At 41.8% G+C, this 144,179-nt stretch overlaps 1 protein-coding gene and 1 pseudogene across 3 annotated transcripts; one reads left to right on the top strand and one right to left on the bottom strand.

Moving 5' to 3' along the window:
- Nucleotides 1-18,749: 18,749 nt before the first annotated feature.
- Nucleotides 18,750-82,018, top strand: ARP5 (actin-related protein 5). Of its 3 annotated transcripts, XM_087682721.1 has the most exons (12): nucleotides 18,750-19,064; nucleotides 19,170-19,240; nucleotides 20,109-20,233; nucleotides 44,278-44,322; nucleotides 44,420-44,522; nucleotides 44,880-44,989; nucleotides 45,905-46,014; nucleotides 46,114-46,204; nucleotides 68,923-69,366; nucleotides 69,472-69,599; nucleotides 69,685-70,033; nucleotides 81,485-82,018. In XM_087682721.1, the coding sequence occupies exons 1-12, from the start codon at nucleotides 18,964-18,966 to the stop codon at nucleotides 81,989-81,991; spliced, it is 2,184 nt and encodes a 727-aa protein (XP_087538847.1). In that variant the 5' UTR covers nucleotides 18,750-18,963; the 3' UTR covers nucleotides 81,992-82,018. The 3 variants fall into 3 exon arrangements, with proteins under 3 accessions (XP_087538847.1, XP_087538848.1, XP_087538849.1); XM_087682722.1 differs by lacking the exon at nucleotides 20,109-20,233; XM_087682723.1 differs by lacking the exons at nucleotides 18,750-19,064; nucleotides 19,170-19,240 and having other exon boundaries at nucleotides 20,139-20,233; nucleotides 44,415-44,522.
- On the bottom strand, nucleotides 73,030-74,004 carry LOC148032098 (uncharacterized; annotated as a pseudogene).
- Nucleotides 82,019-144,179: the final 62,161 nt, after the last annotated feature.

A 144,179-nucleotide genomic window follows, 5' to 3' on the forward strand; every position in this document is an offset into this window, starting at 1 on the left:
CTGACATTCTTAGTACCACAAAACTTACCCTAAAGTTTGCTAATTCTTGAGAATACCTAATGGTTGTGACCTCCTTTGATCTACCATATTGACCTAGAATGGGGCCAGAAGCAATCCTCCCTACTTACTAGCTAAATGTATTTCTTAAGGAAGTATACTCACTCTAGAGCCGCCATTAAGAAGGACATCATCATACTTCTTCCCTAAATAGTAGGAACCTAATAATCTACAACTTCCTTCTGTGTGGCTATGACTACTTGACTTCCAAGAACTACGTGATCCTAAGATGATTTGCCTTCAAGAAATTCCTATTGCTTTTGTTGGATCTTCAGGAGCAACTTTTCTTTAAACCCAGGTATCAAATCCAAGATCTAATCTAAGGTTAGCTACAAAGAGCATCGTGCTAGTGCCTGAAATAATGCTTTTGAACCTCCTTCTTGAAACTTGCCTGAACTTTTTTCTTCAGTTTGTTGCTTCTCTTAATCAAGACTTAGGGTTTTTTTACACTCCTGATCTTCAAACTCTTGAAATACTACTTTTCTTGCCTCTTTCTACAATTGCTTAACTTGCTTAGTTTCCTTTTTCTTGGCTTTCTCTTGTTTGTTCTTGCCAATCAAGTTTCAGACTAGCTTGCTTCTGGTAATAGCTAATACCATAGCTTCTTCATGTCAAACTTCTACTTTAATGCAATTAGAACAATCATAGTAGACATGTATGCTTATAGCATTTAAATTATTTGACACCTTCCTTGCCTTTTCTTGAACTTGCTCTTGATAATATTCTTATTACCAATAGTCTCTCTACACCTTCAAGAGGTTGCCTTTGCTCATCTTGGTTAGGTAGCTCTATTAGAACTACTACTACTAGGGCAAGTGGATGTTATTGATGAGGTGCTCTTGTAGGTCTTATGTCATTGTAGGTCCTTGCTACTACTAGACTTCCTCTCTCAATGCCTATGCCTTGCCCATAGTTCATAGTTTGGTCTTATGAAGTGTCCTTGACCTCCACAGTAATGGTGTGCTCTGGTTTGAGCAGTTTGCTACTATCCTTGAAAACTTTCCCATGGCTGTCTTGTTGGCATTCTTCTATGTCCCCTAAAAGGTCCCTAAGGCATTAAGTTAGGAACTACTTGGTTAACTATTGTTGGATGTATGACCCTTGCCCTAGGCTACATTGCTACCCTATGCATACATTCGGATTGTACTAGCAAGTCCTAGTTTCATGTCCTTTTGTCGTTGCCATATATCATAGTGTTTCTCCTTCCTCTTAGTCTTAGAAAGACCTAAATCTTTTAGCTTTTGCTTGATTTTCCTTTCCAATATATTTTCCTCTGCCTTCTTCTTGGTTTTTTCCTTTATCTTCCTCTTTTGCTCTTTGCTACACTTGATCTCTTCCTCCCTTTCTTTTGCTTCTTCCTACTAGACTCTTCATCATCCAAATCACTAGATTCATCTTCTGAGAATCACTATCTTCATCCTCAATGCCACTTTCCGAACCTGAATCTAAATCTAAATCTAAATTCGAGGAATCATCATATATCTGGTTCTTTGACCAAGAAGTGCCAAGCCTTTTCTCCACCCTAAGAGTAGCTCTTATCATGATATCTAATGTATCAGTGTCCAAGTTCTACGTTGGCTAAAGGGCCCCTAATTCTTATCTTCAACCCTTTGATAAAATAAGAGATCTGCATCTCCAAAGATAGTCTATCAACCTAATCAAGCCTATTTAGTAAGTTCCTAAATAAGAGATCTGCGTCTCCACATACAATCTATCAACCTAATCAAGCCTATTCAATAAGTTCCTAAATTTTTGAACATAATATTCTACTAACATACTCTTTTGATCTATGTTTTTTAGCTTCCATAAAATGTCTCTAGGGGTCTTGTCCTTTCTAAACCCCCCTAGGAATGCAATTTTTAGTGCACCATATGTAGTAAATGCAACCATGCCGTAATTGCTAAACTAGTCCATGGCTTATGCAACATTTGCATTAATAATACAATGCTCCATATTAACCCTCATCGTGGGATCCAAAATAGAAACTTTTCAACTTTACGTAAAACAATGGTTCAATATATTATTTAAAATGCTTATTTAGTTTATTGCATCCAAAGGATAGTTAATGTTTGAGAGCAATTCACTTACAATGAATACAATGTTCTTGAGAGTCTGCATGCTTACCTTAGTCTAAAATAACTCAAATTCATATTTTCAATTTTTGTAAAATTTGTTTGTTTATAACTTTGCCTTGTTATCTTTACTGCACTTTATATAACCAAGGTACGTAGAAATCAAAATGTACAATGGTGCATAATAGGCCCATTTTATCTTCATCCGATCTGCCAGCTTTCTTTGATGTCACAACTACATGCATGCCACTATCATCACTACCAATATATCGGTGCCTATCTTGTTCAAGGATGGATGCAATTTCCTTGCCAACCACTATCAACTTTGTTCTATGATATTTACATTTTTTATTTCACTTATGATGCCTTGGTTCTACTTTTGCATGTGCTTGCATTTCAGTCCTTCCCTTCTTTCCTCTTAATCCCATTTGTTTCTTCATCTCTAACAATTTCTTACTTGTTGGAACTACTTCCTATGTCTTCAAAGACTTCCACAAAACATCAAAATAATACCCATCCCCCCCCCCCTCTTCTGCCATTTATGCATGTGGGCAATGTGTATTGCCACACATGAGCCAAGGTGTCGGTGCCTCTCTCTCTCTCTCTCTCTCTCTCTCTCTCTCTCTCTCTCTCTCTCTCTCTCTCTCTCTCTCTCTCTCTCTCTCTCTCTCTCTCTCTCTCTCTCTCTCTCTCCTTTTCTTTTCATAGATTTGGGAGTTGTGTGATGAGAGAGTTGTAGGTTGCACCTGGAACTTTGCTACATATGGCAAGTGCCCACCATCAATCTCAAAGCCACATTGTGGGATTGCTTCTTCATCCAACAACATGAGAGGAAGGGGTAGAGGAGAGAGAGGTGGGTTTGGATGAGCCTCAAATTGTGCAGTCTAAATATGCCATGACAAAATACACGATAGACAATTAGCACACAAATAATCAATGGACAAGCCACTTGACTACCTATACAAATGCATATAACTATTAGTAGTAACATTATGAAGCATGGCAATAATGTGCATTCTAATGTTCTCTGTGTAGGTTACATATTGCTTAGCTTCTCATTCAACTTTTGATGCCACTCAAATGTTGAAAATTTTTCTACATGTCATAGCAGTCAATCAGAATATGGATTGGTTATGGAACACCACCAAGGAGAAAGCACATATATCATGGAGATAGTGACCACCTTATTGTCACAAGTTGTGAATTGTAGAGGGAAGGGATCATCCATTACTGATACCACAAGAGGGAAGGTACAGGTGCCATGGAGATAATGGCTGCCTTATTATCACAGGTTGCAAATTGTAGAAAGAAGGGATCATCCATGGCAACTCTCATTGACGACCATCGCCACATAGTACTTCTCATGATGAAGCTATCACTGCGGAATCTAAATCCTACTAGGCCTATTGGCCTAAGAGCATGGACACATCCATGTCGTAGGCAATTGTTGATAAGTGTTGCCACATAATTTGGAGGTAGAAAGGGAGTTGCTTGTGGGATTAGATGTTGACTTTGGAGTACCATAGTTAGTGAGGAGGTGAGCCAATTGGTCTTGCACTCACCTCATGCATCTGCATACCATGGTCATCCTATACCCAGCTCACCAGCTGCCCTGGAGTTGCAGTGCCTCCTCCCACTAGTCATCATCATCATCAATGACTTCTTGTTTAGTACGATCATCTACCCATATTAGTTGTTGCCACTAAATCACATGCCACACAGGGAGAGTGCATCTCTCTCTCTCTCTCTCTCTCTCTCTCTCTCTCTCTCTCTCTCTCTCTCTCTCTCTCTCTCTCTCTCTCTCTCTCTCTCTCTCTCTCTCATGTCGCCTACTCCTCTACCTATGTTGCTAGCTCTCTTGCCCAATCCACCTGCCAGTCCACTTCTACCACCCATGTGCTTTGACCATCCAATATTACCACTTGCCCAAATGGCCCTCCTCCACACCTGTTTTTCCCATAGGGGAGAGAGAGAGAGAGAGAGAGAGAGAGGAACGACAAAGAGCCTTGGCCCCTAAGTGTCTCAAGCCGTGATTTAAGGAGGAGAGGGTAGACAAATTTGTTTGAAAAAGGTGAAATGTGGGGAGCATTGTACAGTTGCTACGTAGGATAGGAGAGAGGCTTGGTATTTCTTTCAATTCTAAAGTAGTATATATTAATATGTTATGATATATATCTATCTATATTTTATCTATTACTGTGGTAGTATGTCACATATTGATAAATGAAAGAGAGAGGGAGAGAACAAAAAATGAAAAGACATGTAGGAGAGATAAATGAAGAAAGGGAGGAGAGAGAAAATAAATGATATGTGTGTTTGTGTGTGCAAATGGAAAGACATGAAGGGGAGAGAGAGAGAGAGAGAGATTGAAGAAATTTTAGAGAGAATTGAGGTGAGAGAGATTATGATGATAAGAGAAAGGAGATAATTGGAGAGAGAGAGAGAGAGAGAGAGAGAGAGAGAGAGAGAGAGAGAGAGAATCAAAAAACACGGAGGAGAGAAAAATGAAGAGGGACGAAGAGGGGAGGAGAGAAAAATGAGAAGAAAGAAAATGAGAGAGAGAGAAAGAGAATTGTAGGTAGATGTAAAAATCCATTCAATCTTCCATTAGCAGGCTATCTATCAAGTAGTGTGGAGATCATAGGTAAATGTCCATTAAAACATTTGGGATATAACCAAACTCTACTAGTCATCAACCTAAGTTGAGAGCACATGGAGTTTGCATGCAACGAGAAGGATGTTGGTGTGGTGTGGATATATTAATTGTTGGAAATTGCCATCAAGTAAACAAAGGTATCTAGGTAGGGATTGACTACGATTTTCATAGGTCTCATTACCTTATATGCAAAATCCTATCAAAGTTTATCCCTCACATCTCATGTGGCCATACACACACACGTGATCTTAGGCCCTGACTAACCCTCCTAAAGAATAAGCATTGACTAACTCTATGCTAGCAATTGCGGTGTCGGAGGGGTTTTTGTTGAAAAGTCATATCCACCGAGGATTAGAGATAGAAGGAAGTAGAGATAGGAGATGGAAGAGAAGAAAAAGAATAGACAAGAGGTAAACACGACAAAGACAAAGCACAATGAGTTGAATCAATATGTATTGATAGAACCTGAAATCCTTTGTCTGGCACTACTCAGAAGCAATCTCCAAGCCTTTGATCTCTTGGAGCTCCCTTGTAGACCAAAAACGTGTATCCAAACAACAACTTCTTCTCTGCTGCTCGGAACCCAATTTTGATGGCTCCATTGTCTCTGAAAGGGGGGTAAAAGGTGAGACACCTCAGAACGCCTGATCCAGAATCTCGTAGTTCACTCCTTCTTCTTCTTTCAGTTCAAAGTGTTGTTTTTAGATTGTCAACTGCGATCGCGGCGTACGCGATGTCGTCCCTCTTTCTTTTTTATGAAAAATCCAAAACCCAACTGAAAAAAGCAACTTGCTTTTTGCATGCCATTCTAATCTAGAAGCTTTCCTAACTTTTTAGGATTTTTACAATAAATAATATCAAAAATAGGCTAAAATTGTCCAAAAATCTAGTATTTTTGGACCATCCATGCCACAAACACTAGTACTAATGACTCAGATCACATTGACTTTCTATATCAATAAGAAAGTCTGATGATTATGCACTCTAGATTTTTTCACATTGTGCCCACATAGTGGCATGACATTGGTAAGACTTTTAGAGGCATAAGTAATAAGATCATATGCAAAGCCATTTTATCCTGCCCGATTAGGGGGGTACTTAATCTCGATATGCTTGCTTGGTATTTGGGCATGAATCATAATATAGGGATATGATGAAGATTTTGGGTCCAAGAGAAGAATCTATAAACCATAAATTTTGGAAGATAGTCCTAGCTTGGGCTTTACCGTACATCCCTAGGACGGGGATAACAAATGGAAACACCTGCTAATCATTCGCTTGAGTTCATAAAATGGAAATAATTGTGGCTATAGGCTTGATAAGTCTTGAACCTCCAAAGGGCCTCTTGAGCCTATAGTAATGCCAACCTAATTGGAATTTCAAATGTTCTCACTCTCCTAAAAAGTTCTCTCTTTCTCTAACATCTTGCTACCTATCTTCTCTCTCTCTCTCTCTCTCTCTCTCTCTCTCTCTCTCTCTCTCTCTCTCTCTCTCTCTCTCTCTCTCTCTCTCTCTCTCTCTCTCTCTCTCTCTCTCTCTCTCTCTCTCTCTCTCTCTCACATATCTATGTGCGTGGTTCCCTCTCTTTTTGTCTAGGTATGTCAAGTTTTCTCTCTTTTTCTCTAACTTCCAGCCAGCTGCCTTTTCTTCTTCTTCTTCTTCTTCTTCTTCTTCTTCTTCTTCTTCTTCTTCTTCTTCTTCTTCTTCTCTCTCCCCCCCTCTCTCTCACACATCTATGCGCATGATTCCCTCTCTTTTTGTCTAGGTATATCAAGCTCCTCTCTTCTCAACAACAAGATGAACACACACACATGCACACGTGTGCACACACACACAAAATCAATATACCCTATGAAGGTTGTAAGTTGCAAAGGCTATTGGACAAATGATAACTAAGGTGCCTTAGAGGACAAGGTGGTGGTTGAGGTTGGTAAGGAGGAGATGTAGGTGATGAAGGGTATTCATTTTGTGAGGTAGCTCCATTTTGAGGGTGGGCAATTATTGCATTGGAGAGCAACATTTCGAAGAGACACCACTTGAAAGCAGCAACAACAATAGTTTTCCTGTGTGTGTGTGTGTGTAGAGTGACACCTCTAGAGCAATCCTTGTGGTGCTAAAAGGGGCATGTGACACACAAGCACTCTCATAAGGTGGATTGGCTCTAGTGAAGTAGCCTCAAAAGTGAACAACTCTGCCTCCCTCCCTTTCTCTCTCTCCTCTCCCTCTAGGAGTGTAACGTGTCCGCTAGAATCATCCCGGACACGTCTTAGCAGTCCATCGGGAAGGATGTCTAGAAAGCTCCGCCCGGCACTCCCATGGAATGTTACGGGACTTGCGTTCTAGGTCTTCCCGCGTCTGCCATGTAGCGGAAGTATCCTGGCCGTTCCCACTTAGGATCGACCTGAATTTGGGTTTTCCTGTTTGGTCATTATCTAGCAACAACTAGCGTCAGACCCGAGCGAACTACTTTACGCAGAAGCCCCCGGTCTGAAGCGGATTCACGCTGCACTTGGTTCAAGGAGAATGGGAAACGAGAGGGATGCAAGGCTCGACCTCTCTGCCATAAGGCATAGTCCCATTCCGTTCCCCTAAAACAGCGTAAATCGGGTAGGATGTAACACTAGGTCATCGTCCTCGTTATTCGCTTTGATGCTGAAGATCAACCTGCTGTTCGTCGAAGACTTTGAGAAAAGTTCCCGGCTAACCGGGACCACCCATCCATAGGACGGACCCATGGTCCATCCTCCGCACTTTCCTCGGTTTGTTTTAGTTATGTAATTACCTACCACATTAGTTTGACATATAACAAACAGCTTCTCTGATTAACCCTGTTAAGCACTGGTTCCTTCACGTAATCTTATCACAGGACATAAAGAAAACAATGCCAAACAACTTCTTTATTATCATTTTATCCTTTTATCTTTGAAATATAAGGAGTTCCCCGCCCGTAGGCGTATTCATAATCCGCCCGAAGACTATCCAGTAATCCACCAGGGATCACTAATCCAAGTTTCCGCCCGTAGACTAGTATGCGGGCCTCGAGATCCAATCCCGAGTCACGTTAGTCTCTTGTGCAGGACCCGGAAGGCGAGGGATTTACAGCCAGAGCCCCCCCTGGCACCCAAGCGTCCTCCTGCTCCAAGTAGAACTCAACGGAGAGACCTCTCGCGGCGGGTTCGGTCCACGTTCCCGGCGCGGCTAACAACCCCCTTGGTTAGGGTCAGGCAGGCAGTCGGGGGTAACTGAAGCTGCCTCTCCCTTCAGGCTTCAACCTGAAGCTTTAGATATATTTTCATCCTTTAGTTCATTGAGCAAACAATGCAAACAGTGCTTTCTAAACTGTTACAAGCACAATCAATTTCCAGTGATCGTTTAGCTGGCAAACTGTTAAGGAGTGACTCCTTTTCTCCGAATGCAACCCGCATTCGATCCGGAATCAATTGCAACTTGGCAAGATTCCTATCGTTCTTGGGTTAAGGTCATACCCTACCAATACTTTAGGTTTTGTTGTGGTAGATTCCAGCGCTCCATGTCGCTTTAGTTTATAGTCTGGTCATTTGCTTCAAGGCAAATACCTAACTTTCCTTTTCCTTGGCAATTATCCCCCAAGAAAAGTGAGTAACAGGATGATTATTCATCCTCTTGTAAGTTAAGTTCTTTCAATAACTTGCCAACCTCATTTCGAGAGATGACAAAACTCTCTTGTGGACAAATCTCAAGTCTATACAATGTTGCAGCTTTTTGCACATGTATTGCATCTATTCCACGGGATCATTTCACCCATTGGATGGCATTTTCTGGTCACGGAATTACCTCCAGCCGAGTAGCAGGGTTTAGGGTGTCTTCTTACCCAGCCCATTCCTAATTATATTGGTCCACGGTCTTAGAAATTCGCAACTCCGTCGGAGTTTCATCATTAGAACGAATGATCCTTAGGATAAAACCTTAGATCATTTTATGCATGAGCATCCAATTGATTCGACATTTCGTGAATATGTGTAAGATCTTTGGGTTTGCGGGTTTTGACTTGGCAACAAGTGTAAAACTAGGTCGAATTCTTACCGCACTAAACCCTAGTTAGCACTTGGGATACTTATCATATCGACTGAACCATGCCCAAATGAATCCCTTGTGGTTTATGTGATTTAGACAACACAATATACTTGTCTTGCGACAAGGATGAACCTTTCCCAAAGGTAATAAACTAGATCAATAGTTTCCAACTACACCAATACGTGTAAACATGCGATTCACTGCTTCTACGCATCACATAGTTCACAATAACCCTATCCTTCCTTGGCGAAGTTAAAAAAATGCCTGATAATCTGGACACTAACTTTCCTAGGTCCTACTAGGACTTACATCAAATAATCATGCCACTTGCAAGTCCATAGATCATTTTCGTGCCCTTCTATTCCTTTTCGAATAACATCTTATGGGTGTTAACTTTTCCTCCTGAATCATTACAAGGAAGATCTATCTAAAAATGGGACATGCCATTAATCTTTCCATGTCTAGTAAAAAGGTGTACCTCAATAATTTCAACCTTGTAATGAGGCAACAGTTGTCCTAGGCTCGTCGCTTTTGAATGCACAAAAGGAAACTTACTAATAAGGTCCTGCAAATGCATAGACACCTTATGCTCTTTTCATTAACTCCATTGAACGTACCAATGATCAATTTTCATATCTTAAGCTATCTCTAATAAATGTTCAAATAGCCAATTCATTTTCCAATTGCATTTAACTTGACTAGTTGAATTCGAACATGCATGAGTGCTTCCTAATTCGTGAAGTTATCGTAAATAATTTCAATACTTTTGTGTGGAATCCAAATAGATAAAACCTGGACTTGCGGACTCCGGGAAATATCCACGTATGCTCGGGGTGAACCTCCCGCATCGCACCTTGTGATCTTTCTAGAGGCCATCGCGAATTCGATCTCCAGTTAGCCTTTGTGGATTTCAACTTTTTGCCTTGGCTTGCAGTTTTTATGACCTTGGTCCGTCTCCCTTGTATGCGCAATTTCCTTTGAGATATGGCTTCCTTGACCGAAGTTCCGACTTGCGGAATTTGACTTGGGAAGGCCTTAGGGTTCTTATGAGGTCCTTTGGACAATGGAGGTTTGAGAACTTTAATCCACCTTGAAATTCCGGGTTTAGGAAGGATTTTGTGGGCCTTACGATGATGTTCGCGGAAAAGGGCTCTTGCGAATGGGCCTTGCAAGAATGGAGACTTTAGAGTTCTTCTTCTCCTTCCCTAAAATCCAAGGACCGGCCTTGTAAGTGATTAGTGGGAGGGGCCTTTATGTGCTTCCTCTCTTATTCTTCAAAATCCCGGCCCATGGATGACTGGTGGGAAGGGGTTTTGTAGCCTCCTCTTCCTCAAAGTCCCGGGATGGACTTATTGGGTGATTGGTGGGAAGGCTCGTAGCTTTCTTCCCTTCAAAGTCTCGGGGGGGGAGGGGGGGGGGGGGTATGAATGGACTAGTGGGAAGGGGGCTTAAGAAGCCCCCTTAGAAGCTTCCTAGAGAAGCTTCTAAGAAGCTTCTCTCAGCACGTGGCCACGTTGGGGGGGGGTCCCAATGATCATGGGAGGAAAAGGGCGTGGTCTAGGCGAGGACGGCGGCGGCCTGGTGGTTCCATGCGAGGTGGCGGCTCCCTGTCGGCGGCTCCCCAGCGGCCAGCGACCTTCCCGCACAGCGTCCTCTCCTCTACGGCGACCTCCCTCCACAAGGCGACCTTCCCTCCCCTTCACACAGCCCGTCCTCTCCTTCTCACAGCCCGACCACCTCCCTTCACGTCCGGTTCCTCCTTCACGTACGGCCTCCTCTCTTCACCCCTTCCTTCACGGCATTCCTCCACACGATAGCCTTCTGCCGCAATCTTTCTTCCTCCCCCCTCTCCAAAAGGGGGTGTTTATATAGGCATGGGGGGAAAAGAGGGCCTCCACACACGTGGAGGACTCCTCCTCATGCAATCTGACCTTCTCCTTCCTTGGCCATTCCTCCCCACACTCCCTCTCCTCCAGCCATGCATCGGCTGGGGGAAGGGATTAAAAAAAATAAAAATTTGCCTTGATTTATCCAAATTGCCCCTTCAAAAAGGGTGTTCCCTTGCGGCTTTTACGGTCTCCAATCTCGGCCTCTAATTCTCAACGTGGAGACCTTATTTTGAACGTGCATGGTGTGGATTAGGTTACAAATAATTACGAAGTAGGGAATACCCTTGCACAGGGTTTACACGGCGTGCGGGAAGGCAATATTTACGGTACGCAGTGTGCGGAAATATTACATTCTCTCCCCCTTAGAAGAATCGAGATGTCCTCATCTCGAGATAAACTGGGGATATTGAAGATTGAGAGAGCTTTGTTCCATCCAGGTAGCACCCTCCTTAGGATAATCTTTCCACTGGACGAGACATTCTCTCAAGGTTCTGGATCTCAGTTGTCTCACCCTAGCATCTCAAATCTTGTCCGTCCTTAGTTCAAGGACTCCTTGACTAGGCATTACAATTTTGTTGGTCATCAAGTACATGATTAGGGCTAGGTACATACTTCATTCTTCAATAGACTGTTATGGAATACATTATGAACCTTTAGGTTTTCAGGGAGTTGCAGTCTATAAACATTAGGTCTTAAGCACTTGAGGATCTTGTATGGTCCACAATACCTTGGACTTAGCTTCCTGCAATCTCCTAAGGATAGAGAACTCTTCTTTGGGCATACGTGAATGAAGACCATGTCTCCTTCCTCAAATATTCTATCTTGACACTTCAAATCCGTGTATGCCTTCTGTCTATCCTTCGCAGCTTTGATGTCCCGATAAAGTGAAATCATGAGCTTCGCACAATATCTTCTATTTAAATAACTGGCTTGCTCGTATACATACTCTCATCCTATAGTAGACAAGTCCACTACTGATAGAGAATTCATGATACTTAGCCTCTAGCTTTTGTTCCTGGTCCTTGATAGGGACTTCCCTTAGCATCCCTTGATAGGCTAGATCATGGCATCCTTCCTCTCTAGCTAGCTCAAGTATTAGATCGTTTGGCATAGATACCTTTGTAGCCAGAGATCTGGCCGTTGATGGATTCTGCAAGATTAGGGAGTTTAGGAATGCCTTGCGACTGAGTGCATCGGCAACTACATTCTCTTTCCCTGGTCGATACTTGATTTCAAAATCATATTCCTCCAATACTTCAATCCATCGGCGTTGCCTCATGTTGAGCTCGTTTTGGGTAAAAATCCATTTGAGGCTCTTATGATCTGTTACTAGAGTGAACTTGTTGCCCAACAGGTAGTGTCTCCAAAGCTTTAGAGCATGGATGACAGCTAGTAACTCCAGGTCATGAGTGGCATAATTCCTTTCGTGACTCTTCAATTTCCTTGAAGAATACGCTACTGGATGACCTTCCTGCATAAGAACACACCCCAAGGCAAGAATGCTGGCATCGGTTACTACCTCGAATTCCTTATTGAGATCAGGAAGTTTCAGAATAGGTACTGATACCAAACATTGCTTCAATTGGTCGAAGCTATTTTGTTCGGGAGTAGACCATGTAATAGAAGTCTGCTTCTTTAATAAGTCGGTAAGAGGTGCTGCAATCAAAGCATAGTTTTTGATAAAGATCCTATACCATCCTGTCAAGCCAAGAAAGCTACGTATCTCTTTGACAGATACTGGTATTGGCCATTCAAGCACATCTCTGACTTTGGCTGGATCTACTGATATTCCTTCTGATGATACGATGAATCCTAGATATTCAATCTGACGTTTGAAGAATGCACACTTCTTCATTTTTGCATACAGCTTATGAGACCTCATTGTCCCCAACACAATCCGTAGTTGAGGCTCATGATCTTCTTCCCGTTTAGAATAGACTAAAATGTCATCGAAGAAGACAAGCACGAAGTCATCAAGATATGGTCTAAAAATATCCTGCATTAATCTATTGAAGGTGGCAGGTGCATTTGTAAGGCCGAATGACATAACCAAGAATTCAAAGTGTCCATACCTAGTGTTGAAGGCCGTTTTTGGGGTATCTTCTTCCTTGACTCTTATCCGATAGTAACCAGGCCTAAGATAATCTTGGAGAAGTTCTTAGCATCCTGAAGACTATCAAGAAGCTCATGATATTTGTTCTTGACTGTTGATTGATTCAACCCACGGTAATTAATACATAGTCGAAGTGTCCCATCTTTCTTTTTCTGGAATAGGACTGGAGCTCCCCATGGTGAATTGCTAGGCCGGATGTAACCTTGGTTTAGCAGTTGCTTGAGTTGTTCCTTCAACTCAATAGCTTCCGGAATGGACATCCTATAGGGTCTCTTCGCAATCGGCGCAGCTCCTATCACTGGTTTGATCTCATGATCTACTTCTCTTTGAAGTGGGAGTTCTGTTAACTCTTCAGAAACTACGTCCACGTATTCCTTCAGCCAAGTGACCAAATCACTTTACTTCTTTATCAATATTCATAGTCAAGACAATCGAGAAAAAGTTTTATTCCATTCATCTCAGCATAGCCCTTACAATTATTTCTTGGGCCGATGGAACAAGTTAATACATTAATTCGAGGAGAATAAGATGTTGTTGCATTCAGCTACAGGAACTGAGTAGTAGTACGGATTGGGGTCATCGATTTTCAGGAATCGATAGTTCATTGGAAGATTAGGGTATCTTTTCCTTTGATATCCATTCTTCTCATGACGTCCCAAAACCTTGATTCGGTCGGCAGAGATTCTTTGAATCACTTCTCCGTACACATACTTATTCTGGTTAACCCTTCGACCTCCAACCTGTAGGGTCGTGTTTACGTGAGCCTCAACAAAGATGAACAGCTTCACGATCTTCAAATCCTCCATCCACTTGATTCTCTTCAAGTTAATTTGAAGGTACGCAGGTCGATAGGCAGTTATGTAATAGATCCCTGAAACACCCATCCATCTCTGTTCCACGTACACAGGCGATGGATTGTAAATGCGGTCTAAGATATTCATCATCTCAACCCTTTGTCGATAATTTGTGGAATGCATCGCGGTCACAAACATGACTCGGAACACTAAGAACCTGTTCCATGCTTCATAATTCTAGAAGACAGTAATCAAAGTAAGGAAATGTTTGGGACACAACATATGCTTTACTTCTTCTTATTAAAATTTCCTAAAAACAAGTCCTTTGTTGGTTTGCTCTGATACCAACTGTAACGTGTCCGCTAGAATCATCCCAGACACGTCTTAGCAGTCCATCGGGAAGGATGTCTAGAAAGCTCCGCCCGGCACTCCCATGGAATGTTACGGGACTTGCGTTCTAGGTCTTCCCGCGTCTGCCACGTAGCGGAAGTATCCTGGCCGTTCCCACTTAGGATCGACCTGAATTTGGGTTTTTCTGTTTGGTCATTATCTAGCAACAACTAGCGTTAGACCCGAGCGAACTACTTTACGCAGAAGCGCCCGGTCTGAAGCGGATTCACGCTGCACTTGGTTCAAGGAGAATGGGAAACGAGAGGGATGCAAGGCTCAACCTCTCTGCCATAAGGCATAGTCCCATTCCGTTCCCCTAAAACAGCGTAAATCGGGTAGGATGTAACACTAGGTCATCGTCCTCGTTATTCGCTTTGATGCTGAAGATCAACCTGCTGTTCGTCGAAGACTTTGAGAAAAGTTCTCGGCTAACCGGGACCACCCATCCATAGGACGGACCCATGGTCCATCCTCCGCACTTTCCTCGGTTTGTTTTAGTTATGTAATTACCTACCACATTAGTTTGACATATAACAAACAGCTTCTTTGATTAACCCTGTTAAGCACTGGTTCCTTCACGTAATCTTATCACAGGACATAAAGAAAACAATGCCAAACAACTTCTTTATTATCATTTTATCCTTTTATCTTTGAAATACAAGGAGTTCCCTGCCCGTAGGCGTATTCATAATCCGCCCGAAGGCTATCCAGTAATCCACCAGGGATCACTAATCCAAGTTTCCGCCCGTAGACTAGTATGCGGGCCTCGAGATCCAATCCCGAGTCACGTTAGTCTCTTGTGCAGGACCCGGAAGGCGAGGGATTTACAGCCAGAGCCCCCCTGGCACCCAAGCGTCCTCCTGCTCCAAGTAGAACTCAACGGAGAGACCTCTCGCGGCGGGTTCGGTCCACGTTCCCAGCGCGGCTAACAACCCCCTTGGTTAGGGTCAGGCAGGCAGTCGGGGGTAACTGAAGCTGCCTCTCCCTTCAGGCTTCAACCTGAAGCTTTAGATATATTTTCATCCTTTAGTTCATTGAGCAAACAATGCAAACAGTGCTTTCTAAACTATTACAAGCACAATCAATTTCCAGTGATCGTTTAGCTGGCAAACTGTTAAGGAGTGACTCCTTTTCTCCGAATGCAACCCGCATTCGATCCGGAATCAATTGCAACTTGGCAAGATTCCTATCGTTCTTGGGTTAAGGTCATACCCTACCAATACTTTAGGTTTTGTTGTGGTAGATTCCAGCGCTCCATGTCGCTTTAGTTTATAGTCTGGTCATTTGCTTCAAGGCAAATACCTAACTTTCCTTTTCCTTGGCAATTATCCCCCAAGAAAAGTGAGTAACATGATGATTATTCATCCTCTTGTAAGTTAAGTTCTTTCAATAACTTGCCAACCTCATTTCGAGAGATGACAAAACTCTCTTGTGGACAAATCTCAAGTCTATACAATGTTGCAGCTTTTTGCACATGTATTGCATCTATTCCACGGGATCATTTCACCCATTGGATGGCATTTTCTGGTCACGGAATTACCTCCAGCCGAGTAGCAGGGTTTAGGGTGTCTTCTTACCCAGCCCATTCCTAATTATATTGGTCCACGGTCTTAGAAATTCGCAACTCCGTCGGAGTTTCATCATTAGAACGAATGATCCTTAGGATAAAACCTTAGATCATTTTATGCATGAGCATCCAATTGATTCGACATTTCGTGAATATGTGTAAGATCTTTGGGTTTGCGGGTTTTGACTTGGCAACAAGTGTAAAACTAGGTCGAATTCTTACCGCACTAAACCCTAGTTAGCACTTGGGATACTTATCATATCGACTGAACCATGCCCAAATGAATCCCTTGTGGTTTATGTGATTTAGACAACACAATATACTTGTCTTGCGACAAGGATGAACCTTTCCCAAAGGTAATAAACTAGATCAATAGTTTCCAACTACACCAATACGTGTAAACATGCGATTCACTGCTTCTACGCATCACATAGTTCACAATAACCCTATCCTTCCTTGGCGAAGTTAAAAAAATGCCTGATAATCTGGACACTAACTTTCCTAGGTCCTACTAGGACTTACATCAAATAATCATGCCACTTGCAAGTCCATAGATCATTTTCGTGCCCTTCTATTCCTTTTCGAATAACATCTTATGGGTGTTAACTTTTCCTCCTGAATCATTACAAGGAAGATCTATCTAAAAATGGGACATGCCATTAATCTTTCCATGTCTAGTAAAAAGGTGTACCTCAATAATTTCAACCTTGTAATGAGGCAACAGTTGTCCTAGGCTCGTCGCTTTTGAATGCACAAAAGGAAACTTACTAATAAGGTCCTGCAAATGCATAGACACCTTATGCTCTTTTCATTAACTCCATTGAACGTACCAATGATCAATTTTCATATCTTAAGCTATCTCTAATAAATGTTCAAATAGCCAATTCATTTTCCAATTGCATTTAACTTGACTAGTTGAATTCGAACATGCATGAGTGCTTCCTAATTCGTGAAGTTATCGTAAATAATTTCAATACTTTTGTGTGGAATCCAAATAGATAAAACCTGGACTTGCGGACTCCGGGAAATATCCACGTATGCTCGGGGTGAACCTCCCGCATCGCACCTTGTGATCTTTCTAGAGGCCATCGCGAATTCGATCTCCAGTTAGCCTTTGTGGATTTCAACTTTTTGCCTTGGCTTGCAGTTTTTATGACCTTGGTCCGTCTCCCTTGTATGCGCAATTTCCTTTGAGATATGGCTTCCTTGACCGAAGTTCCGACTTGCGGAATTTGACTTGGGAAGGCCTTAGGGTTCTTATGAGGTCCTTTGGACAATGGAGGTTTGAGAACTTTAATCCACCTTGAAATTCCGGGTTTAGGAAGGATTTTGTGGGCCTTACGATGATGTTCGCGGAAAAGGGCTCTTGCGAATGGGCCTTGCAAGAATGGAGACTTTAGAGTTCTTCTTCTCCTTCCCTAAAATCCAAGGACCGGCCTTGTAAGTGATTAGTGGGAGGGGCCTTTATGTGCTTCCTCTCTTATTCTTCAAAATCCCGGCCCATGGATGACTGGTGGGAAGGGGTTTTGTAGCCTCCTCTTCCTCAAAGTCCCGGGATGGACTTATTGGGTGATTGGTGGGAAGGCTCGTAGCTTTCTTCCCTTCAAAGTCTCGGGGGGGGGGGGGGGGGTATGAATGGACTAGTGGGAAGGGGGCTTAAGAAGCCCCCTTAGAAGCTTCCTAGAGAAGCTTCTAAGAAGCTTCTCTCAGCACGTGGCCACGTTGGGGGGGGGGTCCCAATGATCATGGGAGGAAAAGGGCGTGGTCTAGGCGAGGACGGCGGCGGCCTGGTGGTTCCATGCGAGGTGGCAGCTCCCTGTCGGCGGCTCCCCAGCGGCCAGCGACCTTCCCGCACATCGTCCTCTCCTCTACGGCGACCTCCCTCCACAAGGCGACCTTCCCTCCCCTTCACACAGCCCGTCCCCTCCTTCTCACAGCCCGACCACCTCCCTTCACGTCCGGTTCCTCCTTCACGTCCGGCCTCCTCTCTTCACCCCTTCCTTCACGGCATTCCTCCACACGACAGCCTTCTGCCGCAATCTTTCTTCCTCCCCCCTCTCCAAAAGGGGGTGTTTATATAGGCATGGGGGGAAAAGAGGGCCTCCACACACGTGGAGGACTCCTCCTCATGCAATCTGACCTTCTCCTTCCTTGGCCATTCCTCCCCACACTCCCTCTCCTCCAGCCATGCATCGGCTGGGGGAAGGGATTTAAAAAAAAAAAAATTGCCTTGATTTATCCAAATTGCCCCTTCAAAAAGGGTGTTCCCTTGCGGCTTTTACAGTCTCCAATCTCGGCCTCTAATTCTCAACGTGGAGACCTTATTTTGAACGTGCATGGTGTGGATTAGGTTACAAATAATTACGAAGTAGGGAATACCCTTGCACAGGGTTTACACGGCGTGTGGGAAGGCAATATTTACGGTACGCAGTGTGCGGAAATATTACAAGGAGATGCACATGTGGGTTGGATCACTCTCCTTTAGTAGCGAATGCGAGTGGGAAGGGCAAGGAAGGTGTGACCCATAAGGTGGGGTAGAAGCACAAGGTGTAGTAGTCCCAACAATGCAACCACATGGGGTCAAATGGTAGGGTGAGGTGTGGTTGATAGGTAGGCAAGAATGGGTGGGTAGGAAGGCAAGTACAAGTAGTGGAACTAGGGGCAAGCAAATAGGTAAGTATGGGTGGGGAGGTAAGTGCAAGAGGAAGACATTAGTTGTAAGAACTAGCATAGTGGACTGGTAGTAGATATAGGCAGATGACGAGAGAGAGAGAGAGTGAGAGAGAGAGAGAGAGAGTGCGTGTGTGTGTGTGTGTGTGTGTGAGTCATCAAGGTTATGTTGAAACATTGTCAACATGATGAGGGTGAGGGCCATGTTTGAAAACTAAGCAATGTTAGCATGATATCACACTTGGGTGGAGTGGTGGTAAGGAGACCTCACTTTCCCAGTCCTCGTAGGAGGTCACACTTGGTGGGAATAGGGGGACTGGGGTTTCCTTACACTTGCAATCCCCCTACTAGCCCTCACAAAAAAGGGAGTGTTGACGCAACGCTTACATGATAAAAGCTTCTCACTTGTTGATGGGAGGACTCGCTACACTTGCGAGCCGATTAGATTTGATTGTTGACACATTGTAGAGTAACTGGGTGCGACCAAATGACCTCTCGTATCAACGGAGCACCACCCTGCACCCCGTTGCTCTTGGGTGTGACGGGGCTGTAACCCCACCAGAGTGACATTCGCAACGTTCCTGCCTAAACTAATAAAGCACAAATGGTGGACCGCGACTGAGACAGTTCAAGAGATCAACTAAAGCTCCACGAGAAGCTAGAGAAAGACACAGCGAAAACGCGAGCTCTGGCCGGGTCGACATGACGCTGGGGGGGCGAGTACCCCGCCAAGATGACTACCTTTCGATCAGTCCATCGCGCGCCCTGATTATCGACAACGGGGCTCAGTCCTGCCGTGTCGGGCGAGTCTCTTTTCTGCCCCCCCTCCCTCTCTCTCTCTCTCTCTCTCTCTCTCTCTCTGTGCAAAATGAAAGATTGCCTCCTAATTTCATATTAACTCTCCACAGTTGGGCCGGGGAGGCAGAACCTCGATTGGCCTTTCGCAATGTGCTTCACCGGCCTCGCCTTAAACAAACAGGCATGGTCTTTATTTTCTTTGATGTCAAACTCTTTTGATGAGAATAAAGAAGAAGCTGAGTTATTCAGTCAATGGCTTTTAGCAGCAAATTTCCTGTTTCTTCCCTGGTTTTCCTGCTTTCCTTTATACCGGGACATTGTCCTCCTTTTAATACCTTCAATGGAGCTTTGGATTAGGTTAAGATCGGATCGAATTGCCTGCCAAAAATGTACTTACACTGATCAAATTGCCTGCGAGAAATGCATACAGTACCAAAGTAGATGAGGCGAAATACTAAGAGAGAAAAGTAAGAGCTTAAAATTCAGAATTACAAATCAGTTGTGCATGCAATGATTCTACAGCAACATGACAAGTTGAGTTGGCTTTGAAGCTCAAAACTGGAACTTGCAGCACTATTGACTTGATATCATCAATAATAGTGAAATTAAGAAGGGCCATTGGACCACCTAATATTCAAAGTACTTTCTGCATTGTATTCCATGTCGATTGTGTAAACTGTTCTTCCCATCTGCACTATTGTCTCCAGTGTCAAACATGCTGCAGATGCTGAACAGCATGTTGCTTTTGCTGAAAGGTTAATTGTAAGTACAAACTTATTTCACAAAGTTTGAATGTGCAGTCTGCACTTTTGGGTAAGTGTACGAATTAAAATAGGATGCCTATCTTATGTTCTGTTCTTTTGTAGGAATCTGTTCTCAAATAGGCTAGCAGTATTGACCATTATTTTTCATCCTTAATTGCAATCGCCCTCTCTCTCCTTCTACTCCATTTCCCTAAATTCGAGTCTGCATTCTTGGAATTGCAAGATCGTCCATAAGCATTATGTGGACATTAAACTGTTGTACCTAACAGTTGGATTGTTGAACAGGGGACATGGTGAATATTGTGGGAGATTACGATCCTTCTATATGTCGGTACTTTGATTTTACACGCTCTTCCTATCGGTCTCCTTTTGACACAAATGTGGTGTTCCAATTTGAGACAATGGAATGTGTACGTATCTCTTGTAGTATCTACAAATTTAAAGACGGATTATTATTTGTCAACGAAGGTACAATGGTTTAGAAGATTGTTAATGATTCTTCTTTTGTGGCATTATGTTTGTAATAAGAGAAAAGTAGTGAAAAGTTGGATTATCTAAAATAAACTTGGTAAGAAGAGAAATTGGAGATTGAAGGTCCACAAGTGGTAACACAAGTAGATTACAATAATGAGGAATATTACTTTCTCTCAGCACCATGTCATCAGTTGATGGAGGTCAGCTCAGCAGCTTTGTGTATAGTTACATCGGATAGTACTTCAGGACCAGCATCGGTGGTCCAGCCTATGCTGCCAGTGCTATGATCTCGAAGAAGCCTGTGAGATCTGCTGCCCCATGTCTTATGCATTTAGTGTTGCTTGAGCCTGGATAGTGAATTATAGTGTGTCATTGTGTGGATCTCTGAAAGGTAGAGTCCTAGGCATCTTTGATTAAGGAAGGCCATAACTTGCCATGTAGATCAAAACCCTCATAGAATAAACATAACATGTCATAGGGGACCAAAACATTCATAGAAAAGGTAGTGGTAGTGGCCTCACATCCAGTAATAAGAAGGGCATTTGCGTATGTAGTACTCATTTGTCTCCATCTCTCACATTCAGCATCTTTGACGTATTCGATTGTAACAACTTTTTTGAAGTATCTCCTTGTCTCAACTTAGAGCTCATCTAATTATGAGGAGGTACGCATTTTGCCTATACCACATCGCATCTCAAATGACATATGCATATCCATTTATCTTGGTTTGATGAGGAAGCTATCCTAGGAAAGCAGAGGAACATGGTTCATGGAGAAGGCCACCTTCGTGTCAATGCAATTGCTAGCAAAATCAATGTTCGCTTAATGTCTATCATGGTGATGTCCATCATGATAATTTGCTTCATCTCCATATGGTTGAGCTGCATGGTGGGTGTTGAGCCACTAATTTCATGATTTACACTTAATCTTAATTATCATGCAGTAACCCTTGACATTTGGTTGCCTTAAAACAGCCCCAAAAAAAGGAGGTAATGCTATTCTCTTTTATTTTGGGCAATAATTTCTGAATACACTTCAGTTTGCCTAGGCAAATTATACTTGGGCAACAATTATGCATGTGAAATAGAGGGTGTAGGTACCATTCTATTAGCCCTTGAAAATGGCCAAGAGCTGATTTTGCATGATGTTAGATATGTACCTGGTATAAAGAAAAGTCTACTATCAGTTGGGGCAACTTGATGCAAGAGGGTATTTTACTACCTTTGGTGGTGGATCTTGGAAGGTTCACAAGGGCTCTATGCTAATTGTTAAAGGCAACAAAAAGGGGACTTTGTATTATTTGCATTGCAAAACATTACTGGGCAAGTTTTTGGTTGTGGCTGAAGTTCATTCACAGATGAAACTTTGGCACAAAAGACATGGTCATATGAGCCAGAAAGGCCTTCAGGCTCACTCCTCTTTAGGGAGATTTGATGTATAAGGCTCTGGTCTCGACTTTTGTAATGATTGCATATATGGAAAACATGTGAAGTTTCCTTATTACTCTGGTGTTGTTAAGAAGTCCAATGCTCTTGACTTAGTACATTCAGATGTGTGCACTATGCCTATTAATTCACATGGGGGTGCACAGTACTTTGTCACTTTTATCGATGGCTTCAGTAGAAAGTCATGGGTATATGTATTAGAGAGCAAAAAGGAAGTGTTTGGTGCTTTCAAAAGGTCTCATGCCTTTGTTACCACACAGAAAGGGCTTAAGTTAAAAGCTATAAGAACGGATAATGGGGGCGAGTATACCTCTAATGAGTTTAAAAGTTTTTGTGAGATGCATGGCATTAAGAGGGAGTTGACAGCCCCTTACAACCTTGCATTAAATGGCATGGCTGAAAGATATAATCACACACTTTGTGAGAGAGTCAGATACATGCTTTCCACAGCTAATCTCTCGCAACAGTTTCGGGGAGAGGCTCTTAAAATTGTAGTTCATGTGTGCAATTGCTCTCCCAATTGTGCATTGGAAAATGGCATTCTTGAAGAGGTTTGGTCTGGCAAACTTGGTTCATATGACCATTTGTGTGTCATTTGGTTGTGATGCTTTTAAGCATATTCCTGTAAATTAGAGGACTAAACTAGATATGAAATCCATCAAGGGCATCTTCATTGGATATAGAGATGAGGGAGAGATGGGATATAGAGTTTGGTTTTCTCAAGATAGGAAGATAGTATGTAGTCGAGACGTAGTATTTAATGAGGCAAAGTTGCTGAAAAATGTTACACATGGTGACCTTGACAAGAAGAAGGTCAAGTTTTAGCATATGAACAACCAGTCATTCAGCAATCATTAGCTGAAGATTTTGTCCCTTTTGATGCTGAAAATGAGCAGCAACCTATTGTGCTAGAGCCAGAAGATAATGGACAGCAGATTGATGCACATGATGGAATATGACAACATGAAGAACATGTTGAAAACAAGTTACAGCAGCAAGAAAATGCTGAAAATTAGCCACTAGGTGATGGTGTGCACATACCTGAGGATGTAGGCCCATTGCCTATCAATATAGATCATTGGGTAAGAAGGTCTACACAGGTCAAAAGGCAGCCATAGAGGTTTCAACCATCTTTGGATTGCATTTTATTGATGGATGAAGGTGGGCCTTTGACATTTAAAGAGGCACAATCATATGAAAATAAGAGAAAGTGGGAGCTTGCTATGTAGGAAGAGATGAAGTCTCTATATGCGAATAACACATGGGAGCTTGTATCTTTACCTAAGGATAGGAAAGCTATTCCTAACAAATGGGTTTATAAGGTGAAATGTATTGATGGGAAGCCCAAATACAAGGCACGTTTGGTTGCTAAGGGCTATACACAGAGGGAAGGCATAGACTTCCAAGAGGTTTTTTCACCGGTGGTGAAGATGACTACACTCCGTGTTTTGTTTGCTCTCATTGCATCCTTGGATTTAGAGTTGGATCAAATGGATGTGAAGACTACTTTTCTTTATGGTGACTTGGATGAAGAGCTATACATGAAACAGCTCGAAGGTTTTACTATTCTAGGGAAAAAGCATTTAGTTTGTAAGCTGAAACACAGCTTATATGGGCTGAAATAGGCCCCTAGACAATGGTATAAAAAGTTCTATACCTTTACGCTTAGCCATGGATTCAAACACAACCATGCAGAGTATTGCTTATACACTAAGAAGGCTGATGATGGAAGCCTTATTGTGCTGGTTTTATATGTGGATGACATGCTGATTGTAAGAAAGCATAAGAGTACTTTACATACTCTTAAAAGGTAGTTGAGTTCAGCTTTCTCAATGAAAGATTTGGGAGCAGTTGAACACATTTTGGGCATGCGCATTAAAAGAGATAGAGGGTAGCACTTCTTGTTTCTCTCACAAGACAATTACATCAGCAAAGTACTTGATAGATTTAATATGGCTGATGCTAAGCCTCTTAGTGTGCCTTTACCACCATATACAAAGCTTAGCAAAGTTGATTGCCCAAAAGATGATGGAGTTGCTACTGTGATGAAAGGCATACCTTATGCATTAGCTCGTGGTTCTTTGATATATACCATGGTTGCAACTCGCCCACACATTGCTCATGCAGTGGGGGTTAGTAGATTCATGTCTAACCCTAGCAAACCACATTGGGAAGTAGTGAAATGTATCTTTAGATACTTAAAAGGTACACAAGACAAGTTTAGACATGGCAGGAGATCTCGACACTAGAAAGTCTACTAGTGGGTATGTCTTTACTTTGGTTGGTGGAGCTATTTCTTGGTGTTCAAGGTTGCAGAAAATTGTAGCATTGAGTACTATAGAGACTGAATATATTTCAGCCATAGAAGCTTCTAAGGAAGCTATTTGGCTTGGCCGTTTGATCAAGGATTTTGGTATTTCTTCATATACTCCAGTGCTTAGTTATGATAGATAGAGTAGTGCAGTATGTTTGGCTAAAAATGCCATGTTTTATGCACGTATCAAACACATAGATGTTTGGTATCATTTCATTCAACAGGTCTTGGATGATGGCCTTGTCACACTAACTAAGGTTAAAACCCAAGATAACCTTACAGATGTTCTTATTAAAAGCCTTGCGAAGGCTCATCATGAGCATTGCATTCGACTAGTGGGAGTTGGATAGTTTAAAGGCACCACTTCGGGCCTTTAAGAGGGAGGTTGTTGGATGTAAAGCCGCTTTGGGTGTAAACTCCCATTTATCCCATGTGTATAAACTTACGAGTGTGAACACACCCTTCACTTGTACCCTAACATATAAATACATTTTTATTCTTCGTGCAATACATTGGTATACTCTTACTCGATTCTCTCATCTCTCAGCTCTATCACTGCTTATTCCAATCTCTCATTCAGTCTCGCATTCTGTCAGCACTCTAGCTCAACACACATGAAAAGGCAAAGGACAGCCAATATGCTTAACGTCCTGCATATGAAACCGCTCAAGGACCTTTTGGATATACTCATTATGTGATGACAAGTAAAGGAGCCCTTGAGAGCGGTCACTCATAATGTGTATCCCAAGAATATGTGAGGCTGGTCCCATGTCTTTCATCTCAAAGCTCTTCTTGAGCTGACTTTCTAGAGCATCCAGCTCATCAGGAGCTCTCCCAGCAATCAACATGCCATCCACATAGAGTGCCAAAATCAAAAGGCTGCCATCACGGGCCTTCTTCGTGTATAAACACGGATCCATATCACTGCATGTATAGTTGTGTGAATGTATAAAAGCATCAAACTTATGGTACCATTTTCTAGGTGCCTACTTAAGGTCATAAAGGCTCTTTCTCAATATGCATACTAGGTGTTCCTTGCATTTTTTCTAGAAGCCCTTAGGTTGTTGCATATAAATCTCCTCATGTAAGTCCCCATGTAAGAAAGCGTTTTTAACATTCATCTGATAAAGGTCTAGATCTAGCTGAGTAACTAATTCTAGTACCGAGCATAGGGTAGTCATCTTGACTATAGAAGAAAAGACTTCCTCGAAGTCAACACCATGCTCTTGTTTAAAATCCTTAGCAACCAATCTGGCCTTATAGACAAGCTTAGGGCATCCAGGGGTGCTCTTCAACTTGTACACTCACTTGCATGGCAATGCACGCGTCCTACCAAGCAAAGGAACCGACTCCCACGTATGATTTTTCTGTAAAGAGTCAAATTGTGATTGCATGGCCCTCTTCCAAGAGTGACTATCACCACGGCACATGGCCTCATCATAAGTAAGAGGCTCACCTATACCGGTCACCATCACATAATTAACGGAGGGCTCAAACCGCTCAAGAGGATATTTGGCTCTAGCTGAGTGTCTTAAGGCAAGCTGAGGAGCTTGCACATTCTATCTAATATCATGGTCATGGGCCATTGGAGTATTAGTTGCTGCTGCACGTTGTCTAATTGACTGTTCGGGAGTAAGAGACTCCTCCTAAAATATAACCCTACGTATCTCAATTATCTACTCAGGTTGCTTATGCATCTTTTTTTCATGGAAAACTACATCATGGCTACGGATGACTTTTCGAGCCTTTGGATCCCATAGGTGATAGCCCGTCTCATCTGCATCCCTATAACCAAGAAAGATGCATTTCACGGACTTAGGATCTAGCTTTGTGCGCTTGTCCTTGGGTATGTGGCCGAAAGGCTCATAACCAAAGACACGCAACTGAGCATATGAGGGAGGTTTTTCAAACCAGTGATCAAGTGTATGGCAATCGTCACTGCCTTAGCCCAAAATTGCTGTGGTAAGCTTGCTTGGCTAAGCATACTACAGACCATTTCCTGTATTGTTCTGTTCATGCGCTCTGCCATACCATTTTGGGGTGGGGTGTATGGGGTGGTCAACTGACACTTAATACCCCTCCCATCGCAAAATTGCTCAAAGGCTTTAGAGACATATTCACCCCCATTATTTGACCATAGGCATTTCAGCCTATAACCAGACTGGTTCTCAACCAATGCAAGCCAATGTTGAAAGGTAGCTAAAACATCAGATTTCAGCTTTATGGGATATGCCTAGACCTTATGTGAGTAATCATCAATGAATGTGATAGTACTTCGTGCCTCCTAAAGACTGACAGGGCATAGGTCCAAAGACATCAGAATGAACGAGAGCCAAAAGCTTACCTATGTGCAGAGTGCGAGACTTCTTGTGCATACTACGTGTCTGCTTGCCATACAAACAATGATTATATGACTCAGAACACTTATAGTCAAGGGGTAGAAGATATTGCAAAGGAATAAGCATTTTCATTCCCTTTAAGGACATGTGCCCAAGGCAACGATGCCAAAGAGATACATGTGCAACTGCAGCCACGGACAAAACATGATCTACGGATCCAGATACAATCAAGGGATATAAAGTGTGAGGCTTGGCACCACATGCCAGAACAAGGTTCCCACGGGTGATCTTCCAAGAAGAATCCCCAAAGGAAACAAAGTAACCCTCATCATCTAGTGTGCCAGTAGAGATAAGACTCTTTGTGAGAGCCGGTACATGTTGAACATTATACAAAGTAAACATATTGCCTAAACCAGACTGCACCCGGATATCACCAATACCAACTATTTGCAATGCCAAGTTATTACCCAAACGGACAAATCTAATCATAATGCAATGGGAGTGGAACCACTCTCTATGAGGGGTCACATGAAAGGAAGCCCTTGAATCCATCAACCAACACTGAGTAAAACTAGGTAAGGCATCAATCAGGTGTGACTCATCCAAAGAAGAAGTTCCAAGTATGTAATCATCATCAGAGTTGGGTTGCTGGAGTACATCGATCTCTTCGATCTTAACACTAGACTTAGCAAGGATAATGCTGCGATCATCGGACTTGTCTTGTGCTTTCCCTTTGTCCTTTTCCTTGTGCTTGTTAGTGTGCATTTTATGGCACTGCGGCCTGATATGTCTTGCTTTCCTGCAATAATAGCATGTCAAATTGGACTTACGTCCATGGGACTTATTGTGAGACTGTCCAGGGACTTAGAATGAGACTTATGCGAGTCTCTACGGCAGTCATTCCAGCTCTTGCCATCATGGCGACCCCAAATAGTCAGCATGAGAAGTACGAGAAGCATCCATATTCTTCCTATTTATCTCCTTTGTCAGGAGTGCACCCTCTACATCAGACAATTTCAGCCCATTCTTGGGCATATTTGCACACATAGTAGTACGAATGTGTCCCAAGACTTGGGCAGTGTGACCAACAAGAATAAAGGTGGAAGATTGTCCTTAAAGTTAATACCTTGCAATGACAGCTGGCCAATGATAGCATGAAACTCGCTCAAATGTTGAGAAATATTGGTACCTTTCTTCATATGAAGGTCCATAAGCTGCTTTAGCCAATACATTTGAGAAGCAGGGCTCTGCTTATCATAGAGATTATAGAGTTTTTCTCAAAGATCCCATTCAGATTGCCCATTTGCGACAATATTATAATAAACTTGCTTGTTGAGGGATAGGATGATCGTGGACCTGCAGAGCTCATCTAAGTCATTCCATACATCTCTTGACCTTCAACCTTAATGCTCTTGCATTTGATCAGTCTAATATGACATTTCTGCACCAAAACCTGCCAAATTTGGATCTTTCAACAGCCATAAATGCTGCCATCCAACTTTTCAATGTTGAAGATGGCATTGTCATTTGAATGACCAGCCATATTGCAGGAAAAAGAGGCACAGTACAAACCAAACAGGCTTCTGTAATACCTGCAACAGCCCCAAAACCACTGCCAAAACAAGTTGAAAACAAGAGATACGGACCAAATAATAAGCTGTCCACAAATTGTGACCAAAATAGCATCAAATGGAGGGGACTGCTCTCATAATTAATACAACAGTTTGCAATCATAGCATACTGAAAATGAAGTACAGCAGTAAGAAATCAATGCCAAACAGGGGCAATCACTGATACAAAACAACTTGCAGCGCGCGAGCAGAAGTTGAAGTAGCTCAAGCTCAACTGCAAATAAAGTCCAAAGCTCAATGTAACATCCAAGTGTCAAGTAAGCGGCTCTCACTGGAACAAAAGTCAGATGCTAGATGAGCAAACAAAGCTCAAATCCTCATGTGAGTGGCATCCAAGTATCCAAGATACATCAAGTACATAGCCGGGAGCATAAGACCCAATAAAACCGTCAAGGCCGTAAGGTCATAGACCTTTGAAGCATCCAATGAAGTAACTGACAACCAATGTCAAATGTCCTAAGCTCAAATCAAAGCTCAAATGCATTCAATAGCATAACCAAGCATAGAGCTTCAATGTCATGCACCAATATATCCAATAGAATGCCCGAATAGCATGAAAGAGGATTAGGCATAGACTGTCCATGTTAAAAGCTTGCTGTCCACTGTATATACAACAGTAAAGTGAATCAAGACTGAGCAAAAGTGAGTAAAATGACAATCAAGATTGAGCAAAAGTGAGCTCAATGGAAGCCCAAAAGCATTCTGGGAGCAACATAGACATCAATTTATCATCCCAAGTAGCCGGGAAGCATCAACAAGCAATAGGCATGTGCTTTCATTGATAAAAGAGCCTTCAGCCCTGCTTATTACAGCAGTAAAAATGACAGTAAAATTGAGCCAAATATGGGCTCAAATCAGTCCAAAAGCATTCCAATACATTGGCCAAACATTCCCCAAGTGTTCAGCATCAAATGAGCATCTCGGGAGCATCACATAAGCTAAGAGCATGACATTTCCCAGACAAATAGCATTCAACCCTGTTATGGCAGCAGTGATATGTATGAGAAAACTGAGCTAAAAGAGTGCTCAAATCAGTCCAATAGTATTTCAAACAAATGAATATGATCCCCCAAGTATCCAACAACAAAACATAGGTATACGGGCATCGCGGGAAGCATATATGAGCTCCAAACATTGAAGATATGGCTGTCCCTGTTTTATGACAGCATGCTGCCCTGTTTGCACAGTTAATAGCTGAAGTTCAATGACTCAAAACCAATGCTTAATGTTAATGGTCAATGCCGGGAATAGTAGTAAACAATGCCAAAGCCTTTGTCCAATGCCGGGGAGTGGTTGAGTAAGCACAAGTGTTTGAAAATGGCCACAGCTGAAAAAACGTTTTTGTATTTCCAGTCCTGAATACTGAGCTAGATACTCCTTGAAATAAGCTCAATGTAGGCTCAAGGATGCCCTGAGATAGTCCCAATAGATCCTTAGACGTTCTAGAGCAATGAGAGCTCAATATGAACCTCAAGAGGTGGAGCTATGACTGCCAATGGTGAAACCTTGCTATAGGTAACTCGAATGAGAGCTGAAGCAATGCCAGATTGAGCTCCAGCTCACGGAGAAGAAGGCCTTGTTAACGGAGAACCCCAAGTGGAAGCATGAGCAAGAGGAAGTAAGAGAGGTGTGAGCTATGGCGGATTGGAATAAGAGAGCAAGAGAGAGAGACTCAAGATGTGGAAATTCCAACGGTCACAATGTGTGACCGGCCTTCCCTTTATTCAAATGTTATTGAAAGAATAAAGAATGAAGTGACAGTGATGGGCGCCCGTCGCCTACAGTGTGCAGGTGTTGATACTATAAGTGTAGTAATACACGGGCGGCTAGGCACAAGTGCCTTTACCCTCAACATTGGACATGTGGCATGCGGACAACCTTAACAGCCTATATCTTTCACTACTCTTGAAGGGTCAGTCGATTGGTTTGTTAGTGGCTCACCCATGGTACTTATCCATTCCTAGGGCCCCACAATATTGTTTAGGACCACTTTTTCATCTTGCCGTACATGATAATGGCCACACACTTAGTCTTTTTCCTTTTTAGAGTTCCGTCTCATATATACATACTCATTGGATTGCACTTAGCTTTGCTTTCCTTTATTTTTAGTTTTGTTTTTTGAAGTATCTTACTACTCACCTCTGTGGTCGCAAATTTTGATTTCTTTTGTAGGGTTTTGTATTTCAGTGTAGGGCTAACATGTAGGTTTGCACCAATCCTTCATGAGTTGGAGATAGGAGTTGCGTGCCGTTCCTTTCATGGTTCAATTCACCTAGAGTTTTGCTCTTCTACCATCATGAAGGCTTCCCCTCCTGTGGTGGATCGTGCAATATCTCTCTTGATGCTACCATGGTGGTGTCTTCTATCCTTGCTCTTTCATTAGGGATGCTTCGTCATCTTCATATACATGGTTCTTGGCACCACACAAAGATTGACATCATCGGGCTTCTCTTTCTTCTTCGGCATTGACACCCAAGTTGAGAGGGGGTTCCTACACTTCTTGGTATTCTACAGGTTTCAGCACTTGTCTTCCACATCGGCCTTTTCCTCCTTGTTGTATCTTCTCCTATGCATTGCATGATTTCATCATCTTTGTACTAGGATGCTTGGGCAAGTAAACAATTTTCCCATGAGGGACACTGCCCAAGCGGTATTTGCTACAGGAGTATTCTTCAGTGTGTAACATACTATGCATTCCATTGTGCTCACCGTTGGATGGATTCTAAGCTGTTTCCACTAGCGGATTACATCACCATTCTTCTTCACATGATATTTCATCACCTTTCCCTTGTCATTGACATCCTCGAGTGGATGGGTAAGCTTGTATTGTTTTGTAATGTGTTGGGTGTACCATTGCTACTCTGGTCTTTTGGGTCACTGTTATTTAATTGGCTGCCACCCATAAAAAAAACTTTCCACTCCAGAAATTTAAAAAAAAAAAAAACAAAAGTTTAATGTGGTTCCATCCACCTTTGTAGGGCTTGGTAGGCCACTGGGCAGCCAACAAGCACCCTTTGTCCAATGGCCTCTCTTCTTTGGGGTAACTACTTGGATTCTCTTGGTAAGATAACCATTGCCTCTGTAGTCTTGGTAGGCCATTGGGCAGTTGACATGCACCCTTTGTTCGATGCCCTGGTTGCTTTAGGTTGGGACGCCTTGGGATAAACATTGCCGTCCTTCCCTTTTTAGCTTAGTTTTGGGCTTGAGAGGGGGTGCTGAGCTAAAACACGCTTTGTAGCTGATTAGTATAAATGGCGAGGGGTGTCCGATGAATATTCCATTGAATGATCTGATGCATCCATGATAGAATAGGAAGATGGTCAATTGCTACCTAGCTTATAATCCATACTAACCATCCACAGCCAAAATAGGACATGCCAGCAATAGTCCCCATAGTAGCCCTGGACTAACATCAGCAGGAGGCAATTATAAAAGCCCCTTAGGACCACAGTTAAGAAAGCCATCTTTAACAAAGGCATAATTAGCCAGGGAGTCTGTATAGTGATTCCATCGTTGAGGAATCATTTGGCAAGTTGTTGTCTCAAATATCTCAAGGGTGTCCAAGGTTGCACGATATCCTTAAAATCGAATCCCTCACACTATAGGTTCTTGTGATATTCCGATTTTATTCCTCTACATCAAGCGACCTTCTGCAACCTGCATTTGGTCTTGGTGTTCATTCTTCTCCTTCAGGCAGCCCCTTTTCTGCTGTGTTTGCAGCTCTCTAGCATTGTACACCTCATCAGTCACCTCCTACTGTAGTCACCTCAATCTCTCCTCACGCTAGTGATCAATGTTTGGTGTTTCCTTGCCTTCCATTGCTCCGATTGGTGGTCATAGTACTTAGGATCTGTCTTCGGTGGACATCATTCTTTGACACTTCATTGATTTGCCCTTGGGCATTTTGTACACTCTTACATTAATTTACAGCATTCAATCATTTCAAAGTTTCTTCTCTTTGTGTTTGTCTTTGAATGAGTTTAGCGTTTTGCATTTTGCATTTAGGGTTTGAGTTTTGCTTGTCTTTGGCTGAGTCTTTGTGTTTCAATCTTGGTCATACATGTTGTGTTTCCTGAGTGCAAACCCTTGCATATCTTCACAAAGGGGGGATGGTGAAGGATCTAATTAGTTCCATTGTCTCAATGGAACCTAGTACATTATCCACCGTGCTGGAGCCAGTGGGCTAGAAGCAAGTTAGTGCTTTGGATTTGGGCCACTTTTCATCCCCTTGTAGATAACGAGATGGTTATGTGACCCTAGCTCTAGGAGGTGCTGACCATCATGAGTACTATCTCTGCCAATATTCATTGATACCCTATTTATGCTTGCCTCCTCTACATCCATCACCTGTAGCGGCCCTAGATGCTTGAAATCATATGTATCACATTATCTGCTTTGTGTCATGGCATTAAAGTCTCTTACCAAGAGAATCTCTCCCAGGAATCCTCCAAATCTGGTCGCTTGTTGGTGAAGACCTCATGGACAGATGGACAACACTGTGTTAACCAATCACTTTTAGTGCTGTGAGTCTATCATCTCTCGGTTGTGAGCTCCCGTCAAAGTCTGACAAAGACATGGGAGCTTTGGGATTTTAGTGTGCATTTCGTGAGTTCTGCGAGCATTTTCAGCATTTTCCAGCTTGGGCCATTGTGTTGGACATTGCTCTGCCCCCCTGATTTTATTGCCATGTCAGCTGTAATTTTTTTAAATGCATTTTTTAATGCTGCTGACTGCATTAAATGCAGTTGGCCAGCATCAGGTCGGCCAGTTTGACCCATTTTTTGCTATATATAGCAGTGTTTCTGGCTGGGGCAGATAATCGTTTGCAGGCTGCTCCTCTGACTGCAGGCACACTTCGTCTGCGGTGCTGCTGCTGCCATCATTATTTCAGGTCAGATCTGGTGCCCTCACTGACGCCTCAGGCTGTGATGTAGGGGCTGATCAGTCCATCTGTTTGTATTCAACATTTATTTCAGTCAGTGCAGATATCTTTCTTCCTTCATCTTGTTGCTTTCTTCTTTCTCTGTGTTCGAGTTCCTTCTTCCGTTGCACACTCTCACATGGTATCATTGCCTAATGAGAGACTACAGAGGAGCTTGTCATCGGCAAAGTCCACCCGGAACTGTCATGCAACCTTCAGCAGATTTGTGTTTGCTGCAAATGCAGCCTTCCAGGCACTAGGCAACTACACTCCCATGCTTCTAGCATTCTCTGTTTCCTAGGTGATAGCATTTGGCTGCAAAACACAGATTTCCATTGCTTTTTTGACGTTCGTTTGCCCTTGGCATTAGTCCCTAACTGTAGGGGACAGCTTTCTGGGTGGAGGTGATAGCATTTAGGCGTAGGTGACAGCTGATTCCTCTTGTTTTTCTGCTGTCTAATAGTCAAACACAATTTTCAGGGTGATTGTAGGTTCTTGATGAAGATGTCTCAACATCAGTTTTTCAGCTTTACTAACTCAGAGGATGAGGTCTCCATCATTCTTTTGAGTGACGGCGAGATTATCGAAGGTTTGAGTCCTCGTGTGGACTTTCCATTCGGAGTGACCCTCTCCTCGTCCCTCCCTTCATGTTTCTCATAAGGTGCAATCTACCGGCCTGAAGATGCCTTACATGGCACCCATTGTATAGGTGCCCATGCATCCTTCTTTGCTCAAAGAAGACAAGTTGGATGGTTCTAACTATTCTCTAGACTCTATGGTTGTGTAAGGTGGAGTATATTCTCGATATCTTCGACCTTTGGGAGTTTATTTCTCTCCTTGTTCCCTGGCTTGTGGAAGACCCTGCACATAGGTCATTGATGGATCATGTAGCCCTTTGGGATCGCTATAGATATTGGGGGTGGGAAGAAGAAGGGGAAGCCATAAACTAAGAAACAGGAGGACAAGAAGAATGATTCCAAGGATGAGAAGAGGAAGAAGAAGCCCAAGTCCCCACACTATGAGAATGGCACTCATCCTGAGGTGGAGGATACGGCTCTTGCTTCTTCTTCTGAGGAGAAGCCTTGGCTCGTGGATAGTGGGGTCTCTTCCCACATGACTTACCAATAGGATCGGCTTCAGTGTATGCGATCCAAAGGGGTATCCACCAGAGGTGACAACTATTTAGTTCCTTTGCGTGGAGTGGGGACCATTCCCTTGTTGCCTGATCGGCATTCTTCTTCGGCTAAAGTCCTCTATGTACTAGATATGGACTTTAACCTTCTGTTTATTTACGATCTTGCAGAGTTAGGTACCCAAGTCATCTTTACCTAGGATGTAGTTACGGTGGAGGATGCATCTTCAAGAGTTGCACTTTAGATAGGTACACATGAGGATGTACTCTACACACTCACAACCCTTGCTGTACGAGCTTGGATTGTGTTGGCATGCTCATTATGGGCATTTGAATCTTGATGTTATTCGGCGGGCTCCGAGGAAGATGATTGAGGGACTTCTAGATTTTCCTCCTGTTCACACACTGTGCCCCAGTTGCTTGAGCGGCAAGCAACATAGGTAGCCTCATCCACAAGTTGCTACTCCAAGGGCTTCTACTCCGCTTGAGTTGGTTCACACCGACCTTTGTGGATGTATGGGCACGGCCTCCCTTGGAAAGACCAAGTACCTTATGCTGATTGTTTATGACTTGAGTCGTTTTGTGTGGCCTTATTTCTTGGAGTACAAGAGTGAGGCATACTCCCGTTTCTGTGAGTGGAAGGTGTTTGCGGAGAAGCAAACCTCCTTCAAAGTTCGCGGTGTTCAAGGTGATATTAGCGAGGACTTTCGTTCTAACCTATTTTTTGAGTTTTGCGGGAATTAGGGTATTTAGGTAGAATATTCCGATCCGAACACAGCATCTCAAAATGGTGCGGTGGAGCATGCCAATCTGACCATGCTTGAGATGACTTGGAGCATCGGGGTCTTCTCCATTCTTCATGGGATAAGGCTGTGGCTATTACGGTTGACATTTGCAATTAGTCATCTACTTTGGCATTGCAAGATTTGACTCCCTAATAGGCTTTCTTTGGGAAGAAGCCTTCTGTTTTCCGCTTTTGCATATTTGGATGTGAGGCATATGTCCATGTGGACAAGTAGAAAAGGTGGAGAAAACTTGATTCCAAGTCAAGGAAGCTAATCTTTGTTGGTTATAGTACACGAAGGGCTATTGGCTCTATGATCCGATGACTCGTAAGATTGAGGTAAGCAGGGATGTGATCTTCAATGAGGCTACGGCCTTTGAGGATTTGATTGATAGTGCTTTTGCTACAGGTGTGGTTCCTTGCTTTGACTGACCCTGTTCCCACCCCTCCAAAAAAAAAAAAAAAAAAAAAAAAAACCCACGATCAGCCCCTCCCCTTCCTTCTAGGTTACACTTTGGCACCCCTTCTTAGTCTACAACTCCTCCCCCTCCTCCTCCTACACTATCACCCACTCCCCTTCCACCCTTGATGGCTCCATCTGCTCTTTTGTTATCAAGTATTCCTACCCCCTTCATGTCCCTCCAAGTTTCCTTTAGGGGGATTGGGTTGTTAGAGGGGGAGCTCTCTACCTTTGGTGAGGAGGATCCACCTTCCCTCAGTGGGGGGGTCACTTACATATATAGGTGCTTTACAAGTACTGGAGGCTTCTCGGTCTCCTTCGCAGTGGGATGAGCCTATTGCCTTTTCTCGGTGGTATCACCGGCTCATGTAGGATTCAAGGATTACTGAGTCCCTTGAGATGCCTCTTGGCCCACACAGGTCAGCTAGGTCATAGGCCTAGCGGGATAGTTCACTTTGTATGAACTATGCTCTTATGTCCCAGATTCTTCAAGATCATGAGCCTGCTATAGTTGACGAGGCTTTTGCATAGGATGTTTGGCGCAGTGCTATGCAGTGTGAGCTCCATTCTATTGAGTAGAATTGGAATTGGGAGTTGGCTTCTTGTTCAAAGAGGTGGAAGGTGATTGGTGTGAAGTAGGCCTTCAAGACCAAGTATCTTGCAGATGGGACCTTGGACAAGCAAGCATAAGGCATGGCTTGTTGCCAAGGGATTTTCCTAGAGGGTAGGTTTGGATTATTTTGAGACTTTCACATTGACATCTTGGATGCCCACTATTTGAGCTATTATGGCTTTGGCCGCCCATCACCATTGGCCCGTTTATCAGATAGATGTGAAGTTGACCTTTTTGAATGTTGTCTTGGAGGAGGAGATTTATGTCTCATAGCCTCCTGGTTTTCTTGTGCAGGGGAAGGAGGACCATGTTTATTGGTTGTGGAAGGCCCTTTATGGCGTGAGGCAAGCTCCTAGGGCTTGGTATCAGTGGATTGATCGATTCTTCTTGGACAATGGCTTCATTGACCAGATCATGACCCCAACCTTTATTATAGGTTGTAGAGGATAGGTGTGTCTTGGTCATCTTGTATGTAGATGACCTTATCATTATAGAAAGTAACAAAGGAGGTTTCAGAAGTGGTGCAGCAATGGAAGCATAGACTTGTTGATTTGTCATCTCTTGGTTGTGAGCTCTAGCAGTTTAGGTGCATTTTCTTTATTTATTGGCTTCCTGTTTGCATTCCTAGGCCAGACTCAACTTTCCACAATGTTTGCCTACACTTGTTGGACATTGTCATTGTCATCTGGGATTTTTTTGGGGTCTCCCCTTTTTTTTTTGGCATTTTTCTTCATGACCAGCATTTAATGCTGGTCAGCCAGCATTTATGGCCTCTTTAGGATCAGGTCGGCCAATTTTTGGTGCTTTTGCTATTTATAGCTGCACTCCCTCTTGGCAGACACACACACTCTTCAGTCTTCAATTTTCCCTTTGCAGATGCACACTCCGACACTCCGACTCTCCATGCTTGGTGTTACTATCACTAGCTTGATTTGGCACCCTCATAGACGCTTTGGGGTGTGTGCAGGGATTGATAAGTCCATCTCCATTGTATGAGCATTCTTCTTCAATCAATGCAGTATTCTTCCTTTATCTTTTGCTTCCTCTCTCTTTGTGTTCGTGTTTCTATTTCGTTGTGCATTTTCACATGGTATCATCTCCTAAGTGAGGACACAGTTTGGACATTTCTTACAGAAGAGCAGGTTTTCATCATAGAGGAGCAGCCCAGATCTTCAAAACGCAGATTTTTGGCCTATGTTTACAGCCCGCACAGGTGGTCCATTGCTCGTTTGACTTTCTTGACAACTAGGAGACAACATCTAGGACCGAGGGACAACATCCAAGCATCAGGTGGCCCCTATCTCCTGTGTTTTGAAGCAAACATGAATTTGCCTTTTAAAGGCGGTAGCTTTCTAGTGCAGGTGGCAACTCTTTGGCATAGGCGACAAACCTCCTAGTGTAGGTGACCTCGTTGTGGTGGTAGGCAACAACCTTTCTTTTCCGAACACAACTTTTTGGGTAATTGTAGGACTGAAGATGTCCACCAGTTTATGCGCTTTGATGACTTAGAGGAGGAGCTTCTTTCCAGACACTCCTTTGAACGGAGACACGGTTATTACGATTATACTCAGTGAGAGGAGTCCCTCATTAGCACCTGTCCCCCTTCTATTCATCTATCACAGAAGGCTCCATCCTTAGTGAGGATGCCATCCTTGATACCCTCGGTGCAGGTTCCTGTCTTACCTTCATTACCCAAAGAAAAGAAACTCGATGGCTCAAACTATTTGTTGTGGTTGTGTAAGGTAGAGTGCATACTTGACACCTTTGATCTTTGGGCTCTTGTTTCCGACTTCACCCCTTGTCCTAATAAGGATCCAACTGATGGGACTTCTGTGGACTAGTAGCCTTATAGGAGTAGAAGTGTGGAAGAAACTTGCGTCTTTGTATCAACACAAGATGTTTGCCCACAAGATCTCCCTTGAAAAGAAGTTGCGGATACTCAGTCTTGAGATTTATTCTCTATGAAGGAGCACATCACGAAGATGGAGGACATGAGAGTTGAGCTTGCCTCGCTTGGTCAGATGATATCCTTTGAAGACATGGCTCAGATCCTTCTCACTCAGTTGCCATCTCCTCGGTTCGATATCTTCTACACCAGCCTTATCACATTGAGGACCCGCGAGACACTCTTATAGGAGGAACTTTCACTACTTGTCTTGGAGCATGATAAACGACTTAGAGAGGTTGGGGCCAGTGGTTCTAACTGCACCAAGGCATTTACTATAGGTACAAGCGAAGGGAAAGAGGCGGTGGAGGCGAAGGACAAGAAGTAGGAGGACAAGGATGAGAAGAAGGAGAAGAAGCCCAAGTGCCCGCATTGTGGGAAGGGCACTCATCCTGAAGAGAAGTGTTGGCAAATATCCCCATTTGAAGCCAAAGGAGAAGGATTCGAAGGATACAAAGGCTTCCCCGGCGATGAGAGTTTGTCTTTGTGCATGTATTTGACAAGCGGGATACAACTCTTGCTTCTTTTGCTGAGGGGAAGCTTTGGCTCGTTGTTGACAGTGGGACCTCTTCTCACATGACCTATAGACAGGATTGGCTTCGGGATCCGAGTGTCAGAGGGGATACACTCACCATTGGTGACAACTCTACCGTTCCCGTTCGAGGAGTGGGGACTATTCCTTTATTGCCAGATAGGTAGTCTCCTTCGGTCAAAGTTCTGTATGCATTAGATTTAGGTTTTAACCTATTGTTTGTTATGGTCTTAGATGGCTTGGTACCCACGTGGTATTTACATAGGATGTGGTAACAGTGGAGGATGCTTCTATAGGTGGCGTTATTAAGATCCTAGGAGGGTGGGCTTCACACGCTCATAGCCTTAGCCGCAAGGACTTCCTATGAGCTTGGGCTGCTTTGGCATGCTCGTTCTGATCATCTGAACTTTGACGCTATATGACAGGCTTCTCGGAAGAAGATGGTGGAAGGACCTCTTGATTTCCTCCTATTCACACTTTGATCTTGCCACTTGGAGAGCTTCTACTTTGCTTGAGTTGGTTCACACCGACCTTTGTGGACCTATGGGCACGGACTCGCTTGGGAAGGCCAAGTATTTGATGACTTCAATCGTTAGGTGTGGTCCTATTTTCTTAAGTACAAGAGCGGGATGTACTCTCGTTTCTGCAAGTGGAAGGTGTTTGTGGAGACATAGACTACCTTCAAAGTTTGCGGTGTACAAGCAGATCATGGTGGAGAATTTACTTCTAACCTCTTTTCTTAGTTTTACAAGGATCACGGCAATCGAGTGGAGTTTACCCATCGAACACACCTTCGGAGAATGGTGTGCTGGAGCGTGTGAATCAGACCATGCTTGAGATGGCCCCGATCGGTGCTGGAGCATCGAGGTCTTCATCATATCCTTTGGGGTGAGGTAGTGGCTACTGTAGTTCATATCCACAATTTCCCCTCGACTTCTGCATTACATGACATGACTCCCTATGAGGATTTCTTTGGTCAAAAGGCCTCCATGTCTCACTTCCACATCTTTGAATGTGATGCATTTGTCCATGTGGACAAGAAGAAGAGGAAGACGAAGCTTGACTTGAAGTCTAGGAAGCTCATCTTTGTGGGCTATAGCACTACCATGAAGGGCTATTGCCTCTATGACTCGATGACATGGAAGCTTGAGGTGAGCAAGGATGTGATCTTTGATAAGGCTTTGGCCTTCGAGGATCCTATTGATGGTTCTGTTACAGGTGGTTCTTTGTCATTGACTACTTCATTCTAGGTTGCCTCTTAGCACCCCTTCTTCGACTTCGGCTCCTCCCCTTCTCCTCCTCCACCCTCTACTCCAGCTTCCCTACCACCCTTGATGGATACAACTGCTACTTCTTCTTTGTTGCATACTTCCACCCCTTCAGCCTCCCCTTTGGAGTCTTCTAGGGTTGATCAGCCGTCAAAGGGGGAGCCTTCTTTAGATGAGGAGGATTTTCCTTTCCTTGGTGAGGGGGAGTCCCTACCACAGACAGGTGCCTTAGAAGTATCAGAGGCTACTCATTCTCCCTTGCACCAGGATGAGCTAATTAGATTTCTCGTTGGTACGGACAGCTCATATAGGATTTAGGTGTTTCTCACTTCCTGTTTCTCCTATCGGTCCATGTGAATCAGCTCACTTATAGGCTAAGCAGAATAGTTCACTTTGTGTGAACTATGCTTTTATGTCATAGCTTCTTCATGCCAGTGAGCCTACTACAGTTGAGGAGGCTCTTGCACAAGATATTTGGCATCAGGCCATGCAGGGCGAGCTCGATTCTATTGAGTGTAATCAGACTTGGGAGTTGGTTCCATGTCCCCTGAAGCGGTAGGTGATAGGTGTGAAGTGGGTTTATAATACCAAGTACCTTGCAAATGGTTCCTTGGACAAGCACGAAGCTAGGCCCTAGCCAAGGGTTTTGATCAAAGGACAGCCTTTTACTATTTTGAGACTTTTGCACCTACAACTTAGATGTCTACTATTCGGGTTATCTTGGCTCTCGCAGCCCACCACCGCTAGCTTGTTTATCAGATGGACGTCAAGTTTGCCCTCTTGAATGGTACCCTTGAGGAGGAGATTTATGTTTCACAGCCTCTAGGTTTTCTTGTGTAGGGGAAGGAGGACCATTTCTACAAATTGTAGAAGGCCCTCTATGACATGAAGCAGGCTCCTCGTGCTAGGTACCAGAGGATTGATCACTTCTTTCTACAGAGTGGCTTCCATCGATCCGCTCATGACCCTAGCCTATACTTCAAGGTTGAGGGTGACAGGTGTGTTTTGCTCATCTTGTATATGGATGATCTTATCATTACAGGGAGCTATGCTCAGGAGGTTGATCGTACTCGGGAGATTTTGCTACAAGAGTTTGACACGATAGATCTTGGGATCTTACATTTCTTCCTGGATTGGAGATTTATCAAATGGCATAGGGCATTTTTATTTTGTAGTATTGGTATATTTTTGAGCTTCCCTCGAAGTTTGGTATGGCTGATTGTCGGCCTATTTCTTGCCCCATGGACCCAGAGTCCAAGCTTTCGGTATCCGAGAGCTCCCCTTCCAGATGCCACCTGTTATAGGTGTCTTGTTGGTTTCCTCATCTAGCTTATTCACACTCGGCCAGATGTTTCTTTTGTTGTGGTCTTGTCTTCTTTCATGAAGACTCCCATTGAGGAGCATTGGAGAACGGCCTTGCGCGACTTTATCCTATTGGATCATGTATGGAGAGGGGTTCCTCTCTATGGTTGGAGTGATTTTGACTGGGTTGGTGATGTGGACTCACGACGGTCCACTACATGTTATGCCTTCTCCCTTGGATCAAGAGTTATCTCGTGGAGCAGCAAGAAGCCGTCTACCGTGGCCCTTTCTTCTATAGAGGCAGAGTATCGTGCATTATGTTCTACAGCTATGGAGGTAGTTTGGCTTCACCTCAAATTGGCAGAGATTGGCTTTACTCAGCCTGGACCTACGACGGTGCGTGTGGACAACTAGAGTGCTTTAGCTCTGGCAAAGAATCCTGTGTTTCATGCTCGCATGAAGCACATTGAGGTTCAGTATCACTATGTTCAAGAGTGGATCATGGATTTTGAGTTAGCAATGGCCTACTATCCCACATAGTAAATCTCTTCATGAAGCCTTTGCCCCAAGCTTCTATGCTTCATGACATGAGGTTGTTGGGTCTTCAGACACTCCCAAGATCTGAGAGGGGGTGTTAGCCTACCTATGTTAGTCTTGTCAGTCTGTTATCTCCTGGTTGTGAGCTCTTATTAGAGTCTGATGGAGACATAGGAGCTTTGGCAGTTTAGGTGCGTTTTTTTTTTTTTGTTGGCTTCCTGTCTGCATTCCTAGGCCAGTTTTTACTTTCCACAGTTTGTCTACACCTATCGGACATTCTCATTGTCGTCTAGGATTTTTCCGAGTCTCCCTTATTTTTCCTGGCATTTTTATTCAGTGACCAGCATTTCGGCCAGCATTTATGGCCTCTTCAAGATCAAGTTGGCTAGTTTACTATTTATGGCTGCACCCCCCACTTGGTAGGTAGACACACTCTTCAGTCTTTAGTCTTCCCTTTGCAGGTGCACACTTTGATACTCTGACTCTTTGAGGTTGGTGCTACTATCGTCATTAGCCTAATCTAGTGTCCTCATTGATGCTTTGGGCTGCATGCAAGGACTGTTTAGTCCATCTCCATTGTATTAGCATTCTTCTTTAGTGAGTGCAGTATTCTTCCTTCATTTTTTGCTTCCTCTCTCTCTCTCTCTCTCTCTCTCTCCCTCTGTGTTCGTGTTTTCCTTCCATTGCGCACTCTCACAAATTAAACTCCACAGATATTGGCCTAGGAGTTTGACATGACGGATGTTGGGATCCTACACTTCTTCCTTGGATTGGAGATCTATCAGATGGCACAGGGTATTTTTATCTCGTAGCACAGGTACATCTCCAAGGTTTTTTCAGAGTTTGGTATGGCTAAGTGTCGGCCTATTTCTTGCCCCACGGATCCATAATCCAAGCTTTTGGCAGCAAGAGATCCCCTTTGTGATGCCACCCGCTACAGGTGCCTCGTTGGCTCTTTGATCTGGTTGATCCATACTCGGCCAAACATCTCTTTTGTGGTGGCTTTGTTGTCTTCTTTCAAGAAGATTCCTACTCAGGCTCACTAACACAAGCTGCCTTGCACGTTCTGCGCTACCTACAGGGGACGTGATCCTACAAGATCATGTATGGAGAGGGGGCCACTCTTTCATGATGGAATGACTCTGATTGGGCGGGTGATGTGGACTCATGATGGTCCACTACTGGCTATGCCTTCTCCCTTGGATCGGGAGCTATCTCTTGGAGTAGTAAGAAGCACCCTACTATGGCTCTTTCATTTACAGAGGTTGAGTACTGTTTCCTTTGTTCTACATCTATGGAGGCAATTTGGCTCTGTCGTTTGTTGGTGGAGATTGCCTTTCCACAGACAGGATCTATGGAGTTGTGTGTGGACTGCCAATGTGCCCTTGCTTTGGTGTTTCATGCTCGCACAAAGTACATTGAGGTTCAGTACCACTATGTTCAAGAGTAGGTCATGGATTCCAAGTTAGTGGTGGCCTACTATCCTACTGCGGATAATGTGGCGGATTGCTTTACAAAGCCTTTGCCCAAGGCTTCTATGCTTCAGCACATGAGATTGTTGGGTCTCCAGACACTCCAAGGATCTGAGAGGGGATGTTAGCCTATCACTTTTAGTGTTGCCAATCTTTCATCTCCCGGTTGTGAGCTCCTTGACAGATACATGAGAGCTCTAGCATTTTAGTGTGCATTTCCTGAATTCTGTGAGCATTTTCAGCATTTCCCAGTGTGGGCCACTTTGTCGGACATTGCTTGTACCCCTGATTTTATTGCCACATCAGCTGTATGTTTTTCTGCATTTTAAATGCTGTTGACTGCATTAGATGCATTTGGCCAGCGTCAGGTCAGCCAGTTTTGGCTCATTTTCTGCTACATATAGCAGGCTGGCTGGCTGGGGTAGATCATCTTTTGCAGGCTGCTCCTCCGACTGCGGGCACACTCCTCCACCTCCGGTGCTGCTGCTGCCATCATCGTTTCAGGACAGATCTGGTGGCCTCACTGACGCCTCAGGCTGCGTGCAGGGACTGATCAGTCCATCTGTTTGTATTCAGTATTTATTTCAGTCAGTGCAGATTTCTTTCTTCCTTCATCTTCCTGCTGTCTTCTTTCTCTGTGTTTAAGTTACTTCTTCCATTGTGCACTCTCACACTATGAAGATCTTCACAAACTGGTTATGTCCTCGGGAAGGGGTGTGGGTAGCAATGAGAGGATGAGGGGCTGATGAAGAAGTGATCTGATTTGAACGAGGAATGAGTAGGAGTGAGGATGAATGCCCACAACATGCCCTAAGGACAAGAATCATGGGATTTAAGAAACTTGAGGACAAAAAGATGAGCAGTGGAACTATGAACCAAACCAACACGAAACTTAGGCGCATGCGCTTGTAGAGTGGATGTCAACTTCAAACTCCCACTTCCAAGTAGAGGCTCCAATTGTAGCAGGTTTGTAGATATTGAAAACACTCCTATTCACAACCTTATCATCTAGGTTATCCAATCAGTCCACCTAGAGGCAAGAGAGAACACACCCAACACAATGGAAAGAGGCGTGTTGACCTCAATGACCAGGAGGGATTGGTACTGGGGTCTTCCCTTTTCAAAAATCTTTTATATTCCCTGCTGTGAATTGTATCTGTATATACTGTTTTTTTGGGTTTGATGGAAGAGCAGCTCTGGAAAAATTATATTTTATCAATGATTATCCCATCCTCCTTAGTTCTGAGAACTAATTCATTCGAAATTAAATACTTTTTGGTTGCAGATCTTTGATTACGTATTTGATAGAATGGGTTTTGATGGCAGTGAGGTAATGACTTTGTCTTTCTTGAGTTTTATCTATGGCAAGATGGACACACTTTTGTTTTGCTTGCTTAAGAATTTTGCTTATCCGGAGGACAGCACAGATAGAGCATCCAGTGCTTTTAACAGAGTGCCCATGCAACCCTCTTTATTCCCGCAGCAAGATGGCTGAACTCCTGTTTGAGACTTACAGTGTCTCTTCTCTGGGTAATAACTCTTGTTTCATCTACAATACGATATGCATACTAGTCTGTAATGACTCTCCTAGGACTTGGTCGTTTGGATATTTTGTTTTGAGCTTTGCTGCTTTCAATATTTTTGAGTGGTATTTGGAATGCAGACGCATAGTATTTGCTAAACATGTTTTGTTGGTTGGTGATATCGATTGTGTGTTGTGTCGTTGTATGCTAAGATGCATAGTTTTTCTAGAAAATTTTGTTGGTCAGGGATATTTATGGTTCTTTGTGTATTTGTATGCTAAGGTGGAGACTTCAGCAAAGCTTGTCCATTAATACTCAATTGATCAACATTTGTAATTTTGTGATCATTTGGGACATGGTCCAGGTCTTGGAATAGATGGTGTTTTCAGCTATTTGCAGAATCAACGACTTGGGAATTGTGGGGCTGATGGTCTTGTGGTTTGTTCAGGATACACTACCACGCATTCTATCCCAGTAAGTCTTCTATTCCAGAAGAGAGAGCTTTTTATGTTGTGCCTTGTTCTTTCTCCTGTAAAAGCCCTCTTGTTATGCATTCACTATATATCGTCCAAGAGAAGTGATGATGACGACTGCTTTCTGCTGCTTGAAGAACAATTTTGGCATTGACAAATATGTGGATTCACCATAGAAAACTTGAATAGCGTTCATTCTTCTCTGGAAACCTGGTATTGTTTGAATGCTGTTATATTTACAGATACTCTCTGTTCAATCAGGGGGACACAAAGACACATGTCAAAGTTTTTCCATCCAATTACAGGAAGATAGACAGACGCACCATTCTCATGGCATTAATCTCTCTGCTTCAGAAGCATGTTGAATTTAAAGATTTCCAAGATCATTACACTCCTTATACCAGAGTCCTTAATATGATGTCAAGTTCCAACCCGAATGTTGCCCCGTCAGCTATATGATTTTAATGTTTTGAGACTTTCCTTGGTCACAGATTCTAAAACTGGGCCTTATATAAAATGTACTAAGGTTTAATTGGCACTAGAGCATGCTGAATGGGAATTTTTGATAAGATGTTAAGGAGCCATAAAAGTGAGGTTATGGTAACAGGAAGCATGTTACATTGGGTAGAGATGATGTCAAAGAGTAGAACTGATCTGCCATTGTTAGTCTGGAGGGTTTATCTTCAACTGGAACACTTTAATCCAACATCATTTAATGATCCTGTGCAAGTTTAATAAGACAAGCTAAAAGTGTTCATTACTAGCTCTCAGCCAATCCTGATTCTGTCAATTATTTCAGTTTGTGATGATGTTTCTAAATTCTAATGTATACAAAACATATTCAGCTTAGATATCGGATAATGCAGACCTACTGCAAAAATTACACTCCTTATTAATATGCCTTGTCCTAAAACAGGTGGTTTCTGGAGAGCCAGTGTTGGAAGCATGCTGTAGGACTAATGTAGGCGGATTTCATGTGACTGACTATCTTAAAAAGCTTCTAACTCTTCAGTATCCTTACCATATGTAAGTTATTCAATTGCAAGGTGCCACTGGTAGATTCTCAATTTTTGCATTTTTCATTATCCAAGCTTTTGATTTTCTTTGTTTTTGACTTTAAACTAGTGCAAGTCTGACGTGGGAAAAAGTTGAAGCTTTGAAGTTGGACCATTGCTACATTGCAGATGATTACAGTTCTGAACTTCAAATTTTCCAGGTAGCCATTTTCCTAGAGATCGTATCAAGTTTGCCTTGCAAATAGTAACTTGTGACTTTTTGAAGGTGCTCCAAGCTCAATGTTTAAGTGTTCTTATAATCAACATGCACTGTGATCTTAATATCTATGGCATCTCCACATGTAGGCCAACCCAGAGTTGGGTGGATATAGGAATATCATACTGTCGGAGGTGGTCATTTCACAGGTTCATGGGTGCCCATTCTGTAATTTATTGGCAGCCTCTTATTGTTTATTTGATTATTGGTTAACCTACTTTTGGTAGGACAACTCTCTATTTTTGTCCATAGAAGGAGGGAGTATTGCCATAGTCATTAGTCCTGTGCTTGCAGATTCTTTGTGTGGAGAGAGGGAGCCTGTGGAGTCTGTCAGCTAGCTCATGTCCCCATTTCTTATCTTTTATCTTTTGTGTTTACGTTGTGCATTGTCTATTTCATTCCACCATGCATTTTGCTCTTCTAACATGGTAGCAGATGTTTAGATTTGTTGGAGATAGCTCATGATTGTTGTGTTTCTTTGGTTTGTCTAGTGCAGGAGAATAGGTGTTATGTTTTGTCCTCAGGTGGTGGATGCGGCTGGGATTTCTACTTGCTGCATTGTCTTGCAGCTTCTGCAAGTGCTAGGCATGGACTTCTGTCTGTATTGACTCACCTGGTGTGTCTGCTGTGCTAGTGTGTCCCTTTGTGACATCAGCCCTTTGTCACTGCCTTGTGGGGTGATGTTAGCTGCAGTCTTACCCATGTGATTTGCTTGACTTCATGCTGATCGAGTGTATTAAATCTGCCCTTTTTCATGTGGTATAAGGTTGCTGAACGCCTTCCTGTTTTGTGCTTCTTGTGTTTGCACTTGAATCCTTGATTTGTGTGAATTGGTTTGATGGTGGCTCGTGCTTTGCACTTGCATGATTGAGTTTGTCCTTGCATTTGGCATATGTGCTTTTTGTGGCTAAAGCTTTTTGCAGGCATTCACACTTTGTTTGCTGTTCTTTCCGAACTGTGCAAGTAATTTCCTCCCTCATTTCACTTCGTAATGATCCTATTGCAGCTTTTGTGATCAAGAGTTTGATGGTTCTGACATATCTCGTGGAGTCGTGCCTGAGCAATATGGTGCTCAGTAGTGCTTTTCAGAGAGGTTGTTGGATTGCCTTTGGAGGAGTCTTTGTTTCCATCATGATGTGGTAGATTGGCAATCATGTGCATGAAGGCAAAGAGAAGGAATGGTGGGGGATGGTGTCACATTTGAAGAGAAGAAAGATGTGGAAGACATGCTGCTGCTCCATATGGTGGCACTCATGGTTATGTTTGTTGGAGCTTTGGTTTACTTGGGGTCCATTGATATTTTGAGTGAGTGGTTCTTCTCGACTCTAGTGATGTTTGTACACCTTACATGTTCCCAACCAAAAAGGCGGGAGTGCGAGGGTACACTGTCGTAGGCTAGTTGGACTAGTTTGACTTGAGAGGGGGATTCTTGCATTTGGACTTCTTTGCTAGGGTGCTTTTTTATTGGGACGCTTCCATTGGAGTGAACATTGGTGAGTATTCATGGTGCACCTTGAGTGTTCTTGTTCTTTGCTTGTTTGCTTGTGCCCGAGGGGTGTTGAAACTTGAAAGTGGTCATTTTGCAAGTTCACAAGCATCCATGCCAAAATTTATGGGCAGCCTCTTAGTATTTGTTTGATTATTGGCCAACCTACTTTTGGTAGGACGACTCCTCTACTTTTGTTGGGAGGGAGTGTGGTCACAAGCATTAATTATGTACTTGCAAATTGCCTCACACAAACCTTAGACCTCCTTAAATTTTACACCCTTAAACTTTTGTCTATAAAGGGAGGGAATGTGGTCAGAAGCATTAATCATGTACTTGCAAATTGCCTCACACAAACCTCAGACCTCCTTAAACTTCAAGCCAAGCTATTCTATTTTCTTAATCATGCGGTCTGTCCTCTTATAAACCCTTTCAATGCATGGCTTTTGTCCATCCACTATTCACATCAACTCATGATTGGCTTCATGGAAGTATTGATGATTTACACTTCATTTCAAAATGCATGATCTTGTATGGTGTTCTCTATTGCTCTACAAGCCCTTGACCAAGAAGTAGGCCATCCAATCCACTCATTACTTATCACTAATTGCTTTCATAGGCAAGTTTATCTTAACTACTATCTTCATCTTGAGAAAGTTATAGCCAAAGCATGCCTTAGAGAACTTTAAGAGATCTTTTTAGGTGAACTCTTATAGAATTCATTGAGAATGAATTGATGGCTTTAGATGAGATTGATTATATCCTTTTCCTTTTGGATGAAAGGTTCAACCCATGACAACTATCTTTCTATAAATTGCTCAAACAATGAGCGAAGTTGTGGGGATATGCTAGGGTTTGCAAAAGAAAGCATTGAGTGTATGACCATGATTGAAACATAGAGAACTCAAACACAAATGCAAAATGCAAAACACAAAACGCAAGTGTCAAAATGAATGATGTAAATGAATGAAAGAGTGTATAAGATGCTAAAAGGTAGAGTTGTTCAAGGACTGGTGGCTCTTGTAGGAGCAGGCTGCAAGAGGTGTTGATGTGTGTCATCCACCAGAGATGGTATAAGAAATACTAGTCTATAGATAACAAACACACTTGTACAGCAAAGCACATCTTGATAAAGAACACAGTTAAGGTTGGGTAATCAGAGACAATGAATAGTGAAGATGAATAATGAATGTTGAAAATATATGATGCTCAATGCAACAAACACACTACGCAAAGTGAATATTGACCCTTGAACTTTGTGTCTCTAGGACTGGGGCAGAGAGTATGAGCTAGAGAGTGTGTTGTACTTTGACAGAACCTAAAATGCAGGAGACAGCCGCTGACAGCAGCAAATGCAGATCTGGGAGTGTTTGGATCAGTGCAGGATAAAGTTGGATAGCACGAACAGTGAGCAACAGCTAGGAAAGAGTCTAGAATGGGCAGGTAACAGTTGCTGCAGCAAAACAGAGCTGCAGTGATGATGTGGTGAACTGTATGACCAGGCTTGCCGGTAAATGTAGATGCAGAAGATGACATCAGCAGCTGGCAGGAGCAGATGTGTGTCAAACGCAGGCTTGGAAGTGGTTTGTAGCAGTAAATGCAGCTTACAAGGTGATGTAGACAGGCTGAGAACAATTGCCAACAAGGAGAGAGGGGTTGGAAGTAGGCACCAGTTCTGGATGGCAATGGATGGCGGCTTGAACTGAGATATCCTCCGTAGACGGGGTGTGGATAGCAAAGACATGCATCAACAATTTGTAAAACAGGATTAGGGCTGAGTGGTGGGAAGCCTATCTATTTATAGAAGTGTTGATTTTCCCAAATTGGGGTTCGGCTTATGGGACACAAATACTCTCTAGGAACGCTCATTGTTTAATGAAACTTTGGTTAATTTGAGTATAGGGGTTGTGATTAAAGTGCTAATTAGTGCATAATGCATTTTACCAAGAAGGGATTGCCAAGGTAAAGCTCGAGCTCAGTTTTTGTCCCACGCGAAAATGCTAGGGCATAAGGCAAAGGGTGTTCGTCCGTTGCCTAATGACCTATCAAGACTACAAAGGCGATGGTTATCTTACCAAGGGAGCCCAAAGGGTCACCCTAGAGAGGCCAAGGCATCGGACAAAGGGTGCTCTTCGCAGCTCAATAGCTTGTTGAGCTAAAAAATGCATTATTACTTAGTTAGCTCTTAATTACAATCCCAAAAATCAAAATCACCAAACTTTTATTGAAAAGAAATGTGATCCTAGAGAGAGAGTGTGTCCTATAAGCCAAGCACTTATTTGGGAGGACCCATCCATCGATAAATAAATTGGCTACCCATCACTCTACCCAATCTCGTTTTTGCAGTTTGCAAGTGCCTTATCTTTGCTGTTCACACCCCATTCATAGTTTCAGCTGTTGCCCATTGCTGTCCATCATTTGGTGCATGCTGTCCAGCCATCTCCATCGATTGGTGACAGTTTTTGCCTAATTCTTGCTGCTGATCAGCTAGTGATTGCTTCCCACATTGTTCCATCTTGTCGGTTGTTGCACGTGGTTGTTAGATCAATATTTTCAACTTTTTTGCTATATGACCATTTGCAGGCTGCATTTTATTGATATCACCTAGTTGCTTGCATGCCATTGTCACATCAGTCAATGTTTCGCTGTTTTGCATCATTGCTATCCTACTGCGTCATCAGATATGGTTGCATTTTGTTGTTCTAGCCCTCTGTCTATCATTGATCCTTGTCACTGATCCGACCACACCTAAGCTGTGTTTTCTGCTGCCAAACATTCATGGAGGCTATTTATTGCGTTTTGGATGTGTTAGAGTACAACACACTCTCCAACTTGTACTCTTTGCCCTAGATCTAGAGACATGGGAGTTGGGGGTTAGTATTTCACCTTTGTATAGTACGTTTGCTGCATTCATTATTTGTTCGTCATTATCTTCTTTAGTGTTCATTGTCTCTAAGTCATCCTAACCCTAATTGTGTTGTTTATCAATCCATGCTTTGTTGTACGATTGTGTTTGTTATCTGTAGATGAGTATTTCTCTACATGGCCTATCAAGATCTACAAAGGCGAATGGAACCACTTGGAACCTTTTTTTTTTCGGGTTGGAGGAATGGTTTGGGTCCTATCAAGCATTTGCGTCCTTTTGGGAAATGAGAAGGGATGGTCAAATCCAACACACCACAAAACGAACATGCTATCTTGACCACCTAAGGGTGTTGGAGAAGAAGAAAAATATGGGGGATATATAGGAATATTGCCAAAGAGACTACCAAGGAGATTGCCATGTGAGTTGTTATAACTATAGTGGATCTAGAGTTGACTACTCTCTGACTAAAAAAGGATAAATATGCACAGATACATGTTTACAAGAATAGAAAACCGATGCATGGGGTAATGCAGGCTATGCTCATGCAAAATATTATGCGATAGTGCCACTTGGATAGTGCCCTTGCAAGGGAATTGTTCACTTGTCACAAGCGCCCTTTTACAATCATAATCATCCTGATGATACAGATAATGATACAAAGTACAAAAATAATAATTTTCTAAAGTAATTAAAGTCTCGTAGATGATTTAGATAATGATATAGGTACAAAATAATAATGTCTCTAAAGTAATCAAATTCTTGTAAACACCAAGAGAAGAAGAACGCTCCTTCCCATATCCAAGCAGTGGGTGCGCAAGCCACCATCAAGGTGCCTCGCAGAAAATGAGATGTTGATGCCGATCGTATCTGTTCTTGAAAATAGAGAAGAATCATAGCAGCCCTCAATGTCTCTCAATAATGTCTCGTAATATCATACAAGGCCATCCTGTCAAAAATGCCTCTGAATATATGTGACCATGGATTCTCCACCTTTGGCTAGCTTGCCAAAGTTTCCCCTCATGTGAGCACTAGGCTACGAGCCAATCCCGCTTTCTGTTACATAACGACCCATCATGAACCTAGATGTCAATCCTAGCTCTAGGATTTGAACCTGCTAGACTTCGGTTCAGATGTGTCAGGGACGTCCCTCTAGAACCTGTGCACCACTATACTTGTATAGATAGGCTTAGCTACCCCATCTTACCATCCTCTCACTCCCTCTCTAGCATTGGAGAGTCGTGAGGGATGACCTCATAACTTAGAGTAGAAAGTTGCAGAAGGAGAGGCTACCAGGCTCTTCCCTCGATGTGAAGACGAGGATCCCTTTTGCCCCTTGGTCTTTGCCTTGGCTGGCGGATCTGAATTGGAGTCTGAGAAGGACGATGACTCGGCGGAGAAGTCCACATCTTGCTTCTTCTTCTCCTTCTTCTGCCTGGAAGCCACTAACTCTTTACAGTCCTTCCACAAGTGTCCCTTCTTACCACAGTGATAACACTGGGCCTTCGACTTCTTCTTGTCACCCCACTTTGAACTTTGAAGATGCAAGAGGCTCACTAGAACCGGTACAATGAGACACAAAGATGCCTCATGCTCAAGCAACATGGAGGACATAGTACAACTAAGGCAATCTCTAGCAAATCTAACATGATGAATAAGGATGGTAAACCAATTTATGCTTAGATACTTGTTTTGAAGCATTATTCTAGCACGAAGACCCACATGCAAAATGGCATGTTATCTTAAACTGAAATAGAGTAAAAATGCCTTAATACCTTAGCCAATATTTAGCCTACTAGGGTTAAGTATAAAAGGCTAAGTTGTAACTAGCCAAGGATCTTTTTGCTATTTTACAACATTTCATGTTTGAGGTCTCAACCTCCCACCATCTAAGAGGGTACATACTCTTGGCCAGCATAGCTTGGGTGTGCATACCATGCTATATAGCCTCTCATCACTTGATTCTCAACCATTAATGGTAATATCGTTTAGCCTAGCTACCTTAGCTATGGTTTCTTGGTAAATAGTTTATTTCTTTCTATTTCTAATTTAATTAATCCTGTGGGAATTAGCTTCTTTACATTGATATCAAAGCACATCTTTGATCCAATGGGAAGGTCATTTTCATGGCGAATCTTATTACAAGATTAGGGACAGGGTAACTGGAAGACAAGAATTAGTCATAGGACTTGACAGAGTTAAAACTATGACTAGTTAAGGTTCTTTGCAGTAAGTTGTGACTAAATTTGAAGATCTTGAAGAAGGCTTGAAGAAATAATGGCATATTCAAGGTTATTTTGGTGGTTTGTGGTCAAATTGGGGCCATTTTGAAGGTTCTTGGACTTACTGAAGTCTAAACATGGTTTAGAAGAGTTAAACCGTGGTTACTTTTTGAAGCAGGGTTCTCTTTCCTCTTTCCAAGCTTCTTTGTGAAAGTTTCCATGGAGTTTTTTTCTCATATCTCTCTCCCATTGCCATAGCTCGTCATGCAACCTACAGAGGATGATTCCTGATGTCTTGGGCAACCTATTGACTACCCTTATGCTTAACCTTCTTGACCACGTGATGCAGGAGAAGGGCTTGGATAGTTTGCGCTGATTTTTCAACCTCCTTCCTTCCTAGAAATTAACATTCTTCTTCATCATTGAAGCTTCTCCTTCATTTGATTATCAATGATAGCCCTGACATGAAGTACTTGCCTTATACTAGTTCTTTCACTCTTATTTTTAGCCCCCTGAAGCTCTCTTCATAACCCTAACTATGGTTGAAAATGGACAGCATGAACATTTGAGAAATTTCTTGAAGTTTTGAGTTAATTTTGGTGCCTTTTAGCTTCAATAATTGAGAGGCAAGCATCTACAAGTGAGATTGGGCATACATTGAAGCTTTGAAGCAAGATTGAAGCATTTTTCCCATCTCAAATGGGGGCAAAATAGGGCAGTCATCAATATTCATCAATTTTTTTTTTCTTAAGCCTTCAATTTATAGGGCTTTGTTGTCTACAACCCGGGAAAGTTAGATTGAAGCTATTCTATCAAGATTGGGCTTGCATTGAAGCATTCCTTCAAGATTGAAGGCATTTTCAGCCTCTTGAACATGGCAATGTTTGAAAATTCTTGGAATTCTTGATTCTATCAAGAATTTGCATTCTTTAAGGCTCAAAGGATCTTCTTCAATATACTTCCATGAATCTTTGTTCCATGAGTTTTGCCTAAAAGTAGGTGGCCCAAAACCATGAGATAAGGGTTGACTATTTGAAACATGCTCTTTATTTGAAAGATCATGGGTTGATTTTTTCTCATCACTTCTTCCACCTTCATGAACTTGATTGTTAACTGCATTTTCTTTTTGCACATTACAGGACTGTGAGGTGTCCGCCAAGCTCATTCCAAGGTGCACCTTTATGTAGTCCATCAATAGGCTTTTCAAATGACGCCGCCTGACACTTCCTTGGAACATTGGGGTTTGTCACTTAGACCCCACTAAGTCTACATCGTAACAGAAGTGTTCCGACTAAACCCACTAGGATTGACCTGAATTTTCGGGTTCCTAAAATCAGAGGAGTCTCCTAACAACCAGCTAGCATCAATAATTTCGAGTTCCCACTTGTAGAGGATTACTTGATCTGAAGCGGACTTGCCATTGCACTTGGTTTAAAGAGAATGGGAGACGGTGGGGAGTGCGGTACATCAACCCTCTTGCCCATAAGGCCAAATCTCACTCCGGCCCCCTAAAACAATGCAAGTCGGTTCTACCTAATGAGTAGTTGGTCAATTTATTGTCTTCCTATTTTCTATTGTTGATTTAGAAAAGCTCCGAGCTAACCGGGACCACCCTACTATTGGACGGACCCGTCGGGGGTTACTCCCACCCGCTTTCCTTTGATAACGAAATCATCTTTATTTTTTAATTACCTACAATATATTTATTGGAACATATACAATGAGTTTCGAAATAGATGGGGATTCATTAAGGGAGACAAGAAGTGCCTAAGGACCAAAGTCCATGGAAGTGGTATTGGCGGACCAATCAGATAACCCCTTGTGTGAAGTGGAGGCGGATGATCTTGCCACTATGTGAGCAGTGGATCTACTCTATTTTGGTGGAGGATGACCCCGTCTCAATTGTGGATGTGGGGCTGAAGTGCCCTCACTTGATATGCTCAAGTTTCCAGGTGGGGGAGAGGGTTTATGGACTACCCTTGGCCTTTGATCAATATTCATCATCAAAGCGGTCGACCTTTTGGCAATGCTGAGAATACCTTTTCTTTTTAGGGTCATTTTCCAATCTGGTTTTAATCATGGAGGAGAGTTACTTTGCTCCTCTCTACTTGACTCGGTCTTGGTGTTGTTCTTCCACCACCTTACTTCACCTTTAGAGAAGTCAAGGCCCCCTCTAAATATTGGGGTTCCTATGAAATTGAACGAACAACCGAGCATAATGCAATAGTTGACACTCAAACTTACAGAAGGTGGGTAATTGGGGCTGTAAGATGACTTGTTGGATGGAATTGAAATATCGTTGTGATGAAACAAATTGACTTGGTTAAGCTAGTGGTAGCAAATTCAGCTAGAAATTGTTGATACTCAACCAACTTGATAATCAAATCATCCCTCTTAGTGATTTTGAAATTTGAATCCTTGGAGCTCATGGTTAAGGTTGATACGTTGGGTATGATTGAAAACTGCATAGCGGTCAACGAAATGTGCCCAATGCTTAGAGGCAAGGTCAAAGTATCGTAATTGGGAGTGAAATTTGGGCATAAGACCTTGCATCAACTTGATGATGGCACTGATATTTCTGCTCTTTCGAGAGTGAACTACATCATATGAGAACCATAGGTTGGGGTTTTTGCCTTTGAACAAGTTCCTACAAGCTTGGGAATCCAAGACATACTGCATTAGATTTTACCAAGTGCTAAAGTTAGACGTGTTACGACATAAAAGTATATGTCCTCTTTAGGACTTAGATTGTTATGAATGGAGTGATGAGTATCTTCTTCTTGAATATTACCAACATCTTGCATGGAAGTAGAAAAATCAAAAGTGGGAACAAAAGTAAACACTTGCATACTTGACATCAGAGTGGAACGAGGGGAAGAATATGAAGGTTTGTACTTCGTGTCTGCTTCTCCAATAGGATGGCTAGTCCCATATGGAGATTCCGTTCTTCTTGCAAAATCATTAGACTTGTGTGTAGAATCTAAGGACGATTAAACAATCTTACCTTTCGGTCATTGTTGGGCTCAATGCACGAGGGTTAAATCGTACTTGGCCCATGAGATCTCATAGGGTTTGTAGTAGACACCATGATAGTGAGATGTCTTTGCACTAGTGCTGGAACCTTGCTAGGCAAGTTGTGTAGCCCACTCTTGCTCTGTTCTTAGTATAGGATGTTTTGGAGATGGAAGTAATGTTGATGTGTTTGGAGTCATCTTCGCTTTGATAGTTCTTTTTTCTGATGAGACGAGCTTTCCAATTGAGAGTCTAGGTTTTTGTAGAGAAAACCTAGCTTTGATACCATGTAAAGAAATACTCATGTACAAGAACAAACACAATCGTACGACAAAGCGCAGGTTGATAAAGGACTCAGTTAGGGTTAGGGTAACTTAGAGACAATGGAAAGTGAAGATGAATAATGGATGCTGAATATATAGGATGCTCAATGCAGCAAACACACTATGCAATGTGAATACAAACCCTTGAACTCCCGTGTCTCAATGACCGGGGTAGAGAGTGTGAGATGGAGTTTGTGTTGTACTCTTGATGGATCCCGACATGCAGCAAACAGCCTCCGAAAGTACGAGCAGCAAATGTAGACTTCGGAGTGTTTGGATCAGTGCTGGATGAAGCTGGACAGCATGAACAGTGAGCAGCAGGTAGGAAACAGTTCACAATGGGCAGGTGACAACTGCTGCAGCAAAATGCAACCAGGCTGGGCAATAAAAACTTTAGAAGATGACATCAGCAGCTGGTGGCAGTAGATCTGTGTCAAATGCAGGCTGGAATGTGGTATTCAGCAGTAAAAGCACCTTGCAGGGTGGTGTAGACAGGCTGAGAACAGAGCAAAGAAAGAGGGGCTGGAAGCTGTTGCCAGCTGTGGACAGCAGCTCGAATTGAGATATCCTCCGTAGATGGGGTGTAGATAGAAGAGACAATGCCGGCTGAATGGTGGGCAGCTTGTCTATTTATAGAAGTGTGGATTCTCCCAAATTAGAGTTTGGGTTATGGGACACAAACACTCTTTAGAAATGTGCACCGTTTAATGAAACTTTGGTTAATTTGGGTTTTGAGGAGAGAACTGGTGAAGAGGTATGAAGGTAATAGAACTGCCAGAGGAGACAACTCATGATCCGCTGAGGGGTGCTCTGCACAATGCGATGCATAGATGAATGCTACATGATGAGAATGCGCATGTAGCAAGGTGCCACTTGGGCAGTGTTCCTCATGGGGAAAATTGTTCACTTGCCCAAGTACCTTTTTACAAAGATGATGATGATCATGCAATGCAAAGGATAGGTACAATAGGGAAGGGAGCCTAATGTCGAACTTCCCACTTTGATTTTTCTCTATTCCATCTAGAACCCTACTTTAGATCTACCATAGGTTATCCAATCTTAGCTTACATTGTCTTTGATGCACATTTAGGTTTTAGGCCATTGCTAGACACTCAAAGGTGTGCCACTTTGCACCTTGGTGCTTTATTTGCCATGAATCCACCCGTGCACTATCTATCTTCTCCATATTTGCAAGTACATCACTTTGTTTCCTTTGACCCTGTTGTGTGGGGAATCACGCTCTTGCACATTGCACCATCCTCCTCGGTTGCTCAAATGCATGAACCCTTTTCTTGTGCCCTCACAAGTTCCTTCTTTGAAGGAAGGCAGTGGATAAGAATCATGTAGCCACTTAGAGCTAGTTCCATCTTCTCAGATTGATCCTAAACATGGACCATGTATTGACGTTGATGCTCAGTCTCCTCCTTTGAAGGAAAAAGAGAGCGGTAAAGTCCAATCATCACAAAGAGCCTTGTGGCATTACTTGTTGAAGGGAGTGAGCCTTGAAGTGGAAGCACGGAGTGGAAGCAAGAGCTATGGTTAAAGGAGAGAGAGAGAGAGAGAGAGAGATGTGGGAACTCCAACAGTCACAATATGACTGGCCATCCCTTTATTCAAATGTCATTGAAAGAATAAAAAATGAAGTGACAATGATGGGCGTTCACTACATGCAGTGTGTAGGTGTGCGGGTATGCGAGTATTGTGAGTGTAACTAATATATGGGTGGTTAGGCACATGTGCATTCACCCCCAACAATCTCTCACTTAAAGGTGAATTTGCCTCTAGTGAGGAGAGAATAAGAAAAAAGTGAAAGTATAAATGTACGTGAGTACAACTGGATGAGGAAGACGTCATCTCTTCCCATGCCCATCAACTTTCTAAGGAAGGCAAAACGCTTTACTGAGAGACTTTTAGTGAGCAAATTTGCAGGATTTTGGTCAGTTGAGATCTTGACAAGCTCAATGGACTTGTTCTCATTGACCTCTTGAATAAGGTGGTAACACACCTCAATGTGCTTCGTTTTCACATGGAAGACCGGATTCTTGGCCAACTGAATAGCACTCATACAATCTGAATGCAGGGTAGGGACCACCTCAATAATGCTAAGGTCTGCCACTAGATGGCCTCACAGAGAACCTCCTTGCAAGCCTCAATGGTTGTAATATACTCTGCCTTTGTAGTAGATAGGGCTGTGCATTTCTGCACTGTGGACATCCAAGAAACACCATCTCCAGAAAAGGTGAAGACATAGCCAGAGGTGGACTTTCTACTGTCTGTATGTATTACATAATCAGAGTCAGTGTATCCCATGACTCGTGTATCTTGGCCACCATAACAGATGCACATAGCTGCTATGCCCTTCATGTACTTCATGATACCCTTGATGGCATCCCAATGCCGTTTGCTAGGTGTAGCCATATAGCGTGCCACAACTCCCACTGCAAATGCTACGTCAACACGAGTGGATATTATGGCATACATCAAACTGCCCACTGCGGATGCATAAGTGATTTGGGCCATCTGGGCCTTTTGCTCATTAGATTGTAGACAATCGGCAGGACTAATTTTCACATGAGAAGGTAAATGACAGCCAGTAGGCTTAACATCATGCAGATGAAACCCCTTAAGGACCTCCTAGATGTGCTCCTATGATAAGTAGAGGACCCCCTTAGAGCAATTGTGCGTAATGCACATTCCAAGAATATGTGAGGCTTGTCCCATGTTTTTCATCTCAAAGTTTTTCTTGAGCTGACCTTTTAAGGTATCCAACTCATCATGAGCACTTCCATCAATCAACATATCATCCACATAGAGGATCAAAATTGTGAGGCTATCATCACGAGCCTTCTTCGTGTATAAACACGGATCCATATCACTGTAGAATATCCTTGTGAATGCATAAAAGCATCAAACTTGTGGTACCATTTCCTAGGTGCATGTTTAAGGCCATAAATGCTCTTTCTCAATCTGAGGTGTTCCTTGCCATTTTTTGAAAAGCCCTTAGACTACTCCATGTAAATCTCATTATGCGATTCCCCACGAAGAAAAGTCATAATCCATTTGATAAAGATCCAAGTCAAGTTGAGCAACCAAAGACACTAATCATAGGGTAGTCATCTTCACAACAGGAGAAAAGACTTTATCAAAGTCCACACCATGTCTGCTTGAAGCCCTTAGCAACCAATTTGGTCTTGTATCGAGGCTTGGAGCGTCCAGGGCTACTTTTCAACTTATACACCCACTTGCATGGCAAAGCAAGCTTGCAACTAGGCAAAGGAACCAAATCCCATGTATGATTTTTTTGCAGTGAGTCATACTCTAACTGCGTAGCCCTCTTCCAAGAGTGACTATCACCTCTGCGCATGGCCTCATTATAAGTAAGAGGCTGACCAACATTTGTCACCATAACATAATCCATAGAGGGTTCAAATCGCGCAGGTTGTGGTCTATCTCTAGTAGACCATCTCAAGGCTGTGGAGATTATACATCCTATGGAGTATTAGGGACGAGGGCCATTGGGGCATTAGCTGTTGCGGCAGTCTGTCGAGCTGGTTGTACAATAATAGAAGGTTCCTCCTGAAATATCACTCTATGTACCTCAACGACATGCTTAGGCTGCTTATGCATTTTCTCATCATGGAAAACAACATCGTGATGGCTGCAGATAACCTTCCGAGCCTGCGGATCCCATAGGTGATAGCCCATCTCACCTGCATCTCCATAACCAAGAAAGATGCATTTCCTAGACTTAGGATCCAACTTATTGGCTTGTCCTTGGATATATGGCAGAAAGCCTCACAACCAAAGACACACAAATGAGCATATGAGGGAGGTTTTCTAGACCATATCTTATTTGCAACTTGATTGTCAAGAGCAGTACATGGGGACAAATTAATCAAGTGTACGATTGTAGCAATTGCCTTAGCCCAAAAATGCCGTGGTAAGCCTACCTGGCTAAGCATAATGGGAACTCGCTTTTGAATTGTCCTATTCATGCGCTCAACCATACCGTTCTAGGGTAGGGTGTACGGGGCGGTCAAAGTTGATGCTTAATATCGCTCGTCACAAAAATGCTCAAAGGCTTTAGAGACATACTCATCCCATTGTTTGACCTTAGGCATTTCAGCCTATACCTAGAATGGTTCTCAACCAAAGCAAGCCAATGCTGAAAGGTAGCCAAGACCTCCGATTTTTGCTTAATAGGATATGCCAAACCTTATGCATATAGTCATCAATGAAGGTAATGAAATACTTCGTACCACATAACGACTTGCAGGGCATGGGACCACATACATCTGAATGGAAGAGAAGTGATTGGCTGTGCGACAATCCTCATGGTGAGATTTAAGGCTTATGAAAAGCCAAGTACGAAGGAGGTAATGAGTTCAAAGTGGTAGATATCATCTGTGCATCCGAATAGTACTCATCAACATTCATGAGTTGCTCACGCAAGTCCTGAATTTTATTCAAGTGATCTTGAATAGAATCACCTTCATCCATTTTCAATGTCTCTAGCTCTTTCTTTCAGAAAGAGATGCGAGTCTCATTCTTGCCTGCAAACATCTGCTCCAAAGTTAGCCAAGCTTCTCGTGAAGAAGCTGCTAAACGAATGTGGGGGATGATTGACCGCTGAACTGCCAATGCAATTAGTGACAATGCTTGTGCATCCTGTGTATCCCATGCTTTTTGAGTTGCTGATCTTTGTGGGAGTGGCTGAAGTGGAGCATGCTGAGGTGCCTATTGTGCATGTCCTCCTGGAGGAGGTGTAGTTGGAGCCACAACTCGAGGTCTAGCTTCTTCTCCAATGGCATAATCCCAAATATTTTTTGCCACAAGTACATTCTTCATCATGAAGAACCTAAGTGAATAGTTATTTCCATCAAATGTGTCCTACTTGGATACATAGGTGAAGACATCTCCTCCCTGATTTGCCATGATAGTCAATTACCAAAAGAGGCAAAAGAGCAATGCCGAAGCGGGACCAAACTGGAAATCTGAAAATTTCCAGAAATTGCAGGAAATAACTTTTTGCAATTATTATACAAAGGTGCACTCTGTCAAAACTGTCTTTAATGCACGCAATCCAAGGTGCAATCAGTGTTCAACAACACTGTATCAGCAAAATCCCCAAAATTTATTGCCGCAGATTTGTTCAAACCAATCTATCAATGACTGTAACTGCATTACATGTGCCAATGTTCTTAAAAAACATAAAAGCCCCAAAATTTTTGATGAATATGCCAAAAAATTTGCATCTCTATGTCCCAGACAGTTATCTAGAAGTCTGTGCTTGCTTGCGTAGAAACCCCCACTTCCAGAAATTTATGCTGGAATTAAAAATTTTAAAAATTTTTTACCTCAGAAATGATGGGTTGACACGGGCACATGGACAGGCAAGCTGGTGGGCGTCAGAACTGTGGCGAGCTGATGCAGATTCGTCAGTCGCAGTCGTGTGGCGGCTGCAGGCTGCAGGCGCAGAAGGCTGACAATTGACGTGGTGAGTAATGCCACAGGCGGGCGGATTGCTTGTACTTTGAAGGGTGTGGCAGATGGCGAACGGACGACTTGAGTAGGCTACGAGCTGCAGAGGTGGCGTTTCCAGAGACGGGCGGCACTGGGGATGTGACTAACGGGCAGTGCAGGGGTTGCGTTTGCCACAGATGCAGGCAGCTGAAGACTGGGGGGGCATTGGTGCTGGGCGTGACGAGCAAGGTATAGGCGATGCAGGCAGAGGTAGCGTGACTGATGGGACAGTTGGCGTTTGGCTAGGTGGCTTCAAGAAGCAAGTCAAGCTGCTGCAGAGGGCTCTTGTGGTCTTCCACTAAGGCGCTATTGGTGAGGCAGCTGATGGGGCAGAATTGGATTGAGCGGGGAGCTCCCACAAGCTGAGCGGAGCTACGAACCTCAACTGAATAGAGCCAATGCTCTGATACCAAATGTGACAAGAAGGAAGGTTCGAAGCTCAGCACAGAAATCAATAGACAATATGAGAGTGAAGTACCACACCCAATGCAATAGACTGAAAGAGTGTAAACTGAAAGTACAAGGTACAACCCTTAAACCTTAGGGTTGTATGGGGTGTTCACACCCGAACACGATAAGTGCCCGTAAGTGTGTCATAAGCACATACGAAATAATACCATAAGTTTGGGGGGAAAAACCTCTCCTACCGAGAGTAAAAAGTGTCCGAGTGTCCTACTGATCACCGACACTCCTATGTGAGCGTAGGCATAAGTGAAATACCCAACAGTATTTAGATGGAGTATTGCACGATTTCGAACTCGATCACACACTTTATTGATCAAGACAGGTGCTTGGGGTGGACAAGCAAAAGAGATGAGGTTATTAAAGCTGTGTGGACTACAGAGTGTAGAATCAGAGGAGCACATGATTATAACATGCCCAACATATGCACACATATGGGCTGACTTTGATATCCCTTTACAGGAGCCACTTCACCAGTGTCTGACCACTACTCCTATATCGAAGTTAGGGGCTCTCATCACCCGCATGTTACACTATCGGGAGAACCACGCTGCATAGATTGTTCTTTCACCATAGCTACCCTTTCCTACCATGGGGAGGAGAATCATTGTATATTTGCAAAGGTCCCATGGGTCATAATTTGGCCTTCCGTGGACTCTACTCTACTTTTCTCTCTTTTCCCTGCTCTGCTCTGCTCTCCTCTACTCTACTTTGAACTCGATCATACACTTATCGAGACAGGTGCATGGGGTGGACAAGCAAGAGAGATGAGGTTATGCAAGCTGTGTAGACTACAAAGTGTAGAATCAGAGGAGCACATGATTATAACATGCCTAGCATATGTACACATACGGGCTGACTCTACTCTACTCTACTTTGAACTCAATCACACACTTTATTGATCGAGATGGGTGCATGGGGTGGACAAGCAAGAGAGATGAGGTTATGCAAGCTGTGTGGACTACAGAGTGTAGAATCAGAGGAGCACATGATTATAACATGCCTAGCATATGCACACATACGGGTTGACTTTGATATCCCTTTACAGGGGGCACTTCACCAGTTTCTGACCACTACTCCTATATCGAAGTTAGGGGCTTTCATCACCCGCATGTTACACTTTTGGGAGAACCACGCTGCATAGATTGTTCTTTCACCATAGCTACCCTTTCCTAGAATCATTGTATGTTTGGAAAGGTTTCATGGGTCATAATTTGGCCTTCTGTGGACTCCTACTCCTACTCCTCCTCCTCTACCCTACTCTACCCTACCCTACCCTACCCTACCTCTACCTCTTCCTCTCCTCTTCTCTTCTTCTTGCTCTTTCTCTTTCTCTTTCTCCTTCTCTTCTCTTATTGTTTTGGCTGTCCTTGTCCTTGTCCTTGTTCCTTGTACTCCCATCATCCATCCTATTTGACTAAGACTGAAATATATGCTTCATTTGGAGAAGGATGTGTTGCAACTGAACATGCTTCACATAGAACTGCATACACCAGCCATGGTAGGCCCACTTCATGACTTTGTACCACTAGAAAGCGTGGAGATTCACATTACTCTCATATCATAGCCCTTGAAAGGAGGATGAAGTAGATGGAATGCTGAACAGGGAATCTTGATGTGCAAAAGTTGTTCGAAAAAAACAATGAAAAGCAACCTGAGCTTTACAACATGAGTCCTTTATGCATGTTCACATGTCGCTGATCCTATTGCCTTTGTAAAGGAGTCTCTCGCATAGGGATGTGTGACTGTACCTCATGGCTTGGACCTACTATGTTTCTTGAACTTAGAAGGTTGTCTAATTTCTAAAGATATTTTTGATAAGGAATTGGGTACAATATACACCATCTTGAAGGAAAGTGAATATGGCTGGTCTGAAACTCAAAGTTTGCAAATATGATAATATTGTATAAACTTGTCTACCTTGTTAAGCCACTCTTTACGTTTTTAATGTGCCACTTAATTGGGCATCCTTATTGAGTCCTAGAAGCTCCAAATGAGCAAGCCACTCTCATCCCTGAATTGGGTGCCTTGCTGCCCTCTGCCTCCCAGCGACTTCAGCGCTGCTCTGCCTTGCCTCATTCTCTGCATGTTCTTGCCCACACAGACCCTGACATTGGTAGCTGTGCTGATCATAATCTCCAGCAGGTCTACAGCTACTGTATGTGCTTCTACTGCTGGTACAGCTGCTGTCACCTTCATCTACTGCTGCCGTTCAGGCTTTTACTGCTGCTAAAGCATGCTACCAGCCCTGTCACCATCATTACAGCAGGCTGCCAGCCCTTTCGCTACGAGTACAGCAGGCTGCCAGCCCTTTCACCATGATTAGAGAGGGTTGCCAGTCCTGTCACCATCATCACAGCAGGCTGTCACCATCATTAACTGCCTGTCACATCAACTCGAGCACGTTGCCACAATCTGCAGCTGTAAACTATCATTTGTAATACCTGTATGAAGTCTCCAGCACTGCATCTATTGCTGCTACAGCCTGTCTCCATCAATCATAGCACACTTTGGATTGTCAAGCACAGCCTTAGCTCTGTGAGCTTACATTGTTTATATCTCCATTTAACAGTGTATTGAGTTATTCATAATAATTTATCTTGAAGTTTATTTGTGAGTCTATGATGTGTTTTCTGGCATTCAAACCGTAGCATGTCCTCATATACCTAGCATGGAAAGAGTGGTGATATTGAAAAGATCTGGCATGGCTTTTAAAGCTAGATGCTTGTAGTGCACCTATGGTGTGGCAGACTGCTGACATGGCAGCTAGGTGACATGTCAAACAGGAAGGACAGAGTGTATGGGCAGGTTGGAACAGGTTGGACAACAGGTCTGGCTGACTTTGAGAAGGGCCTATTTAAGGCAAAACACATTCCAGGTTGGATATCATTCTAGGAGACAATAAATTATAAGATCAAGGCAGACATCAGTAAGAATGTAAGCAGGATTCAAGTGTTTGAGTTCAAGGTTTGTGTTGTGAGCAGGATAGTTTGACTGCTAGAGGCTGATTCTGCCTGTTCAAGGCTTTTGGTGGCTGATAAAGATCTGTCCCAGAACAGGGCAGCGAACATACTCTAATGATTTGGAGCATGTGAGAGTGCAGGGCTGTACTTGGTGCTGGAGCACATCACGGATTCACTATTAGAAAGTTTACCCCTGTGGGTAAGACACATTGATAGCAAGGAATATAGAAGAAGATCCGTTACATTATCTTCTTGGTAGTATGCTGGATTGTTGATTAGTATCAATTTCGGGAAGATAATGTTCTTTGTATTAAGCTTTTTTTCCACCTTAGGTGTCAATGATGATCTTCCTACCAGTAAGACAAGTATCAAGCTCTTCTTTATCCTTTACATGAATAAGAAACACACAAGCATAATGACGATGAGGATGCTATTGACAGGTAAAAGTATCAGGCAATGATGCATGCACTGGAGCAACGATGATTGGGGAAAGTCGGTGGTTTTTTGGGCATGATATATATGGTTAGAGTACTGTTTCCGCTTTTGGATTGTCTGATCTTTCTTTGAGCTGTGTCTTACAATTGATATTGTGACCAAGCAAAGAAGTGAAGAACCAAAGGTCGTCCAGAGAAGGTGAAGCAGCTATTTCAAGTTTTGTGTAAGGGATCACACCTAGGACTCTAGACTCACAAGATTTTGCGTTTTCTATAAGGCCCATATTATTCCAGACATGTAAAATTCTCTGTTTTGTATAGTGGTGCATATCCTGGAAATGGTTGCACCAAGCACTCGTATATGAGGACACACAAAATTGTGTGTTTTGTGGACCCATATTATCACAAAATCCAGACTTGTAAACTTTATTTTATATAAAGGCCCATATCCCAGACTCATAATTGCACCAAGGCTCAAGCAGCTAATAGCCACATCCAACCATACTTCATTGCACATCAGATGATGATATACACCGTACAGTGCTCTCTAGGTTGGTACCCATCTCCAACAAGAGTAAGATTAGTGACAGATCAAGTCGATTTTCATAGAAACAAGATGGGAAGGCTTGTGCTGGCAGATGCACAGAGAGACCAGCTCAAGATCGGGGCTCCCTTATGGTGGGAAGATTATGGGGCACATACACCTGAGCTTCAAGCATTGTCAATGTAGAGTATGCCTCAAGGTTCAAGCTCCTCCTTAGTAAGCAAACAGTGAAATCAATCCTTTCCAGACAAATCTTTTATTCCAAGCAATGAGAATACAATTATTTGACCCTAAGGTTATTGCCACGCTTAACTGGTTTGGGCTTGCTCCATGTCAGGGCAGTCTAACATCCACCCCCTAACTAGTATGTGGGCCTTTCGGACCCTTCTGGGCCTGCAGGGTGCTCATCCCATCTTCGACATTGTGATAGTTATCACTAGAGCCCCACTGGTCACCATGTTGCATCTTAAATGAAGAATAGATTGGGATAAAATAAGTGCATGATTTGACATTTGTAATTTGAAACTTGCTCTTGCTCGTGGATGTGGCGTCTCTTGAGGCTGAAAAGTTTATAGCTCTTTATAATGCGGAATCCTCGGATGATCAGGACGGGGAGACACATATGGATGTGGTTGATGATTAGGATGCTTGGATCTTGCAAATGAGATGCAACTTTGAGAGACTTCCATCTCCCTTATTTTGTCCATTGTATTTGTTACTTGTAGCTTGTGCCACTTTGGGCCATCTTGATGCGCTTTGACTCTTTTCTCTATTTTAATCTTCGATGTGAGGCTTGGGAACATTTTGGGTTGTATGTGCCATTTTGATGTAACTGATCTATCATTTATGAAATAGACTATAATGTTTTGCGACTTGTACATGTGTTGTTTTGAAGAGCTTTTTTAATGTATAATATGAGTTGTTCCCTTTACAATGTGCCATTTCGAGGTCACTGATCTATCATCTATGAAATAGACTATAATGTGTTGCGACTTGTACATGTGTTGTTTTGAAGAGCTTTTTAACGTATACAGTATAAGTTGTTCCCCCTTGTAAAGATTTAAGGAATGGTATGGTGAACACAAAAAATACAAAGTGTACAACAACATAGAGAACACGATGTGTAGAATGCTGAATGATAATGAATAAATGATTATGAAGATGACACACTTTGGGGGCCTCGATTTTCTGTCTCTCTAGGACTGGGTTAGAGGTGTCTGAAGACGGTTTCGGAGTGTGTTGTACTTGAGATGGATCGCTAAGTGCAGCAGCAGAAGTCTATAGATGTCGCATGATGTCGGATAAACAAGGCAGCAGTGTATGCAGTCAAGGGTGTAGAAAGCACAGATCTGACTGACTGGATGATGATGCTAGCTGACCATGTCAAGGCAGATGATTGGGTGAACAGTGGTTTGGCCTGCCTGTAGGTAAAATGTAGCAGTGGCAGTAGATAACGACCTCCATAGAGAAAAATGCAGATGGTTGAATATTGATGACAGCTTGTGGATAATGTTTGGATGCTGGGCAGCCTGCTACAAGCAAAACACAGGGTTTCTGATGTAGACAACAGATGCAGATCACCTTGAACAGCTTGACAGCAAGTTGGCTATGCAAATACAGCAGGAGAGAGTGTAGAATAGGTTGCCTGGATGGTCAGGAGGTGTAGGCGGCGGGATAAAGTGAAGATGGTGACAACGATGCAGTAGGAGAGCTCCCGATTAGGTTGCCTGCTGTAGAAGACCTCATGGACAGTAGCGCAGCACTCTGACAAACTTACACAAACTGGTGATGTTCTTTGGAGTGGCTGTGGCCAGCAGCGAGAGGGTGAGAGTGCTGAAGGCTGGCTGGCCAGGGTGATGATCAGGGATTGTTGATGCATTAACACAGACTCATATAAATATGAGGATTGGGGTGCCTCTGTCCTACAGGAAAAAGTAAGCCATTTATTTTTGATAATTTAGCTTTAATTGGGTTTTGGGGCTGTTTTAAGGAGATCAAAGTAGGGCTTAGTGTGCGATCTTTATGATTAAGTGCAAACCCTAATATTAGTGGCTCACATGTCTGTTCCCCATGGCCCTGTTCTTGTTCCCCAAGACCTCTCCTTGTTCCTGGGTTACTATAATGAAAGATCATTCTAAAATCACAGACCAAAACTTGATTAAACTCTTATAGGGTCATGGATAGGCTTCACCTGGACAAGAACAGTTACAGCACTAAGGAGGCAATTTTCCTTGGGTTTTACATTTGTGTATATTGGCCAGCCTCTAATTCTACCTATGTGTATGTACAAACAAGGGGCCTGGGAAGAAAGGAGCAAGGATACAAGGGAGGGAGCAACTGAACAAGGGGAGAGCTGGGAGGGAGGGCGATGGCGGATAATGGGTGGGAAGGAGGGTATAGAAGGTGGGTTGGATTTCATGGTGAAGCAATGATCACATATGCAGGGATGTTCACGTATAAGCTAGTGGTATAGGGTTCCGCCTTGGAGCCTGATTAGGCACCTAGCTCAAAAAACAAAAACAAATATGCAGGGGTGTCTAATGTGGATCTTTACAAGTGTTTTAAGGCATGTTGTAGCAGAATGGAAAAGTTGAGAATCAACATATGCTATTGTAATGCATATTTATTAATCGCAACACGCAATGTGAGCTCTTAATAGTTTCATAAACATGCAAATGTGAAAGGTAGATTTTGCAGTATTTAGACAAGCATTTCCATCTTGTGGGGTTTCATCATTCCTTACTTTGACTGGGTTGGTACATCAGAGTTGATCTAAACTCCTTTCACACCTTTTTGAGTAGTATCAGTTGGGATTCTTGTTGGATTGCAGATGGGAAATGAACTTGCTGAACAGAAAATCCGACATTGGCAGCTTCCATGGATTCCACCCCCTTCTGAAGAGCAACCAAGTGAAGAGGAGTTAGCAAGGAAGGCAGCAATTAAAGAGAAACAAAGCCAGCGCTTGCGAGATATGGCTGCTGCAAAACGTTCATATAAGATTGCAGACTTGGAAAATGAAATTCAAGGGCTAGAACAGATTTTGGAGGAGCTTGAAGATGCAGATGATGTTCAGGGAGTTGCTGTTCTCTCAGGCACAGGCTATGGGTCTAGGCGGGAAGTTGAGGCAGCTCTTACAAAAGCAACATTATCCTTAAAAAAGGCAAAGGGTGAGCCAGTTAAGTTAGAGAAAGAAGCAGAGATGGAACTTGAACCCCCTGTGTCTGAAAAATATCCTTTGTTAGAAATTCCAAATGATCAGTTGACACCCGAGCAAGTAAGTAATCTTGGATGAATTTTGATTCAGTATTCACTTCGTGTTTTCAGCATCTTCCCACATTCTCAAATAAAGTAAGTTGACTTATATGCAGTCCCTTTTCAGTTAAAGGAGAAAAAGAAGCAGATATTTCTCAAGTCAACCTCTGAAGGTCGAGTGCGAGCCAAGCAAAAGCGTCAAGAAGAAGAGCTTCAAAGAGAGCGTGAGCAGAATTTGGAAGAAGACAAGCGCCTGTAAATTTCTTGCTGGAAAAGATTGATCTGCAGCCATTAATGTGAACCTTTTGTTAGAGTTTTAAGATATCTCTTTTGATGGCAGGGCTAATCCAGAGCAATACATGGAGGATTTACGAGCCAGACAGACTGATTTGGTGGCAAAAATTGAGCAACGAAAGAAACAGAGAACGACTGGAAATTCGAGTGGCAATGGAACCAAGTCAAATCTCACAGCTGCTGTTGGTGGCCGCAGTGAAAGACTGAGTGCAGCTCAGAAAGAACGCATGAAACTTCTGACTACAGCAGCATTTGACCGGGGGAAGGATGAGGATACATTTGGTCTGAAGGATGAAGACTGGCAACTTTACAAGAAAATGGGAAAGGACAATGAAGATGATGATGAACCTGATGAAGATGAAATGGAACTTGCTCGTGTGAATGCAAGGCTTCAGGTAGTTTGCATTCTCCAATTTGCATTCAAGAACATCATGATGTATTATTGCTTAACCCCTTTAGAGCCAGTACAATTTTGTCCCAATATGAACTTCTCAATGCCACTTATATTAGTTTCATGCTGTTCCAGTTTTTATCCTGAATATGAGCAAACAGTTTTTCACATGACTTATACATCGGCTGAAATTTTTCTCTTCTTTTTTACTGAGTATGTTATTCTGATGTCAAGACCAGTTTTCCTGGTATCCACATGTCAAGACCAGTTTTCCTGGTATCTTCAGATGCCAAACAAACATGGCTCTTCAATATCTGGCCCCTTCTCACTTTCCATTTCTGTAAAGACCACTGAACTGGTCCATCCCAATCTGAACTTCACATCAGTCCATGGTTTTCCTGGCTTGGTTTCTATGAAATAGGAAATGAGAGACAGTTAAAATGGAAGATGGGGATGGGACAAGGTCAAGATAGGGGATAAGAATTGGCTTAGATGTGCTGAGATGGAAGAAGTTTTGCACCGTTGAATTGCACAAGGTTGGAGAGATTGTGCATAAGAAACACACAAAATGAGGCATGAGCACTAAAGACAGGTCATTAATAGGCATCACAGACCTGTTATTGCTGAAACTTCCATGATCTAGAAGGTCACCATCCCTGTAGAAAGTTGGCCATTAGGAGATTCTTCGTCTAACTATCTAGTAGGCTGAGGTCTCATTTGTTAATGGAATCAACTAGACAAATAACTCCACCAACTAAGAATGTGTTGAAACAGGCCAAAAATCGGGGAAGACGACCAAAAATTAGCAACACAGGTCAAATTGTCCTCTATCGGTCCCCTACAAAATATGCTGTCCTGGGGATGACTTTTGGGAATGGGTCAAGGGAGTCCCACCCAATTTGGATAAGTCCTCCAACCTAGAATGGTTGGAGATGGCATCCTGGGTCAGTGTCCTGCCCAACATAGTGACTGCCCAACCTTGTCACTATGCTTGGTTTTCTATTCATCCTGGATATGTTGATAATGATGGAGCAAGATAGAGGTGGAGGCATATGCGTGTCTACACCTCCACAATCTACTTTTTAGGCTCAGAGTGCTGCCTTAGATTATTGCTCTAGTCAAGTGTGACCTGCTGGTTGACCGGTTATCTGACTGCACCTAGCCTTTATGCCACGTTTGGAAATTGGTGCCTAGTATGCACCAATTCCATGCTAAACTTGGTGGTCTCTGTCCTGTGCAAACTGCCGAAATTGTCCCAGCCTTTGCAATCTGTTTTAGTAGGCTCACTATGCACACTCTTTTTGTGTCAATTGCACATTTTCAACACCAAAATAGTGGTTGTGTAGAGCTGTACACTTCTTGACGTGACCTGACAACAGTAAAGCCTCATTTGAGAGCGGGTTCTAATCGGTAAGAGGTGCAGCTTTTTATGAACTTCTTTGTAGTCTCTTGAAAGTAGGTGGTTTTCTTTGATACCCACTTGTAGCTGTATTGTGAAAGTCCTCACTTCAAGGGCTGTGAGCATATAAAGCCCACCCTCTTGAATACTTGTCCAAAGAACCATTCCCATAGAAGCCTCTTGAACAGTTGTTGCATCCTCTGTCAGATCTTTGGATGTATCAGTTTTTGCTTATGTGGACAAGAAGAAGAGAGAGAGCAAACTCGACTCCAAGTTAAAGAAGCTTATCCTTGTGGGCTACAGAACCACCACGAAGGGCTATTGGCTCTATGACCCGAAGAAAAAAAAAGATTGAGGTGAGCAAGGACGTGATCTTTGATTTGGCTTCGGCCTTCGACGACGATCTTGTTGATGGTTCTTTTGTAGGTGGTTCTTTGTCATTGACTTGCTTCCCCACCCCACCATGTGTCCCTCCCCTTCCTTCCAGGCTACCTATTCGGAGTCCATTGTCAGTGACTCCTTCCCCTCCTTCTCTCTGTCTCCCGGCTTCCCTTCCTCCTTTGGCGGCTCCTTTTTCTTCTACTACTTCATCTTTGAGTATTCCTACACCATCCTCATCCCCTCAAGTTTCTCATGGGGGTGTTGAGCCCTCAGAAGGGGAGCCTTCCTCTTCAAATGAGGAGGATTGATGCTTACCTAGTGAGGGGGACTTCCTATTCTAGATAGGTGCATTGCAGGTATCGGAGTCTAGTCATTCTCCTTCGCAACAGGATGAGTCTATCACCATTCCATGGTGGTATTGAAAACTTATGTAGGACTTGGGTGTTTCACACTTTCTTGCTATCCCATTAGGCCCATGCAGATCTACCAAATTACAGGCCCAACGGGATAGTTTACTCTACATGAACTACACCCTTATGTCCTAGACTCTTTAGGATTGTGAGCCTACTGCAAGTGATGAGGCTCTTGCACAGGACATTTGGTGTTGTGCTATGTAGGAGGAGCTCGATTCTATCGAGCGTATCTAGACTTGAAAGTTGGTTGAGTCTAAAGAATCCGAAGGTGATTGGTGTGAAGTGGATCTATAAGACCGAGTACCTTGCAAATGGATCCTTGGACAAGCATAAGGCTCGGCTTGTTGCCAAGGGATTTGCCTAGTGGAAAGGGTTGGATTACTCAGGGACCTTCACACCTACAACTCGATATCTACTATTTGAGCTATCTTGGCTCTTGCAGCATATCACCATTGGTTGGTCTTTTAGATAGACGTAAAGTTTGCCTTTCTCAATGGTATCTTAGAGGAGGAAATTTATGTCTCATAGCCTCCTAGTTTTCTTGTGCAAGGGAAGGAGGACGATGTTTTTAGGTTGTGGAAGGCCCTCTATGGCATGAAGCAAGCTCCTCGAGCTTGGTACTAGAGGATTACAACACAGTTGGGATATGTGGCTCCACTTGGTTGAGTTTGCCTGTAATAACTCCATCCACTCTAGCATCGGGGTTTTCCTTTTTAATGGCATTATACGGGTATAAGGTCCCCCTCCCTATAGTCTTATTTAATGATAAGATCAACTCTCAGTCAAGCTGAGTTGGATCGCGACAATTTACACCACATTTTGTGGCCCAACCTACAAGATTATACACGATGAAATTAGAATAAATTTGGGAGGTTAAAAGAAGAGATTACAAAATAATGGATTTAGAAGCATTACCTCAATGATCGCTTGTCGTATGTGCTGATACATGAACGAGTCCATGGCTCTCTTTTTCCTTGTGCTCACATCCACCACTCGTAGGAAGTATGTGCCAAGTGGGCAAGAGACGAGGATGTTGATGATTCCCCTTTTTTTGCGGTCACTCCATCCATCGGATAGGATAGAGCATCCATACTTCGCCCAACTGGCACGCATGGGCTCAAGGGACTCATCAATCCTCTCTCTCTTCTCATCGAGTTTCTTGATACACATGTCATTGTACGTGACACCATACCATCCCTTGCATGGACCAACGGCGGCAATGGCTTTCACCATCCGCTTCCATCATTCCACTTTGAGAATATGGAAAGAGAGATTGCACTCAATTATGGTGCGTGCAATCTCTATTTCCGCTTGCCTTTGCCTCTCCTTGAGAAAGGAGAGAGGACTAGAAACTTTCCTCGTTGCTTGGACAAGAGTGGCTTGTCTCTTGGGCATAGGTGCACCACTCGAATGGCTTTTTCTAGATGGGATAGAAGAGGCCCCTCCAACGGAGAAAACCGAGACAGTTGGAGAGGGATCGTCTTTTGCATCCGAGACCTCATGATCGGGAGAGATCACCTCCTCACTTGCCCTTGAAAGGCCTTTGCATTGCTTCAATGGCAAGTATTTCTGACGACAATCTTCATAGACATTGTCGGGAATACTGAGGCATGGTGTGGCTTCCCCTCCTAATTTGCAAAGGTGGATGAGAAGGCGAGTGACGAATGAGGTTTGGAGCTTTGGGGAATACTTGCATTGCCACTTGCAAGTGTTGGATTTCTCCTTCACTCGTTCAAAGTAGACACAATGCAAGCGAAAGGTCTCATGGAGAGGGGGTGCCATTGATGATGTATAGAGAGAGTCTAGAGGGTCACGGGCGGAGGGTGAGATGATTGAAGAAAGGAGTGGAAAGAGTAGAGAGCTTGAGGGAGTAGAGAGAGGCTATAGCTTGATGCAGGAGGAGGTTGGAAGGGTTGAGAGGTTAAGGGAGGACTCCAAGAGAGAGCTTAAGAGAGTAGGAAGGATGGAGAGCTTGAAAGGAGTAGGAGGGGTGGAGAACTTGAAAGGATGAATGAGATGGTGGGGGAGGGGAGATTTTATAGAAAGGGTGAGTGCTTTGGGGTTTAGGGTTGGGGGGAAAGAAAGAAAGTTATATTAATGTCTACGAAAGGCCAAGGTGGCCTATGAGACCAAAACGCTACATACAAAATGCTTGGGAAACTTTCTAGGTCCAAGTAAAGCTACCATCTAATGCTATGATAAACTAATTGAGTAGGTATAAGGTGGTATATAGGCTAGGTACAATTCATATGTGTTCCAAGTATGGTGTGGAATTGCTCATGGAGCTTGGTCATCCTAAAATGTTGCGCATGGGTTTATCTAACATTGAGAGGTTGAATCGGCGGGGCAAGGCCCTCTGGTGGTGGCGTAGTATTCCTTGTATCCTCGACATGTGCCTCCTGCAGGGGCGGGGGCCGGTTGGGTGTGGGCGTCGGGCTTTACTTCTTGCTGTGGCTATGGCTAGGGTGGTCCCCTGCGGCCGGGAGGTCAGTGGGGTTGGTGGGGGCTCAGGGGTGGGGATGGTAGTTGGCTCTCGGTAGAATGCTATGAGCAGGCGTTGGGTGGCTCCCTGTCTCTGCTCCAAGGTTCGGAGGAGATAGTCTCTGTGGCGCCGTATTTCCAGTAGGAAGAGCCCAATGCATCTCTGGTCCTTGAAATCCATCTTTTTGGAGGGTGGCTCGAATCTTCTCTGAACAGGTAGTGGAAGCGTCCCCGGATCTCGTAGTACGCTGGGCACCTACATATGTAGTGTTCTTTTGTCTTCGGCTCAAGCTGGCAGATTTGGCAGATCCGATCTTCTAGGGGGAGGGGGTGGGCCTCGTATCTACCTGTCTCGACCTGTAGCTGGTGTGAAGATGTACGGACCTGTCCGATGGCGCTTCTGACTCCATGGGACAAGTGTGTCCATGTAGCTTGGGCGGGTAATGAAGCCGTCCGAAGATATGTGCAGGAAGTGTTCCCGGTAGAAAGCTTTCTTTGTCCCTAGGTCTTCTGTAGGAGTCACCCATGTCTTGGCCATGTGTAGCTGAATGATGTCCATTTTGATGATACGGTTCACCTCCTCTCGGCTGAGCTCCAGGTGGGGGCAATCTAGGTTGTATTGTAGTTGGGGGGGGGGGGTGGTCCATGTGTGGGCCATGTAGCCGTAGCCAGGTCTCTGTTTGGGCATACCAGCATTCAATGTCCCTTTGCAGTGCTAGTTGTTTGGACGACTCTAGCGCAAGTCTAGGGTACCAATGCCGGGGCAAGTCCCATAGTCGGTGCAAGAAGGCCACTGTTTGGAAGAGGGCCTCAAATACGATAGGCGGTGCTCCCATCTCTGCTCTAATGATCTCGTGTGGCACTGAGGGCTTGCTCCGGATCATCCGTGAGATCATAAGTACCAAGGGTCTCTCCATCTACTCCCATCCCTCATAGGTGGCCTCCTTCTGAGGCAGTGGCTGGTCTTGTGTGGCCCTCCTCGTGTGGTAGAGACTGGATCCCCATATGGGATCCCCATACAAGAGTGCTGGTGTTACTAGAGTGTCAAATAGAGCTTTGTACAGGGCTCTTGGAATTGTATGCTGGTGCATTGGTTTTCCATGGATCCGAGGGTTGCATAGCCTCGTGTCAATCTATCTTCTGTTGCCTTTCTCAAAGTGAATCTTGGTCCTGAAAATGTAACCCCCAGATAGATATATCTTTGGACCACTTCAACGGTTTCTCCGCCGTATGTGAAGGGAGGTATTGATCGTCGAATCCATTGGGTTGAAGTGCTGAACACCATGACCTTGGTCTTCCCCAGGTTCATGGTGAGGTCTTTATCTTGGTAGAAGGCCCGTAGTGCCTTCCATTGGCGTTGTAGCCCTTCGGGTGTGCTAGAGATGAGAAATAAGATGGGTATCAGTATCCCTCCTAGGCTAGATTCCTCCCCTCCCAATCTATCCATGTACTTTGATATCTCATCAATGTAGAGACCAAATAAAGTAGGTGAGAGTGGGCATCCCTGTTTAACTCCAATGGTGTTGGTTATCTCCTTTGACAACCCCCCTAGTGTTCGAACTCGGCCCGTAACCGATTCATATAGTGCCAGTATCCCCCAACACATTTTGGGCGGGACATCGAGTTCTTGTAGTCTTTGCAGGAGCCTGGCTCGTGGTACTTTGTCGAAGGCCTTGCGGAAATCCACAAAGCAGCAGTATACTTGCTTCCTGTGTGCCTTGCCCCCCTCTATAATGGCTCTAAGTGTGAGGATATGGTCAAGAGTGGAGTACCCCCTCCTGAACCCTGCTTGTCCAGTCGCCCGGTGCTGGTGTTGCTCCGCCCACTTGCTCAACTCAAGGTCTAGGATGGATCCATAGAGCTTGGCGAGTACATGGCCAACGATGATTGTTCGGTAATTCGTGGGGACCATGGGATATCCAGCCTTTAGGATAGGTATTATGGTGTTGGGCGACTAGCTGGCAAGGAGCCCTCACATAAGGCTCTGTTGAATATGTGGGCTAGAAGGGATGCAAGTATGTCCCGAGCATGGGTCAAGTGCCCTGCTGCTAAGCCTTCATGGTCCTGGGCTCGGCCATTCTGTAGTCTGTCAATGGCTTCCCAAACCTGCTCTGTTCTAAAGAATGTAGATGACTCGGGTCTACTCCCTGGTAGTCGGGGGGCAGTGGGAGTTTCTTGGGTATTTGGTACAATGAGGTTGCATATGCATGCCATGTGTTCGGGGAGGTAATGGGTGTTTGAGCACAGGGCTCTTGGAATGCCTTCCATACCTCCATACAGGGCTCTTGGAAGGCCAATTGTGCTGTGATCTCCTCCAAGGGTAAGAAGGGGTTCATTTCTTGCAGGCTCTAATAGAGGTGGTTGGAATAAGCACTCGCAGTTAACTTGGTGAAGTGGTACCTGGGGAATCTTGGGAGGTTGCTTGCTGGGGGGGGGGGGGGTTGGGTCATGTCTATAGGTGATGTTAAATTGCAGGTAGGCATGGTCGGCGGCCACTGTGAGCGGGCAGGGTGATATTCTGAAGGACTAGATGTCAGGGATAAGTGATAGGGGCCCGAGTATGTAGTCCACTATGCTTGCTTCCAGTTTTTGTGTAGGTGCTCTTGGTGCCCCTCGTTTGTTGCAATTAGCCACATGCTTATGTGGGAAGCATGTGAGGGCATCCGAGCTCGGCCATCTGTCCAGCCCGTTGAGGATGAATAATCCGGCACCCCTTAGTGCCAATAGGTGCTCGCCATACTTTGGTGCATTCAGCTATATCTTCTGATGTACGGTTGAGCCCTATCTCCTCTGATGCTATCTCTTTGTATATGTGGTCTTCGCTCTCGAAGAAGGGAGTCTGTCTCTGTGCTGTGCGGGCATTGAAGTCTCCGGCCGACATGACATCCCCCAAGTTGGAGTAGTGCATGATGTCCTCGTATAGTCGTAGGTATGGTGACTCCCCCTTCTGTGGCGCGTATGGGGAGTGTGTTGGGGGGAAGTAGCACACCGCCATGTAGATGTCTCGAGGGCGATCTATGTGTATCCGGATCCACATAAACAGGGCCTCCTCATCTTTCCGCATGACTTGCACCATGGGTTGTAACTCCTCGGTGTACAGCACTGCAACTCCTCCTAACCCTCGGGTCTCTCCTTTTGTTCGGGCTCTAGGGTGGCATGCCGTCTCCCATCCGTATCCCCTCACTTTGGGTAGGTGTGTGCTCGGGCTTTGGTGGGTTTCTGTGTATAGGATGATATCCTTGTTGGTGAAGGTCTCTTGGAATAGTCATGCGTCTATCTTCGTAGCTCCGTTGCAGTTCCATACTATAAACCTCAGGTGGGCCTCATAGGCCGCGTCCCCATCATTGGCGTTTATCTGTGATGATGACCCGCGACCGTCTCGGTATACTGCCCATTTCCCCACATTGCGTGCTTCCAGGATTTGTGGCATGGAGTCCTTACTGTGTGCCACCTGTGCGGGTGTGAGGTCATCTTCCAGATAGACCTTTTCCCCCTTTAGCGCTGCCCTTTTAGAGAGGAAGACTCGTTGGGATTCCAGGTTGGCAAATTTGAGGATGAGAGGTCGGCTTTTGGTGAGGTCTTTCCCTACGCGCCATGCGTTCTCCACTATTGTGGGGTCCTCAACTCCCAGCTTTTCACATATCTTCTTGGTGTCTGCCAGGGGGTTGTCTCCCTCTGTCCATCCGACCACCCGGATGTGGAACGCTCCAAGTTTTCTCCTTTTCTCCACCTCCAATGCTGCATTCACAAATTCCTCCTTTGTTGGTGCCTTCTTCGCTACTTCAATCCACTTGGAGTTCTCGGCCACCTCGGCTCGTGCTTGTTTCACTATTGTTGCCCATGTGTCGAGCTCCTTGTCATGTGTGTCTTCACACACACACACACACACACACACACATTTCAAATTCTGAAATTTGAATGGTGGCCCATCATCCATGGGAGAGGATAGTTGCATTGTGCCATAATCCATTGTGTGTATATGAGAGAGAGAGAGATGGATGAAATTTGAATCATGAGAGAGGGAGAGGAAAGGAGAGAGAGTTTTTAAACTTGTTAGTTTAAAACTTTAATCTTTAATCTTTTCTGGAGTCTTTGTGAGAAAGAAAGAAAAGAATAGAGAGAAAGAAAAAAAGAATAGAGAAGATTCAAGAAAGAAAAGAAGAAAAGGAAAGGTAAGAAAGAAAAGAAGAAAAGAAAGGTAAGAAAGAAAAGAAAAACGGGCCTGAAAATGGTCAAAGAAGTGACTGTTTATAACTTTATTGGCTGCAAGGCTCAAGCTTATGGGAGTTGGGACCCGCATGTGGCGTAACGGTCACGGGGTGCAGTTGGACGGGTCACATGGAATGGACCAGACAGGACCGGACACAGCAGAGGGGACAGGATGGGTTGGACGGGTTGACCTGTCTGTCGGACGTGGACAACCTTGCCCATGGTTGGGGTGAGCCCGTTTGGCTTTATGGCTGGGAGGCGAGTCTGATGTCCATTCCCCTTGTGTCCTTTGTCATGGGTACAGCATGTGTCATGTCTCATATGTAGGTTGGATCCTAGGGGAGATGTTTCACATAGTTCCTCTCTGGCTTGAGAACTCAGGAGGAGTGACATAATCAGTAGGGATAGAAGACGAATTCCATTTTCACAACACTTGGCTGCCCAACTAGAATCAGAGTTGGGATTGAATGAGGATGAAGAAGCCATGTCACCCTTGCCCTTTGCCTCCTCCCACAAAGTTCCTTCTTGCAGGCATGTCCCCTTCTTGTCACCCCTCTCTCTAGCCATAAGAATTATTGAATGCCATCAGAGAGAGAACTGAAGATAGAAACGAGAAACTTAGAGAGAGATACATGGGGCATGTGAGTGATCAGCGAGCCTGATCAAAAGTTAAAAGAGTTCAATAGTTTAGTAAGTCACAATTCAAAAAGAAAGAAAAATGCCAAGTACCTTGTCAACAAGGATCAATTATGAATAGAGTTTAGTCTCAGCACTATATCAAACACGGAAGACCTTCTCTTAAGCATGGAAATGAAGATCTATTGTGAATAGAGTTTAGTGTTGCATTGAAACAAACATAGAAGACCCTCTCTTAAGTGCAAAATGCTGGTGTCAAGTGTAGAATGTAGGTGAGCAAACCCAAAGTTAACAAGCTGAGCATCAAAACAGAAGTCAACTTGCACAAACAGTTTTCAAAAGAAGACTCCACACGAATGGACACTTTAAAAATCAACATGCATGATTTGCAACAATGGCAAGCCCAGGTCAAGGTCAAGCAAGGAGAGCACAACAAAGAAGTCCAACATGCTCAGCACATCTAGCAGAAGGTCAAAGCAGCTGTCGTTAACAAAACACCATCAGCTGTCCAAGCAGCCAACACAACTAAGCGGTAGTCATCACCTGGTCAGTTGGTTAGCTGGCAACACAAATGCAAACACATAACCTGCACGTGTTGCTAATTACAAGTGCATCTAACCACGTCATTCAACACCAAATCAAAAGGAGATACGCATGATCACCACATTGCGAAGTCAGTTCGATGCAGCGACTGCAAAATGTAGGTTTTGGCACACCTCAAAACAGACCAAAGATCAATCAAGAGCTGAAAATCTGACACCATGTGAGAGTGTACAACAGAAGTGGATTTAATGAGGAAGGCACATGTATGAACACAATGAACAGTGAACATGAAAGATATGATAGGTTGGCTTGCAATAAATGCTTGTTGATTGGCTGAAAATGCTAGAAACCACATCATAAAGTTGCAACCACTTTTGACAGCCCCTCTTGAGGCCGAGTTTTTACCTTTCTTGAGGCACCTTTTAAGGCCATTCATTTCACAAGCTTTCAGATGGAGATGCAGTTCACTCTTCTTCTTTAGGTGCTTCTCCTTTCCCACCATCTACATCAACATTTTGAGGAGAGGGGGTTCTTACTTCTCCTTCCACCATCGAGAGGTTCTCAGATAGAACTCATGAACAGGCAAGGGAATATAAAATCCATAATAGAAAGCATGAGAATGAGTATAATACCAATAGGGTTCCTTCATGCTTGCTGTCGCCACTTCAGCCATGCACAATCAAGCAGCATACATAAACACTGATACAGGATTTTAGACAAACAAGATAATCCAGCTAGCCAGAGGTGAGAGGAAGTGAGCAGCAATTTTTCCACATTCCAGTGATATAAACTTGTCACCTCTTCTAAGACAGCCAACCAAACAGCTGCCTACATCATTGCAGGTGACTGCTCTTGCAAGCCATTTGCTGATGTGGCACCATCCTGTTTTGACTACATTTAATACTCTACATCTTCACTACAAAATATTCTTAGAAAGCATTTGCCATACAAATATATTTCTCATTATCTGATGTTCTGTATGTGGAATGTATTAGCTGCCATACCACACAACATGTGTGTGGGGACAGGCCACAATGTGTGTGTAGTTTGGATACAAATTGGTTCTCTGTGCCATTTGTATAGGGATTGTGTGCATGTGCTTACGTTTATGCATACATATAATGTGTTTTGGTCTGTTGAGATTCTTGAAAAGTCTTATGATTTTCATTTTTGTTCCAGACATGCTGTGCTAATGTTGTATGTTTCTCTCATGTCTTGCACACCATCACACTTGTGCAACACATGTCAACAAACCATGCCCTGCCAGAGAACCTAGAATGATAAAAAGTGATAAAGCTTAATATCACATGATAAATTTAGTATTGTGACTGCTGCTAGTGATTATGTTCTTTATATTTTCAGTTCTATTAATAGCTTTCTGTGCGAATTCCAGGAGCTGGATCCTTCCTTTAACCCCGCACTAGTTGCAAAATCTGGCCAACAACCACCTTCTGAAACACCGCAATTTCGTCCACTGACAGCAGAGGATTTCCGTATCACACTTGGTGTGGAGAGGTTTCGATGCCCAGAGATCCTTTTCCAGCCGCATCTGATTGGGCTTTATCAGGTTGGAATAGATGAGGCAGTGAGCGTTTCCATGAGGAGGTTGCCCAGTGACTGGAGCCAGCAAGTGGCAGAAGCAACCATTCTATTGACTGGAGGCAATACTCTATTTGAAGGGTTGGATAGGAGGCTTCTGGCAGAGTTGAGGAAGATCAGACCCCAAGGTTCACCCATAAGAGTTGTGAGAGCATGTGATCCACTGTTGGATGCTTGGCGTGGTGCTGCTATGTATGCCAATTCTCCACTTTTTGAGAAATACTCTTTTACAAAGGCTGACTATGAGGAGAAAGGAGAAGATTGGCTTCGTAAATACACACTGAAATATTCTCCATATTAATGAGTTTAATATGTGATGCTTGTGCACCAGCTATTGTCTTGAAGGAGTGCTTTTAAGTCTCTAAGGTAGAATGGTGGTTGCAATCTGTTAAACAATGCATCATAAAAACTCACCTTGGTTAGTCTATATCAAGAGGGAGGTGAAATGCAGTTTCCTATAATGTTCGAACCTTGAAAGTTAAAATGCTACCAAAGGAAGCATACTGCAAGTACACTCTTAAAGACTACTTTTCAACAAAAAGATGGCTAGCTCCACAGGTCCATTTTGATTAATGGGTCATTCAAAAGAGTTGGAAATGCGAACTTATTTAGAAGATGAAACTCCTCAAGTCTGTTAAAATGGAGGTGAAGTGCAATTCTCTCTTTCTCTTTACTTTGTTTCCCATTCAGGTTTTCTTTTCTATTTTTTTTGGGGGAACTGTTCACATGCGCTTTTAAATGATTACTTCAGTTTCAGGTAGGGAATGCAAAAGTGGGTGAAAACCCACCTAGAAGAGGATGCAAAATCATGCTTATGCTTTCTACACAAGCATGGTGGATGTATGTAATGATTGGTGGTAACAATGACATACATATATAACCCATTACTATTCTGGCAGTTCTGTTGGTTTATAGGTATTGGGGTTAGATCCTTCTTCAAATGCTTCCTTCCTAAGTTGATTTAATTATACATGCTGTTTCGATTTGGACTTAACTAGGATTGCTCTATTCAATTTAACTAGCTTTTCTTGACTGGTCCATTGGAAGTTGAGACATACAATGACGAGCTCTCTGCTCTTTCAATATGTGCATGGTACACATGCACACAACACATGCATGCACATGCATATGCATCTCAAAACCTCATTTCAAGTCTTGTATAGTGAGTCTTTTGGGTATTCTTCACATGGCTTTGTAGTTTTGACATTTGCATCTCTTTTACAAATTTCATGGGGGTTTAAAAAGGCCAATGGTATGAAATTATTGTTGTCTTGTCCACAACCACCTTTCTTTTCTATTTTATCACTAGATCTCAAATTGCACAAGGGAAAAAGCTAATGGCATTGTTATCTTTGTTACTTGTATTCTTGTTTTATTACCATATCAGTTAAAATGCATTGGCTTTTGTAAGACAACAAAGGTGCCCTTGAGATCCAAGCTCTACCATTTGTGTGCATAACATGGGATAAAAACAAACAATGGAAGGTGCAACATTTGGGTTTGTGTGAAATCATTAGTAACTGGATATCATTGAGCTGAGCGTATGGAGCATTTAGAGGATCAATGGAAGGGCACATTGGTAAGAAATAGAGAGGTTAGGGATGGTGGTGGTGTTGGAGTTGTGTAGCATGCTTTGAATGTAAAGGATTTGAATCTTGGCCCTCGGCATGTATCTGAGGTTATAAGCTTCTATTTGAGTTCTCACGATTTTGGTTTAATGATCTTTGAAACCTCAATTATGTTTTCCACTATTCATTATAACAAATGTTTCCCAATCAAATTTGACTTAGGATTAGTCTTTAAAACACTTAACTAGGCTAGGTATGTATGAGGCATTACATATGTCCATGGTAAGAGCGTGATGGCTTTGAAGTTGGCACACAACTTTTCAAGTCCACATTATTATTGTGTAAGTATACACATTCATTATCTATAACTTCAAGGCCGTATGGTGCTCTAGAACTGCTTCCTTGCTCGTCGATTGCTTCTATTAAATGATCCACGCCTCACATTGGCCAGTGTGATTATTGAGGGCGAAAGTTCCTAAATCACATTCATGAGTCTTTGAAGTTTGCAAAAGCTACAAGATCGGTGGGTCTCTCATAGCTCATCGTCCAATTTATGTGTTGATGTACTATTCTCAAGGCAAGTAATCCACATTGAAGTTCTTCCGTATTTATAGTGAAGGTACAATGGAAGATTTCAATCTATGTAAGGGACGCGTGTTCTTATGCTTGGCCACGGTAGTATTACATTTGGTAATGTTATTTGCCATCATTATATATGTGCTATTATATTTAATAAACGGTGAAGACAGTAGGTAGGTGGATTCTCTTAGAGTCTAATTAATCCATGGGATGAACCTTGGATACTTTGATATGTTTTTAAATATCACATGAAAATTTCAACAAATATTTGTTGGAGTCTCTTGAAGTTGCAATAATAGTAGGCACACACACATTAAGCAAATTGATGCTAAATAGGGAAACTTTTATGTTGTTTCATTAGGAGTAAATTGTTAAGCTGGTAAATAGAAATTGGCATACCTTGATGGTATCAACTACTTTGTTGAAGTAGATAATCATAGACCTAGATGATTGTTCTCTGTGATCTTCAAGAAATATCTTTCAAGCGATGTGACCATGCCCCCATTTCGTCTCTCCTACAAAATCATCATTTTTGCATTTGCATTTCGGTGCTTGCTTATTACTTCACTTCTTTTTTGCTATCTTGGCATACTAAGCACTTTCTTTGCCATGCTATTTCACACATTAAGTCCATTTGTCTCCTTGTGAGGAGATTGATTCATTGGAGAGGGTGAAGTGTATTAAGTGATCAATTGTAGTATCAAATGCTACAACCATGTGCTCTAGCATAGAGCAAGTCAATTTAAAGGACATTGCTAAGATATACGTGGAAAGCTAGGTGAACAATACTATCATGGTATACTATACTTGTTTTTCTTCTAAATCAAGGTGATGTGGATATTGGTACCAAGGCCATTGAAGCTAAGAGGGAGTGGATAATTCTAAATGAAATCATAAATGTGGGGCCATTGTTATGGTCAAGAGTAGCTTAACATTCAAGAAGACGTAGAAGATGTTGGGGTAAAGGCCGGGCGGGCACCCCTTATACTAGTATATAGTGTATGTTCATATTTAAGTGAAGATAATGACATTTGTAAATAAAGACAAAAAGAAAGCCTTCCTGAAAGACAAGAAAGCACTCGAAGGGGAAAAATATTATTGGATAAGGTTCTTATTGCCGCCCAAGTGGCACATAGGAAAGAGCACATGTGCCACACATCCTTGAGGCAAGGAAAGAGGGAAAGTATGCTATGTACCATGATGGACGAGAGACCATTACAAAGCGCTAGTTTGCATGAAGGTGTGTGTAGCCTATGAGACCTTACATATTATTGGTTCAAATTGTAATGGAGCTTCGAGACTTGATGTAGGGTACTTTGAAGATACTTTCAAGATCTTGGACACGGCTATGTACAGAGAGATACAACAATGTATAGGCAACAACTTACTTGATGTACATCAATACAAATGGGAAAGTGCATATTGACCTTAGCCCAATAAACTTAGAGAGATGAGGAGATCAAGTGGTGTAGGTATTCTATTTAGAGAATGGTTGCGTGATGTGGTGCATGGAGATGTGGAAGCAAGATACATGTGGATTAGATTGCACATAGGTAGATGTAATGGTATTTACATTGGAGTATCTCACTCTCCTTTAGCATACTCTAGATTCACTACTAGAGAGAGATCTTGTATGCATCACTTTATGAGGACATCATGAGATTCACAAGCATTGAAGATGTCTTAATAGCAGTAGACTTCAATGCTCGTGCAAGGAATAGTTAATATACTTTTCTATGATACAAGTAATGAGATGTTCTAAGACCTTGCACTGGATGAGGCGAGATTACTCAAATCAACGCAAGATAGAAAGTTGGCAGAATATTGAATACACCTATTAGCAGTGGGGAGTGCACATAATATATCTATCATTAGTGGACTATTGCAATGGCCAAGATCAAATTGTTTCATATGATAGACCAATAACAAGGGATAAAATATTGTGGAATAATTGATTCATTAATCAAGCTTCATAATACTGGATACCAAGAATTTTGAGATATTAGGCAAACCAATTGTCTTAGTAATACAACATGCTATCTTGATTTTCATAATGGACTATGATCATGTATAGGAGGCACAATCATATGCACGTAGGTTTCCATGTGATGAAATTGTGGAGGCAACCTCAAATGTATATATTACTATACTCTGAAATTCATTGATGCCCATGAATCTTGCTTGCAAGAGGAGCCCTTCTCCATCTTAGAACTAGACATGGAGTATTGCACAACCAAAGCCCCCCTCGTACCCATTCTTCGATAAGAGTGAACATTCCTCTTGTGATTGAGACCTCTCATCCTAGGTGTTGGCCTAATACTCTACTAGGCTATATTTCAAGATCAAGTTGACAAAGCCTCTCCTTGATGAAGACATTGGGTGGGTGGGATGTATAAAAATTCTTATTTAGGTTACAAACACAAAATCTAGAGCAACACTTTCCTAAATCATAACAAAAAATACCCATGCCAAGGCACAAACATTTCTCCAATACATTTAGTCTTCTTTAAGCAAATCTAACTACATAATTCTAATTATGGCATAGCAATAAATTCATTCAGACATTAGGGCTAAACATTTGTATCTTATACACTCTTTTATCTTAACTATCCCCACCAACCTAGGGGTTTAAGCACAACTCTTAAGCTATCATTGGATACAAACTTATGGATGACCCTCTTTTCTAACAAAGCAAATCTTTGTACAACATGAATTACTAGTCCCAAGTTCTTTTCCTCTGTGTGTTAGGCCCTACTTTTAGCAACCTTAAGGCTTTTCCATAAAGAGATTAAGGAGCATCAACTACCTCCTATGGGACTTGCAATGTATCTAGTTTCAACTTTGGGCTTCTTATTGTACCTTTCAACTCATTGTGAGTCTTGTCATTGTCCCATTGGGTAGTGACGATACCCTATACGATGCTTAAGACTGACATTTATGTATGCACATTATCCTATGATTTTATATTTATATGGAAGGGTTAAGTTTAATTTGACGTCTACATGTTTGGTGTGGTGTGCCATAGTTGTCATGCTTAGAGAAGTGACCTTGATGCATGTCTTGAATCTGATACCCATGTCTTTGGTGCCATTATCTTTCCTCATGGGTTGCTTGTATTAGCGGTAACTTTACTCATGGACCTCGCGATGTATCTAGTTTCAACTCTAGGCTTCTTATTGTACCTTTCAACTTATTGTAAGTCTTATCATTGTCCCATTGGGTAGTGATGATACTCCTATACGATACTTAGGACTGATTTTATGTGCATATTTAGAAGGGTTGAGTTTAATTTGACATCTACATGTTTAGTGTGGTGTGCCATAGTTGTCATGTTTGGAGAAATGACCTCAATGCATGTCCTGAATCTGATACCCGTGTCTTTGGTGCCATTATCTTTCCTCATGGGTTGCTTGCAATAGTGGTCACTTTCCCTAGCATTCAAAAAGACTCAATCAGTTATTATAGCCCTAGTGATGATAGGGATGGTGATAACAATGTGCACAATATTAGAACATGATAGTGATGATGGTCATAGAGAACTTATTCTCACTCTCTGTCTTCCTCTCTCTCTCTCTCCGTATATCTGACTCTTCTATTCTATTTCTTTGCTAACATTCCTCTCTTCTTATTACACTCCACTAATCTCCTGCTATATATATATATATATATATATATATATATATGGATGGCTTGCTAGCATGAAATAGATGGGGGGCTAGCCAAGTAGTAGCCTAACGGGCCATCACCCTCCTCCATCTTGTCCTCACCTTATCTTCCTTTTCATATTAATATTCTTTTTCAAAATAATAATAATAATAATAATAATAATAATTCTTACTATGATTAAATTACTTATTTTATTAATGTATACTAATTAACTTGCCACTTACAAACTTGATTAAATTTGTATATTATTACTAATCTACCAACAAATGATAACTTAATACTTCTATTACTAACCTTAGTTCTTTACACTAACATTAATAAACTATGATTTATAACTAATCTTTAATTATACTAACCATCTTATCCTAGTATTATAGCCTATAACAATTCACTCAATCAACTAACTAGTGCTAACTTGAGCCCATGTGTAATCCTTAATACTAACTTATCAATGTATGTCCTAATGCCGTTAGGGAAATTCAATCCATTAAGGTTTGGATAATATCTCTTGAGGTTGGAGAGTATGCATATTGTATCCTTTTCCCCTTAGAGAAATGGAGATGTCCTCATCTTAACAAGAATTAGGGGTATGTTTTTTGCAAGAGTGATTCAAAGAACGATATAGTTTTGCTACTATTCTTTGCATATGGATGGTGGAAACATGATGCCTAACGTTTTATCCCAAGAATATATCTTTTAGTTAATATAATTTATTCCAATATGGCTTATTGCATGGCTATACACATGAGTAAGACCAAGTACATAGTAACTAAGAACCTTCGAGGGGTTCCTGATAAACTCCATTGTAGTAACATTGAATGTTCTGGCTCTTCTTTGATAGCCAAGGTTTGACCTATACTACATATATCCTTTCTTCGGCTTCATTCTCATTCTCTCTACTATTTCTTGAGCATGCACATGGCAAACATCTCAAAATCTACCATCTTATTATACTGGAAGCATCAATAATTAGGACACTTCTCTCAAATGTGCAATTGTAGTCTTGGCCATCTTGCATACTAGAAGCTTTCCTAGCAAGACAACTAAACATTTTCTTCCTTTTAGCATAGTTACTTACATGAGGTATCTATTAGTCGAGATCATAACTTTATCTTAAGCTTCATCACATATTTTAATTCTTTTATAAAAAAATAAAATGAGACAATTTATCCTTTCTTTTTGTTATGATACCGCATGTAATATACCCATTCCCTAGCTAGAGGAGGTAATGCTTAGTAGTTTCTTAACCACATTTCTCAACTAGCACCATCGAATCTGATAGGATTCATGGACCTAGCTAGTCATGCAATTTTTGAGTCTACCTCACACCAAAATGTCAAGGCCTTGACACACTATGATCAACCTGATGGATCCTATACTTCTATAGTCATCAAATATTTGGACAATCGAGTAGTTGGCTCTAGTCCTACTAAACATGTAGAAGGCTACCCAAATTATTTAGTCTACCCATGTGTAGGACATCATAATCAAGACCACCATCCACTTACTTTCCACCCAATGCACTTGTCATATTTAGTTTGTTACTTAAGAGTCCTACCACACTATAAGAACTTAAGCATCTACCTTAATTACCCCTTTATATAAGATTAGTTGAACATCCTTTTGGCATGTACACAAAAGATATTGACATCAATTATTTCCAAAATGTTATTGGAAATCAACTTTGTGAGGTTTTAATAGCTTGTCTTCTTTGAGACAAAAATCCTACCACTCAATATGACAATAGTTATCTGGTTCCACCCTACCCTTATCTACATTTAGGGCCTATCCAATGCCTATACATTAGGCCTGCAAGATTTTTTATTCTCCATGGTAGGGTGCAACATCGAAATTAGAGCATAACTAGAGCCCCCTAGTACCCATTTTGCCATAGGACCAAACCTTCCTCCTACAATCGACCTCTCCTCTTGTGTGTTGGCCTAATGCTATAGGCGACTTGATAGAGCCTCTCCTTGGCAAAGATCCTAGGGATTGTGACACCTAAATATTCTTGTTTAGTTTACATGCACAAAATCCATAACAACACTTTCCTAAATCGCAATAAAAAATACGCATACCAATGGCATAAACATTTCTCTAACATATTTATTCCATTTCAAGAAAATCTAGCTATAGGATTATAATCATGGCATAGCAATACATTCATTCAAGCACTAGGGCTAAGGAAACATCCTTACCATGTACACTCTTCTATCTTCAATACTCCACCAACTTATGCAAGCTTATGAATGATTCTCTTCTCTAACAAGAGCAAACATGTATACAACATGAATTACTTGAGAATTTCTCAATTTCCCTATATTAGTCCCAAGTTAGTTTCCTCTTTGTATTAGGCCTTGTTTTAGGACATTGCCTTAGAGAAATTGAGCATTGACTACTATTATTCACGGGCGGTCTACCAACCGCGTCTGCAACTGACACGTCGGTGACATAAATACACAACGGTCACCCTGGCGTATCACGAGTGGAGCTCGATATCTCAACACTCCCCCTCGAGCTCAATCCCAATTCCTGCACACCAAGCAGGTCTCTGAACTTGCGCAGCTTCTCTGCGCCCAATGCCTTCGTGAATATGTCAGCTACCTGATCCTCTGTGCTGACATAAACTAGATCAATAAGACCTAGTAAAACCCTCTCTCGCACATAGTGATAATGCACCTCAATGTGCTTTGTTCTAGCATGATAGACTGGGTTATTTGCCAAGTGTATACTACTCATGTTGTCACAATAAATGACAACTGGTCCATCTGTAGACTGATGCATATCATAAAGTAGCTTATGCAACCAAGCTACCTCACATGCAGCCATTGCTGCACCCCTGTATTCAGTCTCTGTGCTCGACAAGGCAACTGTAGGCTGTTTCTTGCTGCTCCAAGTGACTGCAGCACTCCCAAAAGAGAACACATATCCACTGGTAGATCGTCTATCAGAAATACTACCAGCCCAATCAGCATCAGTGTATCCATGCAACTGTATCTGAACCCCAGTCTCATAAAATAGTCCATACTGCAATGTGGACTTCACATACCTGAGTATGCGTCTAGCCGCATCCAAATGTGGTTTCCTTGGAGCCTGCATAAACTGACTTACCAATCCAACAGCATAGCTCAAATTTGGCCTGGTAATAGTCATATAAATCAAACTTCCTACTATGCGTCTGTATATAGTAGGGTCTTCTAGAAGCTCACCTGCATCTGTGCTCAGCTTCACATTTTGCTCCAAAGGAACTGAAATAGGCTTACAGCCTGTCATCCCATATTTGGACAGCATGTCCAATCCATACTGCCTCTGCAAGAGCTGTATCCCACTTGGTGATCTAATCACCTCAATGCCCAAGAAATAACGCAGCTCTCCCAAATCCTTCATCTCAAACTTCTGCTTCAATAGCATTTTCACATGAAGGATATCTTCATCACTGTCACCTGTCATAATCAAATCATCAACATAAATGACAAGTAGCATAATACATTTCTCTGTTTTTCTCACATAAAGTGAGAAATCTGCCTTGGAGATCTGAAAGCCAATAGTGACAAGATACTGTCCTATCTTGTCAGACCATGCTCTAGGTGCTTGCTTCAAGCCATACAAGGCTTTCTTCAACCTGCAAACAAACTCAGGATGAACAGCATGCACATAACCTGGTGGCTGCTCCATATAGACCTCTTCTTGCAAATCACCATGCAAGAAGGCATTCTTTACATCCATCTGATGTAAAGACCATCCCTTTGATGCAGCCATAGCAATGACTGCTCTTACGGTTGCCATCCTTGCAACCGGACTGAATGTTTCTTCATAGTCAATGCTATATGTTTGTGCATACCCCTTGACTACTAATCTTGCCTTGTATCTATTCACAGAACCATCTACATTGTGCTTCACCTTATAAACCCACTTACAGCCAATTGCATTTTTACCTTTAGGCAAAGGTACCAATTCCCATGTAGCGTTTGCTTCCAAGGCATCCATTTCTTCATCCATGGCTTTCTCCCATTTTTCTTTTCCCATGGCTTCCTCAAAAGAAGTGGGTTCTGGTTCCTGTATCACTTTAACCATATATGCATAGTGAATGGCTGTAAATCCATCATATTTCAGCCTATCCACAGGATACCTAGCTCTCGTAGACCTGCGCAAAGCAGGTTCACTCCCAGGTGCTCTCAAAACATCCCTAGTCTTCCTTACTCCAGGTGTAACAATAGAAGGAATACCCAACTCATCATCAATGCTCTGTTCTGAGCCACTGGATTCACCATCCACATAAGAGTGACCTGCATTCACATCAAACATGGACTGATCAACCTTCTCTTTTCCTTTTCGTGATACCTGCATACCACTATCTGCATTACTTTGAGAAGATTCTCCTGATCTCAATCTGCCTGTCCATGGTGAAGAATGTGAACCACTACTAGAGGACGCTCCAGGTCCACTAATATTTTGTGACTGCTGCTGTGAATTTTATGCAGCATTACCATTTTGTGCATCTACATCATCAATCACATTTACTGGTTTATACCAGCTACTCATCTCATCAAAAACAACATCTCTGCTCACTGTAAACTTACGAGTAGAAGGGTTATAACATCTATACCCTTTTTGCTGCAGAGAGTAACCAATAAAGATGCACTTCTCAGCTTTTGGATCCAACTTGGATCTCAACTCATCTGGCACATGTACATAGGCAATGCAACCAAAAATTTTCAAATGAGAAATATCTGGTTTCCTACCAGTATACCTCTCCTCTGGAGTCATTCCATGTATTGCTGCAGTGGGAGTCTTGTTCATTATGTAGACTGCTGTAGCAACTGCTTCAGCCCAATAAAAATCTGGCAAGTCTTTTTCATTGAGCATGGCACGAGATACCTCTCCAATATGCCTGTTTTTCCTTTCTGCAATTCCATTTTGTTGTGGGGTATAACTGCATGAATATTGCTGCTTTATGCCATGCTCCTGTAAGAACTTTGCAAACTCATTTGAGAGGTACTCTCCCCCTCCATCTGACCTTAGGCATTTTATTTGCAGACCTGTTTCTTTTTCAGCCATAGCTTTAAGGGTTTTGAAATGCCCAAAAACTTCACTTTTCTTTTTCATAAAATACACCCAAACTTTTCTGCTATAGTCATCAATAAAAGTGACAAAATAATGACAGCCTCCAAGAGATGCAGCTTTAGTAGTCCACACATCAGAGTGGATTAATTCCAATGGCTTCTCACTCTCTTGAACATGTCTAGGAAATGGTTTCCTTGCCTGTTTTCCAAACTGACAGGCTTCACATACCTTATGCATTTCTGCAACCTTGAATTTTGGCAATCCTGCAACAATATTTTGGGCCTGCATTGATTTAAGTCGCTGTACATTAACATGACCAATGCGTTTATGCCAGATATCAATATCTGCAACTACACCGGTCCCATGTGCAAACATTGCTGCACTCAATTCAGACATGTCTGCATCCAACGTAAACATTCTGCCCTTCTTCTTTCCTTTTGCTATCAAGCGACCTTTATTTTTCATATCCTCAACAAAGCATCCATGAGGATTAAATCTGACCTACAAGCCCTGTTCAACCATTTGACCAACAGAAACCAGATTCTTGGTGATATTCGGGACATGAAATACATCGGACAGGTATTTCTTTTTCCCATCCTGCATAGACAAGGGAATTTTTCCAATCTGCACAATAGGATGTGCAGTATCATCACCAGTCTCCACAAATCCTGGTTTTTCCATTTTCCTTGCATCCTCCATCCATTCTGCATGACCTGTCATGTGGTTTGATACACCTGAGTCAACATACCATACATCGTTGCTTTCTTCTGCACTTGTCACATAATTGTTCATGTGCTGCACCATAAACAGATGCTCATTTCTGTCATCACCCTGTCTACTAGAGGATGCATAATTTCCTTGTTGCAGTTTTCCATTCATGATGTCATTCTGCTTTTTATAGCAGTCTTTAGCCATATGGCCCATTTTACCACATTAGTAGTATTCAACATTACTGTTTGCATTTTGGCCTCTTTGCCATCCACCACAACCCCTTTGGCTCCTCCTGCCTCTAGAGTTACCACGTCCTCCTCCATAGGACTGGTTTTCTTGAGTTTGCTGCATATTTTGATTTCTGCCACGGCCTGCAAATCGGCCTCCTCTACCTTTGCCTCTACCTCTTCCAGCATTTGAGTAGAAGACAGCTTCTTTTGAAGTTCCTTCTGAAGAAGATGCACCACCATTTCTCTGTTCCTCAGAAATTAGAAGAGCAATCAACTCCTCAAAATCAGGAAATCTTTCACGAACTGAAATGGATGTCCGAAACTGTGCATAATCCTTTCCTAGACCATTCAAGGTCACAGAAACTAAATCATCATCTTCCACTGGTGACCCAATGGAAGCAAGTGCATCTGCAATCTTCTTCACCTTCATGTGGTAGTCGTTGATGCTCATATTTTCTCTTTGCACATTGTGCAACTCTTGCTTGAGCTGCATTTTCCTGGCTTGCGTATTTGTGCTATACATTTTTGACAAAGTATCCCATGCCTCCTTTGGCGTACTTGCATCTTGAATATGCACAATCATAGAGTCTGAAATGCTGATAGATAGCCAATACATAACTTTCCTAGCTCTCTCATGCCATGCTTTAAATGCCTGCATTTGCTGTTGATTGGGAACATCAGGAAGAACTGGTTCTTCTTCATTTCCTGCAACAAATTCCCAATATCCTTTTCCCATAAGGAAATTCGTCATTCTAAACTTCCATGCTTGGAAGTTGTTCTTGTCAAGCTTTTCAGTGACAATCTGTAAAAGAGAATCAGATGCCATTACAGAAGACTGCAAAAAATTCTGTCACTGCAAAAACCACAGCTTCACCCTCACAAGGGAAAATCTGCAAAACTGGCGAAAGTGGTATTTGACCACACAGTCACTTCCTAGTGACGATTTTGCATCAACAGGCAACAGGGATGATTCTGTAACTCCCAATGTCTCTGCGCACAAGCATACAATGCAATTTTTACAGTAACTATTCACCGACCTGTAGAACAGTGTCTGCACAGCATAAAACTGGGCCTTTTCGTGAGTGCGTGCAGAAAACTTCCGCCTCCAAAACAGGCCCCGAAATGGCTAAATCCCTCTCCCGCAGCATATACTGCCCTCTTGCTTCACCGCGAAGGGCGTCTCAACCTGAGACAATGCACTCCTGCACTTTCCGGCTGTGCTACCTGTAGAGATCTGCTCCCAAAACAGAAAATGAAAGCAACACTGCTCCTCTTACCAGAACACCGCGAGCTTGGCTTGCTTTCTTGAGCTCCTTACCACGAACAAGGCTCTGATACCATGTCACGATTGTGGGAGAGAAGGAAGGAGTCTCACTTGAAGCTTTCTTGCTTGCACAATGGGGGAAGACACACAAGGGTGGAGGCTGAAAACAGTTTTCCTCTTCTTAGTTGTGTAAGCCAAAAGAACTCAAGTACAAAGAAATAGAAGAACCCTATATATGGGTCTCAAACCAAACTCAACTAACTAAGGTGGCATACTAACTGAGCCACGAACTAGAGTAGATAAGGATAGCTATCATGTAGCTATTATTCACGGGCGGTCTACCAACCGCGTCTGCAACTGACACGTCGGTGACATAAATACACAACGGTCACCCTGGCGTATCACGAGTGGAGCTCGATATCTCAACACCTCCTACATTCCTTCAGTGTATTAGCCCTTGTTTTAGGGCTTTGCAAAGAGATTGAGTATCGACTACCTCCTAGATTCCTTGCATTTTGATTGCTAACATCCATTAAAGTTTGGATGCTAACTTTTGAAAGCAGAGCTTAGACATATTACAATTTCTATGACATATGTGTGTCCACTACTGGTTTTGGTTTTGCCTTGGTGAGTTGTATTTCTCATTATTGAGTGTCTTTGGCTTATAAATCTTAATATGGTGTCTAACTTGGATGTCAAATGTCAATCCTCTAGTATCATGCAAGCTAAACAATATTTGTTGTTTCAAGGAACCATACTAGATTTTTTCCTCAAAGCACATTGAGGTGCATTACCATTATGTCAAGGAGAGACTCCCTACAACTACAATAGGATTGGCTTATCTACTAACACATGATAGCTTAAAGATATTCTCACAAAGGCTTTCCTAACCTAGAATTTGAAGCTTTTCACAAAGCTTTATGCAAGAAACTCACCTTTATGGATTGATTGCATTATATATAGATGGGCACTTATGCTATATGTCTAGTGCTAGTGCTAACGTTTTCACCTCATTAGTCAAGGGGCAGTTTCATGGCATTGGGGGGAAGGAGCTAGGAAATAGGGACCTTATTACTACAAACCCTCAAGCCAAAGAAACATTGGTATGATAGCTCGAGGCCCAATATTCATCCAAAATTTTTATGTAGTATTGGAGAAGTACATAGCATTTTACTTACCAAAGTGTCACCAAGGATATTGAACCCATGATAGTTCTATAATAAGTTTGAGTACTTGTGGGTAAAGTTTTGTGCATGCTCTCTTTAGATCTCATCACTCACTATTAGGTAAACTATGGATTAGATTTGCTTGTCGCTTACTTCTCCTTCACTGCTCTAAAAAAAGAAATTTGGACTTGATGACATTGAAACCTTAATGGCTTAGCTTAAACTTGCCTCATATGATAAATTATTAGGAACTACTTACATAGAAAGGATTGGTTTTGTATTTTTATACTGGTAACAAAGGAGCATCAAAATGAAGGTTGATATTGAACTTAAAACCTTTACATATTTTTCTATATAGGAAACTTGTAATCTTTTCATGAGATGTTGCCTTACCTCATTTCTTACTTTTAAGGGGGTTGATAGAATTTTAGTTTCTTTTACAAATTTTAGTTGTGTGTCATGTCATATATTGCTATTATATGGTCTTGTGATGGAAATGTTTTGCCAAGTATAGAAATAATCCCACTAAGATAGTGATTTTTCTAAAAAAAACGTTATAGTTATTCCAAAAAAGAGGGATTCCCACCAAATACAAGCATATTTGGCTCTTTATGAAAAACTACTCTCTAGTAATAGTGAAATCTTACTAAGGTAAAAGATTGATTGATAAAAAATAGGAATCAATGCCAAAATATCCCCCATATTATGTGTCTCTATGCATGTTGTAGTATGGAAAGATAATAAAATTTTATGTCTTGAACAAACTATTTTTTGTGTTGCTTCAATGTAACTATTGAATGAAGGTTTATGCCATCAAGTTCTTTCCATTTTCCCTTTATCTTTCCTTAATGATAGGGAAAGAATTGATTGTGAATAACACATAGTTGTATTATGGGAAACATAAATTGTGACTAGTGAATGCATAAATATTTAACGCTAGAAGCAATGACTTGCATATGTAGTCTCATGATTGCTAAAGATAATCAATATCATTTTGAAATTGGTTAGGGAATAATAGCCGTGACTCTAACATAGAGAGAGAGAGAGAGAGAGAGAGAGAGAGAGAGAGAGAGAGAGAGAGAGAGAGAGAGAGAGAGAGAGAGAGAGAGAGAGAGAGAGAGAGAGAGAGAGAGAGAGAGAGAGAGAGAGAGAGAGAGAGAGAGAGAGAGAGAAGTAATCAAAAATTGGGAGGGAGAAGTAGTGGAAAAAGAGCAAGATAAGACCTCTACGTGCAAGGTATGTGATGGAGATAAATTGACCAAGGTATTAAAATGAACACTTAATCAAAAGTCCACATGTTAAAAAATGCTCAAAAACAATGAAACAAGACCTTGCAATAGCATGGAATTGAGGACTAGGAAACTAAAATGATAGCTTACCTCATAGACAATCAAATATGAGCATATGAATTTCTAAAGACCAAAATTAATTAGTTTTTGTTAAAAAATAGATCCCACAGGTACATGTGCATTTTTTGGATAAACTAAAGAAGACAATGATTATGGCTTTAGCTTTGGTGGTGTCTATTATGGTTCAAGCAATATATTGGATACCACACCTACAAGAAGGATTCCAACATTTATAAAAGCAAAGCAATTTGGAAAGGATGGGGTATTCTAAGGTACATAATATATGAGCTTTATATTGCTATTGTAAGCCAAATGCTTGTATCCTTTATGGTTTTATCATTGTAGTAGGTAACTTGCACAACTATAGGCACCTTTTCTGTACTAAAGAAAAGATGTATTGGAGTGCACATGAACGAAATGCTATTTCTAAAAGAAAATAAGTATTGGAGTGGACAAGAAGGAAACACTCCCAACTTGCCAATTTTTTGTTGTAAAGTAGAGCTCTACATTATTAGATCATTACTAAAATTATTAAGAAGGAGATAGTGGAGTGTTTGGACGTGAGTATAAATAAGTGCAAACATTGAATGTGTAGAGTTGACAAGCGCATAGAAGTGTAGGCACTAGATAAGTGTAAGTGGGAGTGATTTATCCTTACAATTGTCTTTCTACTGTCCATAATGACAAATTTTGCACATGGCATTAGGAGAAAATTGAACATGGGAATGGTTATGATGTGGATAGTATTAATGATGTTTTTTCAAGCTTCAACATCAACAACCCGTCATTCCCCTTTTCCTCCTCCTTCTTCCTCTACCAAGACAAAAACTAGCTTGAAATTTTATTTGCACGACAATGTCCTCTATAAAAATGAGAGCTTCAACACGGCCATTCTTGAAGTACCACCCTCTCGCACAACAGGAAGTGCATCCTTCTTTGGAAAGTTTGTTATTTTTGATGACCCACTTACCATTGGGCCCACTATGGAGTCCCCACAAGTGGGCTATGCACAAGGTATGTACTTGTACTCAGGTAGAAACAACTTAAGTGCTTTTTGGGCATTCACTGCATTCATTGACATGGATGGATACAAAGGCTCTATGAGTTTTATGGGGGCAGAGGCTATTCTAGACCCTAAACGTTTTTTACCCATGGTCGGGGGCACAGGTGACTTTGCTCACGCAAAGGGCATGGCTACCTTAACCACCACTCGTTTCACCTTTCCCAAATACTTTGTAGTCCTCCTTGATGTTGCCTTGAGTTTTTAGCTTCTATCTATTGGTTGTATGAAGTATGTTTGAATTTGCAATCTTAACCACCACTTGCTTCATTATTCCTCCTTTGATGATGTGTGTTGAGTTTCTAGGTTCTACCTTTTATATTGAGTGTGTTTCACAAACTAATAACTTTCAAAGTTTTGGCAAACTTGTTATGTGGCCAAACTATATACCTTCAACAATATTCTCATGTATATATATTTTTGTTAATATGAAGTCTTGAAAGTTGATGTTTCATTTTCCCATTTATATTTGTAAGTTTCCAAAACCATGTCTTTGGTTGTGCATGTGTATAGCATGCATATAAGTCCAATATAATGTTTACATGTAACATTATTCTCAAAGTTCAATAAAGGCACACTTCACATATGCTCAATTGTCACACGTATTTGACTATATTGCACAACAAGAATTTAGATGTCATGTTGCTATCAATATTTGCAAAGTCTATGTCCTTTAAGAACTATTAGGCTTCCTGCACATTCATAGGAGCTAAGATTAAATAGCCAAGTTTACACATTGAATGAATAAAATTTATGTCACAAATTCCCATCCCATAGTACTTATTGTTGGTTAATAATGCAAGACCAATCTAGTCTTATGACATTGTTTAACTTGACTTGATATTATTGTCCTTTAACACCTAGATTAAGCCTTGTGGATACACCATAACAATTGTTGTTTGCACACTTTATGGGTCCTAGGTGCTTGGTTAAGTATATTTGTGTTTAATAATAGTCTAACAATATTCACACAAAAAATCAAGATAATGCACTCATGCCAAAGACGACAACTTTATGAGTCCACTATGTGCAACTTTTGGTCCTAGGGACTTGTATATGTAATGATGTAAAAGACAATTATGATCTAAGAGATTTTGAATCTTTGTTAAGAGACATGTGATCTATACCCACTTTATTATGGTTTTACAACAACTTTTGCAATATGGTTTTGGAAACGATGATGCAAATGTAAAGTGGATCTAAGGGATAATAAGACTTTAACCTACCCATTTTGAATGTACCATATTGAAGGTTGAAATGCAAGATAACATTCTCAACATGAATTATTTAGGACTCTTTAAGCGTATACAACTTTTATTCACCCACAATTGTCTATATGCATATGCCTCACTTTCATATCGATGGATGGGAATTTCAAAATGCTTGCATTATGTTACATTACAAAATTTGAATACAAAGCCTAAAAACTAAATAATATTTGTTAAAGTTAGATATATGAGAAAGCCCAAGTAAAGTCAATTAGATGATCAAGAAGGCTCCATCCAAAAGAAAAATTGGACATTGTTGTGCATATTTTTCCTATAGGTACATTTATGTATGCATGCATGTAACTTGCTACCTAAACAACTTTAAGTGGCTAGTCAACTTAGGGTGCTTGTAGAGTTAGGTGAGCTGCCTTGGACATAACAAAACTCTAATTAAGAGATAATGGGGTGCAAAATACCCTTGAGGTTATGGGTATGGGGTCATGGCATGTGAATACATACCAACTTACTTACTTTGCTATATTTTACCAATTCAATACCCATCCCTTTTTAAAGTAAGACCCAATATAGTTTGAGACTTTCCTTGTGTAAATCTTGAATTTTTGCAAGAGTAAAGGTTGAAGAGTGCAACCATAGCTTGTTTGTAGTTGAAACAAGGATGGAAGGGGCTCAAGCTTGGAGGCTATTTGTGAAGTAATGGAGTCCTTTATTAGAGTGCTTGAGTTCATGTAGATTACACAAATACATAAAGTTAGCTTGTGGTGAGAATATAGGAGTTTTAGGGTACTCATATCTCACCTTCATCAATACATTTGACCATATAGGTGGATAAAACTTCCATTGCCCATGGAGTTCATGGATGGGTTTAGCGTGGAGTGGTACATTAGGAGGCTTTCCATTAGATGAAATGTGTGGATTGCCTTTGTAGCAACAATAATCAAGACATGCCACAAGATATTCAATAAGGAATGTTTCAAAATGCCGAATTTATATAAGAGGTGTCTTGTGGATCTCTCACTTTAATTCAAGGTTGTTAAAAATTGGTGTTAAGAAAGGATCACCATTGTCACTTTCTCTATTTAGACTATTTATTGATGAGTTAGATTGAATTGTATGTACATGAACGAGATAGAGTTGGTAAGTTATTTCATCTCGGCCCCAAATAGATTGAAGGGCTTTGAGGATACAATTGCCTTGCTACTCGAGAAAATTTTCATACGTCAATTTGGCTACATTTGGTTATGTGACAATAGCAATAACTTTGGTTTTCTTTTTGTGATTTTCTATGTTATCATTTTCCAAGCATTTAGAGGCTAGGTGGCTAGGCTTTCATAGCATGCATCTCTTCTCATGGTTGTCTCATACCCCAAATGTGCCTTCTTCCTCTTGCAATATCCAAGTCTCCCACTAGATGAGTAAGTCATATAAATTCCTTGCATACGTCAAGGGTTGCAACATAACATATTTGGTCTTAGTGGTAGATAAAGCCATATATTGTTGCAATCAAGATACCTATGAGATTGCACCTCTTGTGAATGTGAAGACAAAACTTGTCATAGACTTCCTAGAGTCCACATCCATTCCTTGAAAAATCTACTACATACCCAAGAACAAATGCATCCTTCCTTCCAAAGAAAATGCACATAGCTATAATGCCATTCAAGTATCTCATGATACTCTTCAATGATTTGCAATGCTTCTTTCTAGGGCTTGCTATATAAAACTACTAACTACTCTCACTATAAATGCAATGTCTAGATGTATGGCAAAGACTTGTGGTAGCTATAGCATATATTAAACTACTAACCATGAATGCATATGGTACCTTGGCTATTTCAGCCTTATACTCATTTGTGTTAAGGCTATCCTCTTGGATAAGTTTCAAATACAAACGCAACCATGGGACATAATAACCTTCCTCCTCTCCATATTCAAATGCTCAAATATCATCCCAATGTACTCTTTTTGAGATAGAGAATATTATTTTCTTTATCCTACTCATAATTTGCAAGCTAAGAATGTAACTTGCATTCCCCAAGTCTTAAATATCAAAGGTTTCATGCAACCTTTTCTTTAATGCATCAACATCTAAGTGACTTCCCAAGAATAAGCATGTCATCCATATAAAGTATGAATATCATAAGGCTACCATCTATAGCCTTCTATATGTATAGGTAGTAATTTATATCACTTCTTATATGGCTTTGAGACCTTATGAAAGCAAAATACATATCCCATCTCACATGAATCTCCATATCCAAGCAAAATGCATTTCCTAGACCAAGTATCAAGCTTGGTCTACTTGCCCTATGAGATATGCACATAAGCCTCATAGCCAAATACCTACAAACTAATCATATGCCAAACACACTTATTGAAGAATCTTTCCATCCAATGCTTTGCTAGGTGACCAATTAAACAAGTGACCAATCATTTTAATAGCTTTAGTCCAAAAAACATACATGAGACCTGCATTAGACAACATACTCCAAACTCTTTCATGTATAGACTTATTCATCTTTTCAGCTACCCCATTTTGAGCTCTATTCTTAGGAATAGTCAACTTCCTCTTGATACCACATATCTCACAAGGGTTTTGAATGCTGAAATGACCTATTTTTTTGGTTGATTTTTGTTGTTTTTGTGGACTGAATGATTTATTTTTCATGATGATTGATTGGTTTGGAAGTGTTTTGAGAGTGTTTTGGATAGAGTGGAATGGTTTTGATAAGCTCATGATGATTTTTAGTAGAGATATGAGGTTCTATGATGTTTTCTTGATGTCCTCATAGTGTCTGATTAGTTCAGATAACTTTTGTTTTACTTCTATTTTGTTATGTTTTTCTTCTGTATGAAGTATGCAGTCATGATTGATGAAGTTTGAGGTTGTTTAAAAGCTCATCAAATGGTTTTTGATGGTTTTGATTAGTTTTAGTTGAGCTGAATGCTTTTTGTTGATTTTCTATAGCCTTGTGTAGAGCTTCTGTAAATCATCTTATGCCTTTGTATGTGTTCTATTGGATGAGGGTATAGTATGGGAAAGTTTTCTAGCCTTGGAAAGAGATAAATGCAAGCTCAAAAAATCTCAAGGAAGTGGAAGAAGTAGCTGTTGAAGATTCAAGTGAAGTTTGGAGTGAAGTGACAGTGATGAGTTATGAAGAGTCACTATAGTGGCTCTGGTGACTTTTCATATCAGACATATCTCTTGGGAGGGGTATCCACGACCAAAGAAGGGTTATTGTGAGTGATTATTGAGTATTTTAGTGAGGATATGATATATTATTTTGAGAGAGAGAGAGAGAGAGAGAGAGAGAGAGAGAGAGAGAGAGAGAGAGAGAGAGAGAGAGAGAGAGAGAGAGAGAGAGAGAGAGAGAGAGAGAGAGAGAGAGAGAGAGAGAGAGAGAGAGAGAGAGAGAATTAGAGAGAGAGAATTCTATGAAAGATAATATATCTAGCTATGAGAATTGTGAGAGAAAGCTATGGAATCTTTGAAGAGGAATCCTACGTGATATCTTTCCATTCAAAGTGGTGTATTATGGGAGAATTGTTGCTATGATGCTGTGTGAAGATTTCTTGTTAGTGGTCTTTTCTTTGTTGTGGCTGTACCAAATATAAAAAATATGGTTGTGGATAGTACAAGAGATAGAGTTTCTTACAGTAGAATCTCTATTTTGTGGGTCTCTCTTGGGGCTCCATGTTTTTGATGTGTAGATGGGGAAAATTGCTATCAACAAGCATCAGAAGAGATTGAAAATGAAGGAAATTGCATTGTGAAGAGGAGAAGAATTCAATGGATGCTTGTAAAGTTCCTTCTACCACTAAAGAATTGGAGATTCTCATTGACAAAGCCACTTTCTACAAGAGGTTCATCCCACAATGGCAAAAACATATTACCATCATGATACAGGCTCTATGTGCTGGACTATTTCCTCTCCCTGTCGAAGCAACATAGACATGCATCTTGGTAGCAAATTGTTTGGGAACAAACTAAAGTGAAGAAATAGAGAGAATGATCATCCATGGGAGATTTGACATTCATTGAGAAGTTTCCATACATTATCAAGTGGGAGATCATGAACAAGCTTCATGGTTAGTGGAAGTTCACGAAAACAAGAAAGAAAAGAGATGGAATTTGTTCGTGGATACTCAACAGCAGGATACTGGGATGCATGGTGCATTGATAATCTCTTATTTCTCCAATTAGCAACTCACTGGAAGTTAGTAGACAAAGTGTTCTTCACAACATACACTATTGAAACCATCCAAAGTTGGCATTACTATGATGATGGCACCACAACGATCCTCAGAAGAATGAGTTTTGACACTTTCAGAATAGAATACCTTCCCCTCTATAGCGGTCTGAAAGTTGAATTCAGAGACATTGAAAAGCAAGAAGTAGAAGAAATGTTGGCAAGAGAGTCTTCTAGAGACTGAAACCTCCCCTGATTTTGTTTTGTTGAGTACATACCAACTGGGTGGAGCTAACTCCCTGATGAATGATGCAATCAAGAGGCAAGCCCTTGAACGAGTCTAAAGGTACATGAGAAGAGAAAAATCAAAAATCAAAGCTGAGAACGAGCTAGCCAGCAGAAGTCTCCTTTGATGCCCTAGAGTAGCACTCTTTACATAAGTCCCCATGGTGACTCAAGGTCCCCTTCCTAGTCAGATCCATCCTAGAAATATTGATGACAGGCCAGCAAATGTAGTCCCATTACCCATTTTTAAGGGAGAGTACAATGAAGATCGTGATCTTCATGTAGTAGAGTTTGTGGTAGCATGTGTAGCTAAAAATGCAAGAATCCCTGAGCATTGGTTGGCAATATTCTCCGCCACTTTCAAAGGCGCGACATTTTAGTGGTACGAGAGACAAGTAGCATGAACTTTTGGCACATGGGACGACTTGAAATTGACCTTCCTCACTAAATTCAGGTGTGAAGGTTTTGAAGAGCAGATGCGAGAGGAGTTCATGAACCTAAGTCCTCTGGTAATGAACGAGTAGAAGTCTATATCTTGCGAATAGAATCCATACTAAAGAGATGGACCAACCATCATTTGGATGAAGGCATCTAGAAGGGAGTTTTCCTTAGAGGTCTACAACCAGAAGTTCACAAGTTTGTGGAATTGAAAAAACCAGTCAATCTGCAAGTTGTAGTGGAAGGTGCAAGATTGTATGATGAAGTTGAAGCAAGGTTGTCAATGACCTCAAGAAGAGGAGTTCTACCTCCTCCCATGCCAAGAGTGGCATATCCACCAAATGTAGTCCTCAGGACAGTTTCCTACCCCTACCCCCAGATGCAAACAATGCCATAGTATGGTGTATTGAATCCATAGTGACCATAGATGACAGTGCGTCAAATGATGGCCCATTTTGGGAGTCCCCTAGAGCTCATAAGTGACAGAGGTACATACTTCCTCAACAATATTATGAAAGAATTGCTAGAGTTGTATAAGATTCATCATCGTATGTCCACACCTTATTATCCTAGAGCCAATCCAAGTCGAAGTTACCAATTGCATCCTTTGCTCAATCTTGAGACAAGAAAAATTTCCGCACATTGTCATGATTGGGATGATCGGCTTACAGAGGCCCTATGGGTGTACAGAACCTCCCATAAGACTGCTATAAGGGATAGACCCCTTTCCAATTGTGGTGTATAGAACATAAGCCATCTTTCCTATTGAACTCGAGCTACCCTCTTTGCGCATGGCCATCAAAGAATGCTTGGGTGATAACGAGTCATTGCAATGTTGTCTCTTATACTCTGGCTTTGTCCAAATCTAGACAGCGGATGATCCCTTCCTGATTAATGGCTATCACCTCAAGACGTATTACCCTCCCTAGGGATCCTGACAATCACCACATATAGCTTCCTTATTCCTTGCATGATGGTTGATACATCTTTATCTAATGCTCTTGATAGCCCTCTTGTTGATCTTGATAATGTGGCTGTGTTCTGTTAGCCCCTCACAGCCATCTTCTTCCTCTCCTTGGCTTCCTTTCTGTCTGATGCAGTAGAGGTGGTGAGGGTAGTTTTGATACATGGCATTCCTGCTATTCTCCTCTTCCAACAGAATATATATATATATATATATATATATATATCGATCATGGGAGAATAGGACTTAGGTCCTTGTTATATCAAACTATTCTTTGCGAAAAGGTGAAAACACCCATATGAGTAGGGCAAAAGAAAATAAAATTAAAAATTAAAAATAATGTTATGGAAGAAAATGAAGAAATTTTCTGTCATAACAGGCCTCGTTCCAAGAAACAGTGGCACACACCCTTGGACGGGAAACTGGTTGTAGAAAATGTGGTAACACCCCGCAGTCTAGGACAATTGAATTACTAGCAAAACTCTTGCAGCAGAAGTTCCCAAGCCACCTCCCTTGGCATGTTGGAACATGTAACCTCATCAGTGCTTCTAACTCCTACAACAGACGATATTTTTCATATGTAATCCAAGAACCAGACTTGCTTGTTGGCTACCTCCCTAGGTATACCTCTTCATCAACAAATCCACATTGTCATTATTAACTCGACGAAGTTGATCTTCATCGACAAACCTAGAGTGATGTGAGCTTTCATCCTAATCGGATGGGAATGTGAGTATGGACTGCCCTCTGTAATCATCAACAAAGCATGAGACAGAGAGTGGGGTGAGTGACCAGTCCTTGCCCTTTATATCTAACAGAGAGATGAGATGTGTGAATGGAGAGTTGCACACATGGAATGGGCCTCTCAATACACAAAGCACAAAATTGTTTTTGTGCATGGCACTATAAGGCTCCTTGGCCTTCCTTCTTGCACCGTATGTCGACATAGGCGGGATGCACTCTTGCACCATCAATTGCGCACAAGGCATACAACCTTTGTACAAGTGGCAATGAGGATTCAATTAACATGATGTGAGAAACTCGGTTTCCCTCTTGTTATCATCAACAGAGAGTGAGACAGAGGGGGGATTGAGAGTGATTTCTCCTTTATCAACTAAGAGGTGCAAATTGAGGGATGTTTTGATACTTGGAGACATGTACGTTCTTGTTTGCCTATGCATACATGGGATGGGCCTCCTCCGCCATCATGATACACCTCATTCTCTTTGGCACATTACACAATAAGGCTCCTTGGCCTTCCTTCTTGCACCTATACCAAATGGATTGGGACGCATTGATGCACCATCAGCTGTGCACATTAGTATACTCCTTTGAACCATTCCCTTTGTCAATTCTTAAACTAGATGTGAGCTATGGGTTTCAATCATTATTCTTCAAGTGACATGCGCCATGGGGTGAGCAATTGATCTATCGTTTCAACATGAGTGACTGTCGAGAGATTGAGTGTTGTATACCTCGCTATCAATAATGTAACCAATGTTTCAATAAAAAAGCTACCTCCTTGGGTGCTGCTACGTGGTCACTGACATGCTAGACGAGTGCGACATGGTGATCTGTGGTACCTCCTATTGACAACTACCATCCTTCATGCGACAACAATGGTTTCCCTCAATCATCTACAAATCGGGCCAAGTTTTTCTAACCCTACCCCTTTTGATTTCAAGAGTTAGCCATGTTTTAAGTGTGGAGATATATGTGTAGGGGTTATGATCCCATGATAGGACCCTATCATGTCATCAATCTGATTGATTAAGGTCTTAAGTTTGGGGACACGTCCTTACAAGTTTGCTTTGCATACCCTCATGGATATATCCCAATCGGAAAATTTAAGCATACCATGTCCTAGTCCTGCCCTAATGGGGTCCCTTCTCCATCCACCCATCCTCTTTTCAATCCGTCTTGGGGTTGTTCCTTGTCCTTTTGCATTTTTCCTTTGTTTTACCACTTTTTCATGTGAATGCACTCTACGTTCACCAAAATTACAATATAACCTTACAATCCTATTTGTCCCTTTGAATTGGCTACTTTTCCTTTTTATAGCCCCCTGTTCTGAGCCACGGATCATGAATTATTATTTTTTGAAAAATTTTCTGTCCATTTAATGTGTTTCCATGTGAACATATCTTTTTTGCTTCGAAATAGCAATTTGATGTGACAGCCCTAACCTACACCTTTCTTTGGACATTTTTTCCTTTTTAATGCCCATCATTTTGATGTATGCTTTGTCCGTTATTACTTTTTTCATAATTTCGAGAATTCTCGTGTGCATTTTCGACTGTTTTTTCATGTGAACATGCCTTAACCACCTCCAATTTAATTTTGATTGCATAGCCTATCCGGCTTTGTCCCTGGCATGATTTTTCTTTTTTTCCCATCTTGATGCAGCCTATCGATTTTATTTTATTCATTTTTCAGTGCGTTTTTGTGCTCCTTTTTCTTCTTTTTCCCATGTGAATGCCTCCTAATGCCATCGAAACTGCATTTTGACCTGCCAACTCTATCCCACACTTCCCTTGACATTTTTTCTTTTCATTGCCCTCAGTTCTAATGCACAAATTTTTTCGTAGTAATTTCTGATTCTATTTTTGTTGATATTTTTACCATTTTTTCCATGTGAACGCACTTGAGCAAAAGAATGACAAAGATGGAAAGAAAGAGGAAAATCTGAAATACTAGAATTGAATGACTAAACACCATATACTAGATGTGTTGTATGTCTCTACTCTTGGGGATGCACTCCTTTTTGCTACAGATGATGGTATGTCTCAAGATTAAATTCTTGATTCAGGGGTATCATTCCTTATAGGGAGTGGTTTGCTACATGTGGTGCAAGTAGAAGTGGATGTGTCTAATTGGGAGACAACTTTGCATGTAACATGATTGGAATGGGAGATATACATGTCACTCACCAAATGGTTCCTCTTTTGTGCTTAATCATATATGCCATGTACTAGACTTAAAGAAAATTTGGCTAAGCATTAGATAGCTAGATGATTGTGGCTATTGTGTTGTATTTGATACTCAAACTTGAAATATATGGAAAGGGTCACTTGTTATTGCTAGAGGGCCAAAGCTTTGCATGTATCTAGTTTGAAGGATCAAATTATACGTGTCATTGAATAGCCATATGTATTTCTTTGGCATCACTATTTGGATCATATGCCAATGATTGGAATTAAAGTTCTTTATTGTTTGTAGTATCTTTTGTCTTTCAATTTCTCTAACTTTGAAATTTTTAAGCACTACATGTAATGCCTATAGTTTCATTGGGAGGAGCATCCTATTTCATCACATTCATTGATGATGCTGCTAGAAAATTATGTACTTATCCTATTCGTAAGAATATTGATGTATTTGATGAATTTCAAATGTTATTGTCTTATGTGAATTGATTAGGCATGTAGCGTAAATGATTAAGAACTAATAATGGTGGGGAGTACTCTTCTCATGTAATCTAGAACTGGAGCATCAAGAGAGACACCAAGGAAATAGGGATTCTACTGCATGAAAATATATCTTATACTATCCACAACTATCTTTTTGATATTTGGTATATCCACAATAAAGAAAAGAACACCACGAACAAGAAATCCTCACGTAGCATCATAGCAACAATTCTCCCACGACTTTAACTTTAACAAAATCCATCATGCTCTTCATATTCTTCATAGAAATCTTTGATAGACCACAAAAACACAAAATAATACACCACTTTGAATAGAAAGATATAACATAGGATTCATCTTCAAAGATTTCATAGGATTCATATTCAAAGATTCCATAGCTTTCTCTCACAATCTCTCATAGGTAAATACATTGTCTTTCATAGAATTTGCTATCACACACACACACACACACTCTCTCTCTTTCAATAGTACATCATATCCTCATTACAATACTCAATAATCACTCACAATAACCCTTATTTGGTTGTGGATACCCCTCCCAAGAGGTATATTTGATATGAAAGGTCACCAGAGCCACTACAGTGACTCTTCATAGCTCATCATTGTCACTTCACTCTAGTCTTCATTTGAATCTTCAGCAGCTACTTCTTCCACTTCCTTGAGCTCTTTTGAACTTGCATTCATCTCTTTCCAAGGCTAGAAAACTTTTCCATACTTCACCCTCATCCAACAGAACACATACAAAGGCATACAGAGGATTTACAGAAGCTCAACAAAGGGTTATAGAAGGTCAACAGAAAGCTTACAGCTCAAGTAAAACTAATTGAAACCATAAAAAACCATTCAATGAGCTTTCAAACAAACTCAAAATTCATCAATCATGACTCCATCCTTCATACATAAGAAAAATAGAACAAAGCAGAAGCAAAATAGAAGGTATGAGAACCAATCAAACAATATTAGGATATCAACAGAACATAATAGAACATCACAAAAATCTCATATCTCTATCGAAAATCATCAAGAGCTTATCAAAACCATTCCACCCTATCCAAAACACTCTCAAACCACTTGCAAACCAATCAATCATCATGTAAAATCAAGCATTCAGCCCACAAAAATAATAAAAATTAACAAAAAAATAAGTCATTTCAGCATTCAACATATCCCCACACTTAATAAGGGAGTGTCCTCGTGACCTAGGAAAAAGAGAATATAAGTTCATCAAAGAGCTCAACTTGATCGTCAATAACAATCTTTAGGAAACACCATCCAATCACGACCCCATTTTATAACTTGCATCTAATAAAGAATACAACGAAAGGAAAACCCTTTATCCATTAACACATCTTATGAACAATAGAAAATTATGACAAACTTGTAAAGGATATAAGAGGTTTTGCATCTTTGCATCTTGTGCTATCCATCCACCATCACCATTGCTGCAAATCTCCAAAAATATAACTCTCGAACAAATCGAATATCCAACCACCACAAACCCATCACATATAAATTAACACACAACTCAAACACTAGACACAAAACAACCATATTTTTGGCACCTCCAAAAGAGAGATATATCATTATGAATCATGAAAGATACATCCAAAGGTATCAATGAAGATGATCCTTCTTAAAAGCTTGGTGATTGTGGAAATGTTCCATGGATAAGCATTCATCCACAAAAGTTGTTGGAGGATTTTGGAAAAACTGAAGGCAACACATCCTCCCTAGCAAGACAAGGTATTTGCTAGGTAAACAAAGAGCATGAAAGTACAATACATCTAGTTGTTGGGAATCAATATTCGCATTCACATTCATTCACAATACATCTAATTGTTGGGAATCAATATTCGCATTCACATTCATGCACAACTTTGGAATGGCCTTTGGATCATTATGTGAATGCTTGTGCATATACACTAGATACCAAGCAAAGTGAGCAATCAATCTCACTGAAGCATCTGTAGACTGAGAATGTTGTTGAGCAAAATGTAGATATTCTGATATGCTTGATTAGCAATCATCCACTCCCCTGGAATCAATAGCCAATTAATCTGACTCAAATGAAGACCACAACAAATCCATTCAAGATTGAAGTCTCTCCACCTTAGTCTAGAACAAAGGGCATAATGTGACTCATCTTTGAAGAACTACTAAGTCTGTAAGGGACAAAGAAGGAATTGGCTACACATGACTCTGTGAAGAAGAGCAGGACTGAGCCAACTGATCCTTGAGTTGGTGAATCTAAGCATTGCTCTGGTCTAGGATAGCTGTAGTGGATTTAAGCTTCTCAGTTTGGGCAACTATCACAGCCTTCATCTCTTGAACCTCCTTCTGTAACCTATCTCCCTCCTTTGTTACAGTAACACTTTGGTCTGAGTTTCTATCAATTGAGTTGTCAAAGTAGAGATTTCATATTTCTATGTATCCATGACCTTAGTTTGCTGCTCCATTTGTATACATAGGTCAAAAAATTTCTCTTAAGAAAAAACTAACTCATCATTCGCTTTATTAAGCTCCTCCTTATACTGCTGAACTTCTTCATAAAAAGAAGAAGAAAGCTACTTGATACAGGTAGTAACTGAAAGTTCAATTGAACTCTAGATATCCTTGCACAAAAAAGGAATGGCATCTCCTGTTATCAGGCATTGCATAGAAGGAATAGAAATATCTAGCATACTATCCCTATGGGCTCTGAAAAGATTTAGCATTTGAAGAAAAGTAGGTAGTGTGCTGCAAGATTGAGCAAGAATTGTAACTGGAACTGGAGGAGTAGGAACTGTCACTGATTTAGTAGCTCATTTCAGGCACTTTCTCTGAATGAGTAGAGGTGGGGGAGAATCATCATCCTTAATGATGACATCATCATCTTCATTAGGAGGAGGAGGAACCTCTAGAGGATCAACTAGAAGTAAAGGAACTTCCTTTACAGAGGCATCATGCATTAGAAATACATAAAGATAAGAACCAAAGGTGATATTATTCACATTTCCTCTAGTAGCTCTAATGAAATGTTGATCCATCTTTGCCAAAAGGTAGGTACTCCAATCAATGGTAATACCTTTTAGGACCATACAAGAAGCTGTGAACAGCCCCTTGGAGAGGTAATGAGATGGGGTTTAGGCATAAACATGTCTTGAAGAAATTGGCACAACTGCTTCTATAGGGAATTGGAAATATAGAGGCACTGACCTTGACGTGTTAATAACCTTCTTTGGATCCAAAACATCTGGAGTTTTCTTCTATAATAGCTTCAAAATATCCTCATTGGAGAATAGCTAATGACCAGTAAGGAAGGACTCCCCATGATATGGCAAAGAAAGAGCCTTCCCCCCAGACTCTTAGGCGTCATAAGAATAGTTGTACCATGAACAAGACCCAGACCTCTTACTGTAAGAGGTTAAAAATTGAGCACAGATGTCAAGATCATTTGGAACTAACAGTAAGGAAAGGCCCACAAACTCGGATAATCCCGCTTTAGCAATGAGGTCCAAATCTAGCAACAAGGAATAATCATGCAATACCAAAGGCACATATTGGATCATGGGAGGGATTCGAGGCGCCATTTAGATGGATTACACACACACACACACCACACACACAGATAGTCACAATGAATGCCTCCAAAATAATAGGATAGAAACAAATAAGATATTGATCATAATAAACTCACATGACTTGACTAACTGACTAACCATCCCAAGCAATCCACATTCTAGGAAAAATCCGGCAGGACCTCTACACACGTGCGATCGAAAGCTTCATGCGATGCAGATAAACAGACTCCTTGAATCTTGGTATCAAGCAGAAAAGAAAAGGAAAAATACATACCGTACCCTGACTCGACAACATGAGAAAAACAAAAATATAGAATCACATAAGAATTGATCATACCGACATGACACTCGAACTATTTGACCATCATCGAGAAGAGGGACTAGACAAGACTCCACATTCCCATTCCCACGAAGCGCCTTTGTTATTTCTTTTCCACTTAAATTGATCCTTTTTGATGCGACCCTTCTTATTGTAATAAAAGTATTCCACATCTTGTACGAGACTTGCTTCTTGAGTTCCCTCTACCACACGATTTCCCCCTTGCATTTGACCTTCTTAGTACTTGCATTATTCTTTCTATTCACCTCTCCCATATAAGCAATCTAATTTCCACATTAGAGCTATTCAATACACCAATAGTGTTGAGTTATTGATGCAATGTGATGAGAAAAAATATAGCTTGTGAACGACCGAATCCTTAAAAGTGATCTTTTGAGCAAAAAACTAGCTAAAGATAGTGTGTTGAACTCAGTGAAATAGTACGATATGGACGTCCTTTGCTTTATATGAGGCAATGTGTTTCTTCAACTAATAAAGGTTGTATATTTCTTCCACACTCCATATGCACCACTATCAATGTCTTGTACATTAAAGTAAACTAACTTTGAGAGATTAAACATAATGGTAGAGCATGCAAGCTCATCCATCTCATCCCTTGCATCCCTTTCCATGCCCTCAAGCTTTACTCCTTCACATTTGATAGCCTTAACTCCTTTTGCACCAAGATCTTGTAGATCCATTCCTTTCAATGAGAAGTTTGTTCCATCCAACTCCTTGATATTAAATGATCCATTTTTTGAATCAAAAGAGAAAGTCATAACCATGGAAATATGTGTAGACCAATAAGTAAGCAAGATGGTATTAATTGCACAATCAAGAAGATAAACATAGCTACAACTTGAGTGCCACCACAACAGCTAAAAAATTTCTTGAGTGCCACCACAATAGCCAAAAATTTGCTAGTATAATACCAAAATAGCCCAATTTTGATGCCAAAACTGTGTCTAGACATTGATATATTGCATGCTAAATTTTTGCACTTATTTTGCATTTTTCAATGATTTTCCATGGATGAGATAGCCTTTGAAATTTTGCATTTAAACAATCTATTTTTGGCCTCCAAAATGACTAATTCGTCTTGTACATTGTGACTGTAGAACTATTGAATCAATTCAAAAGTAATCTATTGAGCCTTTACATAGTCTAAAATCATTTTTTAAATAGTGGCTCAACTCTATCTAGTTTATTTAACTCCAATGTGAACACAACTCTTCCAAGTGGTTCAATCCAAACTAGTCCTTTGTCTATAGTTTGAAAGGGGAACTACTACAAACTAGTTCTTTGATGTCCAATGTGAACACAAGTCTCAATCAAATGAGTTCCAAGACTCTCTAATATGAGTAGAGCTTTGATCAAACCAATTCCAACCACATGACACATGTGAAATTATATATTTTAATTAAAAGTTAAGGCTAAGGTAAGTAAGGCATAGACTTATGGGTGATGGGGGGGGGGGACAACATTTGCAAAACAACATGAAACAAACAAACCTTCTACTTCTACATGATGCAATTTAAAGCATGATCATGATTGTGATGTTGGACAGGATCATGATCATGATGTTGGACATGATATACAAGCCCCATGATTGTGAGAGAGAGAGAGAGAGAGAGAGAGAGAGAGAGAGAGAGAGAGAGAGAGAGAGAGAGAGAGAGAGAGAGAGAGAGAGAGAGAGAGAGAGAGAGAGAGAGAGAGAGAGAGAGAGAGAGAGAGAGAGAGAGAGAGAGAGAGAGAGAGAGAGAGAGAGAGAGAGAGAGAGAGAGAGAGAGAGAGAGAAGGTTATAGAAGGTTTTTTTCCCCTCCTTAGAGAGGGAGACCACATGCACCTTCCCTTATTATTCTACCCTATGAGCTTTTCCCCCATTTGCCCCCTCTATTTGAGCAAGAGGCTGTTGAAGCCCATGTAGGAAGGGTGCACTTAAAGAGAGGAAGATCAAGAATGGCCCCCAAGTAGAGAATGTCGCGTGCGGGTGGCAATCCCACAACCAGTAACGAACCTTCAGGCAAGGCCATCACTATTAATACAACAATGGTACCATATATAAGTAATACATTTCTAAATTTTTAGATGCTTGCTTTGATTCCTGCATGAGATACATTAGGCCCCATATTATACCACATGAGAATAGTTCATTGAAAATGATGAATTTCATCTCAAATATTTGAAAGGTTGAGTTTTCAAAATGCAAATATCAACAAGAGAAGTTAATTGCATCGGGATGCTATGCGATAAATGCATACATAACGTAAACAACATATAAGATTCCAAAGTATTTTCTACTCCCGTTTCTTGCAAATAGTAGGTTTTCACCACATCAAAGGTATATGTTGTAGCTTGCACACTTGATGGATTGCACAGTAGGAAATCTAGCCTAAAAGAAATTCATCTTAGAAACTCTAGATATTTGTCCAAGCTCTTGCTAACATCACGAACTAATAGCTCAAGTTTGATAGTTTGGGATCTTGATGATGTGCGTAGTTAGTACAATCAATGACAATAAGGATTAAAACTAAGATGCCTTGAGATCCATCTATTAATTACTAGTTTCATTAATCTAATTCAAAGTGAGGCTAGATATAAATAACAATTCCCGGCCTCAAAGGCAAGTAGAGAGCTCAAGGAATAGGAAACCCTAAGTCAAAGGAAAGACCGATAGTTTTATACTTGTTGGGAAGAAGGTTGGGTTGTGGATCAATATAAGTGATCAACAGAACTTACATCTTGTACAATGTATGAGATGTTATCATACGTCTTAGCCAAAGGAAGGGAGTGTTAAGTAAAATTTTGCATAGTATCGCTCTTAGATCCCAAGGGGAAGAGCGAATATGCGGATGGAAATGTTATCGCGTCTATTCTTGCATTGTTTGAAAAAATACAGTTGGTTTTGTTGGTTGATCAAACAACATCCTAAATGCTTTTATATTCACCTAATTATTGGATTGTTGTGTGGGTGATTATTCCAAGTACTTATGATTAATGGTAAATTCATGGAAGGGGTTTGTGATGATGAATTGCCATGGGGATAAATGAATTTTTTCTTGGAAGATGATATTAGAGCTGATTGCCTTGACTGTGCTTGATTCTTAAATGATTTAACTAAGGAAAGGTTCTTTGTACAAGTAGATCACCTCCATGATCGTACCGCAAATCAACCCGAAAAGGGCACTGCTCGATTCATATGCCAAAGGTCAAGTGGTGAAAAGACCAACCATGGGAATAATGTTTCACTCCTAGGTAGCTTGCAGGTCAGGTGGAGCTTTGGACACCCCTTGCCAAGTCTGGAATGGAGTTGAAAGACCTCCGTGGCCCCAATGTTTGTGGCATTGGAAGATCCTATTCTAGATAAAGGATGGAAATTATGGTACCATGTGATTTGGACCAGCTACTTCTGCAGGGCAGAAGGGACATATAATTTCTCTTGTATGGGCAGGAGGGAAAGATTAACTTGAAGATAAGATAAGGAACCTGTTTGTCAAAAGGATTTCTTGCTCTGTTTTCGTATCAATGCTATAAATTACGCAAACAAACCCTGTTCCCTAAAAGGCTTAATTAAGGAAGTTGATTTTAAATGTCACACACAAATGTGGTAGGACCTAATTAAATAACTAAAGAATGCCTATTAAGGGAAGTAGGTGGGTGGAACCCTTGAGGGCTGGTCCCAAAGAACTGGGAGGCTTCTCACAAGGTTTTATCGACCCTTAGGAATTGTTAGGTTAGAACCGTGATTCATGCCGTTTTAGGGGACTAGAATGGGACTATGCCATATGGGTAGAGAGGTTGAGTGGCGCATCCCTCTCTTTTCCCATTCTCTTTGAACCAAGTATGACATAGATCTTCTTCGGCTTAGGTATCTCTCGTAAAGTAGGATGTCCAAGACCGACACTAGAATGCTATCAGGAGACCTTGACAACTAGAAAACAAAATTTTAGGTCGATCCCAGTGGGTCGGCGAACGTTCTGTTGCTAGGTGGACTTGAGATACCCTAGGTGACAAACCCTGTAACATTCCATGGGAGTGCTAGGTAATGTCGCTTAGATTCTTCTCTCGATGGACTGCTAAAAGCGTGCCTGGACAGTTGCTAGGTAGGCACGTTACAGGTGTACATGCTCCATAACCTATTTTGAGATGGTCTACTAGAGATAGACATCAACCTAATCGATTTGTGCCCTCCATGGACTATGCTATATGGTTGGTGACAGATTCTGATGAGCCTCTTACTTATGAGGAGGCCATGCGCAAAGGTGATAGTCACTCTTGGGAGAGGACCATGTAGTTTGAGTTTGATTCATTGTAGAAAAATCATACATGGGATTTGGTTCCTTTGCCCGATGGGAAACAAACATTGTCATGCAAGTGGGTATATAAGTTGAAGAGAGTATCCCTAGATGCCCCAAGCTAGCATACAAGACCAGATTAGTTACTAAGGGTATTAAGTAGTGAAAGGTGAGAAGGATCAAAGCCTGCTTGGAAGTGAGCTATGGCGGAGAGTAAGAGTAAGAAGAGAGAGAGACACAAATGGGAACTCCAACAGTCACAAGGTGTGACCGGGCCTTCCTTTATTCAAATTGTCACTAAAAGAATAAAGAATAAAGTGATGGTGACGGGCACCTGCCACCTGCAATATGCAGTGGTGGGTACTATCAGTGTAGTAATACACGGGTGGCTAGGTAGAGGTGCCTTTACCCCCAACAACCTCCCACTTAAAGGCAAATCTGTCGCAGTGAGGAGGGAAAAGAAAAAGAAAAGACAATACAATGTACACATGTATAACAGGATGAGAAAAAATGTCATCTCATACAATGCCCATCAATCTCCTGAGGAAGGCAAAGCGCTCACAGTAGTGAGGCTTTTCGTGAGCAAATCTCCAGGATTTTTGTCAGTGGAGATCTTGACAACAAGGTCAATAGGCTTGTCCTCCACGACCCCACGTATGAAGTGATACCTCACCTCAATGTGTTTCGTCTTTGCATGGAAGACCGGATTCTTGGCTCATTGAATAGTACTCATAGAATTTGAATGCAGCGTAGGTATCAATCCCAAGGTTATGAACCAAACGGCCCAACAATATGGCCCTTCTTGCAAGCCTCAGTGGCCACAACATACTCGGTCTCAGTGGTAGAGAGAGCGGTACACTTCTAAACCTTGGACATCCAAAAAACAACACCTCCAGCATAGGTAAAGACATAGCTGGAAGTGGACTTCCTACTATTTGCATGTCCTGTATAATTGGAGTTTGTGTAGCCCACAACTCATGTATCCTGACTGCCATAGCAAATACACATATCAGTTGTGCCCTTTAGGTATCTCATGATACCCTTTACGGCATCCCAATGCTTTTTGCCAGGTGTAGCCATATAGCGTGCCACAACACCAACTGCAAAGGCAATATCTGGACAAATGGCTATCATGGCGTACATCAAACTATCCACGGTTGATGCATAAGGGATCTTGGCCATCTCGGCCCTCTGCTCATCCGTTTGTGGATAATCAGCTTGTGAAACCTTCACATAAGAAGGTAATGGACAACCAATAGGCTTTATGTCTTGCATGCAAAAACACTCAAGGAATTTATGAATGTACTCCCTCTATGAGAGGTAGAGTAGTCCCTGATGCTGCCTGTCGCGCTTAATGCGCATACCAAGAATGTGAGAGGCCTGTCCCAAATCCTTCATCTCAAATCTCTTCTTTAGTTGAGATTTAAGAGCATTTAGCTCATCATGAGCTTTCCCTACTATCAGCATATCATCCACATAAAGTACCAAAATAAGCAAGGAGCCATCACGGGCTTTCTTCTTGTAAAAACACGGATCCATAGTACTCATGCTATAGCCTTGTGACTGCATAAAGGCATCGAACTTATGATACCACTCCCTAGGTGCCTACTTCAAGTCATAAAGACTTTTCTTCAACTTGCACACTAGGTGCTCCTTGCCAGGTTCTGCAAAGCCCTTAGGCTGCTCCATCTATATCTCATCATGCAAATCCCCATGCAAGAATGCAGTCTTGGCATCCATCTGGTACAAGTTCAAGTCAAGCTGCGCGACTAAGGCCAAACCAAGCATAGGGTGGTCATCTTGACCACAGGAGAAAAGACTTCATCAAAGTCAACTCCATGCTCCTATTTAAAACCCTTAGCAATAAGTCTTGCCTTATAAGCCAGCTTGGGGTTTCCAGGGCTACTTTTCAGCTTGTACACCCATTTGCATGGCAAAGCCTTCTTGCTCCGAGGCAGTGCAACCAAATCCCAAGTCATATTCTTGTGCAAGGAGTCTATCTCAGACTGCATAGCCCTCTCCCATGAGTGACTATCACCCCTACGCATAGCCTCATCGTAGGTGAGAGGCTCTCCTGTATCTGTAACCAAGACATAATGCATTGAGGGCCCAAATCTATCAGGTGGACATCTATCTCTAGTAGATAGTCTCATGGTAGCAGGCTCTGCTACCTATTCAACACCCTGGCCATGTGTACCACAACTGCTGTAGCAGGCTGACCATCTAGTTGTGCATGCTATACTAGAGCACGTGGCTCCTCTTGGAATATAACCTTGCATATCTCTATCGCCTTCTCAGGCTTTCTATGCATCTGGTTTTCATGGAAGACTACATCACGGCTGTGGATGACTTTCTACCCTTGCGGATCCCAAAGATGGTAAATCTCACATGCATCCCTATAGCCAAGGAAAATGCATTGGACACTCTTAGGATCCAACTTAGTATGCTTGTCTTTGGGCACATGGTAGAATGCCTCACATCCAAAGACACGTAGATGTGCATAAGATAAAGGTTTCCCAGTCCATACCTCCTCTGCAACCTGGAAATCCAAACCACTAGAAGGTGATCTATTTATGACATGCACAGCTGTACTGACTACCTCAGCCCAAAAGCTTTGTGGTAAGCCTACATGACTAAGCATATTGTGTACACGCTCCTGGATGGTTCTATTCATCTACTCAGCCAAACCATTCCAGGGTGGGGTATAAGGGGGCGGTCAATTGATGCTTAATACCCCTCTCATCACATTAGTTGCTCAAAAGTACGTGACACATATTCTCCCTCATTTTCAGTCTCAAGGCATTTCAGCCTATGCCCAGTCTGGTTTTCAACAAATGCAAGCCATCTCTGAAATATAGCCAAGACATCGAACTTAAGCTTAATGGGGTAAGCCTAGACTTTACGTGAAAAATTGGCAATGAACGTCACAAAATACTTTGCACCACCCATAAACTGATAGGGCATGGGCCCACAGACATTCAAATGTAGCAATGCCAGGGGCTCACTCATGCATGTCCTACCAAACTTCTTATGTGTATTCCTAGTCTGTTTGCCATAAAGACAATGCTCACATGAATCAAAACATGCATAGTCAAGGGGCGGTAAGTACTGCAAACTAGAAAGCATTTTCATTCCCTTCAAGGACATATGGCCCAAATAGGCATGCCAAAGAGATACCTGTGGGATGGAACCCACTGACAAAACATGGTCAACAGAGGACCCATCAACTACAAGAGGATAGAGGCTGCTAGCTTTGGCACCTCTAGCAAGCACAAGTTTTCCACGGGTGATCTTCCAGGCATAATCTCCAAATGAAACATGAAACCCAGCATCATCAAGTTGCCCTGTAGACATAAGACTACGTGTAAGCGCAGGTATACAACTCACATTCTGTATAACAGAAAGGTACTGCCAGTAGAGAATTGCAGCAGTACATCTCCAATGCCAACAATAGCAAGTGACCTATCATCACACAAGCGAACTAAACTAGAGAGAGTGCGGTAGGAGTGAAATGACTCACGGCATGGTGTAACATGAAATGAAGCACCAGAATCCAAAAACCAATACTACACATACATAGAGTGAACATCAGTCAATGATGTAGCATCACAAGAACTAGCTGCAAGTATGTACTCCTCATCGGAGTCATAAGTTTGTATGACATTTATCTCCTCGATTTTCACACTGGATTTTGCAGGCATAATGATGCAATCAGAGGACTTTTCCTATATTTTGTCTTTCCTCTTCTCTTTGTGCTTCTCATTGCGCAACTCATGACACTGTGGGTGTATATGACCCTTTTTGCTGTAATGATGACATGTCACATTAGCATTTCTCCCAAGAGATTTGCTGCGTAACTTACTACACACGACTTAGACCTAGACTTCTACGAGTCTCTACCACGGCCATTCCCATGGTCATTCTTTCCATTACCATCTCTGCCTCTAACAGTCAAAGCATGCGACACATGAGAGGCATCCAAGTTCTTATGGTTGATCTCTTCCTATAGAAGAGCACTCTCTACATCAGGCAAGTTCAAAATAGTAGCAAGAGCACATAAGGCAGTGCGGAATACATCCCATGACTCACTTAGAGTCCCAAGTAAAAACAATGGAGTAACCTCATCATTAAAGGTAATACCCTGCGAAGTCAAGTTCTTGAGAATAGCATGGAACTGGCTCAAATGAGCTGACATTGTCATATTCTCCTTCATGCATAGGTCCATAAGCTGCTTCAACCAATACATCTGACTTGCTAGACTTTTCTTGTCATAGAGGTTCTTAATTTTATCCCAAAGCTGCCAAGCACTGTGTGCTTCCTCAACCACATTATAATGCACGTGTTCAGTGAGAGACAAGATGAGGGTGGAGTTGCATGACTCATCAAGCTCATCCCATTCGTCATCAGCCATAGTTTTAGGCTACTCGCCATGCATCCTTAGTGGATTTATTTGCGATTTCTGCACCAATACCTACCAAACTTGGCTCTTCCAATAGGCATAATTTGTACCATCAAGCTTAGTGATGTTGAAGATAGCACTGTCAGTGGAAGAAGAACCCATAATGCAGTCCAAAACAATGCAGACAATTCAAGACTACTTACTGTTTTTTGCCGTAAACAACCAAAATACCACCAAAACCAAGGCAAAATGACCATGAACTGATAGTTAATGATGCTACCCACCAAGTACCATCAAAAATACATAAAATCAAGATGATTCAGCATAAAAATTCCACATCAATCCATATGTAACTGCTTGCTGTAATAAATTACAGCCAGGTACAATGAGAGCAAACTGTAGGCAAAATCAATGCACCAAGTCAACCACGAACTGTCAAAGCATAACTAGTATCAAGCGGGCATAAATCAACATATGACAGTCATATGGACATTGAGAAAACACCCAAGAATGTCAAACAAATCTGTCAATAAGCTGACACACCCCTTATGTAATAGGGCAAAGTGTACACAACACTGGCAAGACCTGACACAAAGAGGTGTATGCTCAGGGAGTGCGAAGACCAAATCAGCCCAAGTACATGTATACGGACCATGACATATCAACCATGCAACATCCAAGTGAAGAAGATCCCAGTCTCTCAGAAGACTCAAAGCTCAATAGCACAAACTACCTACTCAATGTCTGTCAAACATCCAACGATGCTCCCATTGGCACAAAAGCCATATGGATCAAGCCAAGAAGCTCAAGAAAGGCATATGAGAGCACCAGTGATGAAAGATCCAAGACCAGACACCAATAAGACATCATGAGCATATAGGCTGTATAGCCTCCAAGTAGAGCATCCATAGACATCAATTGTATCCCAAATACAACTCTAGCAAGCCAATAAATATTCCAAGTAAGTTTTGGGAAGCCAGAAGCAAGCCAAGACAAGGCACTAGTAGCAATCGGCTCCAAACAATGTAACTAGCATGTAGTAGTGGCATAGGCCAAGCATGTCAAGACCGGTTAGACATAGGTAACATACATGCCATATGTACATCCAAGATGGAGCATCAAATGCATTCCAAAGCCGAGCTCAAGTGCAAATAAATATCCGGAACCAAAGACAAGCTCGATGTCGTACCCCGAAGGTCAATACTTCATTGCATATCCCAAAGACATAGCCCGAAACCAATAGGCATAACCAAACATGAGATAATAGGCTTTAGCCCAATGTGGTATAGTAGTGATTTACTATTCAAAAATGAGTATTTTTAGCAAGGAAATTAGTCCAAAATGATGGCATAACATGTGCCTTGCATCCCCCAAACAATCGGGCATCAATAGGTACCAAACCAGTTAAGTAGAAGTGCCCAAACAAGAATAGCATTAGATGCGAATGTTACTTCTGCATAACATAACTATGGGACTGATGTAAATAGTCCTGGGAATGTATAGATCAAACCCAAATCTGATGCCAATGATCAAGGAGGCTTCAACCAAGTTAGAGACCATTGCCAAGTGCATTGCCAAGCTCGAAGAAGCATGACATAGCCATCAATGAGGAGTAGATGAGTTGCTGTAGTGTGCTATCTAGAACATCCAAAAAAATGGCACAAATTTGCTGATCCCTTCTTCTGCTCCTGTGCATCCACATGGCCTCAATGGTAGTGGTTAGAGGCTCCAGAGGGTGCCCATAGGGAGGCCCACAACAAGCCTCAAGTGCCCAAATGCAAGAGGGAGCAAGATCCAAGCTCCAAGGGTTTGAGCTATGGCTGCCCTGATTGATTGCAACCTAAGAACTAAATAGAAGCACTAAAAGAACACTTCAATACCTTTGTAGCAATGCCCTGAGGGTGCCTCAACAGGCCGGGAAGGTGCTTGAGAAGTCGAGGAGTGACAGGAGCTCGGGAAGGTCGGCTATGGCTGTCGGGAAGGAGACCCAATGATGTAAGTATTTGAATGGAAGCTAAGAATGCCACGAACCAAGCTCGAGAAGTCGGGAAGCCTCGCTCTTATACCAGTTGAAAGGTGAGAAGGATCGAAGCTTGCTTGGAAGTGAGCTATGGCAGAGAGCAAGAGCAAGAAGAGAGAGACACACAAATGGGAACTCCAATAGTCACAATGTGTGACCAGGCCTTCCTTTATTCAAACCGTCACTAAAAGAATAAAGAATAAAGTGATGGTGACCGGCGCCTGCCACTTGCAATGTGCAGTGGCGGGTACTGTTAATGTAGTAATACATGGGCGGCTAGGTAGAGGTGCCTTTACCCCCAACAAGTAGGAGCATGGTGTTGACTTTGATTAAGACTTTTCTCCTATTCTAAGATGAATACCCTATCGTTGCTTTTGGCCTTTGTTGCATAGTTAGATCTAGACCTTTATCAAATGGATATGAAAACAGCTCTGTTGTATGGGGGCTTGCATGAGCATATCTGTCAGCCTAAGGGCTTTATGGAAAAGAGTATGGAATACCTATTTTGTAACTTGAGAAAGAGCCTTTAGGGCCTTAAGCAGGCACCTAGGGCTTTCATGCATTCACAAGGATCATAGTGATATGGATCCATGTTTACACGCGAAGAAGGCTCATGATGGTAGCCTTATTATCTTGGTACTTTATGTTGATGATATGTTGATTGTTAGGAGATCTCATGAAGAGCTGGATGATTTGAAGACTTAGCTCAAGAGGAGCTTTGAGATGAAGAACATGGGGCATGCCTCACATATTCTTGGTATGTGCATCACACATGATTGCTCCAAGGGGCTCCTTCACATGTCATAGGAGGGGTATATATAGAAGATGCTTGACCAATTCCATATGCAAAACATTTAGCCTAATAACGGCTATCCTTACCTTCCCATGTGAAGGTTAGTCAAATTGATTGTCCCTAGTCAGATGAGGAGAAGGATGAGATGGCCAAGATCCCTTATGCATATGCAGTGGGAAGCTCGATATATGCCATGATAGCCAGTCACCTTGATGTAGCATTTATAGTGGAACTTGTGGCACGCTATATGGCTACATGTAGTTGATGACATTGGGATGATGTGAAGGATATCATGAGGTACATGAAAGGAATTGCAAATATGTGTATCTGCTATGGTAGTTAGGATACTATAGTCATGGGTTACTGTGGCTCAACTATATAGGATATATAGATAGTAGAAAGTCCACCTTTGGGTATGTCTTCCCTTTTTCTTGAGGTATTGTTTCTTGGATGTCCATGGTGTAGAAATGCATGGCATTATCTAATACTGAGGTAGAGTATATTGCAACCACTAAGACTTGCAAAGAGGCTTTATGGTTAGGTCGTCTGGTGGGGCAGACCTTGGTATTACTGTCACTCCTACACTATATTTGGATTCTATGAGTACTATTTAGTTGGCCAAGAATTTGGTCTTCCATGCAAAGACAAAGTACATTGAGCTAGTGCGCTATCACTTCATTAAGAAGGTGGTAGACGATAAGTTTATTGATCTTATTAAGATATCAACTATAGGATGATATTATGTCTATTTTTCATTTTGTTGTGCTTTATCTACTTTTGTACTTTGTCACTTTTTCTCTTGGTTACTCCTCACTAGAGACATATTTTTCTTTACGTGGGAGGTTTTTGGAAGTAAAGGTGCATGTTCCTACACCGTCCTATATTTACTGCACACACTATGACCACACACATGCATACTGCAAGTGGTGAGCACCCATCACTACCACTTTATTCTTTAATCTTTCAGTGACTATTGAATAAGGGAAGGCCAATCACACATTGTGACTATTGGAGTTCCCACATACGGTGTCTCCCTCTTTTGCTCTCTTACTCCATTCACCATAGCTCTTGCTTTGCTCTTACTTCCACTTGTGTGCTTCCATTCAGATGCTACCTTTCAACTAGTATTAGAGTGGGCATTCAAGGAGCTTCTTCATTATTTCTTGGCTCTACCTCCAACTTTGACTTCAAGTCTCATTGTGCTCTGTTGGTATAGTCCTCCTAGGGCCAAAAGCATAGCAAGGAGATAGTTGTGCACTCTTGCCACGCTGCCCCTTTGTCTCACAATCTAGCTTGAGCAGTAGTTCTCCATTTTTTCTATCATCAACACAGTCTAACATCATCTCTTTGGAGTCATCTTACTACGCAATCTCACCATCGTTTTCTAAAAGCCAAAATGAGTGCAATTATTTTCATCTCTCTCACTATCATTTTACCATTTTCTACCTTATAATATTATTCATATTTTTTAAAACCTTTCTCACATATTCTATCAACCTCCTTCTGCATCATGTGAAGTATGAAATGACAATTATTTTTTGGTATTTAGGGGTCCCACAATTTTGGAACATGCCACCCAATAGGTCTTCTACCTCCTTAGTTGTAGTTTCAACCTTGAACCCACTAAACAACACATCGATTGAATCATCGTTAAATCATGGAGTGTAATTTTTTGAGCACCAAAAGAAGAAACCCCTCGATCAAATAATATGCAACATGTAATGATGTTATCAAAGAGACATATATACATAATTCAAGGAATATGTAGAGGGCAACTTTGTTAGACACCATATCTATGGTAAAATCTATCTTTCAAGTAGTTGTATAACTAATCTAATTGTTGTAAATATAGTAATGGAATCATTTAGTTGTGTAGGAAGTATAGGATAGGATGTATAAGTATAAAGGAGGACAAGAGGGGGATTTCTAATATAAACAATATAATAGGAATTACTATAAGATTCTCATAATAATGGGTTTACTTTAAGTAAGACAAGTAGAAAATAAAAGATAGTCTAGGGGCTAAATTCTTATGTCATTGAGAAAAGTGACCATAAATTCTCACTTAGGTATTGCTACTCCCTGTGAGACCACAACAAGACTTATGATGAATTAAAAGGTACTCTAGACACAACTTAAGAGAGCTTCTAGGTTGCTCACTCATTTGAAAGAACAAGGACCTACTTGTACTCTTATACTGGATGGATCTTAATTAACGATGATAGCCTAAGGCTTTCTAAGGAAGGTAGAGAGATCATTGACCACCTAACATAAATATAAGGTCTAAAAAGGAATTGGGGTTTCTAGACTAGGAAAGGTCTTAAGCTACCAATAAGACCCATGTAAGGAAGGAGATACGAAAGTGGAAAATGTGGATCTATGATAAGAAGGAAGAGAATGAGTTCTAAGGTTAGTTAGAGAGTGAAGCTAGTAGGAAAGAGAGAAAAGGAAATGGAGTGAGATAGAACCTCTACCCCAATTATATTGTCACTCTCTACGTATGCATGCCTCTATGGAAGGATTGAGCAACAAAAAGAGGGAGGACCACTAGTTTGTGCAACATAAGAGTCAAAGATGGAGTTACTCAATGCAAAGCCTAATGTCAAGAGATGGATTCCACACAAACTTAAGAGTGCTTGATATCCAATGGCTTTGATTATGATAGTGGTGGACTTAATTCCAAGCTAGAATTCTCGATGGCATCTAATGTATTTCTTTTCATCCTATTATTTGTGTTGTTAAATAGCATGGATACTCTTATTATGAGAAGTAACAATTGTCATATTAGACTTGTTTAAGATATATACACTAAAAAATATATCTTGATGAGACTAAGAGAGGGAGAAGTATGGTAAATTATGTTAGAAAAATAACAAAATGGATTGGTTTTTTAAAGTTAATATAAAACATCTCCTAAGAAAGAATAATAAAAGCTATGAATGGTGGAATGAGAATATTAGAAATTGCACTTATGTGTATGCATGCATTGATTTTAAGAGATATAGTAGACCCTCCTTAAGCCACCCTAATGCAAAGCCTTGAATTGATCTAAAATAAGGTTAATACAAGCAAAAGAGATTCATATTTGTAAAACTGTGGGTAACTTGTATTAATAAGGATATGTTAAAATACCACTTATGGAATGTGCATGACTCTTCCTACGTTAATAGAAGTAGTTTAGAATGGAGGTTTCATTGATTAGAACCTAACGCTTGTTGGTTATATTTATGCGTACTATTGGGATCATACTATGATAATGTCACTAGGATAACTATAAGATGTAAAACATTTTGGAAGAGTACCTTATTCTCACATGGATATGTTGGTATAAAAGATATGGATCATGCATTGGTGTTTTCTTACCATAGACATGCTTGATTAAAATTTTTATTGTTGATAAGAATGTGTGTGCCTTGAGGTAGCTGTTTGTGGGTTTTCTTGAAGTGATGTATCATGGCTATTGTGATATGATAATTTTTTTTGCTGGCATAAAGTCTCCCCTCGAGTCTTGTCGTGATGGCTTCCACTTAGCCAATTAGTGATGTCTAAAGTGTAGACCCCTACCTAGATGAGAGGTCAAATGCACAAGGAAGGTTTCCCCTTATGGTGGTATGAGAACCAATAGGGCTCTAGTCATTTAGGTAATGCTCATGTGACTATGGTAAGAAATGTTAGATATGATCAATGCCCCACCCTCATTAGGTGCTACCAATGATCCATGGTGCTCAAAGTTGTAAGGCCCCCATTATGAGGAGAAGCCAAATGTGAGCCCGGACATTGGTTGAGTCCTGACTTGTATATCAGATGAGGTCTATGTGACCGGATGGCAAAAAGGTGACTGTTGTGGGTCTAATCTTTGGGTTAGACGGAGTGGTTAAGCTGGTAGCAACTCGAGGCACATTGCATTGAGTTGCGTGGTAAGGGAGTTAAAAGGGGCCCCTATTGTGGGGTCCGGGGGCCGCGGAAGCGGCCCCTGGCTGGGGGGTCCCAGGGGGGCCAGCGGCCCCCCTGGCGGGGGTCCGGGGGCAGCGCCCCCGGCCCGATGGTAAAGGGAATATTCCCTGGAATATTCCCTGGCCGACTAGTGGAGGCTCATATGGTAGGTCGGTCAGCAGGCCGACCTAACGACCTTCGCGGGCTATAAAAGCTAAACCCCTTCGCAGCCATCTTACACTCATCTTTCACCCAGTCAGAGTTGTTGTTCCAGCTAGCCTTAAGCTCTTCACCTATCTTCTGTCTAGATCGCCATCTAAGCTTCACACAGTGGAAGCGCACGGGTGGACAGAGCCATCTTTGTATCAGTTGTTTGGAGTTAAAGAATTTTACTGATTCTCCTCTTATCTGTTGTGTACTCTCTATCTCTTTCTCAGATTCTGTTCGCTGCGCCGTGTAATATTTTTCATGGTATCAGAGCCCAGGGGGCTCTAGAGATCGGAGAGAGTGCAAGAGGCAAAGGCTTCAACAGCAAAGAGAAACGATGTCGACTCCGGGAAGCAGTTCTGGCGCATCAGGAAGCGGTGCAGGAGGTGGTGCTGCTGTACCGGCTATTCAAACACTGAGGATTCGTCCACCAACCTTCAGCGAAGGCAAGTTAGATGGTACAAACTACACCTTGTGGAAGTTCAAAATTACTACTATCCTTGATTCTTATGAGCTTCTGGAGACTGTGCTGGGGACTGACGCAGAACCACAGCCTACCCCCGACCCATCAAATCCTAGTGTGATGATTCCTCCGAATGCAGATCTTCTACGAGCTTGGAAACGAAGGAATGCAGATGCATTGTGTGCCTTAGTTACAAGCTGTTCTGACAGTGTTTTGACTCTGATTCAGCATACAACCAAAGCGTCAGAGGCTTGGAATGTACTAAGGAGTCAGTATGAAACACGAAACCAAACAAGGATTCAAAACTTGGAGAATCAACTAGCAGCGGAGAAGTTTGCTGAAGGAGAGACGGTTGAAGCATTCATCACTCGGATTAAGAATCTGCGCGACCAGATGGCTGGCGCTGGGATACAAAAGACTAGCGAAGAGCTAGCTCGGAGGTGTCTTCGGATTTGTCCACAAAAGTTTGATGGACTAGTAACTGCCCTTAATACTCAGGTGAGACCTCAAGCTTTGACTTTTGAGGAGTTTTGTGCATTATTAATGGAGGAGGAGTTGAGGCTGAAAGCCCGAGAAGGAAGCAACAATGGAGATGCTGCATTCTCGGCCAATGCAAAAGGTAAAGGTGTTTCCTCCACCAAAAATGACGGTGACAAAAAGAAGAAGGGCGGCAAGAAGAAGTTTCAAGGAGAGTGCTTCTACTGTAAGAAGAAAGGACATGCAATTGCAGATTGTCGTGTCAAGAAGGCAGATGAAAAGAATGGTACCCTTAAAACTAAAGGGAAAGAGACAGCCAATACGGCTGAAGCAGAGTTGGAATTATTCATGGCGACCATTGAGGAAGTGTGCTCCTCGGCGCAAGAAGAATCTACCACTGACTCTTGGGTGTTGGATAGTGGGGCCTCCCGTCACATGACCAACAAGAAAGGTCTATACAGTTCTATGCAGCCTCTACAAGAATCCATCACTGTGACGGTTGGAAATGATGCTAAATGCCCTGCTGCGGGCACAGGTACTATTTCTTTTGTTGCTGCAAATGGTGAAGTCAAAAAGCTTTCAAATGTGTTGTATGTTCCCGAAATCAGGAGAAATCTCTTATCAGTTGCTGCCATAACTGATCTTGGTCATGAAGTAAGGTTCAAGAAGACAGGTGCAGAAATTATTGATAGTGCTGGCACAATTGTTGGCAAAGGAGAAAGGAGGAACAACCTGTATGAGCTAAGTGCTCTTACAGCCACCGCTGGAGTGGGCACAAGTAAGCTTTGGCATGAAAGGTTTGGACACATCGGATTTGCAGTATTGAAGGAGATGCAAAAGCAAGGTATGGTTGCTCACCTACCTACAATAACTGAATTGAAGGAACCATGTGAAGCTTGTATGATGGGCAAGCAACAGAGAAAGGCATTTCCACAAGAAAGCAAGAATAGAGCACATGCTCCTCTAGAGTTGGTGCATGCTGACTTGTGTGGTAAGATGCCTACACAGGCCTTGGGGGGATCTTCTTATTTTATGTTGATTGTCGATGACTACAGTAGGAAGATGTGGGTGTACTTCCTTCGTGATAAGGCTCAAGCTTTTGGTAAGTTTAAAGAATGGCTAATACTTGTTGAGAATGAAACAGGGAAAAGTGTGAAGAAATTTAGAACAGATGGTGGTGGTGAGTTCAACTCAAAGGAGTTTGAAGGCTTTTGCAAGAGCAAAGGGATCAAGCGTCAATTGACGACGCCTCACACACCTCAGCAGAATGGTGTTGTGGAACGCAGGAATCGTACCATTGTGGAGATGGCAAGATGCATGCTAAAGGGCAAGGGATTGCCTAACCATTTTTGGGCTGAAGCTGTTAATACTGCAGTCTACATTCTAAATCGGAGCTACACAAAGGCTCTCAAGGGAAAAACACCTCATGAGGCTTACACTGGTAAGAAACCATCTGTTTCACATTTCAGAATTTTTGGATGTGAATGTTATGCACATGTTCCAGATGAGAAGAGAAACAAGTTACAACCAAAAAGCAGAAAATGTATCTTCTTGGGTTATAGTGATGAGCAGAAGGCTTACAAGTTATATGACCAAGAGGCAAAGAAGATCATCGCGAGCCGTGATGTGGTGTTCAAGGAGGAGCCGCATACAGTGGAGGAGGAGAAGGCAAGGTCTTCCACTTTATCATCAAGCGAAGAAGTAGTCCACTATGAACCTGTCCCGAGAGCTATCCCTATCCTTAAGGAGGAGGAAGCATCATCTTCAGATGATGAGGAAAAAGTTCACCAACCTGACATCACCCCACCGGAAAAGCCATTGCCGCGCTGGGTGAAGCAGCTCTATGACCACAATAATCCTATGCCTGCATCTGTTGAGGAGAAGGCAGACGGACCAAGGAGGTCTCAGAGAATAGAGGAGCAAAGGAGGGCTTCTGCTCACATAGTCAACATGGCCTTGATGGTTGAGATTATGAGAGAAGTAAAGGAGCCAACTGACTTAGAAGAAGCACTTGCAGATCCATCATGGAAGGCTGCTATGCAGGCGGAGTATGACAGCATAATGAAGAATGACACTTGGGAGCTAGTGGATCGGCCAGCAAAGCGGAAGATTATTGGCACCAAGTGGATCTGGAAGGTAAAGTACAAGGCTGATGGTACCTTAGAAAAGTACAAAGCTAGACTGGTTGCCCAAGGATTTTCACAAGTTGAAGGGTTTGATTTTCAAGAGTCATTTGCCCCAACTGCCAGAATGACCACTATTCGCACGGTACTTGCAGTGGCTGCCCACAAGAAGTGGCCAGTGTACCAAATGGATGTTAAGTCAGCGTTCTTAAATGGTGACCTCAAGGAGGAGGTGTACGTGGCTCAGCCACCAGGGTTTGAGGCCCCCCATTCTGAGAACAAAGTGTGTAAACTGAAGAAGGCATTGTATGGGCTGAAACAAGCCCCCAGAGCATGGTACCAGCGGATAGATAGGTTCTTTTTAAACCTAAACTTCAAAAGATGTGCCTCAGATGCTAACTTGTATGTTTACAGGGATGGTAAAAAGTCTGTAGTGATTGTCCTATATGTGGACGACCTTCTTATTACAGGTGACTATGAAGATATGATCAACCAAACTCGAAAGGCTTTGAGTTTTGAGTTTGAAATGACAGACTTGGGCTTGCTGCACTATTGTTTGGGGATTGAAGTCTGGCAAGAGCCAGGAAAGATCTTCATCTCTCAGAAGAAGTATGCATGGGAGATCTTGAAGGCATTTGGCATGACCGAGTGCAAGGAGATAGCTACACCTATGGAGGTGAATGTAAAGTTATCCGTTGAGGATACATCAGCACTAGCAGACATTGGGAGGTATAGGAGGTTGGTCGGCAGTCTAATCTACTTGTGTAACACCAGACCAGATATCAGTTTTGCTGTTGGTGTTTTGAGCAGGTTCTCAAACAAACCTCATGAGAGTCATTGGAAGGCTGGGATGCGGGTGCTCAGATACTTGAAGAAAACTCTTGACTATGGTATCACATACAGTTTCGGAACTTCTCTTGTGGGGAACTGTGACTCAGATTGGGCAGGAGACATTGATTCCAGGAAGTCAGTTTCTGGTTATTGTTTCTCTTTGGGTTCAGGAATTTTCTCTTGGATTAGTAAGAAGCAACCAACAGTGGCATTGTCTTCTACCGAAGCAGAGTACAAGGCAGCTTGTTTTGCTGCATGTGAGGCCGTATGGTTGAGAAGGATTCTATGGCATATGGGAGTGCAGGATGAAGAACCAACTGTGCTGAGATGTGACAATCAGAGTTGCATCGCCATTGCCAAAAATCCAGTGTTTCATGCACGCACCAAACATATAGAGATCCAGTATCACTATGTGCGTGATTTGATGGAGGATGGGATAGTGGAATTGGTCTACTGTCCAACAGAGGAGAATGGAGCAGATATCTTCACCAAAGCACTTACGAAGGATCTGCTTCAAGTTCATCTTCAGAGACTCGGCATTGGGCCGAGGAGATAGTTCACCTATGGGTGGACATTGAGGGGGGGTGTTAGATATGATCAATGCCCCACCCTCATTAGGTGCTACCAATGATCCATGGTGCTCAAAGTTGTAAGGCCCCCATTATGAGGAGAAGCCAAATGTGAGCCCGGACATTGGTTGAGTCCTGACTTGTATATCAGATGAGGTCTATGTGACCGGATGGCAAAAAGGTGACTGTTGTGGGTCTAATCTTTGGGTTAGACGGAGTGGTTAAGCTGGTAGCAACTCGAGGCACATTGCATTGAGTTGCGTGGTAAGGGAGTTAAAAGGGGCCCCTATTGTGGGGTCCGGGGGCCGCGGAAGCGGCCCCTGGCTGGGGGGTCCCAGGGGGGGCCAGCGGCCCCCCTGGCGGGGGTCCGGGGGCAGCGCCCCCGGCCCGATGGTAAAGGGAATATTCCCTGGAATATTCCCTGGCCGACTAGTGGAGGCTCATATGGTAGGTCGGTCAGCAGGCCGACCTAACGACCTTCGCGGGCTATAAAAGCTAAACCCCTTCGCAGCCATCTTACACTCATCTTTCACCCAGTCAGAGTTGTTGTTCCAGCTAGCCTTAAGCTCTTCACCTATCTTCTGTCTAGATCGCCATCTAAGCTTCACACAGTGGAAGCGCACGGGTGGACAGAGCCATCTTTGTATCAGTTGTTTGGAGTTAAAGAATTTTACTGATTCTCCTCTTATCTGTTGTGTACTCTCTATCTCTTTCTCAGATTCTGTTCGCTGCGCCGTGTAATATTTTACAAGAAATCCTTGATGTGGGTACAATTGATGGTGATGAGCACCAAGGGAATCCAATTAGAAGGGAGGGGTCATAGGGTGAGATCAACCTATTTTAGGATCAAGGTACCTAAGGGAGGGATACTAGGAAGGAAAACTTATATTCGGGATGGATTGACTATCCTCTCAATCTCCAACTTGAGGTTGGTACATTTTTCCTTTATTTTGATTTCATTGTTTTTGCGTATGTGAACTCAATGAAATTTATGTAACGGGAATTATTAAGAAAGCTACTTGTATATGTTAATATTATGGTAGGATTTAATTAGATAACTAAAGAAAATTGGGTGCCTATGTGGAAAGTGGGTGGACGGTCATCATGACGATACTTTTCGATGGATGGGTGGATGCTATTAGTTGGGTACTTTCTAGAAGAAGGAATTAGGAGCAAGACTAAATGATGAATTCCTAGGGTCAATGTTTTAGAATCCACTTAGCACTATTTTTAGAAGATTGGAGTTGAGATTATGCCTTATGGGCAAAGAGCTCAAGCACAACTCCCCTTTAAGTGTAAATTTATGATGCCTCAGATCCCTCAATAGAATAGCATTGTTGATTTCCAAAATCACATCATTATGGAAGTGGCAATGTACATGCTTAAGGGAAAGAGTTTACCTACCTAGTTTTGGGCCTAAAGCTATTTTAATACTACAATCTACATTCTCAATAAAGGCTACACAAAGAATCTCAAGGGAAGGACTCATCATGATGCCTACATTGGTAGGAAGATATCTATCTCATACTTAAGAACTTTTGGATGTGAATGTTATGCACATGTTCCAAAGGATAAAAAGAACATGTTAAAGACCAAAATACACCACATGTATCTAATTCAGTTATACGAGTGAGGAAAAGGCTAAAAAATTGTATGACTAAGAGGTAAAGAAGATCATAGTGATTTGTCATATGGTGTTCAAGGAGGAGCCACATACAATAAATGAGGAAAAAGGCAAGCTCTTCCGCTTTATCATCAAGCGAAGAAGTAGACTATTATGAACCTACCCCAAGAGCTATATATATATCCTTAAGGGGGAAAGCATTGTCTTTAGATGATAATGAGATAGTTCACCAATCTATATCACACCATCAAAAAATCCATCACCAAGATGGATAAAGTAGCTCTATGATTGAAATAATCCTATGCTTATGATTGTTGAGAAAAGGACAAATGGACTAAGGAGGTCTCATAGAATAGAGGAGCAAAGAAAGGCTTCTACTCACAAAGTCAATATGTCCATGATGGCTCAAATTATGAGAGAATTAAAGGAATCAATTGACTTGGAAAAAACACTTGTACATGATACTAGGAGGCATATTCCACGGTGGATTTCGTGAGATTTTGCAGTGGATTTCGTAAAATTATATTTATTTGATGGGGCTCATACACAAGGTGGATTCGTTGTGCGAAAAGTCGATGGGGACGCTTGTCCTTTTGGGCGTCTTGTTAATTTAATGTGCAAGTGGGTGATTCCACAAAATACATATTTAAATTAATGGATGTTCATGAGTTTAGAGTGCGCACTCGTATTAAATTAAGGTTAGGATAGAGTTCCAACCTATTTATTTATTTTGTAACTAAAGACTGCTAGGTATTCACTTTTGTTGATTTAATTTTATTATTTTCTAACAATTGTAAATGCTTCACTTGATGTGTAGAGCACGTGATGGTGGCGCTGGGAAGCACTGGTGGTTGGGCGATAGCATGTATTCAAGTTATTTAGAAGAAATTATCATTTTTGATGGGCGCGCGTCTTAGGCGTGGCACCAATATTTATTTTGACACGCTTATTTATTAAAGAGCTTGATATATATTTATTATTTTGTATGTGCATGGGTGCACGATTTAAATATTTATTATTGGTCATTGTATTTGGGCACAACCCAACTCTTGGGGCACCCAACCGCTTTATTCTTTATTTGGACAAAAGCAAACACAAAAACTAAAGTATGCTAATTGTAAATTTGGACTATTTTTGAGCTTGGAGATGAATAATATATTAAATACATGCTTTGTGGAGTGCTTACACAAGGTATGGGGGGAGATTGTACCCAATTGGTCTTCTTGCTTCATGTCATGCAAGTCTATTCTCTTGGATTTTGAGCAAAAAGTAGAGTTATTTGTTCTTGAGGACCTTTCGACACTCGCTACGTACCCATTACAGCATCCGATTTGCGCATCAGTGGTATTAGAGCGAAGTTGAGATTGAGGGGTTCCAATCGCTTACCATCTCGTGCGAAGGCAAAGCTCCTAGAATGAACGGGCTCTACAGTCAGTCTTGCGACAATCCGTCAATACCAACGCGTTCCTGGTGGTGAAGAACCCTCTGCTACACATTCGGATTGCGAAGGACAAGCCTCTACTGGTGGAGGACCACCCAGGAAGTTCCATTGCTAAGTCTACTTCTTCTCAGAAAGAATTCAAGTTTAGTGTTCAATTAAGATTAATACTTAAGATTAAAAAAATCTTAAGACTTGGAATTTTACAAACGGCGGTAGCAGGATGTGCTGAACAGCGCTAAATCTAGCACTGACATCCTCTCATCCTGGTAATTTTGATTTATGAAAAAAACATTTCATTTAAAGCTTAAAAAGATAAATCTTAAAGCTTTCTAAGCTTTTCAGCTTAAATTCTCCAAAGCTCAACCTCTCCCATAGTGAGCATTCACACTCGTCTTATCTCGAACCGGTTTTCGACCTCCCTACAAGCCCTTGTTCACACCTGCGATGTGACAGAGACGAATTCTAGCAAGCAGAGAATCACACACAGATTATACAAAAAACTATCTGCTTGGAAAAAGGCCGACATCAATTTCCGTGACCGTGAAGAATAAAGATTGCTAAAAAGCCACAATAAAAAAAAGCAAGCCTTGTAAACCCGACCTTGAGCTATGCTCATCCCGCTAACAAGATTTCGAGTGTGTAAGGTTGTTTGAAGTTTTGCAGGATGACTGATCAAAATATGGAAGATTTTATGACCGAAGGTGATTTAGAGGAACCAATGATGGAGCAAAAATTGGACCTAATTATGATGCAGCTTCAAGAGGAACGAAGAGCATGTCAAACTTTGCAAGCTCAATTGGCCAGTCTTCAATGATCTACTGTTGATCAAGATGGACTGCAACCTGAAGATATTATACAACGTATGATCGATGCGACACTTGAAGCACAATCTATTCGGAAAGAAACCAAGATAAGTAAAATAAATTTCAAATTTCGTACTTTCAATGGGTCATGCGATGGAAAGACTGTACTTGCTTTTATCAGTCAGTTTGATGATTATTTCCATATGAAGAACAGTATGCCGAAAAAGACAAAATTAAGCGTGTCACTAATCATTTAGTGGACAGAGCATCCCTATGGTGGACTGTTGTCCGCAAAAGCATTGATTGTCCTACTACTTGGAAGACTTTCCAAAAGAAAATTTTATAGAATTTTCTTCCACCCCAATTCCATGAAAAAGAATTCAAGCAGTGGGATCTTCTGCAACAAAGAGATCACGAGTCTATTTCACAATATACCGAGCGTTTTTGGAATGCTTTATTGCAACTTCGAATGCTCGAAGATGTACCTGAGGTGGTCCATAAGCATAAGTTTATGTCTGGTTTGCTTGGTCACTTCTATGCGGAAGTGAACATGTTCAAGCCAACGACTCTCGAAGATGCAATTTCCTTGGCCCATGATGCTGAAGACAAAATTCGAGGACGAGAGAAGCGATCGCAACAATTCTCAAACAATGGTAACTTTGGTACGAAGCAATTCAATTCTAATTTTCAAAGATTCAATCAAAACCACTTTCTTCCATATTCATTCCATAAATCTTGGACATGACCCCCTGCTTTACCATCAAACACAAATCCAAATCCTAAGACATCTCTTCAGCTAAATCCCAACATTCCTAAACTTCCTGCTATTACCAATAATGTTTCTAAAGCCAAATCCGTAGTCTGTTCTAAATGCCATCAACCTGGACATCTAGCAGCAAATTGTCAATCCAAAAAGCCAATTGTTCACATTAACTATTTGGGAGTGACTGAAGATGAAGACCATGAAGAAATGCCAGATTTTACGAAAGACGATGACGATAATGGCACTACTTCAAATACTTTACCAGGTATACCAAATCCCCATTCTTTATTAACGATGAAATGTCTTGTGCATGGTAAAGAAAAGACTGTTTTACATGATGATGGGAGTACACACGATTTTATTTCTGCAAAATTGGTCAAAGAATTGAATTTACATACTGTTTCTACTCATTATCACATCAAGGCTGCATTCTTAAGCACTAGTTACAATGGAACACAAGAAGTGCATGACTTAGAAATTAAAATTGGTGATTATGTTGAACGTAGAAATTTTTTAGTTGTGCCTTTGCAATCTAGTAACATTATTTTAGGAATGCCTTGGCGTCATCATTATAATCCCGATATAGATTATTCAACGCATTCAATGAAGATTCATTCTCATGGGAAACAAATCACATTGCATGGTATGCACACTTTTAATAATTTTCCATTACTTAGTCATACACAGGCTAAACGTGCATTAAGAAAAGGTAGCAAATCCTATTTAATCTGGGTGAATGAAATTGAAGTTAAGGAAAATAAGATGCATCCTAGGCACGCACAATTTCTTTCTCAATTTAAAGACTGTTTTGCTACTAACTTACTACCTGGTTTACCACCCACACGTCCTGAAGATCATAAAATAGACTTAATTCCAGGTTCTCAACCACCATGTAAAGCACCTTATCGACATAATCAAATTGAACAGAAAGAAATTCAAACTCAAGTTAAAGAATTGTTAACCTGAGGACTCATTAGGCCCAGTAGTTCTCCATTTGGTGCACCTGTCCTATTAGTTAAAAAGAAAAACAACACTTATAGGATGTGCATTGATTATCGTGCCCTAAATAAAATCATTGTCAAAAATAGATATCCGATCCCTAGGGTAGACAATCTTATGGATAAACTACAAGGGGCCGCAATATTTAGCAAAATAGATCTTAAATTTGGATACCATCAAGTACGACTGGATACATTTGACATTTTCAAAACTGCATTTAGAACTCAATTTGAACATTATGAATTCCTTGTTATGCCTTTTGGTTTAACTAATGCACTAGCTACATTCAGTCATATGATGAATCACATATTTTTGAAGCATCAACATTGTGTCATTGTTTTCTTTGATGACATATTGGTTTTCAATAAGAATGAGAACGAGCATTATGAACATTTATATTTGGTTTTCAAATTACTGAAAGAGAATCAATTATATGCTAATCCTGAAAAGAGTGAATTTTTCCAAATGCAAATTGAATACTTAGGACATATTGTTTCATCTGAAGGTATTAAAGTTGATCCTAAAAAGATAGAAGCAATTTTGAATTGGCCGATACCTAAAAATGTGCATGAATTACATTCTTGAATTGGCCAATACCTAAAAATGTGCATGAATTACGTTCTTTCTTAGGACTTGCTAGCTTTTACAGAAAAGATAGAAGCAATTTTGAATTGGGCGATACCTAAAAATGTGCATGAATTATGTTCTTTCTTAGGTCTTGCTAGCTTTTACAGAAAATTTGTGAGAAATTTTTCATTGCTTGCATTACCTTTGAAAAAATTATTAAAGAAAGGTATTGTATATCATTGGTCTGAAAATCAGCAAAAGTCTTTTGATTTACTGAAACATGCTTTAACCCATACTCCTGTATTGCAACTCCCTGACTTTAATATACCATTTTTCCTAGTAGTCACTGACGTTAGTGGATCTAGAATAGGAGCTATTCTTATGCAAGATTCCCATCCCATAGCCTACTCCAGCTACAAGCTTAAACCCTCTGAACTCAAGTATTCTACCTACGATAAAGAATTACTAGCTATAGTACAAGCTTTACGTCAATGGAAACACTATTTAATGGGATCTGAATTCATGATTAAAACTGACCAACAAAGTATTAAACATCTCCTCAGTCAGCCACAAATATCTGATCGACACATTAAATGGGTTACCTTTATTCAAAGTTTTTATCCACTTATCCAATATCAACCCAGAAAAGAAAATGTTGTTGCCGATGCCTTGAGTAGAAGACCAACTATTCATAATATCTCAGTGATATCTTTTGATTCTCTTATCCGGGTATGATGCCAGGAGGCATATTCCACAGTGGATTCCATGAGATTTTGCGGTGGATTCCGTAAAAGTATATTTGTTTGCTAGGGCTTGTACAGAAGGTGGATTCCTTGTGCGAAAAGTTGATAGGGATGCCTGTCCTTTTCGGGTGTCTCGTTAATTTAATGTGCAAGTGGGTGATTCTATAACGGGTGATTTTGCAAAATACATATTTAAATTAATGGACTTTTATGAGTTTAGAGTGTGCACTCGTATTAAATTAAGGTTAGGACAGAGTTACAACCTATTTATTTATTTTGTAGCTGAAGACTACTAGGTATTCACTTTTGTCGGTTTAATTTTATTATTTTCTAATGATTGTGAATGCTTCATTTGATGTGTAGAGCAGGCGACGGTGGCGATGGGAAGCACTGGGCGATAGCGTGTATTCAAGTTATTTAGAAGAAATTATCATTTTTGATTGGCGCGTGTCTTAGGCATGGCACCAATATTTATTTTGACGTGCTTATTTATTAAAGCCCTTGACATATATTTATTATTTTGTATGCACATGGACGCACGATTTAAATATTCATTACTGGTCATTGTATTTGGGCACAACTCGACTCTTCGGGTGCCCAATCGCTTTATTATTTATTTGGACAAAAGCAAACACAAACGCTAAAGCATGCTAATTGTAAATTTGGGCTATTTTTGAGCTTGAAGATGAATAATATATTAAATACATGCTTTGTGAGTGCTCACACAATGCATGGGGGGAGATTGTATCCAATTGGTCTTCTTGCTTCATATTGTGCAAGTCTATTCTCTTGGACTTTGAGCAAAAAGTAGGGTTCTTTGTTCTTGGGAACCTTTTGATGCTCGTTACGTATGCATACAGCATCCGATTTGCGTACCAATAGATCCAACATGGCAAGCAGCTATGCAAGCTAATATGACAGCTAATGAAGAATGACACTTGGGAGCTAGTGCATCCATAAAAAAAGACGAAGATTATTGGTAGTAAGTGGGTATAGAAGGTAAAGCAGAAGGCTAATGGTAGCCTAGAAAAGTACAAAGCTAGATTGAATATACAAGGACTTTTACATATTGAAGGGTTTCATTTTTCAAGAATCATTCACTCCAACTGCTAGAATGACCACACTATTTGCGCAAAAGTTTAAAGCAAGCATGCATGTTATTTTTGATGAGATGAGCAATTGATATACATCTAATGGAGATACATTGGATAATGTTGATGATCACGATAGTCGTGTAGACAAAAAAGTAGGAATTGCAGACTCATAGTGGACCAAAGACATCATCTTGTAGTAGATCTTTGGTCAATAGGAGTCTAAGGGGCAACCCTACTAATCTTGATGGAGACTCTAGTGGGTTTGAGAATTTTGATGATGAGCTTGGTATTCCCTCAGTCTAGACACTAGGTATACATAGAGCACATGGTAATGTAAATAAAGGGTCCATTGAGTGATCTAGTGGTACCGTACGCCTAGCAACGTGAGATACCATGTTAGAGGATTTGGTTTTGAGGGTTATGCAACTCAACATTATGCTTATGTGATGAAGTGGATTGAGGATATTGATCCACTTACTTTGAGGAATCTATTGGTCATGCTCATTGGAATGTAGCAATGCCTATGGTGATGGTTGCATTAGAGGCTAATAGGACTTGGGATCTAGTATCATTAGGCCATCCACTAACTCCATGGAGAATGGGAGTTTTATCCACCCATATGGTTGAACATCTCAATGGAGATGAGATATGAGCATCTTGAAACACCCATCCTTGTTGGGGGTAAAGGCGCTTCCGCCGTGCCGCCCCGTGTATTACTACACTGACAGTATCCGCCACTGCACACTGCAGGTGGCAGGCGCCCGTCACGTCACTTTATTCTTTATTCTTTTAGTGACAGTTTGAATAAAGGAAGGCTCGATCACACATTGTGACTGTTGGAGTTCCCATTTCTTGCCTCTCTCTTTCTTGCTCTTGCTCTCCCACCATAGCTCGCGTGCAAGCTTCGATCCTTCTCACCTTTCAACTGGTATCAGAGCTTGGCATTCTCTTGCTCGAGCTCGACTCGGTGCTTCCCAACCTTCGCATCGACTCGCTTCACGCGTTGGGTCTCCATCCCGGCAGCCATAGCCGACCTCTTGAGCTTCCAACTCTCCCTGGCTTCCCAAGCTCCATCCCGGCCTTCTTGAGCTTCATCAGGGCCTTGCCCTTGAGGTATTGCTTCAGCATTTGCAGGCATTTGAGTGTATTCTCAGTTTGAAATAGGGCAAGAATAAAGGGCAGCCATGGCTTCAAACCCTTGAAGCTTATTCCCCTCATATTGTGCCTTACACCTATCAAGGCTCAAAGAGGCTTGTCATAGGCCTTTGATAGGCCCTTCTTGAGCCCCCCATTACCCCTTTTCAGCCCATGTGGAGCAGCAGCAAGTTCAGCACCAACAGGGCAGATTGCATCATTTTTTTCCAGGCTGTGAGCACTCATCTACTTCAGCTCCACACTTGGCCATTGCTTCTTGCTCTCTACCTTGATCAAGAGGGCTATAGACTTCATGTTTGATGTCATTCAAGCTTTGGGCATTGGTCTTGATCATTCGGGGCTGATCTCTTCAAATCTTGCCTTGTATCTGTTCACAGAACCATCTGCATTGTGCTTCACCTTATAAACCCACTTACAACCAATTGCATTCTTACCTTTAGGCAAAGGTACCAATTCCCATGTAGCATTTGCTTCCAAGGCATCCATTTCTTCATCCATGGCTTTCTCCCATTTTTCTTTTCCCATGGCTTGCTCAAAAGAAGTGGGTTTTGGTTCGTGTATCACTTTGACCATATATGCATAGTGAATGGCTGTAAATCCATCATATTTCAGCCTATCCACAGGATACGTAGCTCTCGTAGACCTGCGCAAAGTAGGTTCACTCCCAGATGCTCTCAAAACATCCCTGGTCTTCCTTACTCCAGGTGTAACAATAGAAGGAATGCCCAACTCACCATCAATGCTCTGTTCTGAGCCACTGGATTCACCATCCACATAAGAGTGACCTGCATTCACATCAAACATGGGCTGATCAACCTTCTCTTTTCCTTTTCGTGATACTTGCATACCACTATCTACATTGCTTTGAGAAGATTCTCCTGATCTCAATCTACCTGTTCATGGTGAAGAATGTGAACCACTGCTAGAGGATGCTCCAGGTCCACTAATATTCTGTGACTGCTGCTGTGAATTCTGTGCAGCATTACCATTTTGTCCATCTACATCATCAATCACATTTACTGGTTTATAGCAGCTACTCATCTCATCAAAAACAACATCTCTGCTCACTGTAAACTTATGAGTAGAAGGGTTATAGCATCTATACCCTTTTTGCTGCAGAGAGTAACCAATAAAGATGCACTTCTCAGCTTTTGGATCCAACTTGGATCTCAACTCATCTGGCACATGTACATAGGCAATGCAACCAAAAATTTTCAAATGAGAAATATCTGGTTTCCTACCAGTATACCTCTCCTCTGGAGTCATCCCATGTATTGCTGCAGTGGGAGTCCTGTTCATTATATAGACTGCTGTAGCAACTGCTTCAGCCCAATAAAAATCTGGCAAGTCTTTTTCATTGAGCATGGCACGAGATACCTCTCCAATATGCCTATTTTTTCTTTCTGCAATTCCATTTTGCTGTGGGGTATGACTGCATGAATATTGCTGCTTTATGCCATGCTCCTGCAAGAACCTTGCAAACTCATTTGAGAGGTACTCTCCCCCTCCATCTGACCTTAGGCATTTTATCTGTAGACCTGTTTCTTTTTCAACCATAGCTTTAAGAGTTTTGAAATGCCCAAAAACTTCACTTTTCTTTTTCATAAAATACACCCAAACTTTTCTGCTATAGTCATCAATAAAAGTGACAAAATAATGACAGCCTCCAAGAGATGCAGCTTTAGTAGTCCACACATCAGAGTGGATTAATTCCAATGGCTCCTTACTCTCTTGAACATGTCTAGGAAATGGTTTCCTTGCCTGTTTTCCAAACTGACAGGCTTCACATACCTTATGCATTTGTGCAACCTTGAACTTAGGCAATCCTGCAACAATGTTTTGGGCCTGCATTAATTTAAGTCGCTGTACATTAACATGACCAATGCGTTTATGCCAGATATCAATATCTACAACTACACCAGTCCCATGTGCAAACATTGCTGCACTCAATTCTGACATGTCTGCATCCAATGTAAACATTCTGCCCTTCTTCTTTCCTTTTGCTATCAAGCAATCTTTATTTTTCATATCCTCAACAAAGCGTCCATGAGGATTAAATGTGACCTGCAAGCCCTGCTCAACCATTTGACCAACAGAAACCATATTCTTGGTGATATTCGGG

Source organism: Lygodium microphyllum, chromosome 8 (assembly GCF_053477565.2).
Source record: "Lygodium microphyllum isolate KBCC chromosome 8, Lygodium_microphyllum_v1.1.10, whole genome shotgun sequence".
NCBI classification, from domain to species: domain Eukaryota; kingdom Viridiplantae; phylum Streptophyta; class Polypodiopsida; order Schizaeales; family Lygodiaceae; genus Lygodium; species Lygodium microphyllum.

Bases quoted from the DNA above. Each gene is read 5' to 3' on its own strand.
- ARP5 (XM_087682721.1), top strand. From the start codon at position 18,964: ATGACGCTGGGGGGGCGAGTACCCCGCCAAGATGACTACCTTTCGATC. The intron at 19,241-20,108 runs GCATGGTCTTTA...ATTGTTGAACAG, and splicing joins GCCTCGCCTTAAACAAACAG to GGGACATGGTGAATATTGTG. The intron at 46,205-68,922 runs GTAGCCATTTTC...GTTGGATTGCAG, and splicing joins CTGAACTTCAAATTTTCCAG to ATGGGAAATGAACTTGCTGA.